This window comes from Bombus fervidus, chromosome 17, assembly GCF_041682495.2.
Source record: "Bombus fervidus isolate BK054 chromosome 17, iyBomFerv1, whole genome shotgun sequence".
Lineage (NCBI taxonomy): Eukaryota > Metazoa > Arthropoda > Insecta > Hymenoptera > Apidae > Bombus > Bombus fervidus.
In genome coordinates, this window is record NC_091533.1 from 30,063 (window position 1) to 151,958 (window position 121,896).

General features: G+C 32.5%; 5 protein-coding genes and 2 long non-coding RNA genes across 13 annotated transcripts; 4 read left to right on the forward strand and 3 right to left on the reverse strand.

Moving 5' to 3' along the window:
• Positions 1 to 25,179: 25,179 nt before the first annotated feature.
• Positions 25,180 to 48,915, forward strand: LOC139996219 (trans-1,2-dihydrobenzene-1,2-diol dehydrogenase). Of its 2 annotated transcripts, XM_072020437.1 has the most exons (6): positions 25,181 to 25,310; positions 28,442 to 28,522; positions 37,067 to 37,268; positions 37,938 to 38,229; positions 43,520 to 43,917; positions 48,641 to 48,915. In XM_072020437.1, exons 1-6 carry the CDS (start codon positions 25,302 to 25,304, stop codon positions 48,742 to 48,744), a joined length of 1,086 nt encoding a protein of 361 aa, XP_071876538.1. In that variant the 5' UTR covers positions 25,181 to 25,301; the 3' UTR covers positions 48,745 to 48,915. The 2 variants fall into 2 exon arrangements, with proteins under 2 accessions (XP_071876539.1, XP_071876538.1); XM_072020438.1 differs by lacking the exon at positions 28,442 to 28,522 and having other exon boundaries at positions 25,180 to 25,310.
• On the forward strand, positions 34,596 to 36,493 carry LOC139996234 (uncharacterized). The gene is made up of 2 exons (XR_011802175.1): positions 34,596 to 35,113; positions 36,104 to 36,493. It is a non-coding gene; the product is annotated as an uncharacterized lncRNA (long non-coding RNA).
• Positions 48,916 to 52,904: 3,989 nt separating the features above from the next.
• LOC139996226 (E3 ubiquitin-protein ligase ZNRF2) lies at positions 52,905 to 62,577 on the reverse strand. Its single transcript, XM_072020454.1, has 4 exons — positions 61,831 to 62,577; positions 60,746 to 60,841; positions 54,847 to 54,952; positions 52,905 to 54,717 (listed from the first exon to the last, which is right to left on the reverse strand). Exons 1-4 carry the CDS (start codon positions 62,207 to 62,209, stop codon positions 54,660 to 54,662), a joined length of 639 nt encoding a protein of 212 aa, XP_071876555.1. The 5' UTR covers positions 62,210 to 62,577; the 3' UTR covers positions 52,905 to 54,659.
• An 853-nt stretch (positions 62,578 to 63,430) lies between these two features.
• Positions 63,431 to 70,417, forward strand: LOC139996231 (protein stunted). 2 transcript variants are annotated; one of them, XM_072020462.1, is made up of 4 exons: positions 63,431 to 63,934; positions 64,021 to 64,151; positions 68,002 to 68,053; positions 70,241 to 70,417. In XM_072020462.1, exons 1-3 carry the CDS (start codon positions 63,906 to 63,908, stop codon positions 68,013 to 68,015), a joined length of 174 nt encoding a protein of 57 aa, XP_071876563.1. In that variant the 5' UTR covers positions 63,431 to 63,905; the 3' UTR covers positions 68,016 to 68,053; positions 70,241 to 70,417. The 2 variants fall into 2 exon arrangements, with proteins under 2 accessions (XP_071876563.1, XP_071876564.1); XM_072020463.1 differs by lacking the exon at positions 68,002 to 68,053 and having other exon boundaries at positions 63,464 to 63,934.
• On the reverse strand, positions 66,428 to 66,983 carry LOC139996235 (uncharacterized). Its single transcript, XR_011802176.1, has 2 exons — positions 66,916 to 66,983; positions 66,428 to 66,832 (listed from the first exon to the last, which is right to left on the reverse strand). It is a non-coding gene; the product is annotated as an uncharacterized lncRNA (long non-coding RNA).
• Th1 (negative elongation factor complex member TH1) lies at positions 70,168 to 108,400 on the reverse strand. 5 transcript variants are annotated; one of them, XM_072020427.1, is made up of 12 exons: positions 108,340 to 108,400; positions 105,935 to 106,115; positions 103,598 to 103,817; positions 103,407 to 103,514; positions 96,302 to 96,451; positions 93,537 to 93,667; positions 83,318 to 83,505; positions 82,978 to 83,230; positions 82,666 to 82,876; positions 70,762 to 70,902; positions 70,556 to 70,685; positions 70,168 to 70,497 (listed from the first exon to the last, which is right to left on the reverse strand). In XM_072020427.1, the coding sequence occupies exons 1-12, from the start codon at positions 108,383 to 108,385 to the stop codon at positions 70,463 to 70,465; spliced, it is 1,794 nt and encodes a 597-aa protein (XP_071876528.1). In that variant the 5' UTR covers positions 108,386 to 108,400; the 3' UTR covers positions 70,168 to 70,462. The 5 variants fall into 5 exon arrangements, with proteins under 5 accessions (XP_071876528.1, XP_071876530.1, XP_071876529.1 ...); XM_072020429.1 differs by lacking the exon at positions 108,340 to 108,400 and adding an exon at positions 107,475 to 107,598; XM_072020428.1 differs by lacking the exon at positions 108,340 to 108,400 and adding an exon at positions 107,147 to 107,383.
• Positions 108,401 to 108,408: 8 nt separating this feature from the next.
• On the forward strand, positions 108,409 to 121,389 carry Lamp1 (lysosome-associated membrane glycoprotein 1). The gene is made up of 5 exons (XM_072020440.1): positions 108,409 to 108,649; positions 109,785 to 110,245; positions 114,702 to 114,924; positions 118,520 to 118,708; positions 120,969 to 121,389. The coding sequence occupies exons 1-5, from the start codon at positions 108,598 to 108,600 to the stop codon at positions 121,106 to 121,108; spliced, it is 1,065 nt and encodes a 354-aa protein (XP_071876541.1). The 5' UTR covers positions 108,409 to 108,597; the 3' UTR covers positions 121,109 to 121,389.
• Positions 121,390 to 121,896: the final 507 nt, after the last annotated feature.

The window sequence follows — 121,896 nt, forward strand, 5'->3', positions numbered from 1 at the left end:
AGCGTCGAAACAAGCCCGACAACTCGAGAAACTCGATCATTCGTCGATTTTAACGAAAAATGACCGTAATTTACATCCCGTTGGAGCTTTTTCGACGTTTAAACGCCCAAATTACTGCATTTTACGCGCTGAACATAGCGCACGCCGTACTAAGCGTCTAAACAAGGCCGACAACTCGCAAAACTCGATCATTCGTCGATTTTAACGAAAAATGACCGTAATTTCCTTCCCGTTGGAGGTATTTCGACGTTTAAACGCCCAAATTACTGCATTTGACGCGCAGAACGTAGCGCACGCCGTATTAAGCGTCGAACCAAGCCCAACAACTCGCAAACCTCGATCATTCGTCGATTTTAACGAAAAATGACCGTAATTTCCTTCCAGATTGAGATATTTCGACGTTTAAACGCTCAAATTACTGCATTTGACGCGCTGAACATAGCGCACGCCGTACTAAGCGTCTAAACAAGGCCGACAACTCGAAAAACTCGATCATTCGTCGATTTTAACGAAAAATGACCGTAATTTCCATCCCGTTGGAGCTTTTTCGACGTTTAAACGCCCAAATTACTGCATTTTACGCGCTGAACAAAGCGCACGCCGTACTAAGCGTCGAAACAAGCCCGACAACTCGCAAAACTCGATCATTCGTCGATTTTGACCAAAAATGACCGTAGTTTCCTTCCAGATTGAGATATTTCGACGTTTAAACGCCCAAATTACTGCATTTTACGCGCAGAACATAGCGCACGCCGTACAAAGCGTCGAAACAAGCCCGCCAACTCGCAAAACTCGATCATTCGTCGATTTTGACCAAGAATGACCGTAGTTTCCTTCCCGTTGGAGATATTTCGACGTTTAAACCCCCAAATTACTGCATTTGACGCGCAGAACGTAGCACACGCCGTATTAAGCGTCGCACCAAGCCTAACAACTCGCAAAACTCGATCATTCGTCGATTTTGACCAAAAATGACCGTAGTTTCCTTCCAGATTGAGATATTTCGACGTTTAAACGCCCAAATTACTGCATTTGATGCGCAGAACGTAGCGAACGCCGTATTAAGAGTCGAAACAAGCCCGACAACTCGAGAAACTCGATCATTCGTCGATTTTAACGAAAAGTGACCGTAATTTCCATCCCGTTGGAGCTTTTTCGACGTTTAAACGCCCAAATTACTGCATTTTACGCGCTGAACATAGCGCACGCCGTACTAAGCGTCGAAACAAGCCCGACAACTCGCAAAACTCGATCATTCGTCGATTTCAACGAAAAATGACCGTTATTTCCTTCCCGATTGAGATGTGTCGACGTTTAAACGACCAAATTACTGCATTTTACGCGCTGAACGTAGCGCACGCCGTACTAAGCGTCGAAACAAGCCCGACAACTCGAAAAACTCGATCATTCGTCGATTTTAACGAAAAATGACCGTAATTTCCATCCCGTTGGAGCTGTTTCGAAGTTTAAACGCCCAAATTACTGCATTTTACGCGCAGAACATAGCGCACACCGTATTAAGCGTCGAAACAAGCCCGACAACTCGAGAAGCTCGATCATTTGTCGATTTCAACGAAAAATGACCGTTATTTCCTTCCCGATTGAGATATGTCGACGTTTAAACGACCAAATTACTGCATTTTACGCGCAGAACATAGCGCACGCCGTACGAAGCGTCGAAACAAGCCCGACAACTCGCAAAACTCGATCATTCGTCGATTTTGGCCAAAAATGACCGTAGTTTCCTTCCCGTTGGAGATATTTCGACGTTTAAACGCCCAAATTACTGCATTTGACGCGCAGAACGTAGCGCACGCCGTATTAAGCGTCGCACCAAGCCTAACAACTCGCAAAACTCGATCATTCGTCGATTTTGACCAAAAATGACCGTAGTTTCCTTCCAGATTGAGATATTTCGGCGTTTAAACGCCCAAATTACTGCATTTGATGCGCAGAACGTAGCGCACGCCGTATTAAGCGTCGAAACAAGCCCGACAACTCGAGAAACTCGATCATTCGTCGATTTTGACCAAAAATGACCGTAATTTCCTTCCCGTTGGAGATATTTCGACGTTTAAACGACCAAATTACTGCATTTTACGCGCTGAACGTAGCGCACGCCGTACTAAGCGTCGAAACAAGCCCGACAACTCGAGAAACTCGATCATTCTTCGATTTTGACCAAAAATGACCGTAATTTCCTTCCCGATTGAGATGTGTCGACGTTTAAACGACCAAATTACTGCATTTTACGCGCAGAACATAGCGCACGCCGTACTAAGCGTCTAAACAAGGCCGACAACTCGCAAAACTCGATCATTCGTCGATTTTGACCAAAAATGACCGTAATTTCCTTCCCGTTGGAGATATTTCGACGTTTAAACGACCAAATTACTGCATTTTACGCGCTGAACGTAGCGCACGCCGTACTAAGCGTCGAAACAAGCCCGACAACTCGAAAAACTCGATCATTCGTCGATTTTAACGAAAAATGACCGTAATTTCCATCCCGTTGGAGCTGTTTCGAAGTTTAAACGCCCAAATTACTGCATTTTACGCGCAGAACATAGCGCACACCGTATTAAGCGTCGAAACAAGCCCGACAACTCGAGAAGCTCGATCATTTGTCGATTTCAACGAAAAATGACCGTTATTTCCTTCCCGATTGAGATATGTCGACGTTTAAACGACCAAATTACTGCATTTTACGCGCAGAACATAGCGCACGCCGTACGAAGCGTCGAAACAAGCCCGACAACTCGCAAAACTCGATCATTCGTCGATTTTGACCAAAAATGACCGTAGTTTCCTTCCCGTTGGAGATATTTCGACGTTTAAACGCCCAAATTACTGCATTTGACGCGCAGAACGTAGCGCACGCCGTATTAAGCGTCGCACCAAGCCCAACAACTCGCAAAACTCGATCATTCGTCGATTTTGACCAAAAATGACCGTAGTTTCCTTCCAGATTGAGATATTTCGACGTTTAAACGCCCAAATTACTGCATTTTACGCGCTGAACATAGCGCACGCCGTACTAAGCGTCGAAACAAGCCCGACAACTCGAAAAACTCGATCATTCGTCGATTTTATCGAAAAGTGACCGTAATTTCCATCCCGTTGGAGCTTTTTCGACGTTTATCCGACCAAATTACTGCATTTTACGCGCAGAACATAGCGCACGCCGTATTAAGCGTCGCAACAAGCCCAACAACTCGCAAAACTCGATCATTCGTCGATTTTGACCAAAAATGACCGTAGTTTCCTTCCCGTTGGAGATATTTCGACGTTTAAACGCCCAAATTACTGCATTTTACGCGCAGGACATAGCGCACGCCGTATTAAGCGTCGCAACAAGCCCAACAACTCGCAAAACTCGATCATTCTGTCACGTCCCGCGCTTCGCACGAGCCGTAACGAGAACAAGAAACCACTCTATACACAAATCTAAATAAACCTACCAATAACCGATTTGCAATTTGAAAACCTATGGTTCAATATAATATAATATAACCCAACCAGTATAAAATAAAATAAATAGAACCAACTAATGGATTGAACGAGTCATGAACCAAACAAACAAACCAGGAAATGAGAATAACTACAGAAAGGGAAATGATTGAAACGCCAGGAATATATATATATATAAATATATTTTAATCAATCAACGCTGCAACAACTCGGAGAGTTACATATAAGTATAAACATATATGCCAAACATGTAATAACCTAGTAAATATTAGAGTCAGTACTTTCAATACTATGCAACGAATACAATATTATCAATTTATGAAATACATGTATATATGAAATCAAAAAAAAAAAAACTAATAGTCTAACGAATACATAAAACATACAATGTTATAATATTAAAGAAATAAAGGTTACATTATCAGAAATATATATATATGTGTGCGCATTCAACATTATTAAATCAAATCAGTAATTTAAGATACATACTTAAAACTAGCTTACATTCCGATAAAGAGTTATAAAATAGGAACTACATTATGAAACATGCATGTCTATATATAAAAAAAAATATATATATAAATAATCTATATTCTAAACTAAACTACTACTAATAATCTATAAAAGAAATAGAACACACAACGTAACACTTGGGACTAAGTAACAACTTGTCGATAGGCCAAACGTTCAAAATAATTAACACCGCAATGACTTGAAGACTTGCATACAGAAATTCTACCATCAAACACAAATAAGTAAAAACACATTAAACACACAATAAGTTGGAAATAAAACCTTCAGTACTATTTTGTCACAATACAAGATATATATGTATATATGAAATCAAATAATTGACACATAACCTCAAATACACAACATTACATCGCTAAAGAATCTAAATGAAAATCACACTGCCAGAAATATATACATATATACGTGCGCGTGTGTGTGTTCTATCTTATTAAATGAAGTTAATATAAAATAAATAATTAACATTTCACTTGGTATAAATACTACACTTCCAGAAGAAATATGTATATATACATACATATATATATATACGTGTGTGTATGAGTGTGTTTTATATTATCAAACACTCTATAAAATAAACTACTCAAAACAATAAATAACGCTATCGAAGAATTACGAAACATTAATCATATTAAAATCACACACAATATATATATATATATCATATATATATATATATATATATATATATATATATATATGTATATTCACACGAACAATACTATTGTCACCTTAAAGTAATAATAACAATATTAATAAACAAATGTTCTAATTGCGGTAGAATAAGGAAAAACAAGCGACAGAAAATTACTTCGATATTAAACAAAACTAAAGACCCGCCACTATAACCTCACTGATGACATTTATGAGCGGCCAGGTTAGATTTACACGCGACACAATAACACGCGTTATGACGACAGGAATATTAGGAATTAATGGAAATCAGGCGCAAGAAACAAATCATGAAAACACATTATTCTTTAATAAATTCTACGCGCAACTACATTGTCAAATATAAATGTAAAAATATATATATATATATTTAACAAAAAAAGGGGGAAATATAAAATTAAATACATATATATTTAATAAACATAAACAAAAAAAAGATAACCTTAACAAAATGAGGGAAATATAAAATTACACATATATTTAACAAAAAGGATAACTTTACAATGGATATATATATATATATTGAACAAAAAAAGAAACACAGGTAATTCCCACGTACAAACGTGGAAGCTTCTCGAAAAGACTAGACCAGCATGGAACGGTTGCCCTTGCACGTGCCGAAGAAACACAAGTAAATCCCACGGTACAAACGTAGAAGTTTCTCAAAAAAAAGATTAGATCAGCATGGCACGCTCCAAGTCTCCCAGACGCTAGCTCAGTAGAAACACTGGACCGATGGGAACCACGTCGAGACATGGAACTTACATTTTCTCACGTACAATTTCAAAAAGCCCAAACTGCAAAATCCCGATTTCCACGGAAGGATACCCCCAGTGGACCACCACCACCACCACCACCTCGTGGGGATGGCATTATAAATAAGCGTAGCAACATAGCGCAGCGTCCAGTTTTTATTAAAGTGCAGTTTTTATTAAAGTCCAGTTTTTATTAAAGTCCAGTTTGTTATTAAAGTTCAGTTTTTTATAGAAGTTCATTATTATGGAAGTGCATTATTATAAAAGTTCATTTTTATAAAAGTCCAGTTTTGTTATTAAAGTTCAGTTTTTTAGAGGCTCATTATTAAAAGTCGATTATTATAAAAGTGTTCATTCTTAGCGCATTACTATAAAAGTTCTTTATTATTAAAGTACTCATTTTCATTGTTAAAAAGGTCGATTATTATAAAAGTGTTCATTTTTTTTATAAAAGTCCATTGTTATAAAAGTTCATTTTTATAAAAGTTCTTTATTATTAAAGCGTTCGTCATTATTAAAGTCCATTATTATTTTTACGTTTCGGCGGTCTTTAGTTGTTCAAAAAAAAAAAAAAAAAGAGAGAAGAGTCGCGACTAAGAAAAATTTATTTTGAAGTTCACATTCCATCTCTTAGACACGAAGAAAAAAACACATTGTAATTGCGGTATTAATCCGGCTAGTAATTTGTAAACCGTGTATCGAAATAAATAAATAAAGTAAAAGTTTGATAATAAATTATATCCGAGTTCGAGAAATAAACCCAGAAATAAAAACACCGACGACCATCAGAGCAGACGAAGTAATGGCACCCGACAGCACTTGTTTCTCAAGGTAAGAAAATTAATTCTAAAAAATTTCCTTCTTCTCTGATAATTTCGTTGCACTCGAGAATTACCTATCATCGATCTCGTTTTATTTCCGTGAACGGTTTGAAGGTAAAATCACTATTTTAAACTTTAAACAAAAGGGTTGTTCGCTGTGTTGGCTCGTGCAAACGGTGTTTTCAGCTACTGAAACACCCACTGATCTTCGCATTCCTCCTCCCATTGTTGGCAAAATATTGCCCGTCTTTGGGCAAGGCTTGCGAAATCACACAAGTTCCACACAGAGAGGACCATTAAATACATCGTTGACGTCGATCGAAAATTAAGAGCAATACCGGCATTGCTATTAACCGATTTTCTTGCCATCATTGCATGCAATTATAAAAAAGGAGAGAAATAGTAGAATAATTTTCTTTGAAAATTTAACTGAAGGATCGTTCGCTGTGTTGGCTTGTGCAAACGGTGTTTTCGATTATCGAAAACACCTATCGATCTTCGCATTCCTCCTCCCATTGTTGGCAAAATATTGCCCGTCTTTGGGCAAGGCTTGCGAAATCACACAAGTTCCACACAGAGAGGATCGTTAGAATCATCCTCGATAATCAAACCCAAAGGCAAGAAAATCGTGGCAATAGAATCCATCGTAACAAATGAACTGAGCTTTGGTTCTAACACCAAACTATTATAGCGAAATTAAAAGAGAAGAAGAAGGCAAACGTAAAAAAAAAAAAAAAAAAAATAATTTCATATCAAGCAACGAAAAATTTGACATTCAAATATTGTACCCAGGTTTAATCCTCTCCCGTGCTAGTATCCCTGCGCATAGCAGGTTAGCCGAAAAGTGGAATCGGTTTTGCCAGTAGCACTAAACTCTAGTCGACGCTACCCGTAACGTTTGAAATAAATAAAAATTTGAAATAGTCCTTAGACTATTTCTGGTGGCAGCAACTACCGTATTAATCAGAAATCCAAATAAATAATTCATACACAATAATATCATTTCAATATTTTCCTTCCGACTAAACTCTAAATCAAAAGAAAAAAATTTTTACAAAATTTCAATCTCAACTTGACTTAAAACAAATAAATACGTAACAGAGAAAAATTTTTTGGTGGCAGCGGTGGGATACGCTCCACAGAGGATTAAAGCTCTTACAAATATCAATTAGAAAATAAGTAGAAAATGTCGACCGCCCGAGATTCGCTAGGTGAAGATACGCTTTAGGCGTTGACGGAAAAATTGAAAGCGTGGGACGAAAATTTCCGTGTATTGACCGACATAAGCTCAAGACTAATTAAATTAGAAGATGACGTGCGCCTAAGCAGACAAACGAACGAGACCGAAATACCCGTACCATCACCGATAACACCGCGAGAAACAAGACTGACCGATAATTATCAACCGATTAAATTAAAGGACGCGATTGAGTCAGTACCAGTGTTCGACGGATACCGACCGTCCGTGTTCCAATTCTTGAGATCATGCGAGCGAGCGCGAAGTATGATTCCTAGGCATCAAGAGCCTCAGTTGGTAAAACTATTGATGAATAAACTTCGCGGACACGCGATTCTCGCCGTAGAGGACCATGAGGTAGAGACCTTAAACGATTTCGGGAATAAATTAAAAGATATGTTCGGCCCAGGAAAAACCGTTAACGAATACAGGGGAGAGTTGGGAACGGTATTCCAACGACCAGGAGAAAATATATTAGATTACATCGACCGCGTCAGAAACCTCAGATTAGCTATAATTGATGGAGAAAGAAGTCAGTACGGTTCCATATCACAAGACGTTCAAAATACGATCGATTGGGACACGAGGGAGGCTTTCGTCAAGGGGCTCCCGAACGAAGTATATTTACGAGTAAAGTTATCAGAATACCAATCCTTAGAAGAAGCGTATCGCCAAGCCGTAAAGGCGACGCGGGAACTAAAACAAGTAAACGACAGAATGCGATAGCAACGTCCGACATACTCGAGTAATAACAACCGAAACAACATTAACTCTCCTAATAATAACTACACCAGGAACAACATTCAAGATCGAAGATCGGTACCTCCATCGCAGAATTTTTCGAATACTACGAGACAAAATATCACATGTAATCATTGTAAAAAACCCGGGCATTTAGTGAAAGATTGTTACAAATTTAAAGCCCGAGTAGATGCCGGATTAATCGTACCCTATACCTCAAGACCATCGGGAAACCAGACACGTCCTTCGGGAGAATGGGGCGAGCCACGAAGGAACGATACGCCGAATCGCCCAATGAGTACCGGCAGCAACCAGGAGACCGGCGCCGACGGCAACAAACAGAACGAGGGCAACCGCCCCCGCGAGATCGACTCCACCACCCATAACGAGAGACAGAGGGAACGCAATGCCGACCGTAAGGTCGAACGAACAACCGTTAAATACTGTGGGGGAGTCATCCCACAACCAAACGAGGTCGCAAACGGAGAATCCGGAATCTCAAGACAAAAAGGAAAGAGTGAAGCACAAGCAACCGGCGAAGGAAAATCACCAAGAGTCGGACTCAGATTCGGACAACGACCACTTCGGATTATTTCAATAAAGTCAAATAATTCTCTATGTACTCCAACCGCGCGAATAGTCTCCCCAGATTTAAAAATCAAGACGAGTTTATTACTGGACTCCGGATCAGAAATCAATATTATCAAGAAACCTGCCTCACCCGCTTCAGCAATCATCAACGAGCAAGAATCGATAGAAGTTCGAGGAATCACGGCAACGAGCCTGGTCACCCTAGAGCAGACGGTAATACAGGTTGCGGGCCATCCAGTTATTTTTCATGTAGTTGATGACTCATTGCTGATCGATCAAGACGGAATCCTAGGATCCGAATTTTTTGCAGGTTGTAAAGCTCGTTTAGATTATGAGGAAAAGCATATCAAATGGGGAAATATTTATATACCCTTCGACACTAGAGAAAAAATAATTATACCGAAGCGAAGTTCAGTAACATGTTCAATCAATATTGCGAATCCGGAAATAAACAAGGGATTTATTCCAAAAATCGAGCCAATTAAGGGAGTCTATTTTGGTAACGCAGTTGTGAGAAACTACAAGGGACGAGGTTACCTAGGGATAATGAATACCACATCAAGAGACTACGAATTTATCACTCCTACTATGGTAATCAAAGAATTCGAAAATACCACCTCGCTCCCTAGCATGACGTGCAACGTGATCTCGAAATCAAAGGAAAGCAGATTCGACGAAATGATCAAATTATTACGGCTCGAACACTTGAATAAAGAAGGTAGAGCGAACGCGAACGCAGATGCATTATCCCGAAATCCGCCAGAGACGTGCTTGCCAATCAGGAAACGAGAAGAAGATTCGCCAGATCGATATCCACATCTAAACAGATTTCAATTGGATACCTCGACCGAGGACTCTCCGATATTCGAGGCTAAGCCACGCGTATTGTCGCATTACGATAAACAGGGAAAACCTTCTACTCGAAAGCATCTCACCATAGAAGAAACACCCGTAAAATATTTTGACGAAGCACTAGCCGAGCTCGATCGAGAAAAAGAAAACACGGATACAACAAGCGAAGAAGAGCCCTCCACTGAAGATCCAGAACTAATTCAACAACGAGAAAAGGATACGAGACCTACGATAATTGCGGAACTAAGAATTTCAGAAACCCGAGACTCAATTACGAGAGTAAATGACCATAGAGTAATATTTATAGATGTACATGGAAATCCGATAGATAAAGGAGCATTAAAAATGAAGGAGACGGGAAAATTGCCTCGTTACGAAGATTTAATCTTGGAAAAAGCAAGATTGAATTATGATTCCGGGAAATACATCGTATCCCTACCGATAAAAGAAAATAGAAATATTCCAATAACACCAGAAAATTTATTAAACTCGCTAAGATATCTACATCCGCCATGAACGAACTCAGAGACACCATCAGTCAAATTTCCTTTGGAAATTTGAACTCCAAGGGCGGGGGTGTCACGTCCCGCGCTCCGCACGAGCCGTAACGAGAACAAGAAACCACTCTATACACAAATCTAAATAAACATACCAATAACCGATTTGCAATTTGAAACCGTGTTTACAGTATTTGAAGTGAAAGGCAGTTAAAGCCGCTAAAAGCTATATCTTGCGAAAATTTATCTATGTTTTTATATTTATCTAATTATTGTTTTCATAATGATATTGAGACAATTTAAATTGTAAACAAAGTCGTCAGTTGAACAAACGTTGGAGATCTTCCCAAACATTTTCAAAGGAAGGACCCCGACGCTTTTCCATCTCCGACAGATATAAATAAATGTAGCGACTCAGAGAAGTCAGTACAATAATTATCCTTCGTCTATCGAATAACAATATTACCGTTCGTCAACCGAATAATTAGCATTCAAAGAGTTAGTTAACATTTTGTCTATCGAAGAGTTATCATTTTGTCAACCGAAGAATTTTATATCTGTCAGTCAATTGTCAATATCGAAATCGAGCAAGATTTGAATAAATCATTAGATATTGTTAAATTACTTTCAACCAGCTTTAATCCTCTCCCGTGCTAGTATCCCTGCACATAGCAGGTTAGCCGAAAAGTGGAATCGGTTTTGCCAGTAGCACTAAACTCTAGTCGACGGTACCCGTAACGTTTGAAATAAATAAAAATTTGAAATAGTCCTTAGACTATTTCTGGTGGCAGCAACTACCGTATTAATCAAAAATCCAAATAAATAATTCATACACAATAATATCATTTCAATATTTCCCTTCCGACTAAACTCTAAATCAAAAGAAAAAATTTTTACAAAATTTCAATCTCAACTTGACTTAAAACAAATAAATACGTAACACGGGCATTGTTGGTCAAAATGGACGAATGATCGCGTTTCGCGAGTTGTTGGGCTTGTTTCGATGCTTAGTACAGTGTGTACTATGTTCTGCGCATAAAATGCAGTAATTTTGGCGTTTAAACGTCGAAATATCTCAAGCGGGAAGGAAATTTCGGTCATTTTTCGTCAAAATCGACGAATGATCGCGTTTTGCGAATTGTTGGGCTTGTTTCGGCGCTTAATACAGCGTGCACTATGTTCTGCGCATAAAATGCAGTAATTTGGGCATTTCAGCGTCGAAGTATCTCGAACGGGAAAGAAATTACAGTCATTTTTCGTCAAAATCGATGAATGATCGCGTTTCGCGAGTTGTTGGGCTTGTTTCGATGCTTAGTACAGTGTGTACTATGTTCTGCGCATAAAATGCAGTAATTTTGGCGTTTAAACGTCGAAATATCTCAAGCGGGAAGGAAATTTCGGTCATTTTTCGTTAAAATCGACGAATGATCGAGTTTTTCGAGTTGTCGGGCTTGTTTCGACGCTTAATACGGCGTGCACTATGTTCTGCGTATAAAATGCAGTAATTTGGGCATTTAAACGTCGATGTATCTCGAACGGGAAAGAAATTACGGTCATTTTTCGTCAAAATCGACGAGTTATCTCCGGTATCCGCCCGCAATAGGTGACAGATTTACGGGCTGATAGAATAAAGACTGTTTGTCAATCTGAAGGACTTTGGTTAACTAAATCCTAAGATTTGTGCGAGTCTTCAGGCTAGCTGAACATAAATTGTGATGCATCGACATCTGGCTATCATCTTGCCCAAAGAATAGGGTCTGTGTGTGGCGAGCCACGGGGCTGTTGGAATATTTACTGTTAAGTGTCGGTACGGCCGATTCATTAACGGCGGGCTATGCAATTCCACGTCTCCGTTAGGTGGAACATTCATCCCGTGATCGTGGCTACGCTGGGCGACCGGTCGTCGCCTCTAACCCAAGCTCATTTTCTCAAGTTTCGAATAACTGTGTTTGTTTTATTTCATAATCGCTACAGCATTCGGGCTTTTCCGAGTGATTCCAACGGGGGTCCCGTTGTCCTTATACCTCCGACATATATATATGTCGGGTTGGGGTTAACACTTGGATTTGGGGCGTGTAAAGAATCTGCGCCAGGGTCGCTCATCTTCGGTGTACAATCGATGATATCTTTTATTGTCGCAAATACAAGATAAACTACCGGTGTCGATACTCGAACTATAATGACAATGATCGCGGGGTCGGTATAGCGAATCCACGGCCCACGGGATAACTGATCTACTTTACTTCTAAGTCGAACTCGACTTACTCCTTGTGATGCAAGGATCGCTTGATTAACTCTTTACTAAGACGTAGAGTATTCACTGATCGTACAAACACAATAGGTATCTAACCAGTGCAACTGTAAGAAAAAGAATGACTTTCCGTCGCAACGACGCTGCAGAGGAAAACTATGGTGGGATGTGCCTAAGGGCACGAGGTCATCGGATTCGTCAAAGAAAGCCTCCGCTCGGAGGGTGAGGGAAATAGACGTTGCTGTTAATTGGTTAATCTCCATGTTGGCGATTAGAAAAGGATGCTAGCCGCTCTCGAGAGAGAGTTCCTAGCGGGAAACGTCGTACGTGAGGAAAGCAGATCTCCCGTATCTTGCCGCAATAGGTGACAGATATACGGGCTGATATAATAAAGACTGTTTGCCAATCTAAAGGACTTTAGTTAACCAGATCCTAAGATTTGTAACGGATCCTCAGACTATCTGAACATGAACTGCGAATGATGCGTCAGCATCTGGCGACCATCTCACCCAAAGAATGGGGTCTGTGTGTGGTCGCTAGAATGTTTCATTGTCAAGTGCCCGTACGGCCAATTCTTTAAAGGAAAGCTATGTAACTTCGTATCTCTGTTAGGTGGAACGTTCATCCCGTGGTCGTGGCTACACTCGGAGACCGGTCGTCGCCTCGAGCCCAAGCTCATTGTCTCAAGTTTCGAATGGCTGTGTTTGGGTTATTTCGTGAATGCTATTGAGGTTTTTCCAAGTAATTCCAACGGGTGGCCCCGTTGTCCTTTCATCTCCGACATATATATTATATATAATATATATATATATAAACTATTATATATGTCGGAGATGAAAGGACCCGTTGGAATTACTTGGAAAAAACCTCAATAGCATTCACGAAATAACCCAGACACAGTCATTCGAAACTTGAGACAATGAGCTTAGGCTCGAGGCCTATTCTTTTGCTGGGAATAATTGCATTGAAGAGATGTCATTAAAGAGAAATACATTTGTCACCAAATAGTTCTTCACTGATCTTGAATTCTTGCAGTCAGACAGATACAAAATTTTCCCAAATATTTCAACGACAGTAACGTCAATCTTTATATAAATCTAATTGGTCATTGTATATTCTTTAGTCGGCATAAATCATCACAGGATACAATCTTCTGCGAATTGTTCATTTTCGACGGAAGTCTTTTCACTGCGAAGTGATGTCTGACACACTATTAAGTTATAGAAATATACTTTTCTGTCACTGTTCAAAGTATAATATTGCTAAAAAGTATAAGTATAATATTCGCATACAACACTAGACAGCCCACACAATTGTTTATTCATTAATAAGTATTAAGAAACGAAATAAGTAATAAATAGATAGAAAGAAATTACCGCCTTATCAATAACAATGAAAACCATTTTACGTTGACCCTGTATTATTGGTCGCTACACTAAAGAATGTAAGATGAAGAATCTTTTCCAAAGAAATATTATCAACTTTGAAATGCACTGAAAAGTGACAAATAATTTTCTTTGTATTTATACAAATAACGAATGTTAGAAGGATTAAATAATTCCAACTTTATTTATATTTTACTTATACACACGTGTAACAATAGTTAGGATTATTCATTTACTTACTAAACAGCATATTATATATGCTGCAACCTTTTCGAGGGTGGCGCAAAATTAAAGACGCTACAATATATAGACATAATCTAAATACATATATAAATATAACCTTTATTGTTAAGACGAGTACAAAGTCTAAGGAGAAGGGTTAAAACTGTACAAAGATGCCTGGATTCCCACTGAAGCATTTAGCACACAATAAGCTGGAAAAACGGTCAGGGCACACTTACGGATGCTTAACTGTTTCAGAGCTTATGAGGGTCTGGACTGTCTCTAAGTTTCCAAAGAGGCTAATTGAGGAAATCGTAAAATAACCGTCTAAGTCATTCCTGACGATAGTGACGACTTTGACAATAGTCACGAATTTACGACTTCTCTTTAACATAAACGAAAGAAATAGGAACTACAGAACGAATCCAAACAGAGGTTGTCAGTACGATGTAGTCAAATGAAATGCAAAATATTCCGACGACGAAAATCAAACCAAAACTGAAGTAACAATAAATCTAAAATAATGCATTATATTTTTAATATATACGATGCAAACGTAGACGCGGATTTGCGATAAATATGTAGCGGCACATGAGTCAGAGGACGATGCGAATCGAGAGCGACTCATGTTGTTGTTTTGCCTCGGGACACGGACACCGCCTTAGCGCACGAAACATAACGATAGATAAACTCCGGGCAAAAACAATGTTGCCGCTACGGGTGTCACGTAAAAAAAACTTTTCGTGATGATAAAAACTTTATTTCTCAAGAGCACCAATATTATTACAATATTCAAGTATCGGCTTGCACTTCAGACTAACTTGGTCATCAATATTCGGAGTTTATATACTAAGCGAGAACAATGGAAATGACTGTGGGGATATTATTCTTGGAAGGTCTTTATCAGGGTGGCGATGTGTCAACTGCCTAGAAGAGATCTAGAGGTGGTCGCTTAAAGTGACGTCAGGGTAAAAGAATTTGAGGTTACACGGGCAACCGTCGATCAAAGAAGAATTCAAATTTTCCGACTCTCCCCCCCCCCCTCCACCGGATCAGTATAAATAAACGGACGCGATCGCGAGCGAGTCAGTTATTATCAGAGTTATTGTTCGAGTTATCATACGAGTTATTAACAGCGATTAACAGAGTATACGAGTTATCGAGTTATCCGCGAGCGATCATACTTTATCTTTGCGAATACGTTTGTACGAGCGTCTCTCGGCGGTATTTATATTTATTTATATTTATTTATATTTATTTAATTTATTCCAAATATATTTGACGGGTTGCAGCAGCAATCTCTCGTTCTCGTTATTCTATACTATAATCCTCTACTCTATCCATCACAAATATTACAACAATATATTCTTAACCTATGTATATTGCATGGGTATACACACGTATCGAAAATATCGAAGGCGAATTTAGGATTTACCTTCATTTTCAAGGTAATCACGCAAATACAAAAGTAAAATGACAGAAAGTGCGCTTTATAAATAATCGAATTATTAATTGTTAATTATCCTCTCAAATCCAAAATTTCATCTGATCGGCTCTTACTATTCCTGTAAAGGGCATGCGTGTTAATTAAAACCTACCTATATCTGTAACAACATATCTATTTTTCTCTAAAATCTTTTCAATGACGTAGGGGCTTTCAAATTTCGGCACCAATTCCTTATCTACTCCCGGTGCGCCGTCCGAATTGCGGATCATCACGTATCGTCGATTTGATACTCTGTCGCTTTTTTGTTTTCTGTCGTAGGCGCGATCACTTTCCTGCTCAGGCTTGTCACTTTTTCCTGTCGCTGATTTATTTCAAACAACAATTGCGAAGGACTTTCTTCCGTTGACCTGCAAACTGTGTTGTTCTAGGCGAATTCGACTGGACTCAAGACTCGGTCCCATTTCCCGGGTGTTTCCGACAATTTTGCCAGCATCGGTGTCCCGTTTGCCTGTGAAGTATCGAATGTAATCTGTTCGACCGCGTTATTAATTAGGAATTCTTTGAATGGTCCAGTCGAGAAAACAAAAGCCTCGATTGATAATTACTCATCTGGGACTACTTTAAGTTCTAAAATATTTCGTCATGAAAACTCATGTTGGTAAACATCAACCTCCTATGTTTTTGTCGACTGGCATGGGTACCGTCGTTTGAAAAGGTACATACATTTGACTATTTCTCAACTACGTAAATATCCCTCGATTTTACCGCTAGTCGGCGAAAACTAAGCATTTCAAACAATTGCCAAAATATTTCTGTCTTACTTTCTGTCAACCAATGAACTCTACTAATACTTTCGACGATTTTATTGAATCCTAAATGGCACGTTGTAATGACATTATTTTCCAAGCACAGCTCGTGCTAATCACCGATGGAATCGAAAATTAAAAAGTAAAATTTAAAACTAATATGCATGGGATATAATACTTCAGTACACGAAACGACCGGACATACCCCATTTGAACTAACATTTGGACGACAAGCTAACATGCCATCCTCAATATCAAACACCTCCACCTTAACTAAAGATCAATTGTTTAACCTCTGGAAAAATCAACACAACGCTATATAGTAGCCAAAGCAATACGAATTACCGAATCTAACAAAAAGCGATATCAAAGAGATCAAGTACAAAAAATTATTAAAACACAGACGATATTCCGAGTAAAAGATAAAGTATGGGTACATAACGATCACAAAACTAACAAACTAGACCACGAATGGCTAGGACCTGCAGAAATCCTCTCATCCAATCCACCCACCTATCTTATCGAATATTTCAACGATCATATGCAAAGAATCCACGGTAACAGGCTAAAACCCTACTTTTCAGGAAGAAGACCATAACATGAATAATTTTAACTCTCGAACACATTCAAAGCGATCTAGTAGTAAGACCATTAAATTATGCCAACGTTTTCTTAGAACACATAGGTGATTGCTATTTGTACAATGAACAAGTAGATACCACCCTTACAGTGGACCTTAGCGACCCAATCGATCAAACCAATAAATTACAACATGTAATCGAGCTAATAAGCCGCCAACGCAAACCACCTTGCGCTCACATACCAGAGATAAACAATCTAAAAATCAAGTATAGAAATCCCCAAAACCCAACGCATCAACTGAAATTGTTATTACATTACAGAAGCAAACGCGGACTACTAACTAACTCAGAACAATACACCTTTGTCGATAGCCACTACTTAAACAAATATTGTAAACGAACGGCAATCATCCACATTTGTAAAAGAACACAACCAAGCCTCAATAGAATCAGTTCACCTAAATGTAAAGTCAAATTAATTAATAATCAACAGTCAGTCAAAACTTGCCCAACTACTGTATTCAAATTGGAAGAATTGACGTTCGTACCTTTACAGATTGAAAATCATTGTAAGTCGAGTAATTCCTAAAAATGTATGTATCAAAATACTCTGCCCTACCGCTCGCGTAAACAGGATCGATCAAACATCAACAGTACCAAGGACGGTCACCTTCCAAAATATCATCGAAGACGAAGATGAGGGGATCATTCAACTTGGTAGCCCTACCAGAGCCCTACGCTTTAGCGGAGCAAAGCGAAGCTAAGGAGGGGGGAGATGTCACGATGATCTTGGAATAATCATATTTTGCATACCAGTTCGCATACCATAGCCATCAAAACTACAATTAAGCAGTAACGGCATATCCACGTGCCGGCATCCAGCGATAACCCCTCCACAGGAGCCAAAACCTTGATATAAAAATCCTCTCAAGTCAGCACTCGACATTCCATTCCATTCCATTCCTATTTCTGTTCTGTTACTGTGACATTCTGTACCGTTACTCTGTCAGTTTTATAATAAATTGTGAAACAACTATCAATTGTTATTAATTGGAGTTCGAATCTCTCACCTTACGTGCGGAACGTGAAATAATCTCGAACCGACGTGACAATATCATAGTCAAAGCGGGAAATTGCCATCTCTTCTCAACGTTTGACATTAATTCAGCGTCTTGGTCAATTCCAATAAAAAAGGAGGACCGAGAGAAGACCAGCCTTCACAACACAAAATGGACACTGGCAATGGAAATGTTTACCGTTCGGACTGAAAATCTCTCTGCTATTTTCCAACGAGTGCTTGCAAATACTCTTAGAAGGAACGGACTAGCAGAATTTTGTATTAACTACATTGACGACATCCTAGTCTTCTCCGAAACGTTTGATCAACGTATCAAACATATAGAGCAGTTGATGAAAGTCGTAAGAAAAGAAGGCTTCCGATTAAAACTGGCCAAATGTAAGTTCGCGGAAAACTCAGTAAAATATCTTGGCCACATTATCGAAAAAGACGGCGTGAGACCAGGAAAAGATAACCTCAAAGTGATACGCGAATTTGAACGTCCAAGAAACAAAAAAAAAACGTGAGACAACTACTAGGAAAAATTAATTTTTATTATAAATTCATAGAAGACGCGTGCAAACTCTTGAAACCACTACACGATTTACTGAGAAAAAATACAAAATTTATTTGGAATGAAGAATGTGAAAAGTCACTTAAAAAAATTAAGGAATACCTCTGTTCAAGCCCGATCCTTTCAATATATGACCATAACAAAGAAGTATTTATTTATACAGATGCAAGTGGAGACGGTTTAGGAGCAGTTTTAAAGCAACCTCGAGAGAACGGGATGTTACACCCGGTCGCGTACTTTTCAAGAAAATTGAAACCAACAGAGGCAAAGAAAGCAATCCATATTGAATGCCTTGCTATTAAAGAGGCGATTCAGTACTGGCAACATTGATCAATCGGTAGATATTTCACTGTCCTTTCAAATCATAAACCGTTAGAATCAATGAGAATCAAGGCAAGAACCGGTGAAACTTTAGGAGACCTACAGCACTACTTATCGCAGTATGACTTCAAGATCATCTACTCTCCCGGAAAACACAACATAGAGGCAGACACACTATCCAAGAACCCCGTCTTAGAAAGTTTTGAGAATGAAGAAGATGTTTCAAAAATGGCGAATATTATAAAAAAAACAAGACATAATTCAAGATCAAAAAGAAAACAAAAAAAATATTGAAAATACAAAAAAAATCACAAAAAAATCGGAAATTTTTTTCAAAAATATTAAAGGACATTTCCATTTTCTCCCCTCTTGCGTTCTCGTTCATGACAATACGGAGCTTCACTTTTAACGGCATGACGTAACGAAAATCGATTTGTAAGATCGTAAATCTTGGGGATAATTCAGGTGATCGATTCTGAAGTCTGAAAATCGAGTTTTATTGTGAAAGTAGTTAGATAAAATACAAAAATAAACAACAATTGATATCCGTCTATAAGAATAAATAACAATAAATTACATAGACGCGAAATAACAAGTTCTATACAATGTTTACCTGAAAATCGAGAATCGATTTTCAACGTCCTGAGCTACCGATCTTTCTCCGTCAGTCTTCAAAATTTTAAATAGTTATTCTGTGCTCTTGTCTGTTTCTGATGTTGCTCTCTGTCCATCCATTTGGGAAAAGAGTGCCGCTCAAAAAATGGTTGTCCGTAAAACCATAAGAGGGTTGCTCTGTCCGTGGAACAAAAAGTCGTGCTACCCGTAAAACAAAAAGAGTCCCTATCCCACGTGAACTCTAGGGAGTTTACATATATATATGTCGGAGATGAAAGGACAACGGGGCCACCCGTTGGAATTACTTGGAAAAACCTCAATAGCATTCACGAAATAACCCAAACACAGCCATTCGAAACTTGAGACAATGAGCTTGGGCTCGAGGCGACGACCGGTCGCCGAGTGTAGCCACGGTCACGGGATGAACGTTCCACCTAACAGAGATACGAAGTTACATAGCTTTGCTTTAAAGAATTGACCGTACCGGCACTTGACAATGAAACATTCCAGCGGCCACACACAGACCCCATTCTTTGGGTGAGATGGTCGCCAGATGCCGACGCATCATTCGCAGTTCATGTTCAGATAGCCTGAGAAACCGTTACAGATCTTAGGATCTGGTTAACTAAAGTCCTTTAGATTGGCAAACAGTCTTTATTATATCAACCCGTATATCTGTCACCTATTGCGGCAAGATACGGGAGATCTGCTTTCCTCACGTACGACGTTTCCCGCTAGGAACTCTCTCTCGAGAGCGGCTAGCATCCTTTTCTAATTGCTAACATGGAGATTAACCAATTAACAGCAACGTCTATTTCCCTCACCCTCCGAGCGGAGGCTTTCTTTGACGAATCCGATGATCTCGTGCCCTTAGGCACATCCCGCCATAGTTTTCCTCTGCAGCGTCGTCGCGACGGAAAGTCATCCTTTTTCTTACAGTTGTACTAGTTAGATACCTATTGTGTTTGTACGATCAGTGAATAATCTACGTCTTAGTAAAGAGTTAATCAAGCGATCCTTGCATCACAAGGAGTAAGTCGAGTTCAACTTAGACTTTGAAGTAAAGTAGATCAGTTATCCCGTGGGCCGTGGATTCGCTATACCGATCCCGCGATCATTGTCATTATCGTTCGAGTATCGACACCGGTAGTTTATCTTGTATTTACGACAATAAAAGATATCATCGATTGTACACCGACGATGAGCGACCCTGGCGCAGATTCTTTACACGCCCCAAATCCAAGTGTTAACCCCAACCCGACATATATTATATATATTATACATATAAAAACTATTATATATATAAACATAAATATATATATAAATATATAAAAAAATACGTATATTATATATGTACTATTATATATATAACTATTATATATATATATATATATAAATATGTCACTTTGGATAAATAGGAGTAATAGGGTGATAGTGCAAATACACTGACTCGTCAACGAAATTTTACTACTTTATTGATTGTGTGACAACAAAAAAAATTGTTACTGCAGTCGTTACGTAGTGCTTACTAATAGCCCCTGAGCTAACCTATTTATCTCATCTTCAGTCAGGATAGATATCATCTCGTTGCAGGTGAAACATGCTTCTGCGGGCATTACCCGTCCTATTCGTCTATCGCATTGATGGCAACGAATGGCATGTATGCGGCCTGAGACTCCGCAAATGCTATGATAATCTGCTTCTCTGTATAAGTATAAGTAATCCGCTCGCATTGCTCTATATTGGTAGTAACAATCTATACAAATTGAATGGTCGATGGCGCGGTAGGCACGTACAGTTCGTATCACACAATAATATATAGGTCGTTCATGTGTTGGTGGCGGAGGTGGTTCAATCAGCGGTCTATACGGATGATCAGATTTTTTTATCAGTTCTCTTTGCTTGAAGAAAGCGATGCACATTCTGCACATATAGAAAAATTTCACGTTATTTGCATGTTCCTCTATTCGTTGTCCTTAGTTCGTCCGTTTGTCGATCGGTTATTGTCTATTGCGATTGTGAGCTAATTTCAATTTATTTGTGGTGACATATTGTGGAATTTACTGATTGCAGCGCGCACACTTCGTGAGTTTCAATTGGGTTTTTCATATTCGTTGCCTTATTGTTCCTTCCTAACTCAAAACATGTTTTGTAGTTGATTGATCTCGGCGCGCACATTTCGCGACTTCTGATTGGTCTTTCGCAGACTCGTTGTTCCATTACTCCTATTTATCCAAAGTGACATATTACGTAATTAACTACTTATGGCACGCGTATTTCACGAGTTCCAACTAGTTTTACATACTTGTTGCTTTCCCATCTCCCTATTCCATGTAACATGTGCACGTTTCGTGAGCTGCGATCAGTGTTGGAAACATGATCGTTACTTATTGTTTTAACTTCAGTTTTAGATTAATACGTTACATTGTAATTGATAGGCTTTCGCAATTCGGTGCATACGCGTTGGCGGTTCGCGAGTTTCCCTGATAGTATTGTTTTAATTTTGATTGGTAAATTAATACATAGTAAACGTATCTGGGCGTGTTGTAATTGACAGGTTTTTATAATTCCCGTTTGTTATTATTATTCGGTGTTCGGATGTTGGCGGTTCGCGAATCTCCCCGATCATATTATTTTAATTTTTTTTGTAGATTAATATTGTAGAAAGTGCAAATATCTAAGCGTTTTGCATTTTTATTCCCCTGAACGTTCTTTACCTAATTCTATTATGCCCAGAGTAGTGTCTCGCATCGTATCGTGTTGAGCGCGAAACGCGACAAGAAGATTTCAACGAAATTCTTCAAGAGATTGCATTTTACAGATCTGCGCACACTTCATGCAAAACTTCCATGCGATATATTTGGTATCAAAACAGAGTAAAAAGAGTGTTTAGTTGACAGGATACCCCTTATTGGAGCGGAAAAGCAGCAGGTTTCAACGAATATCCCCATAAGATAGTACTTTACATTATAATGTGCGCTGTAATCAATAAATTTCACAATATGTCACCATAGATAAAAAAGGATTAATAAAGCGACAAGAAAAATAACCGGAATTCACGAAACAGGCGCATCGCGACCACTAAAATCCACATTACATCAATTTCAATAAAATAATAAACAAACTCACGTAAAATACTCGTTGCGAATCCTTAAACACTTCAAGAAATTTCTTAGAGACACTTTGTTATATCGAAGACTATGTAGTAGGGATAGGTGTTGCGCGGTTGAAAGTTAGCGTAACATTGAGACGCCTGCTGATGCACTCTGCCTTGCCCGCGCTCTCCCCACCACAGTATCGAGTATGACCGTTATGTGGCAATTATCCCATGGTAGTTTTATTATAGATAGGAATTGTCCCATGTTATTTAGCAATTGAGCTAAGAATATTTACCGAATGTCCAGTTGGACAAAATGTCGCAGCTACTTACCTCTGCTGGCTCTACCTGCCATAAAGCCAGGTAGGGTCGGCTCTACCTGAGAACATCATCGTCCCTTAGCTCCGATTGCCTGCTTACTGCACTGTGTACTGTGTGTACGATGTAAATGTAAATGTTCTTAGCTTAATTGCTAAATAACATGTGAATGGCTATCCCTAACGGAATACCATCTTCGAGTTTGACTATTTTATTTCTTTAGTGAGGTCAGTGGGGTGTTTTCTTTTTAGTCTTCCATAAATGGTAAGTGTGTTCAGATTTCTTCCACGCTACTTGTTTCTCAGGGTTGTATATATATAGGGCGTTACTGTACAGCTGTAGAAAAATTTAAGAGGCGATTCTTCAAGCTAAAATAAGATGCAAATCAAGAATAAAAAGATTGCGTTTTCGGCTTTGTTTTTTAGTTATTGTCAATTAAAACTTAGCCGAAATGTCGTCTCTGTGGCCGAGCAAACCTCCTTACCTGAACAAAAGTAGGTAAGCCTAAACAGCGAGGTGCACAGGGATCCTCAAATAGAACGATACATAGGCTTACCTAGCACAAATCGTAGAGAAGAAGATTATGACATTTGACGACGTAAACCATCTTGCGCGACGCTTTGTAAGAAAAATCGTAAATGAATGACAAATAATACAAAAGTAAAAGAAATAAAAATGTTTAAAAAACTAAAAATGAAAAGGCTCAAAGATATCTACAGTAGAATAACCTAAACCTCTACTAAATCAAACTTGTTTCAAACTATGTTTGTACAATTCTCTTAATGTTTCTCTTTGGCTGTTGAAATGATCCTGCCCTTCCAGAACTGTTTTATCCTTTTACCAAATTTCTAAACTATCTAAAACATGTTATGTAACAAGATAGTAGTGGAGAGTCCATTCAGAAAAAAACTAATATTTAATTGCGAATAAATAAAAAAACAGAGCCCGAAACGCAATTTTTTTATCCTTTATTTCGACTTTATTTTAGTTTCAGGAATCACCGCTTAAATATTTTTACACCCATGACCGAGCATCCCGCATAATTCCATTAACGTGCACGCTATTGATACATTTACTGTAATTTGTATCAGTACAAATACAAGCTGTGTTTTCCAATTTGACCATTACTAAAACATGTTTTCCCTGACTTTCTGTTATAATGTATTGCAACTTAATACAAATAAATATAAAGTTGCTGAGATTTTAAATAATATAAATATAAACGAGTTGAAATTTTATAGCATGGTACTCAAGCATTGCCATACCAAAAGCAGTCTACAGCATTTTGCACCGCCTTCGAAAAGGTTGCAGTATACTTATTATACTGTAATATGTAAATAGAGTAATCTTAACCATTGTTGCATAGTTGTGTAAATAAAATATAAATAAAATAGACATTATTTCCAATTATTTTACCAATTAGCAGCGATGTGTTCTTTGTTCTGTTTATCAACGGGGATCAAGCGAACTTAAAAACACCGTGCACAACCACATACTCGAGGCTGTAAGAAATATTTGTTGTAATTCAATCAAAAATGAATATTATCTATGCATTGAGTTTGAGTTAGCTTCTCGAATCCGACCGACGCGAGGCGACCGACAACACTACGTGAAATAATAAAAAATATTCTTTTCATAGAATAATGTTATCTAATTAATCATTCGCCTACTATTCTAATAATTGATTCGTTATTATTTCACGCAACCCAACCCTCTGACAACTGCATTGAAAAATCTAACCCAAATCGGAAACATAGATCATATTCACTTCTAATTTAGTTGTTAATTATAATCGTAGAGATATAAAGATAGAGTGCGCGGGCGAGCTGAGAAAGCGAAAGCGAAAGAGAACGCTGCATAAAGGCTTCTTATGTCCTTGTCTAATAACGCATGCTCATTCGTATAGCAAACATGTAACTGTATAGCCAACACAAGCGTTATCATTGTCATGCCTGATTAGACAAGGATAGAAGATATCTTTATGTAGCGTAAGTCGAAGATAGAAGTAGAAAGATCTACTCCTATATCGCATTACACTTACACGTTAACTTAAGACTATATGACTCGCGTACTCTAACTTTATATATCTATGGTTATAACAGATATTTATTGCAGTCTCATAGTTATTCGAAATGTTGAGTTTTAGAACATATCTAACAATCATGGAAATGGAAAGATAGGTAGTATTTCTGCACTTCCATCAAATTTACTATTAATAAATTGAACACTTTAAACACTCCATCCACTACATAAACCTCTATTATATACTTGTGTTAGTATGACATATTTTTTATCTTCTAATCTATGACCAGAGAGGAAATTTCCTTTCTGTTGTGACGTCTATATCTCATAAAAAGGTTATTTGAAAGTTAGTAGTTTTCACGTTCGTGTTGTATGTATGTATGTAGCGCTTAAAGTTCTAAAACAAACAATTTAAATATCTGTGCAGGTCACCTTTTATGAACATTGTAAGTTATAATTTAATTTTATACATATAAGAAATCATTCATATTATAATATTGAAATATACAAAAGTATTTATTATATCTATATAAATATTGCATACATATGTATGTATGTTGACAAATTCCCAATTAGATGAATTTCTTACTGTATATTCCAAAAACAATATGTAAAATGATTTTAATTAATATTATCATTTGTCATTTTACATTTACCTATTTACAGAATTACTGTGGACTTGTCTAAAACCATCAGAAATGAATAACACAGAAACTTAGGACTTTACCGTGTCGCTTCTGTTACTGCAAAAAACACATAATCACGAAATATTAGTAGTAGTAGTTGGTAATATTAGTATTGCTAACTACTATTACTAATAATAAATGTTAGTAATAGTGATTATGAAAACAATCAATCATATACATTTTGGAAATATTTAGATTTTGTTCTTTGGTTATAGTAAAATAAATTCTCTCTTATGTAAAGAAATGGCTTAACAAATATTTGTTTACATATACAATATAATGTATATCTCGTATATGATTATAAAATCGTATATGTAACTTAGAAGAAATTATGTTTAGAACCTCATATAACTGACTACTACTTACAGACTTACTAACATGTGTAAATATTTATAGTATATTTAAGAAATTTATGACCTAACGAAATGATAAGCTTCATTAAATAAACATAACAGCAAATGATTTCTATCAGACTGTTTTAACATTATTATATATTAAAGTTGTAAAATAATATCATTCTTAATGGTTCGCTTAATAAGATTTAGAGGTCGTCTTTAAATACTTTAATAAATTACTGAGTATCTAATTCTAATTCTAAAATCTAATTTACAAAAGGATATTATAAAAGATGTATACCAACTTTATCTATCTGAAATATCTCTTATTACTTTAAATAACTGAAAACAGTCAATTATAAAATATATTAAATATATTTAGGTTCTAAAATAGACCTAATATGGTGGTGATGTATTTTTTTTTTCTTTTTTTATATATATGGTGATATCATATACAAAAGATCTTCAGAGTCCTTTCAAGACCTTTTAAGACCTTCAGATCAGTTTCATTTTTAAGTGAAATGTCCAATTTCTTATGTTCCAATTTCAAAAAAGGTTGAATACTGAACATAGAAAGTACTTCAGTAGATTAATTGTAAAATTCAGTGTTATTAAGATTCCTTCTATCTTTCTTTACAGAAAGATTAATTTTATTAGTGTTGTTTTAGATGTGTATATGTACATATATTGTTTATCGTAATGAGGCTTGTAATTTAGTACAACCTTTGCTTATATAAGTGCACGTTTAATATGTTAGATACAAACAAACAATAAATAGTGACTATTGTAAATAGCATTGTTAGATTGTTGGTGTTATTCTTACGAGAATATTGATATTGAGACATTGTGAAAGTCTAAATCATACATATCCTTCATACCAGAAACACAATTTTTTGACCTGCTCGAACCTTACAATTGTTACTTTTGGATCTTTTGTTTGTTAGGATATCAGTAACGCTGCAAAATATAATAGAAATATTTCACAATGCCAATAATAAATTTGACAAACTCAAATGTATGAGGAATTATTTTCAATATAGTCCCCATTCTATTGAAGTTGGACATAAAACTTATTTGCCTTCAGAACACAAATTCTACAGAGCGTTTTACCTTTTCGCCTACAAAGAAACTATTACAACAAAGTATGTCTTCCTCCTAATTTTTTGTAAATAATTTTTATTCTTCTCTTATTATTTGAAAGAATAAAAATGAAGTGAACAGAGTTGGAGGAATACCCTGTATAATGCTTGCAACAGCTACAATATCTACATAAATTTTAAAATACTTATCCTATTTAATATTTTTTAAATTTAAATGACACAATCTTAAACTTAATAATTGTCAATTGTATGAATTTAAATGTTGTGTTCATGTGTTCCAAAGCCTAAAAAACATGGAGAGCGACATGCAATTTTGTAACAAAATTTTACTTGAAATCATTTACGCAAACATTGTATGAAGATAAAAAGAACAGTACATGTTTTCTTAAGACCTCTGTTATATGATTTTTTGTGTTATGTCCTAATTGGTTGTAGGTTTGAAACATAATAATGATAAATTGCACATAATTATGTTTATATTCAATTGTCAGTAGTCATTGAAATCCATGATTGTTTTCCAGATTGGGATTAGATTATATAAACTTTTATATTAATAATCTCATATAAAAAAAGAATATTTATATGTATCTAATATCGATATTGACAAGATTTTATGTAATCATTCTGTTATACATATACAATTAGCGATATTTAATTTTATTACTAAATGTATACACATATTCGTATTTACAAGTTATATTTCTTTAAATATTTATACGCAATTATGTTTCAACCTATTTGTTATTAGAAGTAAAAATATATCTAGAATCTTCAGGTGACTCTTATCCCTTTAAATGGGACTAAATGTAACATTTAAACGTGATAAATTATATGTAAATTTTTTTCTAAAGCTTAAAAATTGCTTTTATTATAACGTATAGTCTAACTTACATTCTAATATTCTACAATTCTGATATTTTAATGTATTCTAATATTCTAATATATTCTAATAATTTATAATTCTGGTATTCTCATATATTCTAATATTCTATAATTCTGGTATTTTAATATATTCTAATATTTGTATAAAAGCATTGTTCTTTATTACTTAACGTACATAATATAATTCACCATGATTCTCCAGGACTAACGTTACTCTATTAAACCAGCCGCACTACTAGCCAAATCTGCATTAACAGATTCTGTTATTAGCTTTTGTGAACAGAAAGGCTGCAGATTTGAGTTTTATTCGGTTATGTTAGCAGACTGTCAACAGAAATATAAGAAAACCTACTGCAGCAGATCTTCGCAGAAATCAAACAGATTCTGTTCATTAATCTAATCTATCTATTTGTAATAAAATACTGGAAAGAATAATCAAAGATATACCGAAGAAAATAATAAAAGTAAAATGAAAAATATGGACACAATTATAATAATAATTCGTCCGAGTTTAGTTTTGAATTGTCTAAATGTCTAAATATTGGCAAATTTTCTTCGCATTCTTCATTATCAGCAGACTGGTCTTCTTCGACCATTGTTTGTTCTGGATTTATGTTACATGTTGATGGTTAATGGTTCTGATTGGATGTGTGGAGTACATAATAATGACAGTATTTTTGATTTACTTGGATTCTTTAGTTATTGCTTATGAATTCTGTTTTTAAGGCCAATGCATGAGATATATGGATCTGATGTTTCCGTAGCTCTATTAAATGTATGTATGCTGTAAATTGTTCTTGCAACTATTTTTGCAAGCATGAAATTGTCTATCATATTTGTAAAATTTGTTTTTAGGTTCCGCTGTGTCTTCTGCTAAGCAACCTTGAGAGTAAAATGCATTGTTGAAAATCTGCCTGCTATGTATTAAAATTTTGTGTATTGTTTGTGGCATTGAATACCATGAGGATGTCTTTTTAAATAATTTTGTATTGTGAAAACAGTGTGATTTAAATTTCTTTAAATCTATAGGAAATTGGCAAGATATTGTTATTACAATCGTTCGTAAATTCTGGGATAGATTGATGTTTACATCTTTTGTGTTTGCTAATATTTATGTTTTTATTGAAATGCTCGATTAGCTGCGTTGTCATCATTTGAATTCTCACTACCTGCAGATTTAGGAATAACTGCTATATTTCTTTTTTTCAATGAAGAAGCTAGTTTTTTGTCGTCTTTTTGTTTTATTTACATTTTTCAGTTCTTATTCTGCGAGATATATGAATGATGCATTCCAGAAATCGAATCCACGCATGAAGGGGACTGAAGTCACGTTGTAAATTTTCATTTCTTTCTTTATTTAATTTGTACTTTACAATTTATCCAACTGGACATTCGGTAAATTTTTTTAGACTCATTGCTAATTAACATATGAATGGCTACCCCTAGCGGAATACCATCTTCTAGTTTGTCTATTTTATTTCTTTAGTGGGGTCAGTGGGGTGTTTTCTATTTAATCTTCTTTTTATGAGATTTCTGCTTGTTTCAGCAACCAGCTGGTTTGGATGCGTTGCCGTTCTTTCCTTGTATTTCTCTGCGTAACTGCCGATTTCTCCTTTCACCGCTGATATTTCTAAGTCTTTGCGTATATCCTCGTTTCTGACATACCATGGGGCGTTGACTATTGTTCTGAGTATCTTCGATTGTAGTGGTATCGTTTTGTAAATTTTTTTAGTTTATTTTCCATGCTGAGCTTAGAGTTTCGACTAGTTAACCAATACATTTGTCTTCTTTTTATCCGCGTTTTGTCTATAATTGATTTAGTATTTTGCTTCCATGTAAGTTGTGTGTCTAAGTGAAGTCCTAGGTATTTAACTTGCCTCGTTTGTGTTATGTGCGTGCCATTCAATTGGATATTTGGTGGTTTCTGTTTTCGTAGTGTAAATGTAATGTGGTTGCATTTACTAGGATTCGCTTTTGTTTGTTTACCTTGTAGCCATTTTCTACTTTTATGATGTGCTCTTGTAATAATGTGGCTACCGTTCCTGGATTAATGTGCCTGGCTAGTACAGCCGTATGGTCCGCGAATGACAGTATTTTTCTGTTGGTAGATGTTGGTATGTCCGCCGTGTATAATGTGCATAATCTTGGGCCTAAAACGCTTCCTTGCTGTACCCCTGCCTTGATTCTTTAACTTCAGAATATGTGTCCTTTATTTTTACTACAAAGGTTCTGTTGCTTAGATATGATTTGAGTAAGTGGTGGATTTATTCTGGGTAGTGTTTTTTGATTATTTATAAACTTTTATAGTTCATTTTGTCAAATTCTTTCTCGATGTCCATGAAGAGGGCTGTACAGTAGTGTTTCTTTTTTATTGGTAGTAAAATAGTAAAATAGTATCCCAAATGTCCATTGAATTTCCGTAGTCCCATACGATTTACATATATTTTCATCAGTATCTTTATATTCATAAAGTTTCTATAAAAATTTGAAATCCTGGCGTAGCTCTATTTGAGGAATCGAAGCATTAAATCATGCTTAAATATATAAATTAATGGTAATTATTTAGAAAGCTGCTGCCATATTGAATTTCGATGATTTTTTAGTATGTTGTAAAAATCAATATTTTGAATAACTTTTGCCGTTGTATGTTACTCGCGGATTCTTTATTATCGAGATATTTGCAAAAAACAGTCGGTACCACTACAGTCAATTCAGCCTATATGTGTGTATATGTGAAGCTCACTAGCATATCCGCTTGATGATCTGTTTACATCCATCAGTCATTGATCTGTTTACCTTGATGCCATACTTTACAAATCTAAATAATCGTTTACAACTGCATATGTGAGACTGCAGGAAATGTTTTTAAAAATCTATTCCGACGACAATTTTGACAGTCGAATAATTAAATTTTTTGAAACCATGGTTGAGATGTTTGCAATTTTAAATAATAGCAATACAATATAAAAGGTTAATACGAATTGTAATTATGTTATTATTTATTATCCAAACTCATAATCAGCCGTTTCACGGGGTGGCAGTTGAATTTAAAAGATTAAGTCAAACTTAACGCAGGTCATTAATGATAATCAGTATGTAGTTGTACACACGACTGTAATATGAAGGATAAAGAGTAGGAATATTCAATGGAATACTCAAGCTCGCTCAGCCTTTGTTTATAGTTTATATATATATTACCTAATACTATGACATAAACAAAATGTAAGATATGTAATTTGTTTGAGTTAGCTCTTTAAATTCGGCAATCAATACTAACATATATGTTGCCACGGATGTACAATTACAGGCAGGATTCACTGTAGTGTTCACTGCGCTTTGCGAGTCTCTATCTTGGAAAGTAAAATCGATACATTTTTTTTTTTTTTTGTGAAAGAAAGCGGATTTATTTATTGATTATTTGTTTAAATTTTTACAATTTATCCAGAAAGACATTTGGTAAAATATTATACCTTAAAGAATAAAAATATAGCATATGGATGGTTACCCCCAGCGGGGTTCCATCTTCTAGGTTGCCTATTGCATCTCTATTGCGAGGTCTGCGGGTTGCTTCCTCTTCAGTCTTCTTTCTATCTTGGTTTCATTTGTTTCAGCAACCAGCGGGTTTGGGTGTGCTGCAAGTCTTTCTTTGTACTTTTTTGCGTATCTAGCGATTTCCTCTTTGACTGGTGGAATTTTTAGATCTTTTCGTAGGTCTTCATTTCTGACGTACCATGGAGCGTTAACTATTGTCCTTAAAATTTTTGCTTGCTCTATTTCTATTTTGCTTATGTGACTCATTGCTGCCGTCCCCCATAGTGGGACTAAATCGATACATGTAAAAAAGTTACACGCATAGGAGAAAGTTGTTCGGGATCATGACATACGTAATCATCGAAATCTAAAATAGTAACAGTTTTAAGTAATTAATTACTAAATTAGCTATAAATACATATAAGACCTTTATTCCTGATATTTTCCCGCTATTTAATATTACGCTCCAATCATTTTAAAGGAAACTATTCGTGATTCTCAGTAACAACAAGCGTTTACTATTAGTATTGATAGTACATAATGCGGGGTTATTTTGAGTGTAAGTAAATTTAGAAAAAGGAAAGAAGAACTAGTAACAAAATTTTACTTTGCATGGCATGATAAAAAACAATTGTTGACGTACAATCTCGTAGTAATGCGTGACTTTTGCGTGTATTGATGTGAAGTAAAACTGAAAGTAACTGGTTGTAAAAGAAGCGAGTTTTTTATAAGAAAAAGAGAAACAAAATTTCTAAACTCAAATAATCTCTTTGATATCGTTCACAACAAAAATATAAGGTGGTTTATTATACGTGTTGGTTTATTAAAGAGACAAGTGATAAAATTGTAATAGTCGGTGTATATTAAAATCATTTTAAATACAAGTACAGAGATAATGTATGCCGGTCGTAATCGTCGCTCGCTTAATACTACTGTTCAACTCTACGCTCGCTATTCGACTGTATGACTCGCTATAATGATTGTCCTAGAGAGCATGTTCGCCTATTTGTGTAGACCGATGGTATTACAAAAAGTTCAAATGTAACTCCGGTCGACGATTACAAATAACGGCGATAATGTTTTGTCCGGAGTTCGTTTGCCTTTGAACCTAGCAAATCAAAACAACGTTGGCACTTCAAGGCACAACAACATGACTTTCTCCAGATTCGAATCTTCTACACAGCTACACATTTTTTTATTTGTTTATTTGAATTTTTACAATTTGTCTAGAAGGACATTTGGTAAAATATTATATCTTAATGAATAAAAAAAATAAAAATAAAAATATAGCATGTGGGTGGCCTCTTCTTCTGTGGAAGAGTCTTAGGACCAATACTATACACACTCTACACGGCCAACATACCAATAACTACAAATAGCAAAATACTGACTTTCGCGGACGACACAGCTGTACTAGTCAGGCACTCTAACCCAGTAACAGCAGTCGCAATATTACAAAAACATATCACAAAAATAGAAAAGTGGCTACAAGCTAAACAAATCAAAGCTAACCGTAATAAATGCAACCACATCACATTCACACTGCGAAAACAGATACCACCAAACATCTTCCTGAATGGCACGCAAATAATACAAACTAGGCAAGTCAAATACCTAGGGCTACACATAGATACACAACTCACATGGAAACAGCATATCAAATCAATAATAGACAAAATACAGACAGCAAGGAGACAAATGCACTGGCTAACATGTCGAAAATCCAAATTAAGCACTGAAAACAAGTTAAGAATATACAAATCAATCATAAAACCAATCTGGACATACGGAATCCCGCTATGGGGAACAGCAGCAATGAGCCATATAAGCAAAATTGAGACAATACAAGCTAAAATTCTTAGAACGATAGTAAACGCCCCATGGTACGTTATAGAAACGAGGACATTCGGAAAGACCTGGGAATACCAACGGTCAAGGAGGAGATTAGCAGATTCGCAAGAAGGTACAGAGAAAGAATAGAAACGCACCCGAACCGTCTGGCAGCGGCAACGGTCAACACATCAAACATAGAAAGAAGACTAAAGAGGAAACACCCAACAGACCTCACAAAGGATATAACCTAGCAAACACGACGATGGTACCCCGCTGGGGGTATCCATCCACATGTTATTTAGCAATAAAGCTAGAAAAATTTACCGGTTGTCCAGCTGGACAAATTGTAAAGTATAAATTAAATAATAAAAAAAAAACTTTAACTCAAATACGGCATGGGTTTCCTTTGTCCAACCACTTTTAATCTTGCAGATATAATTTTCTCGCCAGGTGTCATAATTTTAAGAAATACCATAAAAGACCGGAAAGTTCAAAAAGTGGCCACCCTATTATATTACCCTTTTATTTATCACAAGAAATACAAGATATTGCGAGAGAAAGCTAAGCTATGCTAAGAAAGACATTGTGTTTTCCACAATTAGGCTACAGCAGAGGAAACGGTTCCGTATAGATGCATTGAAACAAATTTCAAACTTAGCTTTGCTTATTGTATTTCAGAGGGAGGGGATCTTCAAAATGGTCTTGTTCGCGTTTGAAATTGCTGCTGCCTGACCTTGCCATTCTTGGCAAATACCCTTTGTATCTGTTTATGTTTAATGACACTTCAGGCGCAAACACGACTGCCATCCGTGTTTCGTTCCTAGCGGAGCTTTTTTCTCAAAAATCAATAAACTTGTAAGCTCAATATCTTAAAAACTAATTAAAATCGGTTCAATACATAATAGATTCGTCCTGAGAAGCACTATCTGTATCTAAAGATCTGAAGAAAAATATAGATATAGTTCCATTTAAATAAACGATCTTGATTGTCATTTCGGAAAATAATACTGTAGAAAAGATTCGTCTTCGTTAAAATATGTGCCCCTCTGCATCATGCAATCTTCATATAAATAATTTTTTGTATCTGTAATACATTTTGAAGTAAAAAGTCCAGAGTTACCGCGGACGTCCTGCATACAGTATACCATGTATACAGTATGAATACAGTATGTATAAATGGTATACAGTTTACCATGTATGTAAAGTTGCTCAAGAAATTGACCTTAATAACATATCTCAAGGACATCGATTAGGCTTTTTAATTATAAACACAATAAGTTTATGTAAATACAATAAGTATCTATGCATGTTGTAGAATAGATTGAAAGAAAAGAATATAATGATTAGGTATCAAAAGAAGAATAATGACGACCGCTTTGTAACTTTATAGCAGCTATGAAGAAGCTAAAGAATTGTAATATTAAAGAAATAAATGACCATTGCTGTTTATAATTATTCAATTTATCTCTATACGAACTATATGTACTTCAGTATATTAAGAATCACAGATTATTATAAATATGTAATGACGCATTGATAATGTCGAGAATATTTTAAATGTGATATATATAAATATATATGTCGGGTTGGCGTTAGGGGCGTGTAATGAATCTTCGTCTGGGTTATTCATCGTTGTTGCACAATCGAAGTAACGTTTATTATCACAGGTATAGATAGTACAAGATCGACAAGTGGCCGCGGTAACTAGGCGCTAATGACAATGACCTTAGGTTCGATATGACGAATCCACGGTCCACGGGATAACGGATATACTTTGCTTCAAAGTCTAAGTCGGACTCGACTTACTCCTCGTGATACAAGGATTGCTTGATTAACTCTTTGTTGAGACGTGGATTATTCATCGATCGTACAAACACACTAGGTAACTGGCTAATAGCCAGAGGATATCGAACAATATCCTACGAGTCGGCGACAGTGCTGGCGGCGTCCCCCCCGTTCGAGCTGCGGGCCCTCGAGCTCTGTCGGGTGCATGAACACCTGAGGGCACCGCCTTCGACGGTGGCGCTGTCGCTGGGCGGCCTCTCGGCCTCAAACGTCCGGGAAGAGGCAAAGCTGGAGATCTGGGAGCGGTGGCGCTCCCAGCTGATGGAGGAGGACGCCAGGCGGCCACACCGAGCCGTCCGCGCCGTGCTTCCCAATTGGGAGGCTTGGAGAGATCAAGGCGGGGTTCCGCTCACCTTCAGGACGACACAGATGCTCGCCGGACACGGGGTCTTCGGTGAGTACCTGCTGAAGATCGGGCGGGAGGTGACGTCCACCTGTCACCACTGCGGGGAAGAGGAGGACACGGCACAGCACACGCTGGAGTTCTGTCCAGCGTGGGCGGAACCGCGGCGCGTCCTGCAGCTCGACATCGGCGAGAGGTTGGCTCCGGAAGCGGTCGTTGAGGCCATGCTCCGAGGGCCCCGGGAGTTTAACGCTGTCCGCGCCTACTGCGAGGAGGTTATGCAGAGAAAGGAGCGGGCAGAGAGGGACCGGAAGAGAAGAGCCGATCCCAGTAGATCGTCGCATCAACGTCGCAGGGGCTCCGTACGACGCAGGGGCGCGGCGCCGCCGTCGCTGCCCCGGGTGCGCCAGATTAGGGGACGTGGCGCTAGGAGGAGTGGTTCCCCCTAGCTTTCCAACTCAAGCCGGGACGCCTCCCTAGACAACTACAACGGCAGGGAGATAGACGACGAGGCTGCACTCGGTAGTGATTCGCAAGAGACCCCGGGTGCACCTCCGAACGTCGGGATGACCACCGTGGGGTTTTAGTCGGTAGGAGTCCGACACTACACGGTCGTTGCTACGCAGCGCCGAGTGTCCATGAGGATTTCCCCACGATAAAAAAAAAAAAAAAGAAAAAAAAAAGGTAACTGGCTAATGAGTCTGCAAGAAAGGGAATGACTTGCCGTCACGATGGCGCTGCGGAGGAAGATTATGATGGGGTGTGCCTAAGGGCACGGAATCATGAGATTCGTCGAGGAAAACCTCCGCTTGGAGGGTGAGGGAAATGGACGTTGCTGTTAATTGGTTAATTTCTATGTTGGCGGTTAGAAAAGGATGTTAGACGCTCTTGAGAGAGAGAGAGAGAGAGAGAGAGAGAGAGAGAGAGAGAGAGAGAGAGAGAGAGAGAGAGAGAGAGAGAGAGAGAGAGACAGACAGACAGAGACAGAGAGACAGAGACAGAGAGAGAGAGAGACAGACAGACAGAGAGAGAGAGAGACAGAGACAGAGAGAGAGAGACAGACAGACAGAGAGAGAGAGACAGAGAGAGAGTTCCTAGCGGGAAGCGTTGTACGTGAGGAAAGCAGATCTCCCGTATCTTCCCGCAATAGGTGACAGATTTACGGGCTGATAGAGTAAAGACTGTTTGCTAATCTGAAGGACTTTAGTTAACTAAATCCTAAGATTTGTAACGGTTCCTCAGGCTATCTGAACATAAACTGTGAATGATGCATCGGCATCTGGCCATCATCTTACCCAAAGAATGGGGTCTGTGTATGGCGAGCCACGGGGCCGTTGGAATGTTTTATTGTCAAGCGTCGGTACGGCCAATTCTTTAAAGGAAAGCTATGTAACTTCATATCTCTGTTGGGTGGTACGTTCATCCGGTGACCGGTGGCTACTCGCCTCGAGCCTAAGCTCATTGTCTCAAGTTTCGAACGACTGTGTTTGGGTTATTTTGTAAGTGTTACAGTATTGAAGTTTTCCGAGTAATTCCAACAGGGGGCCCCGTTGTTCTTTCATCTTCGACATATATACAATTATATAATTGTTTAACATTATATTATTTAGTAAATAATTAGCTTCTTTTAAAATTACACTATTACAGATGTCTATTCATTGGGGTATAGCAGGTGCTGGAAAAATATCACATGATTTTGTAACATGCTTACGAACATTACCAGAATCTGAACATGTAGTTCTTGCAGTAGCAGCACGTGAATTATCAAGGGCACAGAACTTTTCTAGCTTACATAAAATTAAAAAGGCGTTCGACAATTATGTAGAGCTAGCGGAAGACAAGAATATTGGTATGTTTCATGTTTTTTTTAAGCTGAATTAATATAGAAATAGTCTTTTTATAAACGTTGAATATTGAATTTAACAAATCCGCCTTACTCTCCTTGCCTCTGGAAAGCGAGAGAAAGCATGTTCAGTTCCTCACTTGAGTGCGATCCATATCACGGTTCCTTTGAGACCTCTTATCCTTATAATGAGTGGAATACGTTACAATAAAAAAACAATTTGACCTTGAAAATCATGCTCCAGATCAATTTTGCACAAACATTTTATTACAAATCTCCACCGATCCAGAAGTATAGAATCACGCTACGGTGGTTTTTACACATACTTTTTATACACCCTGTACATTGTACACTGTACATACTCGCCACTCGGCAAGGGAATCATACACGCAATTCATTTGTCACTCGTTTTTTCATCACTTCGACACTTTCTAACTTCGCATACGTTATTACTCTACAGATATGCACCTCCGAAATACCGAAAACTAAATACGATAGTCAGTTTTTGTGAAATAACACAAAATTATTGTAATCTATTATTTTTATCGAAAATTGAAAATTAGTACCCATATTTTATGAAACTTATTGAAATATAAAAATGCCATAAATCATAATTTACTTAATTTTAATATAAGCATATTTTCCCCATTGTTTTGTATTTTTTTACATTTACAGATGTCATATATATTGGAACGTTACATCCTCAACATTTCGACATTGCAAAATTAATGTTAAATCATGGGAAACATGTTCTATGTGAAAAACCTTTAACTATGAATTTGAAGCAAACAACAGAGTTGATAAATTTAGCAAAGGAGAAGAAGTTGTTCTTAATGGAAGGTATTTGGAGTAGATGTTTTCCTATATATGAAACTCTTAAAAAAGAAATTGAATCCGGAAGCATTGGAGATGTTCATCAAGTTCTTGTATCGTTCGGATTTAGAATGCCAGGTGTTCAACGACTCAAGTATGTAAACGATGTTTGTTTTATTCTTTGTATACATTTTAAAATTAAAATTGCGAATGAAATTATAATTGACAGTATTGCATGTAAGTAAGAAAGATGGTGTCTAGGCAGTTTTTAATATTAAGATTTGGTAGGTTGGATATAAAGATTCTTATTTTATTTACATTAAAACTGCACACAGATGGACTTTTCGTGTGTCAAAACAGTCGTCGATATCCATAGCCAAAATTGAGGGAAAGTCTCAAAACAGTATCATTATCGTTGTTACAAATCTTCAAAGCACAGATACCGTTTTTAAAATAGACACTCTTTGCAACAGAACTCCATTTATCTGAACATCACTTATTGCAATCAGTATTGCTCGGGCAACCGAGGCGAACAGATGTGTGTAAGCAAACGTGTGCTCCAGTCAAGTGATTCAGAGAAGTGCTACGAATAGTGATAGTGACAAACAATGCAGCAGCAGATATCAACAATCAAAATTGCAACCAAAGGAGAAAAATATTATATAAAAGGGTCGTCAGATTTACCAGGCTTACAGCAACAACAGCAAAATAATAACAACCAAAATGATATGGAAACAGAAGAAATGGAAGAGCAGTGGAGACAGGAGGAGTGCAGACACGACAACAAAATAAGTTACCAGGACGAAAACTGGAAGCTAGCAAAGACTAGCAAAAAACGTAAAATAATTCCAGGCACAAATGCTGCAGGAAACCCAGATACAGAAAAGCAGCGATGGCTGTAAGAATTACCTTTAAGAAACTCCTTCAGCTCATTAACGGAAGAAATAGACAATGACCCGATAAGCAAAACCACGACTAAATCACCTTACATATCAAAACCACCACCAATATTTGTTGAGGCCCAAATAATAGACCCGCTTATTGATCTACTAAACAATATAGTCGGGAAGGATAACTACACAATAAAACAAACAAAATTAGAACAAGTAAAAATTCAAACAAACACCCCAGAAGTTTATAGGAAAGTGATAAATGAACTAAAAGAAAAAAATGCTATATACCACACGTACCAACTCAAAACAGAAAGGAGCTATAAAATAGTTATAAGAGGTTTACATCCAAAAACTAACACAAAAAAATTAAGTGAAGAATTAGGAAAAATTGGCCATGAAACAAGAGCAATAAACAATATGACAAGATACGATACGAAGCAACCATTGCCATTATTCTTAATAGAACTTGAACCCAGAACCAATAACAAGGAAATTTATGAAATCAAAAAAATACTAAATACAATTGTAACAGTGGAACCACCACGCTACAAAAAAGATATACCACAATGCATGCGGTGTCAACAATACGGACACACAAAAAATTATTGCAACAGAAGCCCGGCATGTGTTAAATGTGCAAAAAATCACCTAACAATACACTGCCCATACACAGGAAAAATAGAAGAAGTTAAATGCTATAATTGTAACGGAAACCACCCAGCCAGCTACAAAGGATGTGAAATAAGGAAACAAATACAACGTAAACTGTTTCCTCCACTTCGCAACAGATCACACAATGACCATCAACCACAACAAAGTATAACGGATAACGAAACAACATTGAAAGCACAACACGAACTAAACGCTATAAGCAGAAACATAGATCCCCAAGGTAAACGAAGCTACGCACAAGTAACTAAAAACATTAGCAAACCAACGCTTGCAATCAATCAGAATGAAAACAATAACATCGAAGACGTTACAGACATCAAAGAAATGCTCAAACAATCCATTAAAGGTATGGAAATGTTAGGAAAAATGGTAAGTGATCTAAACACAATACTAAGACAACAAGCACAACAAACAACAATCATGTTACAACTACTCACTAACTTGCTAAGTAAAAAATAGAGATGGACATTTTGAAAATAGCAGTCTGGAACTCCAATGGCTTGCAACAGCGAGCCCACGAAACTAAAATATTTTTGTATAAAAATAATATTGATATACTACTTGTCTCAGAAACACATTTCACCCTAAAAAACTACATGAAAATACCGTACTACACCATATACGATACCAAACATCCCTCGGGTAAAGCACATGGAGGAACTGCAGTAATAATAAAAAACGACATCAAGCATCACTTACATAGTCAAACAAATCAAGAACACCTACAAGCAACCACTGTCACAATACAAACCAATGACAATTACTTCCAGATGTCAGCAGTATATGTACCTCCGAGACACAAAATGACACTTAAAAAATGGGAAGAGTACTTCCAATCCTTAGGCGACAAATATATAGCGGCAGGAGACTTTAATGCAAAGCACACATTATGGGGTTCGAGAATTAGCACGCCGAGAGGTAGAACATTGGAAAAATACATTAGAAGCAGCAACCTCAACGTACTCTCTACAGGAAAACCAACGTACTGGCCGACAGACCCCAATAAAATACCTGACCTGTTGGATTTTGCAGTAACAAAAGGGCTAAATGTAAGCAAATTAAAAATAGCAACCAGCCTCGAGCTTAACTCCGACCATACACCAATTATAATAGAATATACAAGCAAACCACTACTTTATAACAAGTCAGAGTCGCTTTGCAATAAAACCACCAACTGGCAAACTTTCAAAGAGCTGATCGAAAACAAAATCAACTGCAATATCCCGTTGAAAACACCTGAACACATTGAGCAGGCAGTAGCAACTTTGACAGAAATAATACAGGAAGCAGCATGGGCAACCACCACCTATGAAACAAATAGCAGGCAATCAAAAATTATTCCGCAGGACATCCTAGACAAAATCAGGGAAAGAAGAAAAGCGAAAGCAAAATGGCAAAAACAGAGAACACGAGAAAACAAGAAAAACCTAAATAAACTTGCAAAGGAACTAAAGAATAAAATAAGGGAACATCATAATAACGAATTCTCAAAATTCATCGAATCACTATCCGCGCATGAGAATACCGACTACTCCCTATGGAAAGTCACTAACAAAATTAAGAAAACAGTAAAAACAATCCCAGCAATCAGAAAAATGGACAACACATGGGCCAGAACCAACGAAGAACAGGCAGAAGAATTCTCAAAGCACCTACAAAATATATTTTCGCCGTATGAAATTAATAACAGCATCCCTGGATGGCAAACAAATGAAGAAGTGGAAAATGCCAGCAACACAACTGATAAACGCTGCACCATACTCAGCACAACAGCGCAAGAAGTTACAAACTTAATTGAGGCAACAAAGACAAGTAAAGCACCAGGATTTGACTTGATCAATGGGAAAATCTTAAAAAACCTTCCCTCAAAGGCAATAAGACTAACAACGATAATATTTAACGCAATTCTAAGAATACAGTACTTTCCTACACTATGGAAAATAGCACAGATAGTGATGATACCCAAACCAAACAAAAACCCACATCTAACTGCATCCTACAGGCCGATATCATTACTACCTGCGTTTTCCAAATTATTAGAGAAAATAATATATAACCGCTTAAAACCAACAATAGAAGAAGAAAAACTAATACCGAACCATCAATTTGGATTCAGAAATAAACACTCCACAATAGAACAAATGCATAGACTCGTCAATGAAATCTTACAGTCGCTTGAAACAAAACAATACTGCACAGCACTCCTTATGGATATCGAAAAAGCATTCGACAAAGTTAACCATGAAAAACTTCTTCAAACAATCAAAAAGCAATTTCCAGAACAAATCTACAAACTACTCAAATCTTACTTAAACAACAGAACCTTTGTAGTAAAAATAAATGATGCATACTCTGAAATTAAGGACATAAAGGCAGGAGTACCACAAGGAAGTGTCTTAGGACCAATATTATACACACTATACACGGCAGATATACCAACAACTGTCAACAGTAAAACACTGACGTTTGCGGACGATACGGCCATACTAGTGAGGCATGCAAATCTAGAAACGGCCGCCGCACTACTACAGGAACACACTACAAAAATAGAAAAATGGCTGCAAAACAAACAAATAAAAGTGAACACCAGCAAGTGCAACCACATAACATTTACACTTAGAAAAGGAAAAACACCAGATATTCAACTGAACGGCGCCCACATAGCACAAACAAAGCAAGTCAAATATCTAGGAATAAATTTAGACACACGCCTTACATGGAAGCACCATATAAAATCAATAATAAACAGAATAAGTGCAAAAAGGAAGCAGATGTACTGGTTAATCAATAGAAAATCTAAATTAAGCACAATGAATAAACTAAATATATACAAAACAATAATCAAACCAATCTGGACATACGGAGTCCCATTATGGGGGACGGCAGCAATGAGTCACATAAGCAAAATAGAAATAGAGCAAGCAAAAATTTTAAGGACAATAGTTAACGCTCCATGGTACGTCAGAAATGAAGACCTACGAAAAAATCTAAAAATTCCAACAGTCAAAGAGGAAATCGCTAGATACGCAAAAAAGTACAAAGAAAGACTTGCAGCACACCCAAACCAGCTGGTTGCTGAAACAAATAAAACCAAGATAGAAAGAAGACTGAAGAGGAAGCATCCCGCAGACCTCGAAATAGAGATGCAATAGGAAACCTAGAAGATGGAACCCCGCTGGGGGTAATCATCCACATGCTATATTTTATTTATTTATTTATTTTTTTATTTTTTTTATTTTTTATTCTTTTATTCTCTAAGCTATAATATTTTACCAAATGTCCTTCTGGACAAATTGTAAAAATTTAACAAATAAACAATAAAAAAAAAAAAATGTTGACCTTTCATTAAACAATAATTTGTCGGAAATTTTTAATATACAAATGTGTAGTGAACCACAAATTGATTAACTTTTATTTAAAACAGTTCTTTGTGAAATTATCGAAAATGCTGGAAAAATAGTGGTCATTCTCGCAGGATAAAATTTACCGAATGTCCAGCTGAACAAATTGTAAAGTGCAAATTAAATAAAAAAAAAAAAAAAAAACTTACAAGATATACCTTCTATATCGGTATATTGAAATCGATACGATAAATCATATTTTATATAATTTACTTCGCCTTCTTGTATTCCGCGTTTTTGACGTTTTCGAAATACTTCTATAGGTAAATGACTCAGCATCAAACTTCCTACATTTATAATGTGTTGTGTATTAACGACTGCAATTTAATTTCTGTGTATCTGTGATATCCATTAATTCTTTATTCTAGGCAGTATGCTAAAATCTGTTAATTTTTATTAAATGCATAATACATTGGAAAATGCATTACATATTTAAGTCAAACTTATTATATTAAAAAATATTCGTTATTCTGTTTAGCATAAAAAGTCTAGGAGGAGGTACCGTATTGGACTTGGGCGTGTATGGAATACAATTTGCTTGTTTAATATTTAATAATGAAATACCTCATACTGTACAAGCTGCTGGATGCTTAAATGAAGAGGGAGTTGATCAATCTGTATCTACTACCTTTCTTTACAAAGGAAACCGTACTGCAACCATTATTACTCACTGTCTAGTTGATTTACCGAATGAAGCTTACATCATTGGTACAAAAGGAATGATAAAAGTTCCGAACTTTTGGTGTCCTACAACGATCGAATTGCCAAGTGGTAAAATAAATATGCCACTTCCTGAAACTGAATATAAGTTTAATTTTATTAACAGCATTGGATTTATTTATGAAGCTAATGAAGTTCGCAATTGCATTTTAGCAGGTACTGCGTGTTTTGAGATTTTCTTTAATTCAAATTATTATTCACAAATTACCAATTAATTAATATTCACTTTAACCAAACAACAAAAACATTTGAATCGTTTGAATGCCACTTAATCTTTACTAATCGAAAAATATGAAACAGTAAAATCTATTTCAATGGTATCCGTAACTCCTTTAACTACCTCAAAATGAGCATTCTTATGTAGTTGCAAGTTTGTAAAAATATTGTAATTCTGTTTTAGAATTTTTAATTACATATTATTAAACCAAGCGCATCATCAATTGTATTGTATCTCTGTATAAACCAGCCGCGGTAGTATTTTTCGATATAAGATACTAGTAGCGAATGTCTTATATGCATTATATGTGCCCTATGTCTTATAGCAATGGAATGGTTTTAAACAAGAACAAGAGATATTACAGTGATCAACGTGAATTTAAATTTCCGATATGCATTAGATGATCTTTGTAGAATGATCCATCCTAAACAAACATCTGAAAAATATAGTCCTTCTTGGAGCATTCACCTTTTACTGTTGATATTTTTTTCTAACTTCAAGTAAAAAAAAAACAAGATATGGTTTGTTCCAGTTACGTGACTGATTTTGTAGGCGATATTTTTCTTAAGCTAGACTTGCTACCTAAAGAAAAAATTATTTACTAGCTATATTTACTAGTTAGATTTACCAGAGCCAAGATAGCAATTAAATTCAAGTACCGATGACAATAATGTCACACCTACGAAAAGATTCTCTTCTGTTTTGTTATTAGTTGCTTCCGAAAAAAATTTATTGCATCGCATAATTGACAGTTTTTCCATAAATATTCTACACGTATGCATAAGATACCAGCTTAACGTGATTTATATAATTATATATTGCAATATCTTTTAGTTAACTATATTAGTCATATAGGGATCTTCAATTAACTATGTTAATTATCCACAATCTTAAGGATATTTAAATATTCATATTTAATTCTTTAATCGTCGCTCTTTATTTTAGCATCCCGTTAAACATACTGATGTTCATCGTATATTGTTGCCTTCTGTCATGAGGTTTCGGCATTCACGTACACTCTTCAGCACTCAACATCACACACACACACACACACGCGCGCGCGCGCGAGTTTGTTCCTCTACTTTAGACGTTACACAACGGTAGAAATTATTTTTTTGTTTTTTACTTACTCAAAAATGTGAAAATCGTTTAAAACATTGTTTTTTTGTAGATTTTATTATCAATATTTTCTTTAAATGAAACTATGCACTAGTCAAAGTCAACTCAATTTCTTTTAAATGGAACTATATATTAAAGATATATATTATATATTACAAATGTATTGTATATTAATATATTAATATATTGGGTAATATATTAAATAATAAGTTATTAACTTATTTATATCAAAAAATCATTGGTTTAACAAATATTTTAACTTTTATTTTATAAAATTAATCGTACGAAAGACAGGGCAAGACGTAAGGCACGCTTTATTATTTGTTTTCTTCGTCCATCATGCGATAATACTTTATGTACAAAATAAACATTGAAATATATGTGCTAAACTAATGGCTTTTCGATATATATATAGGTTAATAGCTTTTTATGGGGATGCCAAGTAAGATCGATTAATATATTAAAGGAATTATATATGCTTCTATTAAAAGAAATTGACTTAGTTTTCACATATCCTTTACGCTTCCACTTGCAAGAAAACTGCTAACACCAAATTATGTCCACCTCAAAATTTAACTTTTGTTGGGACACTGTGTATTTTTATTACTGTGGACCTATTTCATTTTTCAATTGTCCATCCATTTCCATGCATTACACCAATTTGACTTCATTAATGAAAAATTAGTTTTTTCTTTATTAAGAGTAATATTCTTGCATGAATATGATAACATGTAAAATTATTATAGAAAAGTACCATATGGCAACATTTATATATAAATATATAATATTTTTAAGTTACGTTACATAAATGATCGGTGTTACCAATGTTTACATACATTAACCTAATTGTATCGAATAACTTGTATTACATTGTCTGTTTATGGCTATAGCTTTGAATCGATGGAGATCATCAAAAAAAATAGTCGCAACATTGAATTTGATTTTGATCTTGAAATGTCATTTCAAAACTTCTTGTTGGATCGTACTTTTACTTATCATGTAGCACAAAAGTCTCAGAGGAACCATGTGCTCCAACCCAACAGTTCTATTGGACAAAAATATTGAAGTTTCATGAATTTTATATAAAACATATGTATATAAAATTATATATTATATACTATTGTCGTATGTAAATCCCAGATATACCATTCGATATCTCATTTCTCCTTTTTTTCTTTCTATTTGAATCTGTGTAATAGCCATACCTGCGTGTCAACTTCTACATGACCATCAATGTTGTTTAAGTAGAACCGGATTCACATTTAAATTTCTACATTTTATATTCTAGCCAAGTCTTCCCCCAAGATTACGCATTGATTGTTGACAAGGGAAAGCATATTAAATTCATCATTTTAATTGTTCAACGGATTTAATCCGTCCACCTGAACTAAAATGACCCACGGAACTGATCCAACTATAGGACAAAACAATGATCTGGAACTTACAGGCAACACATGGGCCAGAAGCAACAAAGAGCATGCTGAAGAATTTTCCAACCACTTTTGTAACACATTTACTCCACATAATATTAACAACAGCAGCTCCAACTGTTATACAGACTTAGATGTGCAAAACACTGTTACCTTAACTGACAAGCACTACACCATACCTAATACAACAACACAAAAAATTAGAATCATAATGAAGAAAACAAAACACCATTAATTAACATAATCAAAGAAAAAATCTTGAAACACTTTACCCTAAAAGCAATACGATTAACGACAATAATATTCAATGCAATATTAAGAATTCAATAATGTCTTAATCTATGGAAACTAGCGCAAATCATAATGTCACCTAAGCCAGGCAAAGGCCCACACCAAACTGCATCTTACAGGCTAACATCACTAGTTCGTGCGTTTTCCAAAATACTAGAGAAAATAATATACGACCGCCTAAAACCAACAATGGAGAAAGAAAAGTTAATAGCAGATTACCAATTTGGATTCAGAAACAAACACTCCATGATAGAGCATATGCACAGGCTCGTCAACGAAATTTTATTAGCAATAGAAAAGAAACAATACTGTACAGCCCTCTTCATGGACATCGAGAAAGCACTTGATAAAGTGAACCATCAAAGCATCTTATAAACAATCGAAAAACATTTCTCAGAACAAATCCACCACTTACTCAAATCATATCTAAGCAACGGAACCTTTGTAGTAAAAATAAAGGACACATATTCTGAAGTTAAAGAATCAAGGCAAGAGTACAGCAAGGAAGCGTCTTAGGACCAATATGATACACTCTATACACGGCCAACATACCAACAGCAAAATACTGACATTCGCGGATGACACGGTTGTACTAGTCAGGCACACTAATCCAGAAACAGTAGCCACATTACTACAAGAGCATACCACAAAAATAGAAAAATGGCTGCAAGAAAAACAAATAAAAGCGAACCCCAGTAAATGCAACCATATTACATTTACACTACGAAAACAGAAACCACCAAATATCCAAATAACACAAACGAGGCAAGTTAAATACCTAGGACTTTACTTAGACACACAACTTACATGGAAGCAAAATACTAAATCAATTATAGACAAAACGCGGATAAAAAGAAGACAAATGTACTGGTTAACTAGTCGAAACTCTAAGCTCAGCATGGAAAATAAACTAAAAAAATTTACAAAACGATACCACTATGGGGACTGCAGCAATGAGTCACATAAATAAACTAGAGTAAACTAGAGTAAAGACTTAAAAATACCAACGGTGAAAAGAGAAATCAACATACGCAAAAAGATACAAAGAAAGAATTGCAAACCAGCTGGCTGCTGAAACGTGCAAAATCCATATCAAAAGAAGGCTAAGAAAAAAATATTCCACGAAGAAAATAAGTTAAAAATGTAGGATAATATTTTTCTGTTCAAGGACTTGTTTTCAAAAAAATAAACTTTAAACATGTTTAATTAATTTACGTACGTATTAATTTGGTACGAGCGCATGGTACATTTTCAAATTTATTCTTCTCGGAAACACAGCCTCTTATGAGAAAATGCTATTTTACATTTTTGACTTATTTCAAATGCAGTTTAATTTTTTATCAACTGTTTATTCTTTTTCAGTCCAAAATTAACCAAATTTAAGTATACATCAAAGTCGATTCTTTCTCGATTATACCAAATTTTTTTCTTATTTCTTCCCGTTGAGTCCCTCCCTATCAGATTGTACTATGATTACCATGCCACCTTATATGTATATGTATATATACATGTATATATGTATATGCACTTGTACATACATATATAAAATTAATGAAATTCTAACATTTTTTTTCAAGAGAACGGTTGATTTTCGATCCATGGTTCCTTTAAGACTTTTAATTTTCATAATGAATAGAATTTGATTTTAGAATTTGATAGTCTTGATTTTCAAAGTCAAGGTCAATTTTTCAGCTATCTTGTTTTTGCAGATCTGCACTAACCCAGATATGTAGATTCAACTGCCAAAGCCACGGAAAATAACTTATTTGCAACCTGTACATATCTATGTTTATTATTGCTAACTTTGTTTGTTTTGTTTTAGGTGTAATCGAAAGCTCTAAAGTACCGCACAATGTTTCTTTATTAGTTGCACAATTAGAGGACGAAATTCGAAGGCAAGTTGGTGTTACGTATCTTGAAGATTAAACCTCATCATAGACGAAATAATTCCAACGTAGTTAAAATATACTGAATAATGTGTAATTACATTAATGTTTCATATCACAACTTCAGAGAAGCTTTCTTATATACACATATATGTATATGTAAGAGATATGCTCTGTATTAAGAATAAGTAAACAATTTATGCATCGCTAATGTATTTTGTTTTCACTCCTATATTCATTTCATGATATATTTGGAAAATATTGCAATAGACAAAGGTCTATTGTAGATAAAAGCTGTTTGCCCTATACAAAACATATATACAATATAACTACAAACAGTATGGAACGTAAGAAAATATTGGTCACGACTATCGTAGCTGAATTTTACGTCTTCAGATCGATGGAAATCTATCAAAAGAATATTCCGCAAAATGATCCTTTATTGTGGAACTCAAATTGGTATCTTTTTTCGTTGGATGTTTTTCATTTTCTTGTCGTGTAGAGGCTAGACCTGAACGTGTCGCGACCTGATCATTCTTTAAAATATTTCTCATAAAATACTATAGTTCTCTAAAAATACTATAAAAGTTCCATTATTATTAAAGCTAACATTTTACATTATTTTATTACAAAAATATAGAATCCGAAGAATAATCAAGAGCTACGGAGAACCTTCAAATTGAATCCGTAATTTTCTACCAGAAAGCACATCTTCGATTTCTTCGTTGAACGTTACTTGCTAACAACTCTTCGGTGAAAAAACACTTGCTATCAATTTTTTGGTCAGAACACACTTTAACTTGTTATCTAGACTTCGGTAAGAACACTACAACATTTTTTCGGTCGCAACATTCACAAACACTTATATTATTCAAAAGCTGTTGGAAATAAATAGTGATATTTAAACTGTGAACTCAGTATCAAAGTTATTCAAACCATCCCTATTATTTTAACCAAAATAGGGGATCGACTGATTATCGTGTGGCGTCGATTATCGTGTCACGGATAGAGTTCTGCTTGCCGTGTGTTACGCCAAATGCGATGGTCCTTGCGAGGTTCCTCACGGTCTGGCCGCCAAGACATACACATTGTTACACTGACCCGCAACAAACCTAAGGAAATACCATAAACCGAATCTGTTTAGTTTCATTCCTATTCATATAAGTATTTTCGGTTTGCGGATGGTCCTTATGTTTTTTGCACGCTCTTACCAATTACGGAGAAAGCGGGTGTCTAGCGAAATAGCAGGCTTTTCCCATGAACAAGGATGCCCATGAGCCACATCTGCTTTTCTTTGTCTTCATAGTTTTATTTATTAATCAATGGGCATCGCGAATCGTTACCCTCACTTTTCTAAAAAAAAAGTATGAACGACAAATCCGCGTTCTTAGTTCAAAAGGGCACATCCACACCGAGCTTTCCTCCTTGATGGTACGAGACAAGTTCTTGTAATCTTTTTGTAGTAAAAACTCAACTGTGTTACCAATAAAGGCAGTCATTTTACTGAATTAATTGGTTATCATTTAAAATTACGCGACAATCGTATCGAGACGAGAACTTACGACTCTCGTTGACGCGTTATACTGCGAACGCAAATATGGTCGAACACTTACATTCGTCAAGTTGCTGTAAAAATTGTAAATTCTCATACGGAGATATTCTAAATTTATATCGGAACACTGAAAAATGCTTCCGTATACATATTGGTTATAAACAATAAATATACATAAATCTCTAATTCTTACCATTTCCTCGCTACTTAGTAAAAATCCTTCCTGGAATAAATGTATTTTTAATGTACATTTCATAATTAATAATATATTAATTATTTAATCGAATTAATCAATTCTATAATTAATAATATATTTAAGGATTTAGAAGGATTAGTTTATTAGATGACGTGTAAACAATTTTTGAAAAGACTGCAAATGATCGGAATCGCGGAGAAAATAGTAAAGGTCGCTCTTATAGCTTTCATTATCTGTGCCTGTAATAAAAGCTTAAAAAATACATTTTATAGATTTATGTCAGTTATATGTATACATACCGAAAATTTCATCGAAATCGGCTAACATTGCTATCTGCTACAAACGATTAAAAATGATGAAAATCAGTTTTTCACGACTTTGAGCCTATAACTGTAATAAACCGGACGATTCTTACATTTTTCGATGCCTGTCACTTATTTTTGCATTAATTGATTTCATCGAAATTTTCAGTATGTATGTATTCATCTCATGTGTTGTATTCGTTATTGTACTTTGTAAATAATAAAGTGTTGTGAACTAAGCTAATGCCGGAAAAATTTATATTACCCTGCTCGAAACAGGTATGATACTTCGACAATATCGAAATACTGTGTTTTATGTTTCAGCTTCATTTTCGGAAGTAACAAAAATTGCAAAGATTTTTCGACTTTTCCTGTTATACTTCATATGGATTCGTTCCTGTCTTCTAACCTTATTGTCTCTATAATCATTTGAAAAAAATAAAATTAAGTTCACTCCAAAACATTTCAATTTAAACAGATGTTACATTTTCTCCAAACCAATTTCCACTGTAGATAAATTTAAATCAAAATTAATGTCTTAATTAATCTCTCTCTCTCTCTCTCTCTCTCTCTCTCTCTAACTGTCTCAGTTTCAAATATAAAACAACTTTTATAGCAAATTTTTGTAAAATTATTCCAAAGTTGTTCCGAAAATAGAATATAATAGTTGATATAATTGTTTACTATAAAATTACTCGCAACTATTTATCTTACCAGAAAAAAATTCTGCACGTAGTCTTGCCATGTAAAAATACAACCCGGACTACTTGTTCTTCGTTTTGTCTTCGCATTTTTCACTAAAAAGATATCGATCACGCTAATCAGATCGCATAACTTTCGAGATTTATGTTACAATATATTTTCCATATCACGTAGGATATACATATGACTATAAGAGCGGCTTAAACATCTTACCTCAGAGAAATTTTAGAGCATTAACGGCTATGACCGTCTTATATCAGCAGACCTGAAAAACTAATGTTAGCAATCTTGTCCATCAAATGTTGAGTTGCAACATATGATTCCTTCTTGATATTTCGTGAAGAGTATAATACAATACAATGAATATCACGATCTAGAATTATTTACGAAAACATAGCAATAAAACACTAAAATAAATATTTTTAAAGTAATTTTCCAAAAGAAACGAATTTTTTTAACAGCATCATACTATTATCTTCTCTTTTTTCTTTTATACCGTTGCGAATGAAATTTAAACATGATACAGATGAATTCCATTTGTACAGTATTACACTTCTATATATTATGGGAACGCGCGAATAATGTCTGTGACAACAAAATCCGCTATGTATATCGAACCTATAGAAAAAATGTAACTTTATTGGCATGCAAAATAATACATGTTCGTAAGGTTATGATTCCTTATTATTCTGTAGAAAGTACATACATAATTTAACCCTTTCAGTACTTAATAGAATAACAAAGTGTGATATAAAAAATGTTTCTAATATGGCAAGTTTTAAAATAAAATCTGAATAGATTACAATTTGGCTAATGAGCATCTCTTATCTTTCGTATATTTTCCTCATCTACACGTTTGAAATAGCACATTATGCGCTTTATTTTTATTTTTATTTATTTGTGGTAGAATCTCTAAGTATCTTTTTATGAAACGGAGCGAGGATTCGGAGCTACTGACCATTTTACTGGTTCCTGATAATTGCTTTTTAGCTTCTATTCCTTCCATATTTTTTTCTTTTTTTTTTTTTTTTTTTTTTTTTTTTAAACAAAGATAGTGTTATAAAGTAAATTGTTTATTGGAGCCACAATAAGATCTCTATATGATGAATAGGCTAAATGTTCTGGTTGACTGTATTTCGTCTATACAACATATAAGCTAAGCGTCCCGAAAGGGTTAAATGCTCCCTTTTTTATTGCTATAAATTTCATATTATGCATATAATAAACATGTTATATGTTGCATTGATCGAATTCATTTTTATTTTTTCGATATTATTGTAAAACAAAAATCATAATATCATTAAAGTCAACATTTTGTATTTACCCTCATATAAAAATTCTTAAAAGGCGTAATTTTATTATTTTCATATCACTTTATCTTTTACTACTTATTGCATAGTACACTAGAACATCTAAGATAAAGGTTTCTTAAAAAATAAAGACTGGAATTCAATCTTTTTATGCTTATACTTTTTATTTTTTTATGCTTTTTATTTTAAAAATTATATTGTGTCATTACTTTTGTCCACCACTGTATCTATTCTTTGAGAGAATTATACAATTATTTTTTATAGTTTTTAAATTCGAATATTTCATTTCAATATAAAAAAATATTCGAATATTCAATAACATTCTAACAAAAATTCATAAAATAATGTAAATTGTTTTAAAAGACGCCTATATTTTGGATGTATTGTAACACGATAAGTATATTCTATAAAATATTAAATTTTCATTTAGTTTTAAAATATATGTACAAAATACATTTTTTCATGTAGTATTATGACATATGTGTAAATTATCTGATTTATCTGGTGTATTCAAATTTATCCCATAAATAACAAAGTAAATATAGGGCTGCTTATACAAAAGAATGACTTCATTAACTCAATATTTCACAAAAAAATTGAATCATTTCTTTGATATTATCTAAAGCATAAAGCAAGGATATTATATCGTGACACTGAAATATAAAAATTACTATATAAACACATACATTTTTTATCTATCTCTATCATAATTAAAATATATTGAATGCTTATAAAGAAAACAGTTATTTATATGTCTCTTAAAAATATTACGTCCTGAGATAAAATAATTTGTAAACAACAATAACGTTAAATGGTTTTTTATAATGTTGAAAACAATACTAAATTTTATTTTTTTCTTTTATTAACATAGAGAACTTTTATCTTTATTCCTATAATATCATAGATATTATACCGAATGCTTAAATCACTTTTATAATTGTATTTGGTTTGAAATTTTTACTTTATTAGACTTTTTATCTTATATGATACAAGTCTAATCCAGATATATACAACGCATGTATTATTGGAAAATTGACAGACCATGTTTATTTTTGTTATAAAAACTCCTATGAGTTAACTCCTATCATGTAGAAAAGATATTAATTATGATATAACTTTAACAATAAATTATATTTCGTAACTGCAGGACTTCTATTCTCTAAAAACATAAATGGAATTTATCACAAAGTTGAAATTTTAATAAAGAAAACTAATCTTTTACTGTTATTACAGCATCAACATCATTATTACTAAAAGTCTGTTCCTTAAAACTTTTATATATCCAACTCTTTCTTTTATGAAAGTATCAAAAATATCCTTTCTGGAGTACATTTTCCAACAAATAACAAAAATGAAACGACAGATTTATAATGAAATCATAAAAAGTGCAATTAAATTGTGTAATATAAAGTTTGCCTGATTGTTATTCGTGGCTTTTGACTACATTTCATTTGATATTCCCTTCTCCAAAAACAATATATATTAATCAATAACAGATTAGCCTAATTATCCCTAATCCGATTCCAAAATGTAAAACTAAGTAAAATTTGTAAATATGGTACAATTAATAGTAAGCTACAGAGCAGTAATAGATTAATTACGGATACATATAGATAATAGCATTGTATCGTTGAATTTTATGGCGATTTTTTAAGTCCCCTGCTTACAGGTAGTATAATCAAGGATTTAGTTAAATGTCTGCTTTCATATTCAAATTGAGTATATCTCATTCAGTCAAACAATTGCATACACCAACCAGCACAGTGGACTAGCAGCCATCTTGACTAGTGTTTTTCAAATTTTTTTCATTTCCTCCCACTTTTTTCTCATTTTGATAAGAGTCTTTAAAATTAACAAGTTGCATTGTGCTATTACAACTTCAATGGGTATAAATCAATCTCCAGGATGTTCAGGACAACTACGGTTCACTTGAAACCATTTATCAATACAACTGAAACATATTAATTATCATATATTATATTCATAGTATTATTTATATTTACAAAAATGTACATAACAATAAAGTTATTTTACGCACATAATGAATGTTGTTTAAAGTTAATGTAATATAAAAACTTACCTTTTGTGATATATACACAGGCAAGGTAGACGGGCTATAACATCTCCAGATTGTAATTCTTCAAGACAAATAACACATTCACCTTTTTCATCAGATAATATATCTTCTATAATGAAAAGAATATAATGCATTAATTACTGTGATGTGGAAAATATAAAATTTTATTATTTTCTATTTGTACAATGTACAGAAGAACCAACATAATTTAATATGTAACTATTTGATTCTTTAACTTTTATATAATTGTAGCTGTTAAATATGGAAATAAAATCAGTATATATTATAAAATATATACCTTTATCATTAATGTAATAACTTCTAACATTACCCTGCCTTTGAGTCGCTTATTATTATTACCCACACAACTGGTTGATACGATATTAAAGAATTGAAATACAAGAAAGCTTCTAATGTTATCCATATAACTATTAAACATTTTTTTTTAATATATGTGTGTATATATATTCGTATATATTATATAAAATTATTTATTTATTATAATATTTACACATACACGTGCACTTTTATATATGGACCTTTGAAAATGATGTAAGTTCATTTTTCTTTATTATAAGATATTGAAGTGTTTGTGTTTTCATTGATTGAAAAATCCTAATAAGGGCTACTTAGCTTATAAACAATTTTTGTGAGAATTAACAGGACCAATATTTCTTTTCTGGGTCATGAATGGACTTACATCGCTTTTAAAACTAATGAATTGTACGATTCATTATATTTTAATTATTTAGAATTTATGTTTTATCTTTTAATTCATTTTTGTTTATAAATAAGAGCAAGGAAACAAAAGACTACTGTTGTTTAATTTCAATATCATTTCTTTCTAATTATTGATGCCTCGAGTATTCAAACAAGCTACAAATTTAAAATTTACACCTCTTGCATAATAAATGATTATGCAATTCCAATTATTAATGAAGTTTCGACTGATTAAAATGAACAAATGTTCTAAGATTTAAATTATAAATTATTCATAAATATATCCATATATAATATCCATATATTAGTCCATATATAAAATATATACTTATATATTTGTATAATATATATTTATAAATATATACCTATTACAATATAATATTTATAACGTACTAGAAATTTATGTTTATGAAGTATATGTGTATGTATGGAAATAAAAACTACATAGTGTGTTTTCTACTTTTCCGAACAAATCGCAGAAGCATGTTACTGTGTGTACAAATAAAAATAAGAAAGAAAATGTTATATGCTCTACTGTAAATACTTTGCTATTAGATTGTAAAGAAGTATTACAAAGTGAAACGTGTATGTTCTTAGCGATGAATTTCATATTATGGAATATGAAAGATAGATCCTACTTCAATACCAATGTGCTTGTATATTGCTATATACGATGCAATATACAAAAAATTAATGCAATGAACTGATAACTGATATCAGTGGGTATTCAGTAAAATCCTCAAGAAAGTTTGGATATAATAAAAATATCATATTATACTGATATCAAACTTATATCAAAACAAAATTAATGTTTGAGGATCTAATAATCATACAAAACTTTAGAAAATATAAATTACCAAAAAATTTTTTCTGTGTTCTTTAGATAAATGTAATAGTGAAAATCCTCCCTCGTACAGAGGTATATACAATCACTAGACTCATAATATTATTGAGAAAGAGTGGAAACTTCATAATAAGATATTTAAATATTCTATTATGAATAACGTGCAAAACAAATTAATAATGAAATATAATTTAAAAAAGTTATTTAAAAATGATGATACAATTAACTATAGAAACACTTGAAGTATTTATTAAAAATGAAATATTAATTATAATAAAACTATCAAATTTGATGAGATATGCCAAAGCAATTCTGTAATCTTTACAGTTAAGATAAGTAAGAAAATATACAATGTATATTATTCACAAATAGTATTCACAAATATTAATCGCAATGCAAGTATATTTGGAAATTATTGGAAGATGGTTTGATTACTTGTTATATGTTGTTTTAATGTTGGAGGTTTTCAAGTAGCAAAGTAAAAATTAATAAATATTTCTATGCATACTGATTTCACTAGTACAAAATAAATTATGTCTGTCAAGGCAAATAATAATATAATATATCTTTGTATTCATTTTTACATCATCATCTAGTCAAAAATGTAGCATTCCACTTAAGAAAAAAATGTCCTTAAAAGTTCTGGATCAACTCCATCTAAAAATACTACATATTATATATACCAGATATAATATAACCTTTATAACTATAAAAGCTCCAACAAATAGTTTTTTGACATTTTCTTTTATTTAAAAAATACTTGGTTGTGATAATTTACCTAGTGCACTGCATAATGTATTCTACATTGAATATGTATATACAGTAGAACTTCGTTTATCCGCACGTCGTTTATGCTCAAAGTTAATGCTGAGCCTTTATTATCCAAACTATGATCAAGCGTAATTTCGTAATACATATAAACACTTATTCTTCTAATGGATATGCGTGTGAACGTTTAATATTATAGGAATTGTTCATTTATCCCAATTGCTTTGTCCTCCAACCTGTTCGAATAAACCAGGTTCTATTGTATACAATGTACATTGTATTATATATGTTCTGTGGTATATATTTGTATAAAAATTAAGTATAAAAACGACTGTAGCACGATTCTACGCCCCTGGACTTGTGGATATTTGCAAAAAAAGTTCAAGGTAGAAAATGCTATTTATTGCGACGTATTCTACTCGCAAGCAATAAAGGTTCCAAACCCTAGGTCACAAATGACCGGGGTTCAGGTCTATTTATATCGACAGAAAAAGGAAAAGAAGAAAGACAAGAAAGAAAGAAGGGAAGATATGGGATATACAACGAAGAATCTGAACCGTCTAAGTGCAATAACAGATGTTACTTTTCTTGGATCTAACTGCAGAATGTAGACGCATTGTGAATAAAGCTACTTTAAGAATTATTAAAACTTTAATATTTTTTTCCGAGAGAAGGGGCCATTTGCAATGAGTGTAATATGTTGCTATAAAAAAATTTTAGTCTTAAAGATTATGCTCGTTAATATTGTACGAATTATTTTTACACATCGGCATCAATCCAGAGGTGTAAAATCACTTACTTTTTATACATATTTTACATATAGAATGCTTCATCAACTAGGACAAGACATATCTTTTTTCTGATTGCAAGAAGGAAATATAGGAAGAACAAAAAAAGGTTCAAAAGGATTATTTTCCACAAACATGTTTTTTTAACAATAACTATATTGCATACGATGCTGTTTTCTAAACTGGTTTTTGTTTGCTCTTTTGCAAATTATTTAAATAGTTCCATTATTCCATGGGCACACAAAAATCTATTGAAAAAGATATTCGATAACCTTCACAAAAATTCTTCTACAAATTAAAGAATACTTTACAGAAATATGATGCATTTATAAAATTTAACAAGAAGGGAAGTCTTTTATTTGTTAATTACTGATGGTGATAACATTTTTGAGGCAGCTATTATGCCAAAATATATTCAACTCACATTTATTTATTGATAATCGTCTACATCTACAGAATGAAAACAATCTGTGAAATTAGAAATTGAAAACATATTTTGTTATATCTCGGAAATTATTCAAAACAAAGGAATTATATCAGTGGATGTTGTGCTTTTTAATGATTATGTAAACACACTAAAAACAAATCCATTTGTTTAAATAATATACCACAGATTATAACATTTGTGTTAATTTTTCTTATAAATTTTAATTTATCAACTATCATTAAATTTGTTATTGTAGACCACACACGTATAATTAACATATATATCAGAATTTTTTTTTGCAAATTAACGAAAATAAAATAAGATACTATAGGAGTGAGGTCTTCACATATGTCCAAATAACTCAGACAGATGACTACCTTATGTACTGCATGCAATGACAAAAAACGCTATAAACCTTTTCTGTCTGGGATGGCACTTCTTATCATACTAGAATTAATCTTTATCATATTAGGAGCAAGGGTATGCTAATTGTACAGTATCGCTTAGTATCCCTCAAAAGATGATGTAAACGAATAGATATATGTAGATTCACTAAAACCGAAGTATTTAATTGATATACCAAATATACATGGGCCATGAAAAGCCCATATCTTAGAACTACCATGTTAGTACTATGTAATACATACTAAAAGTTTATCAACACCTCATATCTTCAAACATCATATATCATATATCTTCAAATAAGATTCAATATTAATGTGTAGAGCCATATCCTAGAATTAATATTGGTTCATATATTTTTAATGATAATATTTGGAATTAGGATTTCCAACTGTTTCAGTGATAATGTCAATTAAGTTTAAAATATTATTAACATGATTAATACACAAGTATCACTGAACTTTTTTCTGCAGAGTTACTTTAAAGATAAAGTATATATCCATTAAATTCTATGAGAAACATTAAAAAATAGTCCAACTGTAAGATACACACAAATAACAATAATTACTTTAAAAATATGATCAGGAAAATATAGTTCTCTTTGAACCATTAATTTTTTTCTTTTAACATTCCTTTTCAATTGCAGTCAGAAACTAAATATACTTTTGTTCCAATCTCCTGTACCATACGTATATAAAAAACAAAATACAATTTTCTATGTTACAGGTCTTAGTAAGAGTGGGCTAAATAAATAAATAGTAGTTAATTTTTTTAAAAATAACATAATAAATTTTAATCATATAGTTTTTAATATTAGAGGTTCCAGAAACTTTTAAATACATGTTAAGAAATAAATTAATGATTCAATGAAAAAGTTTTAAATGAGGACTCACATAAATCATTTTCGTAATCTATGTTAAAAAATCAACAATTTTTATTTGGCATATCTTTTTTCAACCACTCTTTCAAAAATCATAAATGTTTGTAGGGTAGGTTAAGATTACGAGATTGAGATATCCAAAATTCATTGGTTTCATAAATAGATTTATAGATTTGATTGGTATACATAATACAAAAATAAATTAATCTCACTCAAGGTACAAAATTTATTGTTTATATTGATTCTGCATGCCAAATGTAGTAATTTTTATTCTATACATATAGTAAAAAAAGGAAATCAAAAAATAAAAAATTTAAATATATCATAAACTAGAAATGAATATTAGAAAAGAAAAACTATTCAGTAATCATTTCATACTTTTTCATCACTTATTATTTACACCATTTACTGATTTTACAGATACATGCAAAAAATATACTTCTTTAAATAAGAAACAACCACATAGAATATAGCAAAAAATAAGGAAAGCATTTATCGCAATAACACCTCGGATACTATTTTACATTAAAAGCACTGTTGTGTTTGATATAATTAAATGTTTACATGTTCATAGTTAATAATTTGAATATTTAATAAATTTAATTCAATATAATGAGCTTATTTGCATCATGTTTATTTCATAAAATTCAAATCAATTGATGTATATCATTTTAAACTTTAAACATTTTAACACAAAAAGAAACAGTTTTAAAAAATATTTTATGCAATGTTAATATTATATATAGGAATTGTTATATAGAGTCTCTTACTGCCTAATATATATTATAAAAACAATTTTCTTTACTCAAGTTTCCATTTAGAAAAAAATGAATAAAAAATTAATTTGACATAAATTTTAGTTATCTGAAATAATTTTGTATCAAAATAATTGAAATTAATTAAATTGTTTCTGAGATATTTGAATTATATGAATTACATTATACACATATGTATAAAAAACTTATTCTCATTATATACCAGTTATTGAAAAATGTAATAGTACATACGTGGTAATCAAAAAGTCTAAAATTATTGTATTGTATAAAAACAGATGATATAAAATATAAACTTACCATTGTAACTAAGACGTGGTTTGGTTAAACACATAACCAAATGACACTCAATATCGTCTGGTAGAACAAACTTGGAGCAAACAGGACATTTTAGACCTTGAATATAAAATAAAATAATTATTTGTTGTATTTACATCATAATACTTATTAACGTGAAACTAACAAAAGTTATACCATAAAAAATTCTTCTCACTTGATTTACTGGAACAACTTCTGCCTCAGATTCATTTAAACATGAACTTATTACAATTCCCATAATAAAATTCAAATAATTTTAACATACCCATCACATAGACAATATCTTAAAATCATACGAAATTCTTTGTCTATAATTACTTTTATTCTACAACCGCAATTTAAAATTTACGCACCTAGGTTAAAATACAATCGATTCACATATGTATGGTTACCGGGCCAACTATTACGACAACATAAGTCAAACAGGTATGCTTTATTTCAACTCTTATTTATTTCGTAAAATTTCTAGACCTCAACATAACCTTACTTTTATTTTCTCAAAATTTTACGACGGTTATAATGCACAATTTGAAATTCTAATACGGTTAATAAATATAATCGATTAAAAACTGAAGATATTATTATACTTAATGAAATTCATGTAATATTAATAAAAACAAAATAAGAATATAACGACGTACTTTATTATTTTCTAAAATAAACACAAATGAAAACTAAGAAGTTTATCTGTATTTATGATTATTCTAGAGATCTGTATATCATAGAAAGTTATGTAATCAATGATAACATTCATATCATATTAGTTAATACAAGTTTACTCCTCTAATTTTTTTAGATTATACAAATTTAGTGATAATTTCATACAAAAGAGTTACAAATTTATTTAGAATATTTTATATTACATCATTTGTATATTTATTATACTATATGCAGATATATGTATGTGTATTGTGTGTGTGTATGTGTGTGTGTGTACACATAATATATGTGTACATAATACATGTATCCACTATAATATATGCTTATAAAAGTAATAGTAACTAAAACAGGCACAGAACCATTACTTTAAATGTTATAATGTACTTGCTATAAACTAATAAACTTACCGTTGAGAGACCAGATATGGGATGGCAAGCTATGTGCTGAGTAAACTCGTCCACTCTCTTCATCAGGATCATCTGATTCAAGTTGTGGCAAACCAAGTGCTTGACCAACTCCGACTCCAACTGAGGAAGCAAGACTATTTTGTTCACCAGATGAGAGATCCGGTACTGAACTTAAAGAACGAGCACGTTGCCTACTATCTCCGGATACTCTAGAAGTTTGTGATTGATTTCCTTGCTGGTGTTGATGCTGTAACATGCTAACACCTCCAGGAAGGGAACGTAGCATAGAAAATCCTTGCATTGCAGTTTCATTTGCTCCAGTAGAGGATTGTCCATTGCCTCCAGCAGATTGTGCAACAGTACTTGCTTTAGCTCCCATCCCAATTTTAAATAATAATAACGCGTTTGTCAATTTTGGTAAAAGTTTTTGCTTAAACTGAAAATTTTATCCCGCAATCAGAAGAAAAATTAACATTCCAAATATTGGTCTTGGCAGTGATACACGCACTGACACAATTTTTGCAAATAGTCCTAGTTTTCTTGGTTCTTTAATGTTATAATAGTAGTTAAAACTTCAATTTTAACTTCAGCAATATTGCAACACTTTGGGATTTAATATAGGCCGGAATTTTGTATACATACACTGCAATAAGCAAGTCATATCGTCCAAAAGCATACTAGCGGCTTGTCACGCAAAACACCCTCCGACATCTTGCTAGAAACTTCCTAGAAGTCAGTGACCAGTGACCAGCTGCTACGGAATGTTCCATTCATATATTTACATTTTGTACAAAATGTAATTATTTATCAGTTTACATGAAATTTCCCTAGTAGTACAATATTCGTTTTATATAATTCTTAATGATTGTTTATTTAAATTATACTGCATTGTATTATATGCGATTTTATAATGAATTAATCAATAATTTAAAAAATATGTCGAAAATATCCCTAGTTTTATTTTCAAATTTTTATATTGAGTTGTGTATATTTGCAGTTATTCAAATAATACAGATATATATTTTTCATGTCATATATGTCATATAACTTTTCAATCCTTATAAGTGAAATTAAAATTCCGAAATTCTAAGTAAGTCAGTTTATAATTGTATCTATCTTAAAGTTGTAATATCTATGTTCTTACTAATATTCTTATATATGTTCATGCCCTTCTAGGATCATATAAACAGATCTCGATACTGGCTAGGGAAAACCATCCGAAAATTGAGTCATGAAAAATCAACATGTAAGAAAACAAAGTTCTCGTTCTTGCGAGATATAGAGAGATCAGTAGAGTGTCTTTGTCTCTGTTGAGATATTCACAGTCTTGTCTTCTATATTGATTTTTCATGACTCAATTTTCAGACGGTTTTTTCAATGCTTTCGACATTGAGTGGTTAAGACCAATTTATATAATCGTGGTCCTTTCTTACCACGGTCGTATACACAGGGTCTGGAAACTCCAGTGGAAGGGATAAGGTTCTTAATATCCGGAGACGTGTTTTATAAATCAGCCGCTAGCCATAGCGCTGCGATCCATTTGTTAAACTTTTGCATTTAACGCCACCTTTGCTATCCTTACCACTGAAGGTGAAAAATATAAATTAAACTTTTCATAATTATAATTTTATAACATAATTTTTCAATGTATTTAAGGTAAACATACAATATTTTATGTAACACGGTACAATTAATTATTTAAATAAATGTAGATTGATATAACACAGAGTACAGTTTAGTTATAGACACGGTCGTATCGGAGATTGCAGATTACAGACACAAGGCGCACTACAGAACCAAGCCTAACAAATCGATTGAAGCGCCTTGAGAGACATTTTTTGACCCAAAAGTGCCTTATCCCCTCCACTGGAGTTTCCAAATCTGAGTGTGTATACAAGAACAGTTATTGCAAAGAGTTATACAACCGTGGTTCCTTACGACTTACGCTTACGACTTAACATCGTGAAATTAGATGCAGATATAAGAGATTCGGTTAAAAAACGATTTGATCAATTTCGATTTATCACATTGGAGTTGAATTAAAAGTACTATTTTAAATAAAGCTATCAGCAGAAATGTCTGCGTGGAGGCAAGCGGGATTAAAGTAAAATATTTATTTCAAGAATACTTGCTTTTAATGTTAAATATCCACTATTGAAAAATATTATATAATCTGTGTTCACATTTTAGTTATATTAATTATTCGCAAATAGCTGCCAGACTTGTTAGACAAGCTTTAAAAGCAGAGCTCCGATCAGATGCTCTAAAACGCGATGAAATAAACGTGAAATTTACTCAATGGAAAGATGGTAAACCTATTAGTAAGTATATAACTGTAATTTTTAACTTATTTTGTATTATTTATACAGAAAGACACAGTAATATTTTTAAATAACGTGAGTTTATATATATATATAATATAATATAATAAATAAATATATATATACATATAAATATATATTATATTATATAAGATGTGTACATATATATCTGTGGCTGTAGGGAAAAATGCTGCATATCACAATTTCAAAATGTTTGAATTCATGCATTAATTAAACTGTAGAATATAGGATTCATGTATTTCTCAGAAAAAATGCATAAAATAAGTTTTATAGGTTCAAGGAAATAACGTAATTCAATCAAAGTTCAATATTCAATTCATATGCATTAGGCAAAACAATGTGAGTCCACCCAAATTTGGAGAATACGAATACTGTGGTCTCTCATGTGTAATTGCTTTTATTTCCTATTTTCATTAATCTGTTTATACCATAATTTATTTTATATAAAATAAAATGACCAAAATTATATTCTACATATATTTTTATTTTCTCAAGAATAGTACATTATTTTGAAAAAGACAGTATATACATTACTTTGTGTTACTATCTTATACAATTATACTATAATCCTACATATAAACATTCTTTTCTTTATTTGCAGGTAAAATAATTATAGTTACCAGGTTTTGGATTCTGTTCAATGTAAAGCTATATTATTTCAGTATACTATTTAGTTACGCATAGTTATAAATCATGTACCTTCAAAAATTGATCCATATTCATAAATCAGTATGTGAAAAATACTGAGCAATTCGATCCATTTTAGCACATATGTATTATATTTCACTATATGAAGTATCCTTCACCACTTCAATTCATGTGGCTGTTATTATTTGCAGCGAGAAATGCTTCATGTTGATTCGAATGGTTTCATAGAGAGGCGCATTCTTATGTTAATAGCTTTTTTGTCTGTATGAATTTTGATGTATCAGAAACTTATGAAAGTCAACTTTGATTTTTTAAATGCGATCATATATCTTTTAATGCATTGATTGATGCAGAAATATTAACCAAAAGAAATATTAGATTGATTAAGAACTATTAATAGTTTATATGAAAAAAAATTTATCAATTTAATGTGTAAAGGACAAGGACAGACGCTAAGCGGTATTCTTGTGTTCACGCTGTCTTCGTCTTTCATACATTAAATTTCACAAATCAAAGTTAAAATATTTGCTAAACTAATTGTTTTACGGTATAAATAGGTTAATAATTCTGTGTAGGGACAAATTGCATTGATTGTTGTATTATAAAATATATGATTCTGTTTAAAAAAATCAAAGTTAACCTTCCTGTTAAGTTAAATGCAAAATTAAACTTCACAAGTCCCCCTGACACGTCTACTCATAAAAAAACTGATAAGATCAGAATTGAAGTAGTAATATTTGGCGAACCACCTTGTATAGTGTTGTTGAATTTGATGCATGTGTTTATTAAATTTTGCTAAAACAATTCTAAGACATTCGTCATATAAGATGCAAGATTACACTGAACAGAAACGCGTTAACAGAAGAATGCTCGCTTATCGTGTTTATATTTTGATTTGGAAAAACAATTTAACTGCGATATGATCGAACAGAATAACGCAAGTCCACTGAACATTTGAACTGCTCGTTCTATTTTCTATTCTGCTTATTACTATTTACGTTAGTTATACAAATATATAGTATTATGCAAAGTGAAGGAAATATGCATTTATACTATAGAAAAATGACCATGAAACCATGAAATGATCATGATGTTAAGAACATTAAATGATTATTAAATGATTAATATTTCGAAACTGAATACTTGTGATATGCAACGTTCTTCCTTACAGCCATAGATATATATACAAAATTGTTGTACACAATACAAAATACATGCATAATGTTAAATTTTAAAAATTACATGTATAGCAGAATAAGGAGATCAAAACTGCCCTTGAATAGATTTTAATATGTGATGAATCATTCAATAGTTTACCAATAGGAAACATCATAAGTCAATTCTCAGTCCTTTATCTTGACTGAAAAGATAGTTACAGGGTAAACTCGGATTATCCGTTGTTTGCCTACTTAATGGCATGTTAAAATCCTGAAAAAATTCTAGGATATTGTAGACACAGTGTGTATGTTAGAGAATATTTGTAAGAAAAATTTAAAAAACGTTAAGAAATTATGAAAAATGTGAATTACATATTGAAATTTTAGAGCGACTACTTTCTCATTTTTATGTATTGGCATAGTTATTAACTTTAATTTTGTGGTAAGATGTATCATAGTTAAAAAGATGGAAAACTATTTTTGTCATGATATTTTGGATGAAATCATGAGATATTATTTGAATCTCATCGTTTTCGGTTTCGCCACAGTCGGCAATAGTTCTGTTTAATCTACTAAATATACAGACCTTCATAGCCCTCATTGTCATATTTGGCCTGCGATTTACTTCCACCAAATCGCTATAAATAAACTGAATACCAAATAGCTTAGAAAACATTCCTGTCTTTATCTGTTCAGAGATATTCATTCTTTCCCCATACTTTTACATTGCATAAGGTTTTTTTTATATATGTACGTTTAAAATCTTTTCTATCAACCATTTATTGTTACTCCATTAACTGTTATTGTCCGTGCCAGTTATCCTCTTGTCTTCTGTATCAAAGGCAGCTCTTAAGCCTACAAAAACGGTAATCATTCTCCCCTTCTTTTCTCACTTTCCATCTTATGATATAATTTAGAAAATATATTTAATTCATTACCTCTGTCTCTCAAACATATCTGAGTATTACAGGCATTCACCTTTTCACTTGGTACCATACAAAAGTGAAAAGAAATCCTCTGAACTATCTGAGATACTTTATAGCGGCAAGGAAGTACTTCCGTCACGCGCTGATATATGATTTTACTCGTTGATTTACATCATATGAACTTTTGATCAATATGTATATATATATATACTTTTATAATTATGGGTTCACCAGAAATAACCAAGTAGACTCTCGTTTTCTTGTAGGGGATTTCTTTCTAGCTTCATACAGTATCTTTATATAGCAAAGAATTATGAAACGTTAATACGTCTTGCTATTAAGGTTGTCTGTCTCTATCATTCATACCTCATATGAATCCAATATTAAATCTTTTGTTTATTCTTTCATCTAAATTTTGAAGATTCCAAATATTATAATTATTTTGATTCAATTAAATTATATTTTTCTAAATTTTTACTTGTAATATAAGTAGGGAAAAAGTATATCTTAAAAGGAAATTTAGAAAATTGAGGACTAAGAAATGTATCACCTTACTTCAGTCTCTCCTACAAGAGTAAGAATTTTTGCGACGTTTTTTTATAAATCTAATACCTTCTAAATAGTTTCTTTTATAAATATTGAATTGCTTTTAGTATATATAAAACTGTTTTCAACATTCCATTCGATATAACATTTTACATTACTAGAAGATTCCCTAAAACGCACAGACACAATCTTCAATAAAATTAATATTCTTTTGACGTAATAATTTTAATCCGCTGAATTGCGGAAATGTCACCTTATTATAGTGTTAACCGAACACAAATATACTCATGGTTGCGTATACATTAATTTAAGCAATTATTTAAATATAAATTTGCGTTAATTATCATTATAACATTTGCTATTTAATGAAAATATTAAAATTTTCTATTCAGTTTTTGTTCAATTATAAAAATACCCGGTAGTATGTGTTATTTTTGTCATAAGATAGTTGGTCAACGATATATTAACAGGACACGTAGTGCGTACGTTATAGCATATTAAATTATATATATATATATATATATCACTTACAAGAATACTTTTTCATTACAGCTGAAAAACAATAATAATAAAGAAATAAACATGCGTAAATGTACAATCATGTGTAAGTCTTAAATTCGGATTTCATATAGCGTGAAATGTTTATATAAGAATGCATGAGCATCATTTATCATAAATATTTTAGTGAATAAAATATAACAGCAAGGAGATTTAGATATGGAGATTCCCTGTTCAATATTAAGTAATTTACTACTAACATACCTACTATATAAATGTGTGAAATGTGTGAAATTTATATAAGTACAAGGTATAATCGAACGGTATAATCATAGACAGTACAATCCAAGAAGGCTTGATATGATAAAATAGAAACAAAACATATAATAATCACTTTTCATACAAGATTTTAATTCCGAGTAAATCGATGTCGAAAATTCGTCGAGTACACGTGCACATAGCTATAACTTGCAATGTATCGCGTTCAGTAATATATATATATATATTTTATATATATATATACACACACACACCTACAATGTATACAAAAAGTGTTGGCACATCAGTGTATTTATTAGAGCATTTACATATTAATTAATTAGGGTGAACTCGTAGAAAAACCACTTCCTCTCCGATTTCGATGATTTTTGAATATTTTGTAAAACTCAATATTTTGATTAATTCTTTTCTGTACACTAAGAGCGGAGCTCGTTTATTTTCCGAGATATTCAAGAAAAATTGCCGATTCTTTTTAGAGCACATTGAATTATTCTGTATATAGTACATTCTATAATGTATGCGTGAATATTGCTGGCCACCAGCTGCTTACCTTTTATTCATAGGTCCTGTGCACAATTGCATATATACAAGGTTGTAGGAAATGTTCGTTACAACTCAATTAAAAATGAATATCATTAATGTACAATAATTGAGTTTGGGTTTTCAACAACTGATAACGCTACATGAAACAATAACAATTCTTATATTTCGTAAACTAATATCAATTATTCATTTCCCTATTTTTATAATTATTTTATGATTTATATAAGCGTTGCTAGCCGCCCCGCGGCAGTCGGATTGAAAAATTTAACCCAAACCCACTACATTGGTGATATTCACTGATGATTTTCGAGTCATAAGTTATAAGACATATTTCTTGCAGCCTTGCATGTACAACTGTACACATTTATAAATACTCGTTTATGAACAGAAGATAAATATCTGGCAACCAATACTGATGCATACGTTGGCATAGATTTACAACTATAGACTGAAATACACTGTAGTGGTATCAGTAGTTCTTTGAGAATATCTCGAATACTAAAGTCGACCGCTGGTTATGTGTATAAAAAATAGTAGTTCAAAATACTGATATCTATAACATATTTCAAAATTATCAGAATCAAAGATGAGGTAGCTTTCCTGTAGTTTAATTAAATTTGTAATATCTTACAAAATATTAATTTTTTTTTTTTTTTTGGCATTGTATCCTAATACCTTTTTGTTCAAAATGGCACGAAGAATCAGTTAATGCAAACAAAATTGTAAGATTCCGTTTTTAAAAAAATGTATATTTGGAACTGTGCCGATGCATTTCTGTGAAAAATCGAACTATACGATAATAAACAGTGCAATGTAATGCAAACAAAGCAATCTTTCTATCTACGATAAGAACAGAGTTATAGTTCGGCCCGGTCACTAAGTCTAGGTTTGGACCAGAATTCGCCTTGTGGGTTGGTTTCTGATTACAGTTGATATTTTCATCACCATTTGATCGACCCTGGTTTCGTCGACGCTCATGTCACCGAACTGAGTGAGTGTCTCTGAGTATCGAGCAAGAAGACATTGTTTGTATATAAATGACGTCGATAAAACTGGCATCGATAATGATATTGTCACAAACTAATCCCACCCTGTGCATATACAATTAGAAATTGTTAAAATCTAAATTAGATTTTTCCCTTTTAAATGAAATAATAATAAAAATAATATTGAACATTTTCATCTCATTTTCATATAGAAGCATTAGTTTCGGGATTGTATAATACCATGAATATATGCTCTGTATGTTAAGAGATACCTTGTACATCATAATTGATTAAATACTAATAGTGATATATACTAACATATAGTTAAAAAGCATATGTTATATATAATATATGTTATAATTTCATTATGGACTGTTTAACATTTTAACGTTTTATTGAGCAGAAATTAAACTTATTTAATTCTATTTATTTATTTAAAAAATTTGGTAAGTTACAAAAATTACATTTCGTTATTTTTGTTGCAGAAAATCCATAAATTATATCACAGATTGTGGAAAAAATCATCCAACTCTTCAAATATATATATGCATATCCTTGGATATTGTATATGAAATAAGAAAAGGATCTAATAAAGTAGTATAGAAAGAATTTATATGTAGCAATTCAACATCCTTATATGAAGTAAAAATATCTAATAATATCTTTACTTTAATCCATTTAATTTAATCCACCTTCCTTTTGATACATCATCTTATAGTCGGGCAATGTGCTTTACAGTGTACTGAAAAAGACAGATCAGAAATTAAATATAATCCACATGTAAGATTTTATAAACTCACCTATAAATTCTGAAACAAGATCATTGTCGCTATCACCACGCATTGTACCTGTAATTTCTTCATCTTCAACCATAGGAAGAAATAAATGAATAAATTCAGCTGTATATGGTGGAGCTATTGCTTCTAAAACCTAATAAAATACCATCTTAGTATCATTAAACATGCTATGTATGTACACATTTATTTAAAAAATAATTTTACAATACCTCTGTAACAAAATACCTAATTAACGATACATCTGTGTCTCCACGTTGCCAACACTGTTTGATATAACACACTACTGGTACCACGCAACCTCTACTTAATAAGTTCACCATTCTATCAATTAACATTTTTTTCATTTCCAACTGAAAATTAAAGAAGGAAGGTTATTAATTCACAAAAATAATAAGTATAAAATTGCTACTAACGTGTTTTACATTCGTTTCCTTAACTACATGCTAAATAAGTAAAAAAATTAATAAATAAATTATAAACTTACTCATAATGAATACCCAAAATGGCACAATTAAGAATGAAATGACTACAGATGAAAAAAGCGAAACTGAAGAATGAATTATTTTTTTAATCTTTTGAGTAACAAATAATTCTCGGAACTATGTGCCTTAAGAGTGACATTCTTCTCGATATATATGTTAAAAGAAATTCATTTTATATCAAGTAATTGATTATATTATATCAAATTTGATTGAACTTTATTCAAGGATAAAAAATTATTGATTTTCTGTATTTTTAATCTTGTACCTTTCGATACGTAGAATTTGAAAATACAAGTTTTAAGTTGCGTAATCTAGTGGTTCAAAAGTTATGACTATATAAAATTGAACATTTCCAGAATATATTGCACATTATTTTAACGCTATATTGGCTTCTATCCATATCCCGTGCAATGATTGGATTCCGTGGAACCACTGACTGCACGTGAATTGCAGTCATTTTAGCGGGTTAAGTCAAATGTATTTGGTTACATGTATTTTGCGTATGTTTGATCTCTCACCCGGATATAATTTTTATACTTATCTCATAATACTTTTTCCAATGTTTCCGGGGTATTCACTTGTGTATTTTTACGTCGTTACCTTTATTTTCGTCTCATTTTCTTTTTTATCGCTTTCTTTATAGTCTTTTTCTTTTATTTTTTATTCCTTTTCATTCATTTCAAAAGTTATGCCAGATTAGCTGTAGAAGGATACGTACATAAAATTTGTAAATAAAACGACATTGATTTTGGTCCGGATTAGGATTTATTTTCCAGGCGTCGTGAGACGGCCGGTTACGTTAGTATAAGCTAATTTTTTCGCGAATGGTACGCATACTCAAAAAATAAAATCCAATTGGCAACCATCTAAAGACTGAAAAAGGGTCGCTTCTATGATGACGTATTTGTCGATCGTCTATGCGAATTTTTATATCGACATTTTTTCCGTCATAAGAATATCGATTTGATGGTATCGTTGATGGCCGAAATCCGAAGATATTACATTTTTTAATAAGGCAAGCGTAAGTCGAGAGCCCGTGAATATGCTCATCTGTGCGGTTCATACATTGGATGAGGCATGGGTAGAAGCCAACATGGCGTTAAAGTAACAATACCCTAAAAATGGTTAGTTATACATAATTGCAATTTCTAAACCACTGAATTTCGCAACTTTAAACCTGCATTTTCCGATTTATTAAGCTATCGAAAACATAAAAAGTTGCGTATAATTGTACATAAAAGAATTCAATAATTTTTGATCCTATAAAATAATATTCAAACAAAATAGTAATTTTTCTTCAAAATTAGAGCTCATTAGTTATTATTAAAAAATACAGAATAATATATGTCAAATTTATTACGAAGATATTTTAAAATATCCGCAAAATAATTTTAATTATATAGAATATTTGATTTTAATTGTATTATTGCAAATATTTTAAGAAGTATCCTTAGAAGAAGAAAATGCTTTGTAAGAAGTTGTCGAAGATCGGGGGCGACACTGTAGGATAGTAGAATATAAGTAGGTTGTTGCTAGGTAGAGATACAATCAGAGAGCTGTGATGTCGCCCGAAGGATATAGATCGTCACAATGTCAATAATCTCTATCGCCGCGATAGTGCGTGTTATCTAAATGTTTGAAAAGCGTGTGGATCGCTTTCAGCTTTTGATTTGGCGGTAATAAAGATACTCTCGGCGAAATAATCGGCTACATTAACCGTTTGAGCCCCAGGGGTCCTTGAAAAAACAGGATCGAAAAATCCTAAACAGCGCGATAGCGCTCGTCATATTTGTTATTTTTATAAAATACATCTATATTATTATATGTGCGTACTATTAGTTTATAAATATTTCAAGTTTTAAGCTAAGCTTAAGATTAAGATTTTGTCTCAACAGCTAGGACCTAGTTTTTGATATTACACAGATACAAGTCCGGCCAATAGATCAACGGTTGAAAAAGAAAGATTGATATGCCCAATTAAAGTATAATCGAATTTTATAATAATATCGTGTTTGGATTCGTTTTAATCAAGAAAATCTCACTAACATGTTAATGAAATCTTTTGTTAATAAAATTTAAGGAAATAAAAATTTTCGTCATTATAGTAGTGAGGCCTGGCCGACACAAAAGCGAAAGCACATCTCACTATGCAGCTCTTTTGAGCGTGCGGAGTGTCTCTTCGATGTTTAGAGTCCGTCATAAAACGGTCGCCAATCATAGGTCGGATATTTCTTCAGCTACGTGGAAATAATGTTACTTATCGATAGCTATTGTGAGCGGTTGATGTAGTTTTTTGAATAGCTATCATTTTTGGCGGTTATAAAGCGAGACTATCTGATCGAGTATAAGGACGCGAAAACGTCCGAGTGACTAGAAAATCTGTACGCTGTTTTATTACGACGTGTGATGTACGTTCTGTCTTGAAGGTAATGTATCCCTGTGCGCGATTTTTCCGAAATCTCATAGGAACAACCGAACTAAGTAACGAGTCACGATGTAGCGGCATATGAGTCATAGGACGATTCGAATCGAGAGTGACTCATGTTGTTGTGTCTCGGAGTATCAATGCCGTTTCGATTTACGAGATTTGAAGGCAAACGAACTCCGGACAAAACAATATTGCCGTTATGTGTAATCGTCAACCGGAATCAAATTTGAACTTTCTATTACTTCACTGTCACGAGCGACGATCACGACGGAATACACTATCTCTGTACTTGTACTTAAAGTGATTTATATATAATTGACTATTATAACTTTATCACACGTCTCTTTATTAAACAAATCGATACGTGTAATACCACCTCAATGATATGCAGTAACAAGATACCGTCTATACATATAGTGGCTCACGAAAATATTAGAATGTTCGCTACTGAAACTTTGAAGAATGAAAATATATGTGATACGCTTGATATTTCAACATAATTATATAACTACAGTAAGATACAGATTTTAAGATCGTTATTTGAATTTGAGGTTGGTTAAATGAATTGGTTACTATTTGTGGAAGTTATATAATACTCATTACAAATAAAAGTATTCGAACGCATACATTATTTCTTATTATTTGTATATCTTACCTGATATATTAATATTTAGTTAGTCCAGTTTTGGCTCGAATAACATTTCTAAGACAGTTTTCCATACTGTATACTAATTTCTATGTAATATCTATGTTTTATGATTATTCCATATTTCAATAATATTTTGTTTTAATATCGTTTCGTTATTTATTTCACAACTATTTAATCTTCTACCCATTTCAGAGTAAAAATGTTTTATTGGATTCAGCGCAGGTAACATGTTTAGGTTGAGAGGTGTATTGTATAGTATCCATTCTTTCATAATGCAAGCACATTGTTTTGCATCGTTATCCCATTGAAAGTGGAAGTTGTCTACTTCAGATTTCCTTTTAATATGTTTAACCGTTTGAATCCCAAGCAGCGCGATCGCGCTATTTAGATATTGTGTTGAAAAGTTTCAGTACATTTGAACGCTACAGACGATTGAAGGTATTTTGTATTTCATTGTTATCTTCTCAATAATTTTTATTGAACAGAACTTGAAATATTTATAAACTAATAGCATGCATATATAATAATATAGATGTATTTCATAAAGTAACAAATATGACGAGCGTTATTGTGCCGTTTGTTTCTTTTCGCAATCGATTAAGATAAGTGCTATCGCGCTGTTCGGGATTTTTCGATCCTGTCTTTTTCAATGACCCCTGGGATTCAAACGGTTAAATAATTGTATTTGTCTAAAATCCTGTCTATAAATACTAGGTTCCGGCATCTTTGGCTGTCATACAACCCCACACCACGACCTAACGTCAGAACCACGTCAGAACTAAATTTCGCATTTTCATTTTAGTGTTAGGTATTTTACACATAATTGCATTCATCAGACTGAAAAATGTTGAATTTACTTTCAGCGGAAAATATCATAGTATTCCCGAAATTAATGTCTTTAGTAAGATAATTTTATTTTAGTAACACATTTTTTCGCAAAATTTAGTCTCTTTTTTGTATGGCTTTGTATGGCTCTTCTTTGCAACTCTAACGTAAAAATTATGTCTGCAGTTACGAATAATTATTTCTTTTGCTCGATGCGTCAACTCTTTCAGACGATCTTTAAGTTTTATTTGTAAGATTTCCTATGTTATTTCACATTTTCATAATATAATGGATCGTCGATTTGCTTCTATTAAAAAGATCAACTATTTTTCTGCAAGATTGTCCTGCTTTCTGTAGTTTTAATATTAATAATTCACTTTTCGCACTTTTGTATTTCAGACTTTTTCGAATTCATAATGACTCTGGTAATTGTAACTGATTATAACATTTAACTCACTAAACAATGTTTTAGCATCAACTGAATTCATCGATACTAACATTTATAACGTGAATTTAATGTAGACATCGCCCCAAGCTTTCCAATAATTTTGGGACCCCTTTCTTGCGAATTTCAATTGTAATGAGTACTCTAACTTCTACAACTATTATTCGGTTCGCTTTAAATTCTACATACACAATACTCATACCTGTATTTTACTGTAGTTATACTATTACCTCGAAATATCAAATGTATCTCATATATTTTTATTCTTTAATGTTTCAATAACGTCGAATACTTTTATGAACCATTGTATATACTATAAACAAGAGCTAGGTTTCGGTTGGGTCGCAAGGCTGCCGGCAACTAATACTAAACGCGTACACGCTATTACAGACACAAAATTATAAGCAGAATTCACTAGGCGCATATCTCGGAACTATGATCGACCGGCAATTACACGTGCAGGATAAAGTTGTTCAGAATCATGACCCCGACGACATATTAAAAAATCATCGACATCAGAAAGGACGTAACGGTTCTACAATTTCACCAACAGCAAATTTAATGTTAAATCTAAAAAGCTATTGTCTATTGAAGATATATTGAAATCATCATTCTATTGATCCATTATTGTTTAAAAGAAAGGAATTTCTTTTTTTTTTCATTAAAAGAATAATGGTAAATAATTAATTTCTCTTTTTTAGGCCAACTTAGTTATTTCGTTATTCTCATACTTGTGTGTTTCAAATAGAAAGATATGAACTTTTCCATACAACTGCAGAATTACATAATATTTACATACTAATGTAGAATGTGCAACCACCGGTAAGATACAGACTAGATCTATCGCCCAACGCACTATTTTATCCGCGGTTTGGCCAGCTCTAGAGCTCCCTTGCAATTTTAGTGCCGTTCCCAACGATCCCGATTCAACGTAGAATATGACTACAGCGTTCGTAGTGATTGGAATTAAAACTAAATTTCACAGTCAGTTTTCCTCTACGGAGACCGGATGTCATTCTGGCATAATCTATTTATTTTTATTTTCATATTAAAAATGATTGTCATCAATGGATAAAGTTTAGGTTAGACTACATATAAAAATACGGCTGTCGTCAGGCGGTCGCCTACGCTACAATTGAATGTAACTGTAACCTATATACATATAAGTAAAGTTTTCTATATATATTTCAGTAACTGAAACAATAAAATACCTTGGAAAGTAAAGTCTTTTTTACATATATCTCGGAAACTAAAGTCGAGTGACGGTTACGTGCATAAGAATAAAAACTTTTTTTCCAGAAAAATATTACCGACTTCGAAATGCATTGAAATGTGAAAAATCATTTTCTTTGTATTTATACAAGTGAGATGCACTGAAAAGGATGAAGTAATTTCTATTTTATTTATATTTCATTTACACATATATGATAAGATTACTCGTTTATATTCTGAACACTATATTAAGTATACTGCAACTTTTTCGAAGGCGACGCGAAATACCGTAAAATGCCTCTAGTATGGTAATGTCTCAGCACCCCACCATAAAATTTCAACTCGTATAGACGAATTATTTTTATAAATATTAGTTATAATTATAAATATAGATTTATATTATTCAAATTTGAATAACTTTATATTTATTTGCATTAAACTATAATATGTTATAACACAAAGTCTCCAGAAACATGCTTTAGTCATATAAAAATTACGCTCAATGTATTAATAGTGTACAAGTTAATAGAATTATATGTACCACAAGCTTGCCACTAAGATACCATTAGATACCATAAGATACCATTGTTACCATTATTGATGTTATGCAATTAGAAATAGAAATAGACTATATATTAGTAGTATTTTTCATACTTCTCAGCGTACCTCATTTGTATAAATACAAAGAAAATAATTTTTCACTTTTCAGTGTATTTCAAAGTCGGTAGAATTTTTCTAGAAAAATTTTTTATTTCACATTTTTTAATGTAGTAATCAATATTACAAGTACAACGTAAAATGGTCTTTATTGTTATTAATAAGGCGGTAAAAAAATGCCTATTTATTACTTGTTTCAATTCTTAATACTCATTAATATATGTATGCGAATAAGGAAGAAACTAGCTATACTGCGCCACCGATATTATACTTTCAACAGTGATAAAGAAGGATATTTCTATAACTTAATAGTGTGTCACATATCACTTCGTAATGAAAACAGACTTCTATCCGAAAATGAATAATCCGCGGAACATTGTTTCCTGCGACGGAAACAATAGGGTTGAAGCCTATATTGAGAAACGCAATCGTCGAACAATTTGTTCATGTAGAGCAAGTTACTGTAGCTCTGCTCGAGTAGGCTGTTGTTTTGAATGGAACGCGCATCGCCTAATTAACATGTTGAACGCCGCGTCACCCAGATCTGGGCGACAGCTATGTTTTCGTGGGGTTCCGTCAGCCGTAAATGGCTAATGTTCTTCTTCGTTCGGTTAAATAGGATTTTACATGTAATTTAAACAATTTCATTTATAACAGAAGTATTTGATGGAATTTAATATTACATATAATAAATATGTAATATTAAAAATGAATATAAAAATAAATTCAAAAATATATAATAAATCTTTCTTATAGTCTTGCCCTGCAGATTTTTACGAATATAAATATAAAAGGTTAGACGCCCTTTTTTATTTCTTCTCCTCGTTGTTGGATCTACCATTTTCCGAGTACAACAATTCTCTAACTAGAAGTTGCCGGAATTTTTTTATTTTCATTTTTTTATTTGTTGCATTTTGATATACGATATAAACATTTACTATGGAGGTTCCTATAAGTAAATGTATTGCCAATTTGCCATACTATTTGACGTATTTTCGTATTGTTGTTGCATATAATATCTGGTTGCTCCTGTCTATGCCAAACTTTCCATTATTATAAATTGTTACCGCTAAAAGTTTCATTTTCGATAAACGATCGCGATGAGTGGAGGAATCCGAAGTTGATACCATAACGAATGCATATTTTGTTGACAATATTTTAACATCACAGACATCTCTCATTTTAGTACCACAATATCATTATTATCTTCCAGTAATATCATCATCTCACCTCTTTTCAATGGGTAAGGCATAACGTATTTTGGCATAAATCTCTTGTTGTGACGTAAAGTTCCAACAACATGTGTTTTGATATTGAAAAATTTAAGTGCTAGTTCATAACTAGTATAAAAATGATCGAAAAACAAGGTACGCCCTTCGTTTAACAATTTTTTTGTAAGCTCAGTGCAAACGTCTTCGGCTGTGCCAACTTGCCTGATTCCACTGGCATATATTTCTAGCATATATTTTAACGAACCATGTATATATGATCTTCGGTGGAATATAGTATGAACAATTTTATTCCATATTTATGGGATTTACTCGGTATGTACTACCTAAATATTAGTCTTCCCCTCCAAGGAACCATTGTTTAGTCGACTGCAATATCTGGGCTTGATGAAAGGACTTTTTGAGAACTGTTTATTAGTATGTATACAAGTGGTTAAAATTGTTCCAAGTCTATTATTAGGTTCTATGTCTTCGTTGTTTACAAAGTGCAAATTCGCTAATAATAACTCAAATCGATTACGAGACATTATGATACGCGGAAACGGAAAATTCTAAATAGGGTTCGTTGTCCAACATTTAGTTAGCGGCATCTGTACTAGACCCATCTAAATCGACAGTTCAATGTTTTCATTTCTTCGGTAATAGTGGGTTTCCATCTCTTCATTCGAGCGTGTTCGGTGCTTGGATGTTGAAGCAATTTTTGATCTGTTTATCTGTTCGTTTCCGTGACTAGAAGGCTTATCACTTTTTCATTCAAAAATAACGAAAGCGCTTCACCCGATTTAATATCGAGAGGTAATTCATAAAGGTGGTAATTAATAAAGCCCACATTTCCCGGTAAATGTAAATGATTTTTCTTTGCTGCTAAACTTGTTTCACTGGATATTGTTCAATGAACCAACAGTATTGATCAATCCATCCTTTTCTTCTATAGCTAGTCTTTTTAATATTTCCTCAAGTTGTCCATTGTAATATGTATCCTCGTTATCCGAACTCGAACTAGCATTTCTTATATAACTAACTACTTCTTCATCACTTTCCATTCACTTTCACTTATATTTTTACACTGTCTAACAAACATTTTGAGACTAAAACAACCATAGATATGCTTGTTAGAGAAAAATGCTTCTCGACGGAATAAAGGTTCTGGCGTAAGTGCCATGGCACTTCACACGGAGATCTCTCACAGTACTCTCTCCGAAAAACTTGTCGCTTTCCCCACTAAGTGGCCACATCATTTATTCTTTGTAACAACACAAAGGCTCGATGACGTTAGGTTGCAAGCCACGCACATCAACATCGGATTGCATCGGATCGCTATTCTAGCTAATCACTCTGGATCTACGCGCCACGGATTTAGGACCCGCAGAAAACTTGATCGATTTGCGCGGTGCGATCAACGTGTTAATAATAAATGTTTGAAAGATCCAGTCATGATTTATGCCAATTAAAAATATACAATGACCAACTAAGATTTATATAAAGATTGGCGTTACCATCTTTGAAATATTTGACAAAATGTTGCATTTCGTTTTCTTCTTGTCTATTGAGGAAACGACTGTTATACCGTATCAGTCTATGACAGGACAGAAGCTTGAACAGGAGAGACGAAAGTGGCGTCATACACGATAGTTGATTATTAATGAGATCTCAATGGTATCTTGTAAGAATTTGCGAATAATTCATTTAAGACTACAATTATACAAGAAAATGTTATTCCTGCAAATATAAACAATCGTGGATAACTGTTGCGTACAATAACATTAACCGAGAAATTAGGAGTTATGTTGCGACAAAACATACCAATTTCTGTTGGCTTGATAAACGACGCAATGGGAATCGTAAAGAAATTTACGTGGCACGTGGCCAGTACTTCGAAGAAATCAGCTGAAGAGGGATAATTGCTAGACTCATTACTTATAAAATTTGACAAAGAATCAATTGGAAGCAGATTCAAAGATACGAATTAGCAATATCTGATTTAGCAAACTAGAATTTAGAAACTAGAACAAAGTTCTCAATAAACCGCATGACGAAAGAGCACTTGCGGAAATGCAAAGATTACGTGGTCTGCTTCCTACAAGCAACGTGTAAAGACAAGACACAAGTATACTTGAAACGAGAAATTAGTAATAAAAGACACGGGCGAAATCAGCTTTCAGCGATAAACTTATGTATAGGAACCTATATATAGGACGAAGTACACTTCCAGAGACTGCTCAATTTCATCGCTTCCTACCATCGAACGAATAGCGGGCAAACGACCAGTTTTTAAAACTCAACGTGGAAGTTAGGGAAGTTCTCGTTCTACGTATGCATGACATACTATGAATGTCTCAGACAAAGACAGAGACATTCTATTCATTCTAGTCTGTCTCGCAAGAACGCGGATCTTGTTGACATTCCATGTTAATTTTTCACGACTAGACAAGACGACAATATTTCCACTTCTGTTGACTTTACTAACTTTGATAATTAGATTGGAAATAATTATCGGTGATGGAATTAAATAGTTTCTTGTCTATGCTAGGGTGAACTAAATAGGTTCTTATCTATGTTAATGTGGATCTCAATAGGTTCTTGTAGATGCTATAGTTTAACTCCTGTAATACTTTGCCTCTTGTGTAACACTTGTATAAGGACCAATCAAACAAGTCTCAACACTTGCCAGGGGAAACCGTTCGAAGATTGAGTTGTGTCTAATCGTGAAAGATCGACATGGAACGTGATCGAAGTCCGCGTTTGTCTGAGACAGACAAAGATCAGTAAAGTGTCTTTGCTCTGTCGGAAGTATTCATAACATGTTACGCATGTGCAGAACGAAAACCCTTTTGTCTTCTATGTTGATTTTTCACAACTAGGAAAACTTTTTCAATTTTCGGGCGGTTAGTTGTATGTTATGCAGCTATGCTGTTATGCGATGGAGATGTTAAGATTAGGCGAAACTTACACACATTTTTTTAAATGAAATCATATAACTTCCAATAAACTAATCGATGGAGCAAACGAAATTATCCTTATCTCCTATCTCCTATATCTCCTATAAAAGAAGTATTAACCTTTGATATAAACATATCAAATATATATACATATAGGAAATATTATAATTTTATTATTACAAGATGATATTGATACACATACTTACAACTTTAAAACGACACGAAGCTGATTTTTCCTAAGGACATAATTAAACAAAAATGTTACAATGCTTTCATTGTGAGCATGCAAAATAGATTTAGTGGATGAAAAGAATTCAAGAATCAGATATAGTTGACATAGTTTTAGTTGTTTCTTTGGAAATGCAATGATAATTATTCTACAATAGTCTATCGTGCGATACAACACATTATTTACTAATGCTTTACTTGTATATAATTGTCGTGCTTAAAACCTTTTGCATTATTTGAATTCGTTTACATTATAAATATTGTTGATTTTTCGTGGAAATTCTGAAATGATTATCAAGAACTGCCGACTTAACGGTCATGAATTTCTTTCATTGAGATTATGTAAAAGAAAATGTTTATGCATATTAAACCACAATAGTTGATAAAGTAACAAGTTCTTTTCCACAAAAAGGATGATTATAAACACATTCCGCGGTATAATAATGCTAAGAATAATATGTAAGAAATGCTAAGAACTCTTTAAAGTTTTAGAAGAAGAATACAAGCATGCATTAGCAATTAAGTGAATATCTATAAATATTTCAAAGTTTAAATAAATTCATTACTTTCATTGTGCTATGTCATAAACTTTGTAATAAAATCATACAGGAAATAACTAAATTTTTCTCATTACTATTCATCATTTTGCAGAAAGGAATACGCCATGCCGTTTCAGCAAATATAAGGATAAATTAATTATTTTTTAATACAAATATTTTAATACCTTTTTATAGGTAATTAGTTCTATCGATCAGTGCATTAAAAATTATATGATTCCACTAAAAAAATGTACGTAGTTGTCATCTATCTTAAATACCTTCACCTGCAACATCCTGCTATATTTTACGACGTTCTGTCTATCTCTTGTAATGTCCTAAAAGTATACTCTTCTACCTAGCGTACTTTTCGAAATATTTGCAATAGGAAATTAAAGTAGATACACTCTGTATATATACACTCTGTAGTATACAACTCTGCATATTGATATTAATTAATTAATATGGTTAAAATATTCTTACCTGCACAAGTATTTCCAGTTCGTCTTGTTTACTTTCAAATAACTGTACAAGAAGTTGTAACACTTTTGGATGCAGTAAAGAATGGCAAACTACAACTTCGTCAAGTAATGCAAGATGTACAGGACAATGTTCTGTACACAATTTAAAATATGATGGTTCGGTTACAGTACACTCCACCCATCTAATTATACCTACACTTACAACAGGAAATCTAAAAGAATGTAGATTTTACTATATATAGAAATAAGAAATATCATATGACCACTAATACATTATAATAATAGGGTAAATATATAATATAATAAGGTATACCTTATACACTGATATAAAGTTTGTAATTCTGCTATCAATTCAGTAGATCCTTTATTAATGTTACATATGTTATGGACTTTTTCTATAGCTTGAATGGTTGTTTTTAATTCATCCTTATTTAATTTCCGTGAATGCCCCTTCTTGGCTGGAATATCGCATACACTAGCTGCATAAGCTAATAAATATATGTATTTAGACTTATGCTCAGGATTAATTTTTACACCCGGTTTAAAAAGTGCATCAACTAATAGTTCTGGAATTAATGAATTATCATTTTGTATATATTATAGCAGCTGTAAAAACAACAAATTGCAATTTTATAAATTATGTATATTAATACCTAAGAATTGTGGATTACGAAGTAATTCTATAGGAGGTGGTTCCGCAGTAGAATAATTTCGAAATAATACAGTAATATCAGCAGGATTTAAGGTATTCCGTGATAACATGGATGCAAGTGCTTGACATGCACTAGGGCTACTTGAAGCTCCATTAAGTGCCATTGTTATTGGAGTAACATCATGATGGCTATAAATATATACATATATAATACATATATAAAATCAGTGTGCAATAATGTTGTATTTATTAAATTTAATTAATTAAAATTCGGTGTTAATTAAATGATGGTTATCCCCATGAATTCAACATGAATTATATTTTTAACAAATGGAATAAACAGACAACAAATTACCTACGCTTCAATAAACAGCTTTTACTAATAATTTTGTGAGTTGTTTTTGATAAAAATGATTTCAAACAAAGACTAGAAAACAATATATTTCATTGATGTTAATATAATATTTGCAGAAAGCAAACAGTTGATATAAAAATAATATATGTATCTACTAAATAGAGAAACAGCCAACTTTTTTCCCGAAATCAGATAATAACAGTCAATTTATAGAAAGTGGTCGTTAACAAATTTTGAATTACAATGTAGAAGAAAATGTTCAAATCGTTAAAAATGAGAAATATCGAACGAAGTACAAGAAGTTCATCATGTCTGTAAGAGTGCGCATAGTAACATTGTATTAGAATTATTTTTCAGTTAAGCGCCTTGCGCCACACGGCACGGTGAACAAAATCGCTCGGTATTATCGCTTGTAACAGCTATAATCTGTACAATAACGATCCATTACTGAGTTATCTAATTGCAACATCCATGAAAAAGTTAACGAAACTGTAATATTAAAGATAGAGATATACGTGCGTGTTAGGGATTGGAACGGGTCGGAGGAAGTTTGACCAAAACCGGGCGGAATCGAGCGGGATTTCGGTATACTCGTATCGCTCACGTTCCTGAAACTTGATTCGGGTATCAACATCGACGGATAGCCTAACTTCGTGTTAGCTTGGCAAAAAGCGGATGGGATCGGCTCGAAGCATGAGAGTCCTATTAAGAAGAGATGATACGTATTCAGACCTTGGAACATTGGACAAAATTCGTACTAGACAGATGTAACATAGATACACGTCCATTTCTTCGGCACACTCAACGCGGTATGCATCTACTTCAAAAACATTTAGTAAAGGCATCGACTCAGCTACTATAAGAAGAATAATAGTTGGCTGGACTGAGGTGTTTCGTCGGAAGTATTTTCTCAAAATTTTATAATCATTTTATAACAATATAAGATTTTTTAAACGCAATATTAGGTAGAAATATTGTATTGTGCTTGCTACGTCGCGAGGCTTGGTATGGTTCGTGTTTCTAACTGCCTCTCGTGGTCCTCTAGCGTCATATACGAATCGTCTCATCTTCCCGAGGAAACATACAATGTATCGACGAGCGCATGGTTGCCGCCCGGCCGCGAGTTCCAGAAACGTCGATTTTATAACATCAACTGCACCTCGATCTACATCAGAGACCGGGCCGCGCTTCGGAACCGATGGGCTTGTCACGTAAAATAATAAAAAAACACAAAAAATAATAAAAAAAAAAACATAAAAAAAAGACAGAATTTATTTCTTCACACTTGATTTACACTTGACTTCCGAACTCTAGGAGCGACTTTTTAAGACTGAAGCTCTTACAATTCCGCCTTTAAAAACTGATTTGTTTCTTTCTTTGTCATCCCTCAACATCCCCACTATCCACGCGTTTGTTAGCCGTTCTCGAATATTCGGCAAAAGGACCGTTGGGATATTGAAGGTTCATTGAGCACTTCGCCTCGCCGACATACACTGTCGCCGAGTGCGGCCGCATCTTTATTTCTATCATCAGCGGTTCCGAAGCGCGGCCCGGTCTTTGATGTAGATCGAGGTGTAGTTGATGTTACAGGCTGATGATAGAAATAAAGATGCGGCCGCACTCGGCGACAGTGTATGTCGGCGAGGCGAAGTGCTCAATGAACCCTCAATATCCCAACAGTCCTTTCGCCGAATGTTCGAGAACGGCTAACAAACGCGTGGATAGTGGGGATATTGAGGGATGACAAAGAAAGAAACAAATTAGTTTTTAAAGGTGGAATTGTAAGAGCGTCGGTCTTAAAAAGTCGCTCCTAGAGTTCGGAAGTCAAGTGTAAACCAAGTGTGAAGAAATAAATTCTGTCTTTGTATTTCTTTATTTTCGTTTTTTATCTTTTATTTTACGTCTTCGATTTTTCCTTCCTTTTTTCTTTTTTCTTTTTTATTATTTTACGTGACAATTTCCGTCCGTTCTTTAATTTCACAAAGAAGTCGGCATACGTGATCATCGGCGCGAGCGGTGGCGTGATCCGAGCGCGGTGGGGGTCGTCTCCCCGAGAGGACAAGGAATTTATCCTAGGGCAGTTAGTCTTTTTTCAGAAATCATACCGCATACACCTTAAGCCTTGACGAACAAAGTCGCTTAGAATATCGAAAAATATCAAAAGTCAAGTTCTCGGTGCTCTATCCATCAAATCGATCAACCTTCGGATTAATCAATTATTGTACTTTTCGACACGACGAAGTCAAACAATTTCTGTCGACGCAATAATATTGTAGGCTATTGTAAATAAATAAATAAATAAATATTCTCGCGAATATCTAACACACTATCTGTCGACGCAACAAGTATCGTAGGCTGGTTAAATAAATAGATATAGATTATATAACTGTAGATTCCAGTTATATTCAATACCAAACACCCCTATTATCCTATAAGAAATAAGAGTATCGTCCTGCTCGTGGTGCCGATTCGTTTAATCGTAACAGGAATTTACAACTCTCGTTGACGCGCTTCAACGCTATCGCGTCTCCCCGCGACTGGACGAAAATACAATGTTGTTATTAATAACTTCAAAACAAAAGCTAAATTTTAAATTGCTGTCTCTAAACAACTGTAAACTTGTAGGAGGAGGCCTAAAGTGTAATTAAACGATTAAATGAACTTACCTGTAATGAAGTTCGATTGTAATTGTATGAAAAGTCTCGTTTGAAGAGATTACAATCCACTCTTCATTTTCTCAACTATGATTGAAATAGAAATTCCCTGTTCTCATAAAAAAAGCAATTTTATATTCAGATCTCTAAACAGATAATGAAATTGATCGATCGAAAGTATGCGACTCAACATTGTGACATCTAGAGCTTGGACGGGGAACTATATTTGTAATCTCTTCGAACGATGCTTTTCATACGATTGCGATGGAACTTCACTTCAGGTAAGTTTGTTTGATCGTTCAATAAATTTCACATGAATAAATATCATATTTGAAGGATTTACGCGAAGGGCGAGGGGAGGGGGTATCGATTTTAACGAATTTTGAGATAGAAGAAATTGAAAGAGAAAGACAAGAAATTGAAATATATAACGAAAAAATGGTTTTCATTTTTTATACCTTAATGTGTTATATATTACTTAAAATTATAAATATAAGTTGAAAATGATATGAAAAATATGAAGATATGAAATAATATTATATACTAAAAAATAAGTTTTCTTTTTCTGAGAAATGTTCAACTTGACATTCCCCTTCTCGTAGATCTTTTATATAAAATTGGAAAGAAAAATGATTTCTATTCTGATGAAAATCTTGGTGAATTTATTCGATGTCTTACGTTTTCACCGATTTGGATGATTTTTGAATATGTCGTAAAATCAACATTTTGAACAACTTTTTCCTATACATACATATAACCTGCAGTCTCGCTTAGTTTCCGAGATATTCGCGAGGAACTGCCGGTATTAACTCGTTGAATTTTGCCTTTAATTGTGCTTTCGTGATAGCATCCGCGTTAGTTTGATTGCTAGCTGCCTCATGGCGGATTAGATGACGTCTAACCCAAACCAAATCCTTACCTTCATATAAATTATAAACAAAACATAAGAATTATATTTCAGTAAGGCGTCATTAATTCAAGAGTTCATTATAGTAGTACCGACCATTCGTACGAACTTGAGATACTAGCGGTGGTTAAAGCCATCAAACGTTTTTGTTAACGAATACATCGCGCGTTTCATTTGTTAGGCTGTGCTGTGTGGCAACAAGTAGAAGGATGCGTGATGTCTGCAAAGTAATCACTGAGCATCGGGCGAAATGGCTATCGCATTGGCTACATTTCTAATGTAACTTGTGACTTAAAAAATTTGATGAAGAAATTTTCCTAGTGCAAACATGGGTTGTGTTAGAAATGTGTTTGAGCTGCTGGTATCCAAGGCAGCGTCGATGTGAATATCAAAGGAGTACCGCAAATGGCACAAATATTACAATCGGAGTTTAATACCGATCATCAAATATTTGGCTAAAAAGAAGAATGAACTACCTATTTGTGCAAAACGTGTGATAACGACAGCTATTTGTAGATTAAAGAATTTGGACGTTTGAATGTGAAAGCATTTCTCGCGCGGGAAGTAGAGGTATGTGTAACGAAACTTGTGGCCCGAGAGCGTCGTCTATCGTTTGGGAAACATCGAATCGACATTTCAAAGCCATATTTTAACTAACGTCGTTATTAACGTGAAGCATATGAATCCTCGTCAGTTTCTTCAACACGCGAGACAGCTGCTCATCAGTCGTTTCGCGAATATTATTAATGAACACTCATTTTTTAAATGCGGTATTTGAAGCTGAATTTGTTACGAGACGAGGTTACGGTGGAGAATTTCAGCACACAAAATCATGAATCATATACATCAGCCAATTTATGCGAGTGGTATTCGAAGGATACTGTGCAACCGATTATGGATTTCGTTGGAAAAGTTTCAAGGACGAGACAGCGATTGGGCTCTCTCAAACAGTCCGTCTCAACCATGCTTACAAAGCCCACGCCGTTTGTTATCTATGTTGACCTGGAACTTACGCTGCAGAATGTTTTTCCGGAATCGCGCTTACCGCGGCGAGACTGGAAGTATGGAGTGATTCGCAAAGGAATTGTACAAGTTAGCTTGTAAGATACAGACGAAATTTCGAAATTATTCGAAAAAACGATTCCGATGAATGGCCTCAGCAAAAAAGCAATGGACATAGAAAGATTTAATCAAGGGCGATTCACTGTAAACGTATGGGCAAGAATTATTAGAAATTATATTATTGACTCCACCTTTTTACCTACATCGATAACATATGCAACATATCCATTTTTTACATTTTACATCCACATTCCCTAAGTGAATTATGTGAAATTAGAGCACCGTGAAGTCTTCGCTTCTACGCATCTACTTCGTGCACGATGGTACTCCACCTCACTACAGTGGGTCGGTATGGCAAAAAACCAAAACGGAAAGTTTAAATCACCGTGAATAGGACGCAGATCTGCTCCTCACATGCGGCCTTTTTGTTCACAAGATTTGACGACAATGGATTCTTTTCTTTGAGTGAAGAAATTGTTCATAGTTCAAGTGAACAGATTACATCCGTTAAACAATTACGTTAAACAATCTGATTGAATGTGGTTTTTACCATAAATAATAATAAAATCAATACGTAATCTTTGGGAGAAACTTGGCGAAAATATAAAAACGTGAGTTCTCGGGGCTGTTTACATAAACAGAAAGAGAAAAAGAAAAGAAGAAAGAAAGTAAGAAAAGAAGATATGGGATACATAATGATAGATTTGAGGCATCCACGTACAACAATAAAAAATATTTTTCTTGCATCTGACTGCAGAATGTAGACACATTAAAAATAAAGTCAATTTAAGAATTATTAAAGGTTCAACAACTTTCCAGGAGAAAGGGGGTCATTTGCGACTCATAGTTTCTTTGAGTCTTTTGTTTCTCGTGATGAGTAGAATACTTCAAAATGAAAGAACTTTGATCGTGAAAATCATTCTCTAGGTCAATTTTACACAAACTTTCTTTTACAAATCTCTACCAATTAATAAGTGTGGAATCACGCTATGGTAGTCTTCACACTTACTTTTTATACACCCTGTACATCAGAATGTATAGCGAAATGTAACTCCTGTTCGTAGAATCCTTCGACCATGAGATTACCACGCGAATCGGTTAACAAGTACATGACCGAATCTGTTTGTTTCGCTATCAGAATTTCGAACACTTCCATCGATCAGTTCTATGTGTAACCTTTATCGTAGATCGTCTTCAATGTGCTCACACGTACTTTATCGTCGACTTCGCGTTATTTTATAGAAGAATTGAAGAGTTACTCTATAGGTGAATAGATAACGACTTTCGTTATTACGAGTTACACATTCATATATCACACTCCGGTGGTACGATACTTCTGTTGATTGTAGTTAGATACTAGCGTTAGAACTATGTCGATCCAACGAGATCTATACCGTTCAACGAAAAGGATTTTCACATCGTGCTTTTGAGCGTGTGATTGGAACATTCTATCACCAGTGCTTCCACGAAGCTGTACGTTGAATAACGATTGATCGCATACGTTGTTATACAATTTTGAAAATCAGAATTGTAAAATTCCTTCCTCATATCTGTTTGCAAATTTTATAGATTTTTTCCATGCTTACGCAATCGTTGCGAAGGCTTTACTCGTGTCCTTTACGCTTTTGCTTTTGAGAAACACTGCTAGTGCGTACTTACTGAACATATCGATGATGGTGAGAATTTATTGGTGTCTGCAATTGTCTGCAAATCTGCAATTTCGCATACGCACCAACGTGTCTTGGCGTGTCTCGAAGAGGGGCAGGAAGGCCGTAACCTCCTTCTACGAGCTAGTTATGCTGCAGAAGGAGGCAGCGGAACGGGCGAGGGAGCGGGACTCTCATCCCGAGAGGATCGGCCGCCGACGCGCCCTACACGGGGCACGCTAGGACCACCGCGACCTCCGATGGGGGTTAAACTTAGGTGCTGGACTCTCCAGCACCCAGGGGCCACCAAGCAGTCCGGTTGGGAGTCCGGACGCCCCCTGGGGATGGGACGCGATGTGACATGGCAGCACACCGCGCCATTTGCGGACAGGTTATTGTGCGCGAGGGGGCCTGGTGTATCGCCCCAGCGATTCCCGGGTACACCTCGATCGCAAGAGGGACGGTCATCGTGGAGGTTTTAGTCGGTTAGAGTCCGACACTACCACGCCGCTTTCCCCCCTAGAAGCGACAGGTGTCCATGCGGATTCCCTCCACGAAAAAAAAAAAAAAAAAAAGAGAGAGAAAAAAAAGAAAAAAAGGAATCGCTCATCGCGGACTCTATCTATCGCCTTACAAACACGGAAGTGTTTTGAAAAGGAAGAAGAAAAAGAAGGAATCGAATTTAAATATATGTCGAAGAAACGAAGCGATAAATTATGGCTATACAATGGACAATTCAATTGCAAAATCTCATCGATTGCCTGAAAATCTTTCAACTCAAAACTCTCCACCTCCGATCAGAGAAACGAAACAGAGGAGGACGATCAAGTTAAACGTACGAAACGTGACATACGTCAATTTTCTGGGATATACACGTATAATCCGTATGCTAATACCACGTTGAACAACAACATATGAAATAAGAATGCTGATACAACAGTAGAATCTCTATGTACTACCATATACTGAGCTTATCAGAAGGGAGCCGAAGGATGCCATTGGAAATACAATTCTGGATATCAATAACATCGCATTTCCGTTCAACGAAATTCGTTACGAATTACATGACATTGAGATCAATCACTCCACAAATATACGACTGCGTTGAAGAGTTCTTCAATATTCAGAGAGAAAAGTAAGGCGTTGAAAAACACAAATTGGAAATATGAAAATTATTAATACAGAAACTGTTCACAAAGCAACGACGATCACATTGTTGTTCTGCGAAGATTACAAACGCGTCGTAATGCATGAAAATCATGAAATGAAAATTATTAAAATATCGAACAATATTACATCCTATTTGTTACTGAAGATACAATGAATAAGATATTTTAATTGGAATATTGTATAAACCACATGTTCTCGTGACTATCCAGAAACGTTTTCATAATTAACAATAAATATGCGAGATTCGTTAAAATTATGTAACATCTGAACGACAATTTTTTCGAAGAATACTCCCTAATAGATTGTGACTTTATGTCTAAGTCCTATTTTATATGTTGAGTTAATAGAACTTAAACAATGAAACAATTAAAAAATGAAAAGAGATAAATATTTTTCTTCTATTCCTCTACGATTTCTTAAAAAACGTATAAATCAAACATGTAAAGGAATAAGATAGGTTATGTTACATTAAATGAATTAAAAATTATTTGTAAAGTATATAACGTGCAAAATACGTTTATCTGGAACGCTATGTAGCATCCTTAGATAAAAATACCGTATTATATTTCCCGGACTGAGGAGGGAAGAAGACGTAAAAAATTCCATAATGCTTATTTCACACGATCCAACGCGATAAGGCAGACATTAACAACATTAAGAAGAACGCTACATATGAAAAAAGTAGATTTGACAAAAAATGCAAACGCAATACGAAATCATTCACCGTAAATGATCTATGTTTAGTAAAAGTCAACGGCAGGTATTCGGTGAGATGGGGACAGGGATTTAAGGATCCATATCAGGTAATAACAGAAGACCAGCAGAATCGACATGCCTTCGAACATCGGCAACGTCACAAAAATAGATGATGAATTCTAAGATGATGCTTGAAGCTACAGGGTGTCAAACTTAAAATTCGAAGGAGCCAAACCCAAAAGGCAATCTTACAATCAATGGACATATCATGCTGCATCAACCCTCTCAGATTGATATTCTATGTCCAGTGCGAATTGTGGCATAGCCGTTCGAGAACCAGACTGTATGAAACGCTATACATTCTGTTAACGTACATATCGATATACCAGCAGACGTCATATTGCATGTTCCTATCATATCATGGGATGTTTGTTGCTTGCCTTGTCTCGAGAGTACTACAATCTTAGTAATCGCAGAAATCATTCCGGAGAACAATATATACTAAACTATACATTACGTACTGTAAACAGCATTTGAAGTAAACTTAAAATAATGAAATGTTTCGCTATCATATAAGCAGTATGGCAGAGACGGCTGTGTTTGTGGAATAAAATCAATCAAATACTCACATAGCCTGCCTAAATTTCCTTATATGTTGCAGATCATAAAACAATCCATTAAAATAAAATACCTATTAAACGCTGCGGATGCCTCTCAGTCAGGTTAGCCGTGCCGGCACTCGATATTATTTGACAAATAAGTCTATGTGGAATCTTTTATCCAGAATAAAGGAACATCGGATAATACAGCGAAGAGGGCAAAATTTTATTATCTTATTATTCACAGTATTTCATAAACCTTCACGTAATACTATACGTTTTTGTCAATTACTCCATTCTCGAGAGAACATACGTTCTTTCTCCATTTTTTAATCTTGTCAAGAACAACGAAGTTATTTTGAATGATAATATTACATAAAGAAAATTGCAAGCTCTAACAGCCACAGACTTGCATCTACAGATATCCTTATTCCCAAATATCATATAAGGATGTGTAATTTTAAAATAAACTTTTATTGTTATTCACCACGTAAAATAAGTTTAAACAAGTAAATCTCATTACTAGCTAGGCATTATGTCCGTGGGACACCACTCCGAGATTTTAATTTATATGAATACGGTAGTACCCTGCAACTCCCCCCCCCCCTCCCTCCCCCGAGTGCAAAGTGTTTATGAAGATTTCCATCACGTAAAAAAACGGCATATTATGTTCATCTTCTGATAAAATCCAAAATTTCCCTATATTTGTAAATAAACAAACAACAAACATTAATCTTTAAAGCTTACACAAATTCCGCATTCCTCTCTATTCCTGTTACTATTACCAGCCTCTTCCTCTAATTACCGTAACTAGTCTTTACTATCATTATCATTACTATACTTATACATTGTATGCTTGCTACATGATATTATCAAGTGTGATATCATATGCATGTATACGACGATGTCCTATGATATGGTTGAAGAGTTAAGATAATCAAAATATTAAGAAAACCATACGATAATTTATGTCTCTGTTTGTTTGTGCTCTCTGTTTAAACAAGTTAGAGAAATTTGGAAAACAAACTTATTAATATTCTTTGTTATTAGATTCTATTGATCCTAAGTTGAGAACAATTGAACGCTCTCTGACTGTATATACTTGATAAAATAGTAAAAACTTTTTCTTACTTCTGTTGAGCACATTTAGTGATTTCCTGAGAAAGCCTTTTCATCATAAATCCACCACGTGATTCTTGTGCAAGAATTTGCAACAATACTTGACTGTAGACGTAGGTGTGTTGTCCATGACATACCATTTTCTGGCAAAAAAAGATTATATAAGGACATTATAATATTTTAAAAATATTCTTTTTACTATAATACAAATACATACCGTAACATTTTAAATATATGTATATCATCTCTCTATAATAAAAAGCAACTATGAGCAAGAAGGAAAAAGGTATTTAAAATCTAAAAGAAAGCAGGAACTCCCAGAAAATGAAAGCGTACATTAAGGTGGAGTTAAAGGAATTACAATTCATGTCTATACTGTATGAAGATAATGATGCCTGACATAGACTATACATACAGTCAGGAGTATACATTCGGTTACAGGAGTAAAAAAATTTGAGGGATGATTTCTGAAACTAAAATAAAATGAAAATCAAAAATAAAAAGATTGCGTTTTCTACTTTGTTTTTTAGTTATTAACAATTAAAAATTAGCCGAAAACGCGATTTTTTATTCTTGATTTTTCTCTTATTTTAGCTTCAAAAATCACCTCTTAAATTTTTCTACACCTGTAGCCAAACACCCTGTATATAGTCCTGGAACTAGCGTCATTGCTACGTAGTCAATATAATGGTCAGTATAAACTTTAAAAATTTGTGTGTCAATAGTTTTGATAACAAAAATGAACAAATTCAATTCCTGGCTGGACAAATGTAGGAATGGAAGATAGAGAAATGCGCTGTCAAACTTGTCAAACTTATCAAACTTATCACACTTATCAAGCTTGAAGGTAAAATCTTGCGGAAAGTATAGAAGTTGAAAATGAAACAATAAAATATATAAAAAATCAAACCTCTAGTGGAGTAGTTATCCTCAGTTTAGTGGAAAAGTATCCTTTCCGGTATTTCATGGAAGACTGTTGTATGGTAACTCCAATTTTTTAATTTTATCTAGACTGAAGCTTTATGTAACAGCAGATTATATCCTGAAATATGTAAAAGAATGTCCTAGCAACATTAAATTTTTTTAAAATCTTAGCAAACAATTGACATGAAGAACATGATTCCGGCAAACATAATTTATTTCTCTCTTTTTTTTTCATTTAATTTAATGAGCAATCAGTTTTATTATTATAAAAACTACCATATGTTTTCGGATGATGATTTACATTTTGAATTTGATTCTTGATTTCATGTCAGAATGACGAAGATCAGAATTCCGAGGATGACGATTGAGAAGTTTAAGATGATTGAGAAGGGTGTTTTATTATTTATATAAAGTTGAGACATCCGCATCAGGTAACACGCGACTCATCATACCCGCACGGTGATTTCAATGGTCTGACATGAGTTTTTCAAATATATTTCCGGATATAATCTACTGTTACACGAAGTTTTAGCCTAGATATTAGGAAATTGCAAATACCGTTCGACAACCTTCAATAAGTTACCAGAAAGGATTTGCTGTACTAATGGACTTCCAAGGTTGAACTTTCATTAATGGGTTGAATTTTTATATATTTTATTGTTCCATTTCTTAGCATAAGAAGTTTCAGTTTCTATATTTTCAATAAAATATCACTTTCGAGTTATACCACTTTAACAAGTTTAACAGTGTACCTCTCATCCCATGTCCATGTCCACCCAACCATGCATAGATTTTATTTATTTCTGCTATCGGGAATATGTGATATGTATGCTATTGGCATACAAATTTTATGTTATTGCCCACATAAAAATGACGTTACTTTGGAAGAGTAATATATTGTGAGAGAATAGCAAATAAATAATTGATTGAAAGTCATTTACATTTTCTTGCAATTAACAAATCTCGATCCCAGCGAAATAAATTAGAATAAATTGAATGTGAAAATGCAGCAGGATTGTATAATTATGAACACTTTGGAAACTTGATTCAAATTAGAATCCAATTTTATAGATATAAGTTACACTAAAAAATGAATCACTCTATATAGAATGCTTTTGGTATAAAATTTGGAGTGGAAACGAACCTGGACACATATTTTAAATTACAATTAGAATGTACTCTCTGCTTATTTAATCCAACCTCTATATAACAGGTATTATCAATTATCTTCTTGTGAATTCGAACAATTTGTGAAGAGACAAAAAGATTGCAACATTAAAAATTAGAAATTACATTATCATATATATAGGTTATCTCATTTAATAGGTTACTTATTAATGCATATACATATAATGAAATTATATGGACAAAAAATGATTTCAGAAATTTACAAAAAGGAACTATGCAGTCAGAATTATGCTAGTTGAAGACATGAAGATAGAAAATTTGTATACATATATAACTACTTAATCTCTCTTAATCTCTCATTAACTGTTTAAACATTTTTACGATTAAATTATATTTGTTGTTTTACATTCTGCAGTTTTTAAGAAAATTATATACAAAACAATATAATTGAATTCATCTTATTATTGTGTGTTATATTATAGAAGATAAATACATTCAAAAACTATATGCAAAGAAATATAAGTGACTTTCACTTGATCCGAATCCCTTCACATAACAAATTCCTTTCTTCATATTATATCGCCCTTGAATTCTTATAAAAGACATTACTTTATGCTTAAAAAACTTTCCAAAAATCTTATTTTGTACGTGTGTGAAATATAATATACACATATTATACTTTAAATTAATAAATTATTAAATAAATCATAAATAATAATACTTACTGCACATTCTTGTATACTTGACTGCCAATCTTCTGTATTTTGCAAAAATCCAGCAATTGCAGTTTTTAAAACTCGTGAAAATACTTCAATTTGTTGTGCAGCTGTTGAAATGCTTGTAATTTCACCTTGAAATCCTGCATCAGATATAAGCTGTAAGAAATGTAAGAAAGACACAAAAATTCAATAAAATTTGTACAGTACGTATTAAATGTTTGTAAAACATTTCATATATAATAATTGTGCAAAAATTATATTATTGCAAACAAATTACTTGTGTAATATAATAAAAGTTGAAATATGTCAGTTGATGATACACATATGTACAAAATTTGTGTAGAAATTTCAATCTGCTAGTTATATTTTAACCAGAAATTTCTATAATCATAAAATTAATAATCAATATTATTATTTATTATAATATATTATTAATTATTATAAAAATAGGGTAAGTCCATTTTCTTTATTAATGAGATATTTAAGGTTTCGTGGTTCATACAATTAAGAAATATAAGTACACCCTAGAAAAGTTTCACCATGTTGTGTATATACTTTTAATACAGGTAAATTTACTACACAACGATTTTGATAAAAATACGTTACGAAAAAAGGTGTTTTTATAAATCTGAAATAGAGTTGCCTCATTTTCATAATTAATAAATTATAAAAATCGTGAACAATAAAATCTTTTTTTAATTTAAATTTTTATATAATTATTATTTAATTATAATTTATTACAACATTTATTACAGAACAAAATAATATCTTATTTTGGAGTGTTATGTGGAGTGTTATTACTTACTTTATTGTAAGTTAATTCAATATTTTAAAGTTTGGGGCCTTCCTTCGACAGATGGTAGTAAATTTAGAATTATGAAAGTCTTTCATTCATGTTTTATACAAAACAGTATATGGGCACTTCTTAACACATTGTTGATCGGTCACGAGTTAACTCGTGTTTTCATGGCCAAACGTTACCAACTGGCCACGAGTAAACTTACGATGCGCTTTCTTTTCGCATCAGCGTCGTTTTCTCAGTGCGCTATTGGAGATCATAGAGTGCAATTGTTGGTCAGCATAGTGCATAGAGTATGCTCTTCAAAAAGAAAACGCAACGAAACTAGATATATTTGCAAAAGCTGTTGTATTTTTGTCCAGTCGCGGGGAAACGCGATCGCTTGATGTAGCGCGTCAACGGGAGTCGTAAATTCCCGTTACGATTGCAAGAATCGACACCACGAGCAGGGCAATCCCCTTATTTCTTTTGGGATAATAGGGGTGATTGGTTTTTAATATAACTGGAATCCACAGTTATATAATATATATATGTCGGAGATGAAAGGACAACGGGGTCACCCGTTGGAATTGCTTGGAAGAGCTTCAATAGCATTCACGAAATAACCCAGACACAGTCATTCGAAACTTGAGACAATGAGCTTAGGCTCGAGGCGACAACCGGTCGCCGAGCGTAGCCGCGGTTACGGGATGAACGTTCCACCTAACAGAAAAGTACCAATATTATGAGACACACGTTGTATTAACAATCAAACCCTGGGCAAGAGCAATGTCGCAGTTATGCGAGTCTGCCTAGCAACGGTAGCAGTTTGTTGGTATCCCAGGCCAACGTTAAACAAAGCTAACGCAATCGTAAGGAGAAGAAAGTTTCCATTACTCAGTTATTCTTGTGATCTCCTTGGTGAGTGACACATCGTCTAGAGAGCAATATAAAGAGCGTCATTGTGAGCGGTACTTTTGTGTATAGAAATTCTATTCTGAGTTTAATAAAGAGTGAGCCCGTGGACCGTGGATTCGCTATATCGAATCTAAGGTCATTGCCATCAGCGTCTAGTTACCGCAGTTATTGTTCAAACTTATTTCTTCTATATTTGTGTTAATAAACGTTATCTTGATTGTGAAACAACAATGAACAACCCAGGCGAAGATTCTTTACACGCCCATAATCAAAACTCAAACAACTCAACTCCGACATATATATATATATTTACAATAGCCTATAATATTATTGCGTCGACAGAAATTGTTTGACTTCGTCGTGTCAGAAAGCACAGTAATTGATTAATCCGAAGATTGATCGATTTGATGGATAGAACGCCGAGAACTTGACTTTTGATATGTATCGATATTCGTTGAATTCGCGATTTTATTCGTTAGAGTTTAAGATGTATGCGGTAGAATTTCTGAAGAAAGACTAACTGCCCTAGGATAAATTTCTTGTCCTCTCGGGGAGACGACCCCCACCGCGTTCGGATCACGCCACCGCTCGCGCCGATGATCACGTATGCCGACTTCTTTGTGAAATTAAAGAACGGATCGAATCGACGTTTCTGGAACTCGCGGCCGGGCGGCAATCATGCGCTCGTCGATACATTCTATGCCCCGTCGGGAAGATGAGACGATTCGTGTATGACGCTAGAGGACCGCGAGAGACGGTTAGAAACACGATCCATATCAAGCTTCGCGGCGTAACAACTGTTATGTACCATTACACGTAGGTGCTTGTTACACTGTTTATCATACGAAAAAGAAATATTAAAAGTTGAACAATAAATAAAATTTATTAAAGTTTATTTATATTGTTTTACTTCCACATCCAATTACGAAATAATAGCTGGTGACATGAGATAAATTCTTAATAAAATTGCCGGTCAACAATGTATTAGAAACCTCAGCCAACATATGAATTTCCAGTCAGTTTGTCTTCTCCCTATTAATATTCTTTATTCTTTTAGAATTGCATTTTTTAAAGTTTTCGTCGGAAGAATTCCCCGCGTTTCATTTTGTACAAACAAAATTTTATTTCTTTCTAACATTCTATCATAATTTTGTAATAATCTCGAGGAATGTACAAAGCATTTCATTTTCATGATGCCTCTTCCATAATTCTAAAATCTGCGTTATTTGGTAGATAAGAATGCCCAGAAAATAGAAATTTTTAATTAATTATCGATATTTTAATAGCAGTTTTGGAACATTTTATAGAAAATTGGGTTGTTCCGTTTTCATATGTAGTTAATGATTTTGCATGTACCAAAATTTGCAAATTACCAACCAAATGTACACTGATCAAAACATTAGATATTTAAATATGGATGGTAAATTTATTGTAAAGTAAAATTTCATATTTAACCGTTTGAATTCCAAGCAGCGCGATCACGCTGTTTAGATTTTGTGTCGAAAAGTCCCAGTACATTTGAACGCTACAGACGACTGAAGGTATTTTGTATTTCATTGTTATCTTCTCATTTTATTCAATAATTTTTATTGAATAAAACTTGAAATATTTATAAACTAATAGTACACATATATAATAATATAGACGTATTTAAAGTAGACGTTATTAAAGTAACGAATATGACGAGAGCTATTGCGCCGCTTATTCCTCTTCGCAATCAATTAAGAGAAGCGTTATCGCGCTGTTCGAGGATTTTTCGACCTGAAACTTTTCTTTTCCACTTTTTTCCACTTTTTTTTCAAAAGTGAACTTGCCCCACTTTCATAACGAATGGCTCATATTTTATTTTCAAGAGAAATGAGACTATTAATTAAAAAACAGGTATTCATGAATAAAAAAATTATTATATCCAAAATTTTAGAAGTCTGAGTGACGAATTACATTTTTCTTGGATAAAGACCAATTAGTATTATGTTTTATAATATTTATGTATTAATAATTAATTATATTATATTATATTATATTAGTAATTAAGTTAGTAAAACATCTTATATATCGAAGAATATTTTTCTGTGTTGGTGCTTATTGACTTACTTTTTTCTTTTAACTTTACTTCTTATTGTGCAAAATTATACTATTTTTATTATATTGATTATTTTCTCAATGATTCCTGGGGAGAATTTTCTCCCCTAAATTTGAATCGATTGAACTGCTACTTATAAGTCTACAAGATTGTCTTGAAATACAAGGTGATAATTTTTAGCATTCTACAAAAATAAAGAAATAACAAATGACAGAATACAAAACTCGTTATGTCAAAGTCAAAGTTATTCAAATGTCAATTAAAGGCAAGTATGATATAGATATATTTATATGAACTTTTTTCATTGTTTCTAGATGTACAATTAATTCATAAAATTGATCCATATTTACGGTATTACAGAATATCCTGTATACATATAACATCTAAACTTATAAGATAAGTATTTCTAAATTGCTTTGACTAACTATACTAATTACTACTAGTTATTTTAATTTTTTTAATTTTGATATCAAATATATCTTCCTTAATCACCCAATGACAAGTAAATGTAATTGATAACATTGTCCAACAAACACTTTTTTTCTATTTTGTAATATCTGTTCTATACAAATTACAGATACAAACTTCATAACTGTTTGCAAGAATCTGCCTATTAATAATAAAATTGTTTATGATAGCTTTAAAATATTTCGAATCACTTTGAATCTTTATATACCAGAGTGGCTCTTGTTTACTCCTGATGAAAATATTTTTAAAGATCCCCCGCCCCTTCTTCGGATAGCTCCAATCGATAAAAAAATAATCTGTGCAAAATTTAAGCTCAATCGGAGCTATAACGGGAAAGTATGCCTCTGGCTCCTTAATATTAAAATAATTATTTAAATGCATATATTACGTAACGTTGACAACTCACAGTTTATTCGCTAATTCTAGCCCTTTAATAAAGCTTGTCTGTGAGTTGTCAATGGTACAGCAGAGAGAAGTGTTAAATTAATGGAAGGATATAATAAATTATTTATGAAAAATAAGCAAAAGAGCAAAAATAGGCAAAAAGAGTTTATTCTTCAAGTTTTAAATGGTTATCATCGACAATTTCCTAGCTATAAAAAAGAGATTTTGTTTGCAGGCGAATATTTATAAACAGAGAAAGTTAAAAATAAATAAAATATTTATTTTCCATTTAACGTTCTTTTTCCTTATTACACATTATTTATCGGCTTTTACTTCACTAATGTACAAAAATTGTGCAATTTCCCGACTTTTTCAATAAATTAACAAAATTTTCTAAAAATAGTCCTTTGGGGATGAAAATACAAAATAAACATTATTTTTAGCTTTTACTGATGAAAAAAGGATTAAAACGTTTCCTAATTTTTAAAACTGGAAAAATATTTATGCAATTTTTTCAGGCATTCTGTCACGTCTCGTACTCCGCAGGAGCTGTAAAGCGATACGCCGTAACTTGCAAATAGCGCGAGCCACAACTCTAGGCGAATGGAATTAAAAACGGAAAACTTAAAGGAAACCAAAAACACTACGCGTATAAATACTTTAATATCGCAATAAATTAATAAACATATACACAACATTATTATTGAACAAAATCTAAGAATATCGAAATAGAAAAGATGCCCATTTTGCGCGCGCTCACCCCACCACAGTACACATTGTAATAAGCAGGCAATGGAAAGTTGAGATGCTACGATCTTCTCACGCAGCATCAACAGCGACAAACAACTAGCACGCGCCAAAAGATTAAGTATCGGCATCACCAAAGGTAACCACATGCATGTAAGAAGAATGCAGCAGCAACGACTTCTAAAAAGAGGAATCTTCAATAATAATTCCACGAAAACCACATCAGCTGAAACCCTAATATTTCTAGAAGGACACCGGTAGAAACGAAGATTGCAGCGTCTGCAGAAATAATCACGTACCAAAACTCCGCGCTATAATGGAATAACCCGTCATGTAACAATTAGCCATAATAATCTTAGTATAAATAAGGGTAGCACTTAAAAACAGGAGTTCAGTCAGTTAAAAATTTGTTGAGAATCAGTTAAAATAGAGTTCAGTACAGGTAGTTAAAATTTTGTCAAGAGTCGGTTAAAAATTTATCGCGAGTTAATATCAAGTTCGGAAGAACAGTAGTCTTTGCGAAGCCGAGAATTCTTTTAATCCGGTCTTTGATTAACGTCAAGAAGTAAAACCGAGCATTTTATTAGTCGTCAACGATTTATACAGACAACTGTATTAACTCAGTTAACTGTATTAACGATATTCTAAGAGTGCGATCGACCATACGTATAAGCAAGGTGAGAAGCTAAACATTGTAAGATTTTCTTTTTTCGATTTCGGACTTGTACCACGTGTACGACTTCAATAAACTTATTCATTGACTATTATTCTCAACAATTAAGAAGATATCAGAAATATTTATTTATTCTAACAAAACTTTAATCCGTGCTAGTACTCGTGTACATAACGGGTAAGCCGAAACGTGGAATTTTATTTATCAGTCGCATTGATAAGCTAGTTAACGCCGCCCATAAGGTTATAGTAACGAATTAGAACATCAAGGGTACAATAGTTTGGAAACTCAAAATAGTGCTGCGCTCTAGAAGGGTATGACAAGTTTCCAAAATCATCCCATTCAGTCGTTTGCCTTGTTCCAAAAATAGCGAATGAGAGTCGAATTAATCGAAATAGTTAATAACTATTTCTGGTGGCAGCAACTACCATTTTGATTTAAATGTAACTCGAAAAATCTAACTGTTACGAACACCGAAGATCAAGACCTAATCGTAACATAGTCTTTCATTTATTTTTTCAAAAACCGTGCATTATGCGAAAAAAAGGAATACAACAGAAAAAGTGCATCTTAGCTATATTTATAACTTTCGTCTGACAATTTTTATATAATCGATAATTTAGAAAATAATCGAATAACACTGATTTTATAAACACTTAAATAATTATTTTAATGTTTAAGTATCCAGAGGCATACTTTTCCGTTATTCAATCGAGTTCAAATTCTGCACAAATTATTTTTTTAATATTCAACATCTCAAAAAAAACTTTATTTTCATAGATTTATTTGTTATAAGCACAAAAATTGGTAAATTCTGAGGTACATTTAAAAATGTTTGTAATTGTCATTTTTCTATGCATTTTAATTTATAGAGTTAGTTAGCATAACTTCTAAGTGATTCAAATAATACACTACAAATAATGCAGAAGAATTTAGTTCGAAGAGCACACCTCTTATATGTATAATGTTATTACTATTATTATATTTGTCTATATATGTAATAACAATATTTCCAACAATTTCTATTTGAATAAAAGCAATATTTTAATAAAAATTTTACCTTTATAGTGAAGTTTAACATCAAGCAATCAGGATATTCTTCTGCAAGTCTGTAAATAAGTGACCGCCAAGTAGGATGTTGTATCATTTCCGTTAACCAAGCAGGAGTCTGATACACAAAATATTGAACTTTAAGTATTAACTGAGATTTAATATTTAATTCAAAAATCAACAAAGGATTAAAAAACTTACTTCACCCTCCTCTGTAAAGATTTTATCTGCTTTTTTGGGATCAAATGTTTTCAATATCATATCTTTTAAGTTATTTTCCACCATTGCTTGTACATCTGTAACTTTAACTCCAGCAAGAATAAGCCATTCTGCAAGAAGATTTGCCATTTGAGCACAAGCTGTATAATTTTTAGATAACAATTCTATCACTTGTTCTGGATTTCCACCAGCTTGAAAATATCTATAAAGTGGAAAAAATAATGATATATTATAATATAAAAGATATCATTACATTTCTTTTAAATTTCACAAACAGTGCACCAGTGCATAATTAAATACATATATTGAAATTAACATCATCTACAGTGGCTACAAAAAGCACATAATCCTTACTTTCTAATGAAGCATTCCTTTATCAAATTCTACATTTATAATCACATGAGAACACTACTATATAATTAATATTACTATACTATAGTACTATTATGTGATATGAAATTTAATATACTGAGACCTAATTAATTAATATATAAATGTTATAATAAATATAATGGCTTGCAAATACTTTTTGTAATCATTCCATATAATAATCTAAATAGTTGTTTGAAATAAATAAAAAGCAAAAAAAGATTAAATTACATATACTTTATTAAGACACTTTGCAGGAAAATAAGTAATGGAGGGTATTTTATTAAATAAAAAAATTTTAATCTCTATTAAAATCTAGTTTAATGACCATAGTAACTTATAATCAAAGAAACATTGTTACCAAATATCGTCTTTAAAATCACAGAAGGTTTACTTGTATATTTTTGTACCATTAAATGAAAATATTTCATCCTATATGTAACATTATTTAATTTTTTATAAAATTATGTATCCATTATTTACCTATATCTACAGGTAATAACAATGTTATGTTAATAAAATTCATTAGATAAAACTAATGAATGTAGTAAGAGGAATATCATCAATATTTAGTTTCCATTTCATCATTAAATATGCATAATGAATTTTTGTGTAATAATTATAAATTCTATAATAGAGAATTTTATTTCAGTCTTTCCATGATTGTTTAATATGAAAACATGAAATAATTATTATGAGATTTGATAAAAAATATAGAAATGTGCAGACCCTCCCTGTTTCTCAGGGTTTCGCGACGGATAAGTAGAAGTTCGGGAGGGATCTCTATATCCATATCACTCGGGCTCCCGAATGTTTCGGGATCCTAAAACTCGATTTGGGTATCAACTATAGAAATATGCATCAGCATGAACAGACAGTCTAACTTCGTGTCAGCTCGACTAAAATCGCACGAATCGACTTAAGGCTTGGGAGCCCAAGATCCCGCTATTAGGAGGAGATAAAGTAATTAAAAAATAGTGCAATAACTTCACAAAACAAAATATGTATAAAACTAAAATAAAAAAACCATAAGCAAATAAAAACACTATTCGCTACAAACTCTGTGCAAAGAAATCAAATATCCTACAATCTCAAATTTGCAAAATTATTATTAAAATAAAAATAATTTTCTTCCAAAATTTTAAATATAAATTTTAAATATGAATATTTATTCATGTAAAGCTTATCATCGTTTTTTTTTTTATATCTTTATCTCCTCTTAATATTTCCTAATAGTTGGATCTCGGGCTTCTGAGCCTTACCAATCCCATTCGATTTGTCGAATTGACACGAAATTAGACTGCCCGCTTTTAATTATTTAGCATGCTGATACATAAATCTATTGCTGATACTCGAATCGAATTTCGGGACCTCGAGTAATATAAGTATATCAAGATCCCGCCCGAATTTTTTCTGATTCGTCTCGAAGCTCGGAATCTCAAAACACATTCAGAAACATAAATAATGAATGTTTGAACAATTCTTCATTGAATATTTCTGCAAATATTACTTTTGATGTAGGTATTTTGTTTGATATATTGTAGTAATATATATTTTTGCCTCTCTTAGCTTTGACAACTTCTGCATTTTATATTATAAATAACTAGTATGAGTTTACTCTTATAATAATGTGAATTCCAATATGCATGTAACCCTACGTAACATATATTTATTATCGTAAAAGGAAAAGTTGTTCCAAATGTTGGGTTTTATTAACATATTCGAAAATCAGTGAAATCACTGTTAAAGCTAAACTTCTAAATAATTACCTATCTTATAATATATAATATCTAAATCATTTTGTTTACCAATATAAGAATTAAATTTTTCTGGCTTATGATTCAGCAGTATGTTTCAAATTCTGAAGCAAACTGTATAGATACATTCAATATAATATATCTATAATGAGTAAAATTAATGTGAAGTGCACTATTTAATAAAACACTATACCTTTTAAGTTGTGCAAAGATACCAGGCTCCATGATGTAATCCGGTGTTTTAAATTTATCCAAGCATTCATTTAATATCTCTTGAGGATTATCAAAACTATCTTCTCCTATGCAATCTTCACTTCTTGTCATTTCTTCTGTCCAAGCTCCACGATCTTCATCATAATCCGACTCCATTATTTCTAAAAATAATACATAATATTTAATAAAATGGTTTTTCTTCTACATATTGATTAGTAATATAAATTTAAAAAATTTTTGCTTTGTTAATAAAAAGAATTAATATTTCTACAACATTGCAACAAACAGCTATTAAAAAAAAAAAAAGAAATGGAAGAACTAAAAGTTTCATTACTACTTTCAAACAATAATTAATTAAATGTTGGACAACAATAAATTAAATGTTGGAAATAAATATGTCTCAAATAATTGAAATAATTTATTTTTTCTTCAAATTGGAAAACTACTGCTTATATATCACATCATCTGAGAGTAACTATTAAGGTAAATTTAATGATATACAAGATATAAGATTAAAACAATTAACTTCATATGATTTTTTATGTCATCATATGTGTTTAATATATCTTTTGTTTTATTTCGACAATCACAGTTATCCCCTATTTAAAAAGATTGAAACTATTATGATAGAAAATACTATGATTGAAATTAAATTATTGTGAAATATATGTACCACAGTTCACAAAATTAATTTGTCATATTTTTTTACCTGGTAATCATGTATAAAAAAACAAATATAAATATTCAATTTCAAACTCTTGCGACTCATTCTGAACAGATTGGTAACAAAAATAATGCACACTTACAACTTGATATGTATGTATCTTGTGTCCAAAACTTTCTATGATATAAAAATTCTCACTCTGTCAGTCTTTCTTTTAATATTCAAACAACAATAAAGAATAACTCAAAAGATTTTCTCTACTGTCATCTACATAGTATAGTATAATAGTATAATCTAAGCAGTATATTAATTAGCAATATTAGTCCAAATGGAAGATGTAGAAAGATTTTATTTAGAAAGATTTCCTTTACTAAATATATAGGTATCTTAACCTGTTAATATGTACTCTTTGTATATATATAGAAATTTTAAAGCTAAAGATAGGTTAACTATTCAACATACTTATTTTAGTTAATACTTCCATAAAAACTATGAAATATTTTATACTTTTTAATGAAGATTACTTACTTTTAATTTGTTATGATAAATTTAACGCACAAATATTTTACGTATTTTATAAATACGTAATACAATTATAGACAAATAATATAGATAAACATGTAATATATTGAGCTAAAGACTCATACTAAATGTTTCTTTCTAATATAATGTTTTAAAAAAAAATTGTATTTTTTGATACTTCATGTAACAATGAAAAGCTTTCATAATAGAAAATTCTCATATACTGATATATTTAAAGATTGCAAAACATCACACTACTTCCCATACACTTTGTAATTAATACCACGATCATATATATGATTGTCGTCGATTCTACCAACGAAGCAATGCAAACCACATATGTATTGGGACACTTAGTGGAAACGTGGCTTAAATTTCAGCCCTCTAGTTATATGATGGCAAACTACTAACGGTAGATTTTTCAGTCTTTTTGTTCACTTATTTATATTTTGAATTATAGTAAGTAGTACTAATTGTATCAACAACATAAAAGCTGAATCATCTTCCGTTTTCCTCGCATAAAGTACATGCTTGCATACTTGATTGTTAATATAATGTGTACACATATGTATCTACGTGTATATATATATTACATATACATATACATATTTTACATAGATAGAAGATAAAATATATATAGTATGAGCATAAGAACATGTAAATAAATACTGGCCAATTAAAGAATGTACACAACACAATTATACATTAAGGGCCGTTTCGATATTCAATTTATTACCAGTCATTATAATTATATAACTATATGAATTGTATATAATAATTGTCGAAGGTCGGATTTACTTTGTACAGAATTTTATATTATGGTAACAAATAATTCCTTTTACACAAGAAACATAATTAGTTGATTCTAATTCTAATTTAAATTTTAATGAAATTTTATCAATTTATATACCTTTTAGAGAAATGGTTTTACAAACTATATAAAAATTTAATAGAATTGAAAGTAAGTTATTCTAATAAATATAGCATTAAATTAAAACATTTTGAAAACATATGGGTTACGATATATGTAGTTAGTTATTAGACCGACAATCGGTGTATACACTCGTGAAAAGACTAATATATTTATTTATTTTACTTTATTAAAAATATATAAATAATACCTTTTTGCTTAACGATAAAGTAAATAAGTTTAGATCATTTTTTAGTTCACTTGTGTGTTATACGTTAAAAGAACGTACCTAATTCGAAATAATGTAAACCAACCCTTAATGAGAACACATACATATGAACTTTAGTCTGTCCAATATGTGTTTGTGAATAACATTTTCAAGGAACTACAGAGTATAGAATTGTATCGACATTTACGTTGTGTCGTCATACGCGGTGTATTTTCACATACTTTGCGTTAACTTATATTGGTGTCTAATTTTCATAATAGTTATAAACATACAAATTTTTAGTGGATTTTGCTTATTTCTAGCAATTTGGAATTTCTAATGATGTCAAAGTTTTTACTACTCCTTTGCTTTACTGCACTCCACGTTCTGGGTATGAATTTTCAAATACACTTTTATTTTTTCTGCAGAGGATTATGAACATTTTTTATAAATCGTGAAGTTATATTTCTTATTTTCTACTTTTCCCTGAAACACATAAAACTTATAAGGTCTCTCCTTACAAAGTTACATCAGCAGTAGATTTATGGTTTAATTTTAATTTTGTTATCTTTACTATACATTATTTCTCATTTACGTATTTAGGATATTAAATACAACATACTGTCTTGTGATAAAATATTGTAACCTATGGTAAAATTTTAGAAATCAAAACTATAATAATAAGATATTTATAATTATCAAATTAATTAATTAATAAGAATTACTACTATTATAAATTATTTTCTATGTAAAAATTTAGATAAAAATATTACTTAAATTAATATTTCAAAATATATTTTGTATTATTTTTATATTTCCTACAATGAATGTTATATATTATAGTTTATAAATAAAATTATATTATTATTGATCTAACTAAAATATCGACAGAAGCGAAGATTTTGGCAATTCATATTTATACAAGTTTTTATTATTTATGGTTCTTAACTCTTTTATTATTATATGTATATCAAACATTAAACGATGTTCACAGGATTAAGGATCTATATTGATGAGTTGTCAATCACTTCAAATTGTATCAAATATGTATATGTGGATAAAAATATGAGTCACTTTGAATAGAATTTGATACCATAAATCTCCTGCAAAATTTGAAAGTCTTGGAAGTTTTCAAAATCTCAAAGGTTTTGGTTATTTTAATAACTTTTGAAAGCTTGTTGTATAGTTGATATTTTCTAAGCATTTTAAATGCTCTGACCTAAACAGTATCATTGACATAAAATATTAAAGGAAGTCTAGAAAAATTGGGATATTGGAAATGTATTTATGTGAAACAACTTTCAAGACTTCATATAGAGCTCAACCTCATAAACAAGCAACATTTTAGTTAGAGATCATAGTTTTGAACATATATTAAAAACATGTATGCACTGTGCATGTACACAAATTATACAATGTTCTGAATATTAGCATGATGAAATTATGCATATCCAATTTATTATATTAACTTAGAAGTCAATGTAAAAGTGTTCGATTAATTTGACTATATTTCAATTTTACAACAGGTGAAGGTCAAGAAAATATTTTATCTAAAAATGAGGATGTTGTCACTAATGGAACATCTTTACAAAATGAGCAACATTTTGAAACAAATATTCCATCAAATAAGATATTTTCCCCGGTACCTGTGTCAGATCCTTTAGGCACAAACAAAAATAAATTAAAGCCAGAAGAGGCTTTAACAAGTCAAAGTCCTATCCAAACTCGTACAGTTATTCCCAATGATCACCAATCATCTGCTATGTCACTAGATACATCAACTACCTTAAGTTATACAAATGAAACAACTACGAAACAGATTTTACATACAACAATTAATCCAGCAGTTGTACAAGCTACAGTAAATTCTACATTGTCTTCTCATACTGCTAGGAAGTGGGTAATTGGTAATGGAACAGATAAAGCCTGTATTGTAGTACAGATGTCTGTGGAGTTTAATATCTCTTATATTAATGACAACAAAATGGTTTGTATTATTTAGGTGTAGAATATATCATATTATTTAGACATTATCATGGTATATGATAAATTAGAATATATATATAATATATATTTATATATATATATAATTCTCACCACAGTATAGCGAGATCATAAAATCAATTTGGTATGAAATGAACATGTTTAGATATAGGGATAAACGAATCAGGGCTGTACAAAGATGCAAAGTCAATATGTTTTATATCGTTAATTATGTTAATTAAGTATAATTTAATATTTATGTTAATTATATAAACAAGACCACACCTTAATGATTTCATTGATTCTGACATATGATATTAAAATCATTATTCTGAACAATTTCACACATCCATATAACTATTGCTCGACTTTAGTCTCCAAGATATACACCAAAATATTTTTCATATTATTGGGTTGGCAACTAGTTTGGGGTAGATAGTAGAAAAACGGAAGTAATTATAATTTATATGCAATTTTATAGGAATAATGTAGAAAAGAGAAATAGAACAAATTTCATCAATTTTATATTGACTTCGCAAGTAACATTGTGCTGGATATATGCATAGCAGAATTTTTGTTTCAGCGGTAATAGGACTTTGATAACCTGGTAATTGCATTTTCTAATATCATAGTTACAATTTTTCTAATTAGTACTAATACTAAAGTACTATAAAATTCCACATAAATTGTACTTATCTCCTTTTATTTATTATATAACCAACACTTGATATATATTTTTTATTATAAATATTATTATAAATATATATATATATATATATATATGTTTATGTATGTTTATGTATATATGTTATATATATATATATATATATAAACATAAAGGTTTTCAAAAATTTATTTTGTGAAATATCAAGATTATTTTGAAATCGTGCCATATATTTTCACAGAGTTGAAGTTATCAAGACAAATTGAACGAACTACTATGTTATGACCTTACGATGACTTAGAATTTAGAAATTTAGGTTCAATCAATAGAAATATTAATATAGAAAATTATATTATTTCGATCAAATTATATATTCAAAATAAGATTAAGATTATTAAATAAATCCAACCATAACGATAATACCATTTTGTATCATACACTACAGCTGTTGATCGAACCTAAATTTCTAAATTCAAGATCATATTATAGTAAGTCTTTGAATTCATCCGCTATAACTTTGTAAAGTCTATAATACATATATGATGCTATTTAAAAAAATCAAGATGACTGGCTTTTCATTGAAGAAATTTGTTTGGATATTTTTAATATCCAAATATACGGCGGACGGGAAACTCATTAACTTTTGTTTAAAACATTTCTTTGGCAGATTATCGGAAATGTTTAAAAAATGGTGATTAATAAAGATGTGCAAGTACCCGAAATTACGGGTTGATAAGATTGGTGAAATTCGGGTGAGCTCGGGCTGGAACATACGAATATTCGAGTAGCTTAATCAAGTCGGGTAGCTTGATTGCCACGGTTAATTCGACACATTCGAGTTAGATCGGTAAAAATCAGCCGGGCTCGGTCGGACTAGCTTTTTCGATAATCGAGATTCGATTCGAAGTTCTTATTGTAAATTTGAGATGGATCATATATGTAATTACCTCATACATTTTTAGTGATTAATTTTGGAGGACACACCTTGTATATGTACAAATTCAGCTATATTTCGAAAACTAAAGTCGAGCGGCAGTTATGTGTATAAATGAAATTATTCAAAATGTTGACCTTTATATTATATATCAAAGTCACTCAAAATATATAATTACCAAATTTATATTTGTACTATAATATCTTTTATTCGTTATTCAATTTATTGAAGTAATAAAAAATTTTTGTTTTTTTTAATTGTAAATGGAACATCGTCAGTCATAAATCATTATCATTACTATTGCATAAATCCTTAAAATAGAATATAATGTATGATTCTAAGTGGCCCTGGAACCAAAGATATCAGTCGATGCTGCTTCTTGATATTTTAAATTAAGATTTCGCTATAATTTGGTACATACTATACTACTGGTGGAAGAAATATAGCGAGATTATACCTGCAAAAATTAATCAGATTAGGCAACAATTCGTGAATCAAATTAGGAATTCTTTGTGCTGTAGTATATTTAAGAAAATTGTTTATAACATTGGTATTGGTTTTAAACATTGGTTGGGTTTTAAAAATATACAATTTACTACCTTTTACACATATTGCAAATAATGCAAATATATATTACAAATAACTTTTACAGATTAATTTACAAATGACATTGGCAACCTAATATTCAAACTATTTTTATAGACGCGATTAGTTTAATTGTCATCATTTAATACTTCAATTTATGGCGTTAGTATATCTCTTTTACCAATAGTATACTATATTATTCAAATAGTAATTGCAAGCTTTTGCCAATAAACTCATATTTGGTTATCATTGAATGAAAAATTTATTTAGAACTTCAACATTGTACCCTCACTTCGAAATAATCTAACCTATCCTAATGTAACTGATCATTGAATTAAATTCAGAGTAAGATAGTTTGACTTGTCCCAAGGACAGATTAAGTTAGGTTACGTTCTTTTATTTTACGTGTTAAAGTTTTAAACAAATTTTTCATTCAATAATAATCAAATGTTACGCCATACATATATCAACTTTATTGCAAAATGGATCTCTTTTGTGTCGTATATTTAATAATTAATAAACAATAACGAGCGACGGCTAAAAGCTCTTGAGCGTTATTAAAGGAGGTGTCCTTGATAACACATATCAAAGTAAAGATCAAGGTCGTTTACAACATTTTTTTTCGTTTTCCAACATTTACCTTGGAAATGTCCATTGCCCATTTATGGGTCTTCTTTCCACATAAAAATTGTGTTTGTCCGCGAATTCGCAGGTTGGAAGATAATCATAATCAGTGAAAATTCGTGGTTTCTATTTTAACGTGTTTACCACGATGCGATACACTATTCTTTCACCCAAACTCAACAGTACCAATATTTCCATTGCAAATTGTTAAAGCATGAAATATTTTTCTTGAAGGGACAAAATATTGTTATGAAGAAATGATTTTCTTTAAGATCATATTTTCGGAGATTTCTTCATTGACAGAAAAAGATACACTAATGTTAATACATATTGATATACCTTTTTATACAGTAAATGAAAGATTTCCTAAATAAGTTATTAATGTACTATTGCTAAATTTTTTTGATATTGACAATATTGGCTAAAAAAATTATATCATAGCCATTTGAAAAGGTGAATGTTCCATATTATTGTAGAAAAAACGTTTTAATCATTTTTAATATCGTTTGAATACTATCTACTTCTTATTTAGACCATTTATGTTAGACTATGGAAACCAAAACAATCTTGGTTATTGTGGCAACGAACATCGTACATGATGTGAGCTAAATGAGTATTTCATTGAACGTTTATTGTGCAATTAAAGATATCCATCATCTGGTAATTGTTTTTATCGAAACAGGTATTATTTAATGATCTAAATTAATGAAATATTATATTCAATGAAAATTAATCTTAAGTGAGAATGCAAAGATGCAACACTTTTGTAAAAAAGATAATATCTCATAACACCAACTATGAAAATTAAGTAAAATTTCACAGTGAACGTCTTACTACACATTGTTAAACAGTTGAATCGAAATAGATTTATTCACTGAGGTAAATTTAAAATTGATGAAAATGTTTTGTGAAATTGTACAAGAGCAACAAATTTTTGAAACTAAATTCTTTTTATGTCAATCTGTTGGTTTTGAATGTTAGATTTTGGAATAGTTGGACGCAATTCATTCGGAGACACTACTACATGTATTGTAAATTCAAAGTGTTGTGGCTTGTAGTATATTATCAATACTAGTACATCTTTATATAGTGATATAGTGTTCGGTTTTGACAATACGAGAACTAATTGTAAGAGCACCTGATGGGATGCCAAATAGAATTTGTATTGTTTCGCAAATTCTATAAAGTTAACCTGGTTAACGAATAATAGGAAAAAGAATTCTAGTCATATCTCATTGGATATTTAATTGACTTTGACTAATGTGATGTGAAGTAACGCTGTAACCTTCAAAGTTCAACTCCTTATAAACTGTTTTTCAGGCACTTCCAAATAATGTGATAAAAAAATGTTTCGAATACAAGTTAATCAGCTTCCAATAGGCTGAAAATTAGTACAAAAATAAGAAATTTCCCAAAAGTGATAAAAAGTCAAAGTCACCTCGACTTTTTTAAATGACACTATATATTTTCAATTTCATACTATTGTAGCTGATATTAAGACAAATTCAACAACCTATTATAAGAGTTCCTTTAGATTTCACACAACTATTTATATTTAATTTAATAGTTCATATAAAAATAATTATTAATATCTTTATAATGATCAATTAGTACTATATTAATATTGAAACAATAAAAAATGTATTTTTTCAGAAATCCTTTAAGGTATTTGATATACCAGCAGACAATGCAACTACGAAAGCAAGTGGATATTGTGGCAAGTTGGAGCAAAATATGACATTAGAATGGTCTTCTAAAAATGTAACTAATGCTAGTATGACACTGCATTTTATAAGAAATGTAACTGAGAATGACTACTCTCTTCATCATTTGGAGCTTGTTCTTCCACCAATAAATTTTCCAAATACCACACTGAGTAAGAGATTTTAATTATTAACATGTAATTTTAATGTCTTAAAGCATTTCTAGTCATTCATAAGAGAGCGCTAGTAAAGTATATTTAATTACAAAGTCATAACTGAAATCTGAAATAGTTTGGATAATAATACAATTTCAAACCTGTTTCCTTTGATAGAATCATGTCTTTTATTGCAAGAATCGATTCAATTCCTTGTTCTTTATAAAAAGTATTAACATGCTCTGTCAAAAAAAACTGCTGGTTTGTGAGATACACCAGATTTTAATGAAATAACATATTTCAATATGAAAAAAAATACGTACATTTCTTTCTACGAAATGAAAAAGATTATAATACCAATTGAAGTATAGAATTTAGTTTCATACATATTTTTACTTAGAAGTTGTAAAACAAAACAACGGGAGTAATAAATATCTCAGGAACTAACGATTTTCGTTTACAGCATAAACAGCTTACTACATACTTTTTGTGTAGAATTAAGAAATGGATCGATCAGTACGTTAAGAAATATAGTTCTTCTTGAAGAAATGTAGTTGATATTCATGACATCAAGTTGTATCCTCTACAATGCGTTTCAATTTTTTTTTTGAAACATTTTTTCATGCAATAAGTAACATTCGAGGAATTGGAAGTCATGAAAATAGGTGCTTCAATCGATATTTCTATTTACGTTCTTTCTAGCTACAAAATGTAAACACACTGAGAATAAAGTCAGTCTAAAAACTAAAATACATAACGTTTTAAGAGACCAATTCATTTACGATTCGTGATTTTTGTTATGAGATTAGTCTTTACAATGTGCATAATATAATACAACAAAAAATATTTGACCTTGAAGCTTTGCTTCACAGTCAGTTTTACACGTTACTTTTCTTAACCTAATCATGAAACCACAGACATAGAACCCATCTATGATAGTGGCGACCTTTTATGCACTTTGTATAAAAACGCCGAAAAATTATATTCTTATATGATGAAAAGAGTATACGTTACTAGTTAACAGTTTTATTAAAACATGCATGCAATTTAAAATTCATAATCTCCAGATATTACCAAATATTAAGAAATTTATTAAAAATACATGTCTTAAGACTTTTGAGCAGGAGTGTACATTTGTATATATGTATGTATGCATGTAAGTAGATTTCATATTTTAACTTCAAAACTTTCTTGTAGTTCCGTGGAACATCTGTTCGTGTGTCGCTTATTTCTAAGATGTCTCTATCTTGATACATACAGTTGTATGTATGTTAGTATCTTTTTTCATTTATACCAAGGAACAAAATACATATCTTGTAAATATATTAAGGCATTAGCTAAATTTTTCTGTAACTAAACATGTTTATAAATTCAATTCTTAGGAACGAAAAACTGTTTTTCTTATTTTCATTTAAAGAGGAAGACACTGTTATGACTTGAAAAATAGAGATACATTCGAGTATTTTTTTCAAACAAATATTACAAGTAGAAAATTAGTTTAATATTATATTTAGTATTGAAGAGCGTGACAAAGACTTTTAAGCCAATCTCGTCAAATCGATTCTAATATATTCCTCTTCAAAATTTCCACTTCGACCAGAAAAATGGTTCGTCATTGGCAGTAATTATGTCATATGTTGATGTGCAGCCCTATCTAGGGAAATTTCAATATCTCAATAAACAACAAAATGGTGAAGGATTGAAAAGGTTTTTAATTTTTGTGGGGAAATTGAACGGTTTTTTTTTTAAAACAACAAACCATAAGATCTCTATGTGGTAAAGATAAATCTCTCGGAAATAAGCATTTTCTAAAATAATTGATCTCAATTATTTCTTATTCACTATAAATGAAATCGAGAAATATCGTCACTAGAAAAAACTCGTCCAAAATTTTAATAACAGATATTTTAATACATAATCTATAATTCAGTCAGATATTCTTGAGCAGCCCATATACTCATACAGCAACTTTAAGCATCCTTGAGATTGCCATTGTTGCCAATATTGTTTAATTTTTCATGCGAATAACTCTCGTGCATGCTTTGCTGCGCTTGGAGCATGGTTTTGCCGATACGTTTCTTATTGGTATTTTTGTAATATTGGCAAATACATTGCTTCGCTAATAGTAATGTGCAAATGCTTTCATGTAACTTATATAACCAACAATGAGGATTAACAACAATTTAAACGGAGAAAATGCTGCGATGTTTTCGCTGCTTTCTGACTAATAATAATAATGTACAAATTCAGTAATATGTGTGTTAATACCATTTATATCTTGCTTGAATCCTTGAATATCCTTGCTGTTTGTAGCGTTACATGCTGAATATTAGTATACGAAAAATGCAACATCGCCACTAATTTTATAAGTATATGTTTTCATCTATATTTTCTATCTAAAGATATAATCCTTTGAAACATGCGTTTTTAAAAAGAATCTAAGAAAAAGGAATTGACTTGTTCGATCACTTATACTGTTTAATATCCCTTTATAATGACTTTGAGAATGAACATATCCATCATTGCATTTTGCTGTTTTATAATTTCATGTATCGATTTAAGAAAAAAATGTCTTCAAATCGCAATATCACGCAAGATGACAAATTGATGTATTATAGTAATACAACCCTGATTGCAAAAAATATTGATTGAATGCGAATTAACTTGCTCTGCATAGTCCGGGACACAATATCTTCATAAGCATAACAGAATTCTGTATATGATACGATAGGAAGTGTGTAAATTATTACGTATTGACGAAATCTGATAAAACAGTGATCACTGAACACTTGCTGTCGAAACATGAATAATATTTAAGTTTTGATATAATTTTAAATAATGCAGTAGTTTAGTTTCAATAATTAATTTGTTAGTAATTGAGAAAGTATTGAGTGTTCTCTCTCTCTCTCTCTCTCGTTCGTTTGCTCTTTCTCTCGATGTCATAAACAAATGTTTGAATTAATGAAACGAATTGCGTAAACTGATAATATCTGATTTGTTAAAATTTCTCACTTGTAAGTATTACGATGAATGAAGCAGCATGAACGAAGTACGCTTTCTTAATTCGTTAAACAAGAATCTGCCTGCGATATCAAGAATAAGATATTAGTGTCATATCAAATGCCACTTTTACTGCTAGTATATATCTGAAAAACAAATATTTATATCTCAAGAATCGATGTATTTCACATACGTACTTGCATACACGTGTGCACATTCAAAAGGCTTAGAATATTATATGGTACCAATACAAAAAACAATTTTCTAAAATTCGAATTCTCTTTTTCCTCCTGTAATTCAAAAGTGAAATGTAGAGCCAAATATTAGAGTTTTATCAAAAACAATGAATTTGTTAACATTTTTTAAAACGTGGAATACACGAGTCATATGTTGGTCGGTCACCTAATCTTAAAATATCCATCCATTATGTATGTATAATAGTTTGAGTAATGTAATAGATGTTAATACGAAAACTTTACGGCAATTTCTCAAAACTTCAACAACACATTTGTTAATCCTTCTATATCATAGTACATACATATAATTCTTTTATATCTTTACGTATCCTATGTATTTTACCGTATTATAAATATAAGTGTATCCTTCTTAACAGATACATCAGTGGTTTTGGCGCATAAAGTACCTAATTTTGTGGTGAAAGTATCAAATTCCTACAGATGCTTGAAACAACAGACGCTCAACTTAAGACAAAATAACAGTAATGAAACATCTGGATATCTAAGTATATCAGATTTCCAATTTCAAGCATTTAAGGTAGATAATTCTACCGTTTTTGGTTTAGGTAAGTATAAGTATAAAATATTTAAAATAATTAATTGCATATGATGCAGAAATTAATATATTTGTATAGTATATAGTAAATAGTGGAAAGGTTACTGGTAAAAGGTTTAAAGGGTATTTTTATCAATCAAAATAAGATAAAAACGAAAAATAAAAGAATTAAGACTTTGATTACTAATAATAGACATTTAAAAATGAACCTCAGAATAGAAATTAATTCAAGGAATGGGGACATAACGTATATGTTTCGATGCAACAACACATGTTCGTAGCTTACTTTGCATTATTCACAGCCAAAAAGATTGTAACATTCTGTACCGTAAATGATTTTACATTTTATCGTACATATTATAGATTGTGCATTTATATACATACTTATAGAAATTCATAAAAGAATATCAAAATCACAAAATATATATAATATAATATAATATAATATATAAGATAATAAACTGCCGAATAAGTGTCGTTGCATTGGGAATCGTCTTGATTCGATTAGATTGTCTTATATATGGTTCGTATAATGTGTCAAAATTAAATGATTGGGAGGACAGTATGATAAATAAGATCGATGAACTTTTTTCTTTTTTTACGAAATATAACTATATGATTCCATTTGAAAAATACCAATAATCTTAAAATCTCGTAAAAAAATGACATTGAGAGAAAAATATTTTTCTGTTACACGTGTTCGTTGAAACGGTGCAACTTTATCATCAGAGGTTATTTCATACAACAATAGACGAATATTTAGCTCGTCCAACCTGTATATTCATTTGTGTAAGGAGATTTATCGGGTCTCATTGTCAGGGACATTTCGATCAATTTTTAAATATCAATAATAAAAGAGCAAGAATGTATATACACAAGTCATCACTTATGAATAGAAATGTATTCCGCGAGTTTAGATGCAATTTTGAATAGAAAATTGCATTTAAACAAAATATTCGCGATATTCGTGATTATGAAAGTGAACAGTGGGTCGTGGTAGTAGTAGTAGTCGTAGTCGACGCCACGACTCTGTCACGTAAAATTCGTGATAAAAAAGGAAGAGCTGAGCAATAGCTTAACTTGACTGTCCTTTAATATTTTTATATGCTTTTATTCACCAAAGTGGTTAAGTACAATATTACAATGAAGTTACAAAATATTAAAATAGTTGTCTAAATCACGACCAAGACTGTACCCAAGACTAGTCTCGTGGTCGAATGCTCGCGGTTTTTATATGTTGAGTTTGTAGGAATTGAGGGGCAAGGAGAGGATCCTGAGTGCCCTACGTAATGGGGAAAATTTGGTGTTGGGCCATGTACAAAGGTAAGGTCAAAGTCTAAAGGTTCATTGTTAGGTAGTGTGGAATAGTGTGGATTTGGGTATGGTTGCTGTCACAACTTTATTTAAATCCTACAACGTCCTCCTTTGTATTCTTTCCATTTCTTTTCTTTTTTTTATTTTTATAGAAAAAATTAATAATAGTCTTTGATTACCCAAAGATTATAAATAAATTCTCGATTTTCAGGTTTCTAGTTTCTAGGCAATGTGTTTAATAATTACATCTTTTGTGTCTTATTTTTGACATAACTAGGTATGTTTTACCATTACATCTTTACGTTAATAACATTACTGTAGAGAGAAAAAGAATTCCATGTAAAAAATTGATACGCTATAGAGGAAGTCTTTGGATGTTTCTCAAATTTTTATACATTCCATATTGATCAAAAACATGAAAAATCAATAAAAATAGTTTCTTGCTCTTAAAAAGTTTGTTATAGAAAGCTTAAAATATTTTGAACGATTTTGAAAATAAAAATTCACTTACTAATTGTAAAAACGTGTAAAAATCAGTGAAAATTAATGATATTTTTTCAACTATAACTATTAAATTTGTTCAAATGTATATTACTTAATTGAAAATTATATTACAAATGAATTTATGAGTTGAAAAAGTACAATTTTATTAACATTAGTGATTATGCAGTATATCCTTTGTCTTTGGGTGCAAAAATTTATATTACGTGAAACTAGTTTCCATTCTAAATTGCGTTAATTCTCACGCTTTCCGTGTCTCATTTTGTACGTCAAGATTCCACAAACGAATAAAGGCATATAATAAATGATAATTTGGAATATTATGTTATAAAATATACTTTATATAATATAAAATACGAAAAATGCTAGAAATATAAAAAATATGCAATGATTATTGTTTAAAACATCATTAGCGTTATTAATATTTATTAATTATATTTGTTATTAATTTTCAGCTAAAGATTGCGCTTTTGATACACCGGATGTTGTACCAATAGCAGTAGGCTGTGCACTGGCAGGATTAGTGGTTATAGTGTTGATCGCATACTTGATTGGTCGTCGTCGAAATCAAGCTCATGGTTATCTTAGCATGTAACGTTAAAATGTTTTTATCTTTAACTTCTTTCGTGTAATTCAATGGAAATTTCCTTATTTAGTTTATATTATGTATCGTAATGTTAACTGCAAAATTTGGCGAGAAATATTTCTCAAAAATTATACGTTAAACATTACAATTCAAAGATATTTAAGAAGTACTATTAACAGAAAAATAAAGTTATGTAAAATTTATGATTATTGCAAATCATGTGTACGATGTTTTTCAGTTATGAAATTTTTTATTTACATATTCAAATAATAAAGTGATACCATATATAATGTGTACAATTTATTATTATTGCTATTGTTACTATCGGTATTATTAATATTGTTATGTAACGTTGATTACTATTATCATTATTTTTATTAATAGTATTACTATCGTTTCGTATCGTTCGTCAGAATGCTTTATTTTCCATAATTTACGTTACGAATTGAACGCTTTAAAAAATTAGTTTATTGTTGATCAGCGGAAACATACTAGGTGTTTGACAAAAGATGGTAGAAATTTTGGGCACTGTTTCTATAAACAAAAATAACATGTAAGTAAAGAATAAAATGATTGTGGTTTGTTTTGTAGTAGCTGTTAATATTTAAAAATTGACCAAAGCATTCCTAAAATTTGATAAATCTTATACGAATGAATGCAAAGCAGTTTAGGCGTACTAGTCCGTAAAGAGGAAGATTATCCCCATTCAATGCGATAAATAATCCTAAATTGTAAATGAAATATATTTAAGGGGGAGGTGCATTACACATATCAGAAGGGCCGTACTCTTGGGCTAA

What these genes read in the sequence shown, in the direction of transcription:
- LOC139996219 (XM_072020437.1), top strand. An exon ending in AGCGGAAGACAAGAATATTG is followed by an intron (nt 37,269 to 37,937) that starts GTATGTTTCATG and finishes TTACATTTACAG; the next exon opens with ATGTCATATATATTGGAACG. An exon ending in CCAGGTGTTCAACGACTCAA is followed by an intron (nt 38,230 to 43,519) that starts GTATGTAAACGA and finishes TATTCTGTTTAG; the next exon opens with CATAAAAAGTCTAGGAGGAG.
- LOC139996226 (XM_072020454.1), bottom strand. Translation starts at nt 62,209, where the DNA reads ATGGGAGCTAAAGCAAGTACTGTTGCACAATCTGCTGGAGGCAATGGA. An exon ending in ACCACGTCTTAGTTACAATG is followed by an intron (nt 54,953 to 60,745) that starts GTAAGTTTATAT and finishes TTTTCATTATAG; the next exon opens with AAGATATATTATCTGATGAA. An exon ending in CTGTGTATATATCACAAAAG is followed by an intron (nt 54,718 to 54,846) that starts GTAAGTTTTTAT and finishes AATATGTTTCAG; the next exon opens with TTGTATTGATAAATGGTTTC.
- LOC139996231 (XM_072020462.1), top strand. Translation starts at nt 63,906, where the DNA reads ATGTCTGCGTGGAGGCAAGCGGGATTAAA. An exon ending in TGGAGGCAAGCGGGATTAAA is followed by an intron (nt 63,935 to 64,020) that starts GTAAAATATTTA and finishes TTCACATTTTAG; the next exon opens with TTATATTAATTATTCGCAAA.
- Th1 (XM_072020427.1), bottom strand. Translation starts at nt 108,385, where the DNA reads ATGTATGTGTTCTCATTAAGGGTTGGTTTACATTATTTCGAATTAG. An exon ending in ACTTTATATCAGTGTATAAG is followed by an intron (nt 82,877 to 82,977) that starts GTATACCTTATT and finishes ACATTCTTTTAG; the next exon opens with ATTTCCTGTTGTAAGTGTAG. An exon ending in TCTTGTTTCAGAATTTATAG is followed by an intron (nt 70,498 to 70,555) that starts GTGAGTTTATAA and finishes TGTCTTTTTCAG; the next exon opens with TACACTGTAAAGCACATTGC.
- Lamp1 (XM_072020440.1), top strand. Translation starts at nt 108,598, where the DNA reads ATGATGTCAAAGTTTTTACTACTCCTTTGCTTTACTGCACTCCACGTT. An exon ending in TACTGCACTCCACGTTCTGG is followed by an intron (nt 108,650 to 109,784) that starts GTATGAATTTTC and finishes ATTTTACAACAG; the next exon opens with GTGAAGGTCAAGAAAATATT. An exon ending in TTCTACCGTTTTTGGTTTAG is followed by an intron (nt 118,709 to 120,968) that starts GTAAGTATAAGT and finishes ATTAATTTTCAG; the next exon opens with CTAAAGATTGCGCTTTTGAT.